This window comes from Micromys minutus, assembly GCF_963924665.1.
Source record: "Micromys minutus genome assembly, chromosome: 25".
Lineage (NCBI taxonomy): Eukaryota > Metazoa > Chordata > Mammalia > Rodentia > Muridae > Micromys > Micromys minutus.
In genome coordinates this window covers 1,484,848-1,619,062 of record NC_137960.1, presented here as the reverse complement: position 1 = coordinate 1,619,062, position 134,215 = coordinate 1,484,848, and the positions used below count along the sequence as shown (strand labels likewise).

At 49.5% G+C, this 134,215-nt stretch overlaps 14 protein-coding genes across 24 annotated transcripts; 8 read left to right on the top strand and 6 right to left on the bottom strand.

Annotated features, from left to right (window-relative positions):
- The first annotated feature begins 883 nt into the window (after positions 1-883).
- IER3 (immediate early response 3) lies at positions 884-2,120 on the top strand. The gene is made up of 2 exons (XM_080938097.1): positions 884-1,102; positions 1,210-2,120. Exons 1-2 carry the CDS (start codon positions 893-895, stop codon positions 1,480-1,482), a joined length of 483 nt encoding a protein of 160 aa, XP_080794223.1. The 5' UTR covers positions 884-892; the 3' UTR covers positions 1,483-2,120.
- Positions 2,121-2,559: 439 nt separating this feature from the next.
- On the top strand, positions 2,560-9,493 carry FLOT1 (flotillin 1). Its single transcript, XM_080938086.1, has 13 exons — positions 2,560-2,713; positions 3,014-3,070; positions 3,321-3,396; positions 3,487-3,577; positions 3,774-3,917; positions 4,039-4,158; positions 4,657-4,752; positions 4,949-5,101; positions 6,472-6,653; positions 6,747-6,792; positions 7,390-7,527; positions 7,652-7,816; positions 9,224-9,493. The coding sequence occupies exons 2-13, from the start codon at positions 3,028-3,030 to the stop codon at positions 9,254-9,256; spliced, it is 1,287 nt and encodes a 428-aa protein (XP_080794212.1). The 5' UTR covers positions 2,560-2,713; positions 3,014-3,027; the 3' UTR covers positions 9,257-9,493.
- A 773-nt stretch (positions 9,494-10,266) lies between these two features.
- TUBB (tubulin beta class I) lies at positions 10,267-14,295 on the bottom strand. Its single transcript, XM_080938062.1, has 4 exons — positions 14,063-14,295; positions 12,721-12,829; positions 12,279-12,389; positions 10,267-12,148 (listed from the first exon to the last, which is right to left on the bottom strand). Exons 1-4 carry the CDS (start codon positions 14,117-14,119, stop codon positions 11,091-11,093), a joined length of 1,335 nt encoding a protein of 444 aa, XP_080794188.1. The 5' UTR covers positions 14,120-14,295; the 3' UTR covers positions 10,267-11,090.
- Positions 14,296-17,009: 2,714 nt separating this feature from the next.
- Positions 17,010-32,050, top strand: MDC1 (mediator of DNA damage checkpoint 1). 2 transcript variants are annotated; one of them, XM_080938034.1, is made up of 16 exons: positions 17,010-17,099; positions 19,607-19,745; positions 21,046-21,426; positions 21,509-21,584; positions 22,080-23,410; positions 23,546-23,611; positions 23,741-23,833; positions 25,240-25,476; positions 26,078-26,121; positions 26,946-28,437; positions 28,528-28,622; positions 28,701-28,823; positions 28,905-29,087; positions 29,348-29,473; positions 29,581-29,691; positions 30,144-32,050. In XM_080938034.1, exons 2-16 carry the CDS (start codon positions 19,610-19,612, stop codon positions 30,306-30,308), a joined length of 4,659 nt encoding a protein of 1,552 aa, XP_080794160.1. In that variant the 5' UTR covers positions 17,010-17,099; positions 19,607-19,609; the 3' UTR covers positions 30,309-32,050. The 2 variants fall into 2 exon arrangements, with proteins under 2 accessions (XP_080794160.1, XP_080794161.1); XM_080938035.1 differs by having other exon boundaries at positions 25,240-25,968.
- A 1,809-nt stretch (positions 32,051-33,859) lies between these two features.
- NRM (nurim) lies at positions 33,860-37,077 on the top strand. Its single transcript, XM_080938087.1, has 4 exons — positions 33,860-33,996; positions 35,181-35,377; positions 35,817-35,993; positions 36,300-37,077. The coding sequence occupies exons 1-4, from the start codon at positions 33,864-33,866 to the stop codon at positions 36,579-36,581; spliced, it is 789 nt and encodes a 262-aa protein (XP_080794213.1). The 5' UTR covers positions 33,860-33,863; the 3' UTR covers positions 36,582-37,077.
- A 540-nt stretch (positions 37,078-37,617) lies between these two features.
- On the top strand, positions 37,618-47,408 carry PPP1R18 (protein phosphatase 1 regulatory subunit 18). 2 transcript variants are annotated; one of them, XM_080938049.1, is made up of 4 exons: positions 37,618-37,986; positions 38,962-40,553; positions 45,413-45,620; positions 46,659-47,408. In XM_080938049.1, the coding sequence occupies exons 2-4, from the start codon at positions 38,967-38,969 to the stop codon at positions 46,676-46,678; spliced, it is 1,815 nt and encodes a 604-aa protein (XP_080794175.1). In that variant the 5' UTR covers positions 37,618-37,986; positions 38,962-38,966; the 3' UTR covers positions 46,679-47,408. The 2 variants fall into 2 exon arrangements, with proteins under 2 accessions (XP_080794175.1, XP_080794174.1); XM_080938048.1 differs by lacking the exon at positions 37,618-37,986 and having other exon boundaries at positions 38,463-40,553.
- A 3,957-nt stretch (positions 47,409-51,365) lies between these two features.
- DHX16 (DEAH-box helicase 16) lies at positions 51,366-63,176 on the top strand. The gene is made up of 20 exons (XM_080938039.1): positions 51,366-51,709; positions 52,825-53,069; positions 53,170-53,335; positions 53,547-53,603; positions 53,964-54,218; positions 54,362-54,565; positions 54,647-54,841; positions 55,415-55,525; positions 55,630-55,745; positions 56,874-57,084; positions 57,247-57,345; positions 57,450-57,602; positions 58,727-58,867; positions 58,962-59,124; positions 59,213-59,331; positions 59,458-59,525; positions 60,263-60,425; positions 60,505-60,666; positions 61,727-61,900; positions 62,968-63,176. The coding sequence occupies exons 1-20, from the start codon at positions 51,503-51,505 to the stop codon at positions 63,094-63,096; spliced, it is 3,138 nt and encodes a 1,045-aa protein (XP_080794165.1). The 5' UTR covers positions 51,366-51,502; the 3' UTR covers positions 63,097-63,176.
- A 38-nt stretch (positions 63,177-63,214) lies between these two features.
- On the bottom strand, positions 63,215-67,420 carry LOC308437039 (uncharacterized protein C6orf136 homolog). 2 transcript variants are annotated; one of them, XM_080938082.1, is made up of 6 exons: positions 67,242-67,420; positions 65,476-65,871; positions 65,041-65,129; positions 64,679-64,879; positions 63,598-63,667; positions 63,215-63,515 (listed from the first exon to the last, which is right to left on the bottom strand). In XM_080938082.1, the coding sequence occupies exons 1-6, from the start codon at positions 67,311-67,313 to the stop codon at positions 63,402-63,404; spliced, it is 942 nt and encodes a 313-aa protein (XP_080794208.1). In that variant the 5' UTR covers positions 67,314-67,420; the 3' UTR covers positions 63,215-63,401. The 2 variants fall into 2 exon arrangements, with proteins under 2 accessions (XP_080794208.1, XP_080794209.1); XM_080938083.1 differs by having other exon boundaries at positions 67,254-67,420.
- A 314-nt stretch (positions 67,421-67,734) lies between these two features.
- On the bottom strand, positions 67,735-77,558 carry ATAT1 (alpha tubulin acetyltransferase 1). 4 transcript variants are annotated; one of them, XM_080938066.1, is made up of 13 exons: positions 77,413-77,558; positions 76,923-76,983; positions 76,754-76,845; positions 76,587-76,647; positions 76,354-76,467; positions 76,075-76,176; positions 73,569-73,614; positions 73,389-73,457; positions 71,362-71,433; positions 70,924-71,167; positions 68,428-68,507; positions 68,301-68,343; positions 67,735-67,958 (listed from the first exon to the last, which is right to left on the bottom strand). In XM_080938066.1, the coding sequence occupies exons 1-13, from the start codon at positions 77,517-77,519 to the stop codon at positions 67,784-67,786; spliced, it is 1,266 nt and encodes a 421-aa protein (XP_080794192.1). In that variant the 5' UTR covers positions 77,520-77,558; the 3' UTR covers positions 67,735-67,783. The 4 variants fall into 4 exon arrangements, with proteins under 4 accessions (XP_080794192.1, XP_080794189.1, XP_080794190.1 ...); XM_080938063.1 differs by lacking the exon at positions 73,389-73,457 and having other exon boundaries at positions 77,413-77,539; XM_080938064.1 differs by lacking the exons at positions 67,735-67,958; positions 68,301-68,343; positions 68,428-68,507 and adding an exon at positions 69,775-70,447 and having other exon boundaries at positions 77,413-77,539.
- A 359-nt stretch (positions 77,559-77,917) lies between these two features.
- MRPS18B (mitochondrial ribosomal protein S18B) lies at positions 77,918-83,663 on the bottom strand. Of its 2 annotated transcripts, XM_080938088.1 has the most exons (7): positions 83,571-83,663; positions 82,358-82,466; positions 82,155-82,252; positions 82,004-82,072; positions 80,285-80,351; positions 78,964-79,023; positions 77,918-78,481 (listed from the first exon to the last, which is right to left on the bottom strand). In XM_080938088.1, exons 1-7 carry the CDS (start codon positions 83,640-83,642, stop codon positions 78,192-78,194), a joined length of 765 nt encoding a protein of 254 aa, XP_080794214.1. In that variant the 5' UTR covers positions 83,643-83,663; the 3' UTR covers positions 77,918-78,191. The 2 variants fall into 2 exon arrangements, with proteins under 2 accessions (XP_080794214.1, XP_080794215.1); XM_080938089.1 differs by lacking the exons at positions 78,964-79,023; positions 80,285-80,351 and having other exon boundaries at positions 78,262-78,481.
- Positions 83,664-84,114: 451 nt separating this feature from the next.
- PPP1R10 (protein phosphatase 1 regulatory subunit 10) lies at positions 84,115-97,893 on the top strand. Its single transcript, XM_080938045.1, has 20 exons — positions 84,115-84,285; positions 84,492-85,009; positions 90,362-90,479; positions 91,109-91,195; positions 91,294-91,429; positions 91,785-91,836; positions 92,159-92,236; positions 92,352-92,525; positions 92,704-92,809; positions 92,900-93,012; positions 93,447-93,547; positions 93,692-93,839; positions 93,985-94,143; positions 94,229-94,475; positions 94,785-94,848; positions 94,953-95,147; positions 95,425-95,500; positions 95,723-95,836; positions 95,939-96,529; positions 96,796-97,893. Exons 3-20 carry the CDS (start codon positions 90,373-90,375, stop codon positions 96,903-96,905), a joined length of 2,658 nt encoding a protein of 885 aa, XP_080794171.1. The 5' UTR covers positions 84,115-84,285; positions 84,492-85,009; positions 90,362-90,372; the 3' UTR covers positions 96,906-97,893.
- A 5,712-nt stretch (positions 97,894-103,605) lies between these two features.
- On the bottom strand, positions 103,606-115,549 carry ABCF1 (ATP binding cassette subfamily F member 1). The gene is made up of 21 exons (XM_080938046.1): positions 115,412-115,549; positions 111,002-111,048; positions 110,168-110,248; positions 109,950-110,082; positions 109,800-109,837; positions 109,431-109,721; positions 108,199-108,297; positions 107,915-108,037; positions 107,622-107,722; positions 107,466-107,551; positions 107,245-107,384; positions 107,011-107,159; positions 106,637-106,720; positions 106,400-106,524; positions 105,968-106,252; positions 105,777-105,851; positions 105,621-105,691; positions 104,872-104,904; positions 104,619-104,787; positions 104,410-104,474; positions 103,606-104,314 (listed from the first exon to the last, which is right to left on the bottom strand). The coding sequence occupies exons 1-21, from the start codon at positions 115,482-115,484 to the stop codon at positions 104,075-104,077; spliced, it is 2,508 nt and encodes an 835-aa protein (XP_080794172.1). The 5' UTR covers positions 115,485-115,549; the 3' UTR covers positions 103,606-104,074.
- A 2,354-nt stretch (positions 115,550-117,903) lies between these two features.
- On the bottom strand, positions 117,904-123,629 carry PRR3 (proline rich 3; the record flags this gene model as incomplete). 4 transcript variants are annotated; one of them, XM_080938093.1, is made up of 4 exons in its annotated part: positions 117,904-119,139; positions 119,697-119,987; positions 122,771-122,833; positions 123,505-123,629. In XM_080938093.1, 4 exons carry the CDS (start codon positions 123,602-123,604, stop codon positions 119,033-119,035), a joined length of 561 nt encoding a protein of 186 aa, XP_080794219.1. In that variant the 3' UTR covers positions 117,904-119,032. The 4 variants fall into 4 exon arrangements, with proteins under 4 accessions (XP_080794219.1, XP_080794222.1, XP_080794221.1 ...); XM_080938096.1 differs by having other exon boundaries at positions 119,697-119,816; XM_080938095.1 differs by lacking the exon at positions 123,505-123,629 and adding an exon at positions 123,091-123,136.
- A 490-nt stretch (positions 123,630-124,119) lies between these two features.
- GNL1 (G protein nucleolar 1 (putative)) lies at positions 124,120-133,757 on the top strand. Its single transcript, XM_080938047.1, has 12 exons — positions 124,120-124,604; positions 124,960-125,125; positions 125,387-125,523; positions 125,642-125,793; positions 125,894-125,965; positions 127,267-127,474; positions 127,616-127,711; positions 128,042-128,236; positions 131,852-132,030; positions 132,119-132,281; positions 132,505-132,645; positions 132,933-133,757. The coding sequence occupies exons 1-12, from the start codon at positions 124,532-124,534 to the stop codon at positions 133,172-133,174; spliced, it is 1,824 nt and encodes a 607-aa protein (XP_080794173.1). The 5' UTR covers positions 124,120-124,531; the 3' UTR covers positions 133,175-133,757.
- The last annotated feature ends 458 nt before the right edge of the window (positions 133,758-134,215 follow it).

The following is a 134,215-nucleotide window of genomic DNA, read 5'->3' as shown; positions in this document are numbered from 1 at the left end:
AAGGTCCTGAGCTTAATTCCCAGCAACCCCATGGTGGCTCACAACCATCTGTAATGGAATCTGATGTCCTCTTCTGGTGTGTCTGAAGACAATGACAGTGTACTCATATACATAAAATAAATAAAAAATATATTTTTTAATGTTGCCATATGAGTTCAGGAAGAGGAGTCTCCCTCCCAAGCAATACGGGGATCCTGTGGGTTCTGAATGGTGCGATATACGAAGGGCACAAAGTCTCATAATATTAGAAAGTTCTTCATTTTACATCTTATTATGTGACCCACCTAATAAGGGGCAAAAGCAGGGGCTGCCGACTTCCTGTCTCCGCTCTATCGCTTTGAACAGCTTCTCTGGGTGTCCCTGGGGTAATCGTCGCACCTCGTTTTGTGTGTGTGCTCTGTTGAAATGTCTGTGATGTGTGTACGGTTTTTCACGTGAACGGAGGCAGGCAGAGTTGGATCTGTGGCTTCTAGTGTGTTCTCAATCTTCTTGGAAGTTTGTGCAATGACTTCCCTCCTGGGGTTGTTTCCTCCAAGTATGTGAATGTGTTTTCTGTGGTCCCTTGATCTTGCTGGACCATCTGCTAAGTGTCTGGGAGCCCCTCTGTGGCTACCTCATGTCCCAACATGTGCTTATTCCCAATGTTTGCACCCACTCACATTCACTACTCCCGGGGGGGGGGGGGAACGTGCGCCGGGGCACCTAGAGAATAGGCAGCCAAGGTTCCGCCTACATTTTGCTTCCTCCTTGGAATTTCCAGCCCTGTACAGCCAACTGCTCCCTAGCTGCGAAGGGCGGAGTTCCCCGGGCCCGGCCTCTTCTTTGGCTCTATAAGTAACGCTGCCTTGCAGAGGATCTGCATCCTCTACACCCTCTGCACAGCGCGCAAACCATGTGCCACTCGCGTAACCATCTCCACACCATGACTGGCCTGAGGGCCCCGGCTCCAGCTCCCTCCGCCGGCCCGGAACTCCGGCGGGGCTCGGGTCCCGAGATTTTTACCTTCGACCCTCTCCCGGAGCGGGCGGTAGCGTCCGCTGCGCGTCTGAACACTTCTCGCGGGCACCGAAAACGTAGCCGACGGGTGCTCTACCCTCGAGTGGTGAGTATCGCCCGAGGTGGGCAGCAGGAGGTCACGTAGCCCGGTACTTTTGGGAACAACTACATGCGGGGACCTTGGTCTGACGTTTCCCTCTTTTCTCTGCTCAGGTCCGGCGCCAGCTACCCACCGAGGAACCCAACATCGCCAAGAGGGTCCTCTTCTTCTTGCTCGCCATCATCTTCTGCCAGATTTTGATGGCTGAAGAGGGTGTGTCGCAGACCCTGGCTCCGGAGGATGCTACCAGCGCCGTATCACCTGAGCCCCTCTCTGCGCCCATTACTGCGCCTCCTGTCCTGGAGCCTTTGAACCTGACCTCCGAGTCCTCGGACTATGCTCTGGATCTCAAAGCTTTTCTCCAGCAACACCCGGCGGCCTTCTAACGCGATGGGTTACAGTCCGAAAACAAAAAGAAAAAAGAAAAACTGAGGCACCAGGCATACCTGGTGCGCGAGATCGTATCCCAAAATGGGACTTACATAAGGCAACGCTAACTCAGAACACTACCGCCAAGATGCCGGTGCTTGGGAGCGAGCCCGAGGCACCGTGGGTCTTGGCTAGGCTCACTGGGGACGGACAGAGGACTTCTCAGTGTCTAATTAATATTTATGTATTTATATATATATATATATATCCTCCTAGGTGAAGGAGGGATGTATGTAATATTTATTCTAATTTATGCAGGGGTGCGAGATATGCCCCCTTGCTGTAACACAGATATTTATTACGATTCTTAGGGTCGGTGAGAGAGTTCTGTGGGAGGGAGGGCCTGGGTGGTAGGACCCGGGTAACTTGGGGATTGATAAGTCTTTGAGGGGGTCGTAGATTAAAGGGTAACACTCAGTTTCCAGCACTTCAGCTCTGTAGTCAGTTGTAACTCTTTGGCAGACCCTTGGGAATACGGTCTGTGGCCTTTGACGTCTTCCTGGTTGCTCCTGAGGCAGCTGCAGGAGTCTTGGGTCCATGGATCGTCAGAGGGCGGCTGTCTGGGGTCGCCTAGTATGTTCTGTGAACACGAATAAACTCGATTGCCTGTCTTTATTATCAGCAGTTCTCAAAGTGTATCATTTCAAGCGCGGTGGGGGGGAGGGGGAAAGTGGAGGGAGGATGCGACTGGGTCCCTAGTCTACACCCTTTCTTGGGTCCTGAACTCTTTCTTGGAGTTACAGACCTATATCCGGTCACCGGATGCTGTCATGGATTGCTGGGTCTGCGGTTTTCCCAGTTAGAGAGTGGTGTGGCAACCTGCTTACTCATGGCAGGCGGCGGGTATTCAGGAACCGGGGTGAGGGGCGTGGCCTCGGCGGTGGCGGGGCTTCCAGGACACCGCTGGGGGGGGGGCTGTTGAGGGGGGGAAATGTCTGGCATCCCCCTGGGCTGCAGGGAACTGGAGTGCTGCGGACCCGAGCGGGGCCTGCCGGGAAAGGGGCGGACCGAGGGGTTGGGAGGGGGCGGGGTCTCGTCTGTTGCTGCAACAGGGTGCGGCCGAGTGGGGGGCGCAAGCGCAGCTTCAACTAGGCCGGGTGTACGAGCAGTCCCCACCCCGTTCTGGGGCTCTGCGGGTCTCCGCGCTTACCCAGACCCCAGTGGGGTTGCTTACCGGCGTTCCGGAAGGTGAGCGGGGATGGGAGGCGGAGCCTTGGGCGACCGAAGAGAGAGTGGAGGCTGTGGGATTGCTGCAGACCCCGGGGCGCGGGAGAGCTTTGTGTGATGGAGGGGTTAGTGGGCGCGGTGAGGAGGACTGAGGATCTGCTGGCACGGAGGAAGAAATCCCTGGGGGGAATCTTAGGACTGTCACAGGGGCGCTCAAGGGACTGGGCGGTGGCAGAGGCAGTCCGTGCTCCTGCTAGAAAGGAAAGGAGGTGCCACAGGGCCCCTTCCCCTCTGCAAAGGCTTCCTCTCTATCTCCTCCAGTTGCAGCCTCAACCATGTTTTTCACGTGTGGCCCAAATGAGGCTATGGTGGTCTCCGGTAAGTTTCCTCCCAGCCAGTGATATCACCCCCCCCGCCCCCCTTTAAACCTGACCTCTTCTGCCCTTTCCTGTCCGAACCAGCTTCCCAGCCCCAACGTTCTGCCCGAGATGGCCACAAACCACCTCTGTTTTCCAAGGCATAGAATGCCCCCCCCAGCATCCAGATTCTTTTTAGGGGTGTTCCACCTTCCCCCCACCCCACATGGTCCTTTGCTCTGCCATGGTCACAGTATGCCTTCACCTTACAGGGTTCTGCAGGAGCCCCCCAGTCATGGTGGCCGGAGGCCGAGTGTTTGTCTTGCCCTGCATTCAACAGATCCAGAGGTAGCTCTGGTAGATAGCAACAGGACCCTGGGAGGGAAGCCCATTTTTCTCTCTGCTCTTTCTCTTACTGTCTGCTCCTTTCCCCCCTAGGATCTCTCTGAACACACTGACCCTCAATGTCAAGAGTGAGAAGGTTTATACCCGCCATGGGGTCCCCATCTCAGTCACGGGCATTGCCCAGGTGAGGCTCTCAGAGCCTTCCTCCCAAAGCCCACCCCCACCTTCCTCCTGGCCATTAAGCACCTCTGACTGTAGACTTCTCAACTCTGTCTTTCCGCTGGTCTCACCTTCAGCAGCCGCCCCTGAGACACCTAGCTCTCTTCCTCCTCCTCTCCTTGCTTCACCTTCATACCCCTTGTGTCCCTATACGGCTGCAGGTGAAAATCCAGGGCCAGAACAAGGAGATGCTAGCAGCCGCCTGCCAGATGTTCCTGGGGAAGACGGAGGCAGAGATTGCCCACATTGCTCTGGAGACACTGGAGGGCCACCAGAGGGCAATCATGGCCCACATGACTGTGGAGGTGGGACTGGGGACAGGAGAAGACTTGGGTGGGGTGTCAGTACCCAAGGACCATGACAGACCAGCTCCCCTGCGACAGATGACAAGTCTGACTCCCTCTTCCCATCGTCCTTTCTCTGCAGGAGATCTATAAGGACAGACAGAAATTCTCAGAGCAAGTTTTCAAAGTGGCCTCCTCCGACCTGGTCAACATGGGGATCAGCGTGGTTAGCTACACTTTGAAGGACATTCATGATGACCAGGTAAAAATAGTTGAGGCAGACTTAGTGGCTGGAACCTATAATCCCAGCACTGGGGTGGGGTCAGGGTGAGGACCTAAAGCACGAGGTAGGTCATCTGGGCTACATATGAGTTCTGTTCCAGCCTGGGCTACATAATGAATCCCAGGCTAGCCCTGGCTGCCGGGTGAGATCCTGTCTCTAAACAAACGGCGTGGTGTGGTGCTGTGTGCAGGCCTTTAATCCCAACACTCAGGAGGCAGAGGCAGGTGGATCTCTGAGTTGGAGGCCAGCCCGGTCTCCAAGGGGAATACCAAGACAGAACTGTATAATAGACCGTATCTCATAGAAACAGCACATTTAATGGTAGAACACTGACCTAGCCTAGTGTGCTGGGGGCCCTGGCTCTACCCTACTCCACGCACAACCGTGCACAAAACCCAAACGCCAAGACAGTTAATTCATCTTGCTTGCTGATCCCATCTCTCCCATCCTCCTGAGACTGGTTTTGTTTTTCCGAAGGATTACCTACACTCTCTGGGCAAGGCTCGGACAGCGCAAGTCCAAAAGGATGCTCGGATCGGGGAAGCAGAGGCCAAGAGAGATGCCGGGATACGGGTGAGGGAGACGGGGCCTCCAGATCACAACTGGCTTGCTAGACTCCCAGGGGACGGCACGGGTTTGGAGGGTCCAGCTGAGTGTGGTTGGCCAAGCTGGGTCAGCAGGGGGTAGTGTGGCAGAGAGCAAGCAGGAGGTGGCGATAGAGAGCCGGGCAGAGAGCAGGCCCTTACCCTCCGCTTTCCTCACTAACTAGGAGGCTAAGGCCAAGCAGGAGAAGGTATCTGCTCAGTGCCTCAGTGAAATAGAGATGGCCAAAGCACAGAGGGACTATGAACTGAAGAAAGCCACCTACGACATCGAGGTCAACACCCGGCGAGCACAGGCTGACCTGGCCTATCAGCTGCAGGTGAGCATAGGTGTGCGGGCTGCTCACCGATTCCCCTTTCTCACTTCCATCTCTCTTTGCTCTGACTCTGGTACCCCCCCCTTTTTTTTTTCTTAAGATGTATTTATTTTTATGTATGTGAGTACACTGTCGCTGTCTTCAGATACCAGAGGAGGGCATCAGATCCCATGACAGATGGATGTGAGCCACCAGGTGGTTGCTGGGAATTGAACTCAGGACCTCTGGAAGAGCAGTCAGTGCTCTTAACCACTGAGCCATCTCTCAAGTCCCCAGGGTACCCCATTTCTGACCCTTTTCCTTGGTATGATGAAGGACATAAAAGCAGGGATTCAAAGCATAAATACCTGTACATGTGTATCTGCTCATACATGTAGACTGGAGCATTCGGCTGAGAACCCAGGACAGGCAGACAGACAGGGACTCAAGCAGGGACTGGAGAGATAGCTCAGCTGATAAAGTGCTCAGTGGTGCACACTTGTAGTCCCCACACTGGGGAGGCAGACAAGTGAGTCTTGGAGGAATCACTGGGCAGCCAGGTTAGCATAACCATTGAGCTTCGGGCCAATGAGAAACTCAAAATATAAGGCAAATGGTGTCTGAGGAGGAATGTCATTGTAAGTTATCCTCTGGCCTGCACAGGTCGGTGCCTGCAGCATTTGCTGTGTGCTGGACAGAGGGTGCTGAGGAATTCTAGTTAGCTGATGCAGCCCCCAGATGAGCCCAAACAGGACACGAAGCTCTGTCCTGTGCATTCAGTCTGCAGGCGGTTTCTCCTGGTATCATCAGCAGCATTTTTGGTTTTTGGTAGTGATTTTGCTGTTTAAAATGACTCTCGGGACTGAGGTTACAACACACACAAACACACTCACTCGCACGAAGACGATTCAGATAGTCCTAAAGTGCTTTGTGGAGTCCCTTAGCACTGGAGGCTGTGAAGTACCTTAAGGAGAAAGTGTGTGCTGTTAGGTTACCTCTGTTCAGGCCTGAATTAAAATGCAGTTGGCTTCTGTTCCACACTAATGCATCAGCTCTGTGCTGGGATTAAAGTTGTGCACCTCCATGCCCACGTGAACAGGACTGCAGCGGTAGAATATGACCACAAAGGGCTCAGTGCCCTCAGGACCCTCATACTATAGAGAGTTACCCACTTGGCATGTACCAGCCTCACCCATTCTGACGCTAGGGTCTTAGTCTAGCTGCTCTGAAAGATCGAGGTTCCCAGGCCCTGGCTTGATTCCGTACTTGATCCCGCTACCCAGTAAGCTGAGCTGACCAGAAAACGACTTCCTGGGTCTCTTCCACGTTGTATCCCACCGGAAGTGGTGGGTTTTCTCTCCGCAGCCTTGCCTCAAGTGCCCCTTGCTCCCTAGGTGGCCAAGACGAAGCAGCAGATCGAGGAGCAGCGGGTACAGGTGCAGGTGGTCGAGCGCGCCCAGCAGGTGGCGGTGCAGGAGCAGGAGATCGCGCGGCGGGAGAAGGAGCTGGAGGCCCGCGTGCGCAAGCCAGCGGAGGCTGAGCGCTACCGGCTGGAGCGCCTGGCGGAAGCCGAGAAGTAACGCCCCTTTCCTGAGCCCTGTCCTGGCCCCTTGATGCTCATATTCAGAAAAGGCGCCCTGGCAATGAACCACTTCCCTTCTGTCCCTAGGGCCCAACTGATCATGCAGGCAGAAGCCGAGGCTGAGTCTGTGCGCGTGAGTTGGGGCATGGCTCCTGATTGGCACAAGGAAGGGAAGGGCTGGTCTCTATTGCTTTGTTTCTTTTCTTTTTCTTTTCTCAGTTTTTGAGATTAGACTATTACTGTGTCATTCTGACCTGGAACTCATTCACTATGTAAACAAGATGGCTTTAAACTCAGAGAGATCCACTTACCTCTGCCTCCTCCCAGTTATTGGGATTAAAGACAGAACTGAACCTTTTTTTTTTTTTTTTAAGACTTATTTATTATATATAGTACACTGTAGCTGTCTTCAGACACACCAAAAGAGGGCATCAGATCTCATTACAGATGGTCGTGAGCCACCATGTGGGCTGTCAGTGCTCTTAACCACTGAGCTATCTCTCCAGCCCACAACTAAACCGTGTTGTTACTGTTCTTCTCCTTCTCCTCTTCCTTTTCCCCCTCCTCTTCCTCTTCCAATGTGTGGGGCAGGGTGGTTCATCTTGCCACTGTGGAGGTCAGATCCCTTGATTTCAAGTTGGCCTTATTGGCAAGCACCTTTATCCCCTGAGTCTCATTGGCCTCAGAATTTGGTATCCTTAATGAGTTGCCTGCCCTGTGCCCTCTACAGATGCGAGGGGAAGCCGAGGCCTTTGCCGTAGAGACTCGAGCTCGTGCTGAGGCTGAGCAAATGGCCAAGAAAGCTGAAGCCTTCCAGATGTACCAGGAAGCAGCCCAGCTCGACATGCTGCTGGAGAAACTGCCCCAGGTCTGGAGATGGGTGGGACTCTAAGAGGAGGGGTGATTCGAAGGCACGACCGATGCGGGGAATCATGGTCAGTCGTGGGGTGGATCTGATGGGCGGTGTGGTCATAGCTGTCTCTGCCTCCCAGGTGGCAGAAGAGATCAGTGGTCCCCTGACCTCAGCCAATAAGATCACGCTGGTGTCTAGCGGAAGTGGAACCATGGGGGCAGCCAAAGTAACTGGGGAAGTACTGGACATCTTAAGCCGCCTGCCGGAGAGCGTGGAGCGACTCACAGGCGTCAGCATCTCCCAGGTGAGGGGGATGCAGAGTGTGTGTTACTTAGCACCTGAGTCATGCGGTACAGTAGGCTGAGTGCTGAATGGGCATCCGGGAGCCCAGGAAGTCACAGACAGTGGCGGTCTTGGTTCCTAAACACCCACGTCGGGTTCTTGGCTTGGCTAGTTCCAGGTCAGTGAGAGACCCTGAAAACAGTGCTTGAGGAATGACAGCCAAATTCTCCTTTGCCTGTGCCCATGCACACACAAAAGGCTTACCTCCAACATGCTAAACGATGTATTGTCTGTCAGGCCAGTTTGTAATCGCCAGTGTGCCCGGGCACCACAGGAGAGCAGAGTTAGCTGCCACCTGTGGGTGGCTATTTCATTCCTGGCATATCATTACTTCCCTTGAGTTTAGCCATCTGTGGGTTATGGCAAAGATCAGAATGATGTAAATCACGCCCCCCTTGCCAGTAAGTTCACCTGTGATGGGTCGCCAATCTGTGCCCATTTCCTTGTCTTAAAATTATCTTTTTTAAAAATATTTATTTATGGATGTATGTATGTATGTGAGTACTGTCTCTTATCTTCAGACACTGTCTTTTGTCACCAGAAGGAGGCACTGGAGTCCATGACAGATGGTTGTGAGCCACCATGTGGTTGCTGGGAATTGAACTCAGGACCTTTGGAAGAGCAGTCAGTGCTCTTAACGGCTGAGCCAACTCTCCAGACCTTAAAATTATCTTAAAGAGCTGACTGTGGTGGTATCCTAGCATTGTCAAAGAACAAGTTCCAGAACAGTGTCTCAAAAAAAAAAAAAAAAAAAAAAAAAAAAAAAAAAAATGGCTTAAAGGTAAAGACTACCATCCTTGCTGGGGTATAGGGAAATTGTTTGGATTGTACTTAAGGCAGTGATGTGTAAACCACACACAAAACAAACAAACAAACAAACAAAAAACCCAAAAAACAAAACATGCAGCTGGGTGTGGAAAGCTTGGATCTCAGCACTTGGGAAGCCATCTGGGGTGGTACAGTGAGCTCCTGTCTATATGGGTTGAGACAGGCTTTCTTTGTGTAGCTCTGGCTGCCCTAGAACTCACTCTAGACCAGGTTGGCCTCAAACTCGGAGATCTGCCTACCTCTGCCTCCCGAGTGCTTTATCACCATCCCTAGAGACCCCTTCTTAAAAGATAAAACCACATGTGTATAAAGCAGACTTCATCAAGCTGGGTTCGCTCTGAGCTAGAGTATGCAAGGGAAGTTCTAGTCCCTCTGAGCTCCCTGACTACATGGATACCTAGAACTTGCACCATAGACCAGACTGTCCTTGGATTCAGAAATCCACCTCCCCTCAGCCCTTCCCGTGTACTCCAGAACCATCCTTCCAAGTGGATGCTACAGAAGGCAGATGCTGGATTCCCATGTCTTTTCTTTTCTCTAGGTGAACCACAACAAGCCTTTAAGGACAGTGTGAGCCCTCAGTCCTCAATGGTACCTGGACATGTGGCCAAGGTGGTCTCATTGCATGCGTCTCACCCGGCTTCCTGGAGCATGGCCCCTGACAGGGGTGCACATCTCTCCTTGCCAAATAGTCTGTGCCTTGCCTTGGAGGGTTTGCTCTCCTCACAGCCCATTGCCAGTGCCCTGCACCAAGGCTTTGGTTATTTTCAGTTCCACTATTTAACTTCCTAAATTAAACTAGACTGTTTGAGCCTGGCTATCTATACTTTTTTTCCTCACCAAGACCAGGATAGCCCTAAAGATCTTGTTAAAAATACTAACACCAGCAGTTAAAATACTAGTTTGCAGCCTGCTGGAAAGCAGAAGTTCCAGGCTTGCTTGGGTAACAAGAACCTGACGCAGTCCTCCCCCAGGTTGCCTGTGCAAATACAGCCTTCCTGGGGCTCACAATATGGTCAGATCTGAAACTGCTTTATAGGAAAACGTAGCATCCACGTGTACCCTTGAAACACTGTGCTCTACATACTAAATCCATATTAATTACTTATACCCAATGCCACTAGGTAAGGAATCTTTAGCCTATTAGCAGGGAAGTTAAGGACAGCCTGAGCAAGTCTCAAACTAGAATGTTCTGTTAACCCCTGAAGGATCTGGGACAGTGCAATGTGAGGGGCTGTTTTCAGGATTGTGGGCAGCTTTGAACCCACCTGAGAAATTCTGGGCATTAGAGGTTATGTCCAATCAGACATACCTCTTTCCCCTGGGGAGCTGGGGATACCACTTGGTGGTCACCAGCCCTGAAACTGCTAGGCATACCACATTATTTCCACCATTGGAAAGGGAACAAGTAAGCTCAGCATAGCACATAGGGCAGTGTCCCCAAATAGACCAAAATGAAGATTTGACTTAAAGGATCGTTTGCTTGCTTAGAATTTAAGGTTTTGTGAATCCACATGAACTTGGGACCAGTGTAATTCAACCAGGGACCCACCCAAGTGTCCACCACTGAATGAGCACACGGCCTCACACCTTTTTTCCAATTCCCATTTATTTTTGGCTCTTGGGGCAATGTCATCTTTTCAATATGAAAAAAAAAAAAAAAAAAAAAGGCAAGTTGAACACACAAAATAGAAAAGTAGGGAATGACCAAACCAAGGGCACACACTTTCTGAAGCTTGGAAATTTGAGTTTCTAGACACTCTGAGACCAAGGCCTTGCTGTCCCACCCCCATATCTATGCACCATCTTTTGGAGAAAGGACCAATGTAAGACCTCCAATGGCCGACCTGGCTCAGGACAGCTGGGAGGATTCGGATGTTGATAATACTGTTAATACCTCTCCTGAGGCTGAGAAATGAAAGGGGGAAGCCCTGCTGATCAAAAGCCTCAGCGAATTCCTGTCCAAATGACCCCAACTGGAAAACCCTACCCCTCTCTTTCTGGTGACCTCTACCTAGTATCCCTCTACCCACCTTTCCCCGATCCACTATGCTAAGATGGTGGTTACCATCTTAAGAATTCTTAAAACTGGGCTGGGTTCTACAGAACCTGGAGCAGAACTCTGGTTCCCTGAAAATGTTGGAAGAATGTTAACTGGACAGTTATAATAAATGGGTACCAGCAGGAAGCACAGGGTAACGCCCAGAATGTCAGAAATCCAAGAAAGGAGACATTGCACAAACAAATATTTATTGAGTGCCTGCCATGTGTCAGGCACTGTTTTACCCCCAAATCAGAAAACAAAACGAAAAAACAGGACAGAGGCAGCAGAAAGAAACTGGAGGACAAGGGCAGTTGGAGAAAGCTGAGGGAACTAAGCAGCCTGAGGTGATGTAGGGCTCTCTGCCTTAGGCCTCTTCTTCTGCCTCCTCTCCGAAATCCTCTTCCTCCTCTGCGGTGGCATCCTGGTACTGCTGGTACTCGGAGACAAGGTCATTCATGTTGCTCTCAGCTTCGGTGAACTCCATCTCGTCCATGCCCTCACCCGTGTACCAGTGGAGGAAAGCCTTCCGGCGGAACATGGCCGTAAACTGCTCCGAGATGCGCTTGAAGAGCTCCTGGATGGCCGTGCTGTTTCCAATGAAGGTGACTGCCATCTTGAGGCCACGCGGCGGGATGTCACAGACGGCTGTCTTGACGTTGTTGGGGATCCACTCCACGAAGTAGCTGCTGTTCTTGTTCTGCACGTTGAGCATCTGCTCGTCCACCTCCTTCATGGACATGCGGCCACGGAAGACAGCCGCCACCGTGAGGTACCGACCGTGGCGTGGGTCACAGGCGGCCATCATATTCTTGGCGTCGAAGACCTGCTGGGTAAGTTCAGGCACAGTGAGGGCCCGGTACTGCTGGCTTCCACGGCTGGTGAGAGGGGCAAAGCCAGGCATGAAGAAGTGGAGACGTGGGAACGGCACCATGTTGACAGCCAGCTTTCGAAGGTCAGCATTAAGCTGGCCTGGGAAACGGAGGCAGGTGGTGACACCGCTCATGGTGGCAGAGACGAGATGGTTCAGGTCTCCATAGGTTGGTGTGGTGAGCTTGAGGGTACGGAAGCAGATGTCGTAGAGGGCCTCGTTGTCGATGCAGTAGGTCTCATCCGTGTTCTCCACCAACTGATGGACAGACAGGGTAGCATTGTAGGGCTCGACCACGGTGTCAGACACTTTGGGTGAGGGCACCACGCTGAAGGTATTCATGATGCGGTCAGGATATTCTTCTCTGATCTTGCTGATGAGCAGGGTGCCCATGCCAGAACCCGTGCCTCCGCCCAGTGAGTGGGTCAGCTGAAAGCCTTGCAGGCAGTCACAGCTCTCCGCCTCCTTCCGCACCACATCCAGGACAGAGTCAACCAGCTCAGCTCCCTCTGTGTAGTGGCCCTTAGCCCAGTTGTTGCCAGCTCCCGACTGACCTGAAATACAGTAAGGAAAAACATTCCTTAAAAAGCTTAATCACTGAGATATGGGAGAACCACAATACCTAATCTTTCAGTGTTTGGAATAATTCCACTGGGCACATGGGAATCCGTCCACATAACTCACCAAAAACAAAGTTGTCTGGTCTGAAGATCTGGCCAAAAGGACCTGAGCGAACAGAGTCCATGGTCCCAGGTTCTAGATCCACCAAGATAGCTCGAGGGACATACTTGCCACCTGTAGGGATTCAAGATGTTTGATCAATCAGCAACGAAATAGCTCAAATTTAGGATGGGAAATCGGTCACAAATCACTAAAGCTGTCATTCCAGGTACCACCACCTGGTGGCAGTAGAGCTAATCTTCAGCCCCTAAAGGTGCATGTCTAGGAGAAAAATGGGAATCAGGCACAGGGGTGTGAAAAAGCAGGGAGTGGTGATGCTGCCCTTAAACCTTTGGGAGGTACACTGAGCTATGTGAGTTCCTGGACAGTCAGTGATGAATGGGGACTGTCTCAATAGAGGGGCAGGGAAAACTGTTGGGAGGAGAATCGGGATTCCTGCACTCACCTGTGGCTTCATTATAGTACACAGAGATTCGGTCCAGTTGCAGGTCGCTATCTCCATGGTAGGTACCGGTGGGGTCGATGCCGTGTTCATCGCTTATCACCTCCCAGAACTGCATAGGGAAGAGCAACGTGGCCTCAATGGCTCAAGTCTTAAGGGATGTCTCCCGCCCCTCGTTTCAATTCCAGACATGCTCAAACGAAGCTGTAGTGCAGACACTGCAATTCCGTTATCTGCTTGCCGAACACTCCTAGGGGGAACCTACGCCCCGAAAGGTAACAACCTTAGCGGATAGGACGGGTGGTTGGTTCAAAGGGCCAGGGTTTGCAAGCATCCATGTGGGCGAATTGGCGCCCACCTATTTGGCTCAACACTCAGGTTGGTTCCCGAAGCTAGGCACCGCCCTTCCAGTCCAGCACAAAAGAGGGTTGGGGGAAGAAAGGTGCGGCCACTGCAGTCGCCCACCCCTTACGCACTCCACGTGACTGCGGTGGCGGGCCGCTCCTCCGGCGAGCCACAAAGGCGGGAGCAGCGCGGGCGGGGCTTAGCTCGAGGGGCGGGGCCAATGCGCCCCCGCGGGCTGAGGCCGCATTGTCCCTGCGCGCCAGGGGCTCCAGCCCCGCCCCAGAGGGTCCCACCCATCGGCTACAATTTAGCGGCCGCACTTCCTCCCATCCCCTCCCCCTCTTTGCAATTGCGCGCAGTAGGGAAAATTAAAAAAAAAAAAAAAAAAACACCCCATGGCCTCAGATCTTTATTCCTTTCCTTCTCCTGAGTCTCCCCGACAGTCTCTCACATACTTGAAAAGCTCACACCCTAAGACCATTAGGGGCAATGGAAAGTAAAAGTAGGCCCCTACACAGTTCGATGGAGTCCCTAAGCCTTTGTTGAGAGGTAATGCGCACCGGAGCACCTCTGCAGCTGCCCGCCAAACCTCGCCCCTTCCCCCTCCATTGCGTTCCGGTAGGGCCCTCCAGGCGGGGTGGGGGTGGGGGTGCCGCAAGGGGAAATCCTCGCCTCGGCTTTGTCTCGGATCGCTTCCGCATCCTTCCAGCCCTCGAACCGTTAGAAAATCCATTTTAAGACCAGCCCTTTACAGTCCCTCAGCCTCTCCTTTCCCTAACTCAAAAGGCTCTTATAATAGCTTTCCAAAACTGTGCCAAGAAAAACATTTCCCCATTTCTGTATCAGAACGCCAGCTACAAATATGGGTTATATTTATACGTGCAAAACTTTGAGGGGCAAATCTAACGGGTGAAGAATGCAAACGCCCCGTGAACATTGTTCATGATTAACACAGATTCCTCATCCTTACATATTTCAGCTAAAATTTAAAAATCCTTACCTTAGCACCGATCTGGTTGCCACACTGTCCGGCCTGGATGTGCACGATTTCCCTCATGGCTACGGCTTACTGTAATATTTTTTTTTTGATGGTTCCAATGTAGGTACCAGGCAATAAAAGATAATTGAGGATTTGGGTTTTTTTTTTCTTCTGGGCTGGTCTCAGCCTGAAAGGATGGAACGTAGCCCGGGAGGCTGCAGCACGAGATGCGAGCACGACCGCAGGAAGGTTCTAAGAGGCAGAAGAGGCCGGCGAGCGCAGGAGGGAAGGCGCGCAGGGCGGGGCGCGCGTTCGCGCGGCCGGAGGCGGGAGATGGGCGGGCGCCCGGGGTCTCAGACAAAGCCAGCCCGCCAGTCGCTGATTAGACCAGCAGATCACGTGCCAGACGGCCATTGGTCTCCGAAGCCAGTGGCGAGCGCAGTCCTTTTTGGGAGTTGTAGTTCCCTATTGTCCACGCTGCAAAAAGAAGTTAGGGATGGGTGGGTACTGTGGGAGTATTAGGGGGTATCTTGTGGGTGGGTGTATGATTTTATTTTATTTTTCATGAGAAATTACCTCTTACAAGATTCTTATTCTTTATTCCTGAGAAAGGATTTTTTTTACTAAAAGGGGTTTGGGGAAATACAGTAATTAGGAGATCTGAGGTGTCTGAGTTGGAAGGTGGGTTGGGCACGCCCTGCCAGCTGCCCACCGCAGTAGGTCTGAGAAGGCTAGACTGCATAGCTCAGCGGAAAATCCTGAGAACTGTGTCCTCCTTCCCTGATACACAGTATCTAGTTCTTTGCCATCCCAAGATAGGAATTTCAGTAAGGCACCGCTCCCTCGCATCCCTACAGAAGAAAGAATTGCCCTTCTGTTTCCAAGGGAGTTGTCTCAGGGATTTTCAAAAGAAACAAAATTGCAAGGATCATGGGAAATTGCGTGGAACTGATGTCCCAAAAGAATGAAGGTGTATGTAAATCTCAGTAGGATTTGGGCCTTTAGGCTTTCGCTGAAGACATTCTGGTCATCTTGTCAGTACAGCCTGTGGAGTGGACAAACTAAGAGAATGATAGTTTTTAAACAGTACCTCCCTCTCACAGACACTTGACTGAAGCAAAGTTTTTTAATTTTATTTTATTTTGTTTTTTTTTTTTTTTGTTGTTTTTTTTTTTTCCCCACTTAGTTGGTTTTATTCACTGGGTAAGTGTGTGGCAATGTCCTGGAGCTGAGAGGGAATTGAATGGGTTCAAGTCAGAGCTTGTAAGCTTCTCTTTCCAGGGTTTTGAAGAATACTAAGTATCCTCAAACCTTTAAAGGGATACAAAATGATTAATTAGAGTAAGAGCAGGTGTCCCAGAATTATGACTAGAAGGCAAGAGAAGTTAAAGATCAGCTTGGGCTATCTAAAGGCTACCTGGACAACCTGAGGTACAACTGTAGGTCCAGTCTCTAAATGAACAAATAGGAAGGAAAAATTAAGAGTGTGCCTACCCAATCTTCCAAGCAATAGGGAGGTTGAGGCAGAAAGATACTTGCACTTTAGAGGCTAACCTGGTCTACAAAATGAGAGCCTGTCTTGGAAACAAAACATACTCGAGGCTAGAAAGATGGCTTAGCAATTAAAAGCATTTGTTGTTCTCAGATAACAGGTTCAATTTCCATCACCCACATAGAAGCTTTCAACTATTCATAACCCCAGGTCCAGAGGACCCAACACACCCTCTTCTGTACTCTGCAGGTTCTTGGCATGCAAGTAGTACACAGACATGCATCCAAGCAAACCACTAATACACATAAATACCCCTTTTTAAGAATAGAGAAAACAAAACAAAGGAAAGGGTCTGGTAGGCAGTATCTAGAATGTAATCATGTAGGCCCAGTGTGTTGTTGGTTCAGATAGGAATGATCCATGTGAGTTCAAGGCTAATCTGTTAGTTTTAGACTAGCAGAGGTATTTAGTGAGCCCCCTTCTCTGGCTTAAGGATGAAAATGAATCAAAGACATGCAATCAACATACAACTGAAGTCATCTTTTAAATAAAGAAACATTTAAGTTGCATTAATACTTTTATTCATTAAAAACACAAAATTTCAATTTTGGTCATGTTAACAATGGAAACAAGTATTTTTTGCTACTTGGATTGTCCCATTTACTGTAGGAACATGGTTAAGTCATCCAACTTAAAGCTTCAAACCTTCAAACGTCTGGTGGTTTATCTTGAACACATTGAGAAAACCAATGGGAAAGAACTCGAAACTATACAAGCCACTTTCTTGGAATACTTTCATAGTTTTTTTTCCCATGTTTTGTTATAATGAAATAAATTATTTTATTATGCCTTTCTCCTCTTTTGAAAGATGACAACGGACTTCGAGGTTTTAGCAAGTTTGCTTTATTTAGGATCTTCCATTTAGGAAGATGTCCGTCATTTTATTCATTCATATATACATATATATGGAAAAGGCAAGTAAGCAACCCAAATCAAAACGAAACAAAATCCCTCTGCAATGGGGAGTTTTAAAGTGCCACGCCTACGGGCTGTTTTCCAATCTGCAGAGATCTGAAGAGCCACGACTGCAGCCCGCAACCCCTTATTTCTCGTGAGTCAGCTGGCGCCATTTCTGGGATGACCGAGAAGGGCGCTCTAGCCTTGGAATGACTTCTATGATACGACCGGCCCTTCTAGCCGCCTCTAGCTAATGGCGCCAGACTCTCTGGTAGGCGTTTGGAAATCTGCGCGGGAAGTATTCCGTGGATGACGTAGTGGCGGTGGGTTGGCCCAGGGCGCTACCCAATAGCGGCGCGGGATTCCCAGGCCACACCCCCTGATAGTCTGCGTTTTCTTCAGCGTGTTTCCCGCCGCTACCATACTTTTGAGCTGTGAGGGGGCGAGGCGGGGGTGGGGCTTCCGACTTGGGCTTTGAATCAATCGGCGCGCTTCCAGTAGTAACAGATAGTTCCAGCAGCCAATCAACCAACCGACTCTCTTCCGGGATTCGCACTCCCGCCACTCGGGTAGCGGCCGTTACTGGTGGCGCGCGCGCGGAGTCTGTCGGTGAGTTCGGCCGCCCGCTCCCCGGTACCATCTTTGATTCCTCCTGAGGGAGGGAGGGGCGTGCCTTAGGTGTCACTGGGCGGAGGTAATTGGGGTTACAGTTTTAGGTTTTTATGCTAATCCTTGCCTGGCGACCTGACCCGTGTGTAGGTTTGGTGACACGGAAGCATTTAGGCCACAGGGGAACAAGCTCCAGCGTGGGTATCAAAGATGGTTGCCCTTTAATTGGAGCAAAGGGTCGTAGGCGTCAGCTGGGTTGACAGGACGGAGTTTACTTCTTGGGGTACACTGCTTTCCCTGTCAGCGGTTTCCCCGTGTGTGACATCTTTATAGGTAAAATCCACCCATGCAATTTAGAATTTCTGTCTCTAATTTTATTTCTTAATCAGTAACTCCGGCGATGTGGCTGCCACGAGAGCAGGATTCATTTTGAGGATGTTTGCCCAAATCCCTGAAGGGTACCAGGTGTGCATCATAACTGTAGAGTAAATAAGACGGACCCCAGAGTTGGGGAGGTGGGCATGTAGATAGTTTCCACTGGTTCTTATCTGGAGAGAGATGTCAAAGACATAAAGGGTCTTGCCAAGGAGCTACTGTAATTCTGCTAACCTAGCAGCCAGGAGAAAACATTAGGGGTTATTTAGCAACATTCCTTAACCCATCTGTGTTGTCGTTTCTCATCTGAAAAAAAAAAAAAAAAGAAAAACAGCCATACCCATACAGGGTTCTTCGCAAGAATAAATGAGTCAGTCAACCGAATGTGTTAAAACAGTGTTTAACATATAAACACCTCTTTATATTGGCTTCTCTGGTTCTTTGCACTTCAAGCAGAGGTATGCTGATGAGAATATATAAAATACAGACTATATGACTCATTTCTTTCTATTTACATGCAGTGTTATTCTGAGAAAATGAACTTTTGGAGGTATTATCCCCCGTCTCATTTGGCTATTATACCTGATACAACACAATATTCAATGGTGGATACTGAAATCAATTAGGGAGTGGTAAATGGGCTTTTACTAACTAGAACATGTACAAGACATGTTTGATCCTCACTAGTTTTCCTGTGTGCCTCAGAGGTTAGAAAAAACAGAATAGATACCAGTATTTTTCTAAAGATTTATTTTATATATGTGAATACACTGTCCTATCAGATCCTGTTACAGATGTTTGTGAACCTTGTGATTGCTAGGAATTGAACTCAGGACCTCTAGAAGAGCAATCAGTGCTCTTAACTGCTGAGCCATCTCTCCAGCCCCAGAAACAGTATATTTCACATACTATTGTTTCTCAAACCCCACACCCTCACACAGGTGAGTGGATGGTTCCAAGGAGGGTGTCAGATACCCAGGAATCTGAGTTATGAATTGTTGTGAGCTCCTTTGTGGGTTCTGAGAACTGAACCTAGGTATTCTGGAAGAACCTGCAGTGCTCTTAACCACTGAGCCACCTTGCTGTTTTGTTTGTTTGTTTGTTTTTTAAGGGTCTTACTGTGTTGTTTATGTTAACCTGGAAGTCCTGGACTCAAGCAATTACACTGCTTCAGCTGCCCTGTGTAACTGGAACAGTGGGTATATACCACCTGAGTCTAGCTGTGGGCTAGGGATATAGCTCTGTGGTAGAGCATTTATATTGGTGTGTGAGAAAACAGTTACCAGTAGTGCCTGCTCTCAAGGTCCTCACAGCTGAATGGGGTGTCTCTATCCAGGACACACATTCTGTGGATTCAGTTTGTAGTATCTAAAAACAAGCAATCAAGTCACATAAAGTATCCCTTTCTATATAATGGTATATTTTGTATCATGGCCAAAAGTATAAACATATACATATATATTTTTGTTCTGTTTTAGAGGGCAAGGTCTCACTGTGCCAAGGCTGGTCTCTACTTTTTTTTTTTTTTTTTTTTTTTTTTTAATTAAATCCATGATCTAACTGTACTTCTGACTGGCCTGGAATTGGCTATGTAGACAAATAGTGATCTGCCTACCTTGGCCTTCCCATTGCTATAACCAAAGCTGTGCATCATTATGCCTGGTAAGGTCTCCAGTTCTTAATTTTCCTGCTTCATCATCATAGATGCAGGGACTACAGATATATGTCAACATGCATTTATCAAAAAAGATTTTGTTTTTCTCATTAGTAGCACTAAGTGTTGAACACATGGCCTCACACAGGCTAGCCAAACATTCTGTTACTGACATATTCTCCTGCCCCTCAATATTGTTACATGAATGACTGATAGAAAATCATCACCTCATGGTTGTGTACATCTTTAATCCCAGCACTTGGGAGGCAGAGGCAAGGGGATCTCTGAGTTTGAGGCCAGCCTGATCTACAAAGTGAGTTCTAGGACAGCCAGGGTTACATAGAGAAGCACTGTCTCAGAAGAGAGAGAGGGAGAGAGAGCATCCTTTCTACATTTACCCAGGTTTACCCCCCAGTTAGTTTTTTTTTTTTTTTTTTTTTTCTCTGACAGAAGCAATGATAATGTGTTTCTTTTTCAGATCATGGAAAGCACCCAGGTGATTGACTGGGATGCTGAAGAAGAGGAAGAGACAGAAATATCCAGTGGATCCTTGGGACATAGTGTGGAGCCTATAGGGCGGCTACGTCTCTTCAGTGGTACTCATGGACCAGAAAGAGGTCAGGGGCAATTGGGAGCTAAAGTATGAATGTGGTTCTCTCTTAGAAGAAGTTCAAGGGTTGGAAGAGCCTTATGTATGTTTCAAAGGGTATATGAATAACTGTACTACTAAGGATGCCAAGAAAGCCACCTGGGTTGACTGTTCGAGGCAGGCATCCTGGATTTTCTAGGAGTGATTTTCTTTTGTCAAGAGAAAATGAAGCACTTCAAATAAAAATGTAATTTGAGGGCTAAAAAGATGTCTCAGTGATTGATTGCTTATTGCTCTTGTAGAGGTTTAGGTTCTCAGCACCTACATGGTAGCTCACAACTACCTGGAGCTCTAGTTCCAGGGGGCCTGCCACTATCTTCCAACCCCGGGCACCAGCACACATGTGGTAGACGTGAACTCATACAGGTGCACACATACACATTGTGGGTGTTGGTGACTAGAAGGACAATGGCTCTCTGTATAATACAACTGGACAGCATACATACAATGATTGAAGTGGTTAGAGTTGTATTGTGTGTATTGTTTCCTTTATTTTTGTTTTCCTTTGAGATAGGTCTTTCTATACAGCCTGTGCTGTTCTGGAACTCACTATACAGACTCTGCTGGCGTCTTAGAGATCCACTTGCCTCTGACATTCTTTTTTAAATACTAGCTTTTAATTTTTTTTTTAAATTTAATGTATAAAAAAATACACTGTAGTTGTCTTCAGACACATCTGATCCCATTACAGATGGTTGTGAGCTACCATGTGGTTGCTGGGAATTGAACTCAGTATCTCTAGAAGAGCAGTCAGTGCCCTTAACCACTGAGCCATCTCTCCAGCCCTGCCTCTGTCTCCTAAGTGCTAGAATGGAAGCTGTGTGCCACACTACACCTAACCATCCACTGGGCATGGTGGCACATGTCTATGATTCCTGTACTTGAGAGGTGGCTCTAGAATTTGAAGGTAGGTATTAATAGGTCACATAGTAAGTTTGACAATAACTGGGCTATATGGTAAGACCCTAAATCAAAAAACAAAGCAAGAGGCATAGCTAGAGCTCAGAGGATGAGCGTTTAGCTAGCGTGCATTATGCTCTGTTTGCAAGTTTGAGCAGCTGGGGAAAAACAAAAGTAATATGACTACATAAGATATTGTTGATGAGTAGTGTATTATAAACGCTCCTCCGTGCTGGCATGCCTTCAGGGTTTTGTTGTCGGTTGATTTTTAATGCCTGTGAGAGCTCTGAGTGAACAGTAGGGTATCTCACCAGAACATCTTCAGGGCAAGACCCTGGCCTTACTCATATCTTTTCTCTGATCCTCAGATTTCCCACTCTACCTTGGCAAGAATGTGGTTGGTCGAAGCCCTGACTGCTCCGTGGCCCTTCCTTTTCCATCCATTTCCAAACAGCATGCAGTGATTGAAATCTCAGCTTGGAACAAAGCCCCTATCCTCCAGGATTGTGGGAGCCTCAATGGCACTCAAATCGTAAAGCCTCCTAGGGTTCTAACTCCTGGAGTGAGCCATCGTCTGAAGGACCAGGAATTAATTCTGTTTGCAGACTTTCCCTGCCAATATCAACGTCTGGATGTCCCACCTCCCTTGGTCCCTCGGAGTCTTCTAACTATAGAGAAGACCCCCAGAATACGGGGAGGATCCCAAAACGACAGAGTTTTATTGGCTGAGGATTCAGAGGAAGAAGAGGGTAAGCTTGTGCCTTGGTTATATGTTTGAAGAGACAGGGATAATGGATGTAAACTCAATTTATTCTTTTCTGTTCTTGCCAGATTTTCCTTCTGGAAGGAGTATGGAGAATGGATCAAGGAATACAGCATCCCCTTCAGCCACAGTAGTTCCAGAAAGGTGGGTACCAAAGTACCAGATACCTGAGTCATTTGTTTTTGTTTTTTTCAGAGTCTCTGTAGCCCAAGCTGGTCTCAGACTCTGTGTATTAATTACAGGATTAAGCCACCATACCTGCTTTTAGACCTTTGAACAAGGAGTCAAATCTTGAAGAGATGATTGGGTTTTGTTTTTATCTTTGTTTTGAGACAGGGTTTCTCTTTATAGCCCTGGCTATCCTGAAACTGGGCTCCAACTCAGAGATCCACCTGCCTCTACCTCCTGAGTGCTGGGATTAAAGGTGTGGACCAGCACTGCCTGGCAGATGGTTGAAAGGTGAAGCTGAGGGCCTTCAAGTAATCATTTCCTCAGCTGAGTTAAGCCATGATTAGCACTTCTGATACACTCAGTGGAGATGAGAAACAGTTACCAGCAGTGCCTGTTCTCAAGGTCCTCCTACCTGAATGGGGTGTCTCTATCCAGGACATATATTCTAAAGATTCTTTTTCTTTGCAGTGATGAAGAGGGCTCTTCTCCAACCCCAAGTGTCCCTGGGCCATCTTCTCCCTTTGGTTTGGGCAGTGACACAGATCAAGAACAAGATCAGCAACCAGGAGTAAAGGAGTCCTCTTTAGCTGTCAGCAGTGGTGCCTCAGGGAAGGCTGAGCAACCAGAAGCTAACAGAATGACAACTGGCATGCAGGCTCAGCCTACTGAGCAAGAGTTCAAAGACATAAACGTCAAGAAGGAGGCAGGCAGTGCAGGGGTTCCAGTTGGGTCAGTTCTGGAGAGGAGCCCCACTCTTGGGGAGGACAGTGACACAGAAGTGGATGAAGAACACCAACCTTCTGGTTCTGTGGATAGTGACACAGATGTGGAAGAAGAGAGGGTCCCTGTGACCCCACTTGTGGTTCCTGTGAAGAAGAACCAAGTGCTGCTTGGAGTTGGTATAGGGGATCCTGGAGCACCTGGTGTGGCACATCTGCAGGACAGCTCTGCTGGTAGTGACACAGATGTGAAAGAAGACAAGACTGCACTGGCTGTCCCTTTAGAGAGTAACCACACACGCATGGTGATTAACAGTGATACAGATGATGAGGAAGAGGAGGTCTCAGCAGCACTCACCTTGGCCCATCTTAAAGACAGAGGAATTGCTTTGTGGAGTAGAAACCCAGGCACAGAAGAGGTCAAGTCCCAACCACGGGTCCTTGTAGAACAAAGCCAGAGTGCCTCTGGGAGAGACAGTGACACTGACGTGGAAGAGGAATCCTCAGGGGGAAAGGGAGAGATTGTCCCTGACAGCCCCATGGATATAGATGAGCCTCTTACTGTCACACAGCCAGAGAGCCAGCCTCCCCATAGGACCAATGATGTAGATGAGGATGTGGATATGAGCTCCCCTGGCAGCCATCTAGAAGGAAACCAGGCCTCCTCTGCTATGGTAGAGAAGAACGGAGCGCAAGTGGAGGAGGAAGTCCCAGGGCCATCTGTTACCCTGGGGGAGAAGGACCAGGTGCCTCTAGAGGGAACCCAGCCTCCTAAGGAAGCCTGGGAAATAGCTGTACTGGAAGGCTCATCCTCACCAGTGGCAGCCATAAGAACTAGCCAGCAGGCTGTAGCAGAAGATGCTGGGACAGAGTGTGCTGCAGCAGTTTCTGAGCAGGAAAGTACTCTTGAGGTGGGGGACCAAAGCAGGTCACCTGCAGCGTCAGCAGAACAAGTAGTAGTACACACAGATACTTCAGGGGATCCCACCCTGCCACAAAGAGAGGGAGCCCAAACCCCCACAGGAAGGGGGAGAGAAGCACATGTAGGCAGGACCAAGAGTGCCAAGGAGTGCTGTGATGGTAAGTATTGCCCTCTGCTCTGCCTTTAATTCTTAAAATAAATTGGCTATAAGGTTTAAGAGAGAACTGTAGAGATATTTCGGATGACAGTTGATTTTTTTTTTTTTTAATCTGTCTCCCATCTTTTTCTACCAGAACCTGAAGATCTGTGCCTTCCAGCTACCCAGTGCTTTGTGGAAGGGGAGAGCCAGCACCCAGACGGTGAGGACGTTGTGTAGTTTGGATGTGAGTGCCTGGAGAGCTGAATGATTAGACCTGTGGTCCTTAAAAGGTGATGTGGCCAAGTAGGGGATGGGACCAGCTGTGTTCTACCTGCCTTTTCTTTTGCAGCTGTCCAGAGTTTGGAAGATGAGCCTACTCAAGTCTTCCCATGTACTCTTCTGCAAGAACCTGGACCTTCCCATCTTAGCCTTCCGACTCCAGGTACAAGGAAGTCTCTCTGAACCCCCAACTATGCATCCTCTCGTTTTCTTCCTCTACATCCTTTCATGTGCTGTCTTGTTAGATTTATCTATGTTACATGTGTTAGTGTTTTGCCTGCATGTATATATGTTTACCATGTGCATGCCTGGTGCCCACAGTGGCCAGACGAGGATGTCTTACACCCTGGAACTATAGTTAAAGATTGTTGTGAGCTGCCATGTGGATTCTCAGAACTGAACCCAGATCCTCTACTAGAGCAACCAGTGATCTCTCTCCAGACTCTCGTGTTCTGTTTGTAGCTGAGGATGACCTTGAACTGCTGGTCTTCAAAGTGCTGGGATTACAGGTGTGCCATCCAACTACAGATGGACCAGGACTTCATGAATGCTAGCTAGATGAGCTGTATCCCAGCTCCACCTTTCATATTCTTTTGCTATTTTACGGATGTTCTCCATTTTCAGGAAAAGAAACTTATACCACACATGGTGACACACACTTGTAATCCCAGAACTTGGGAGGCAGAAGGCAGGAGCTCAGAGCCATCCTGGACAGCATAGAAGTTTTAAGGCCTTGACTAAATGAGACCTTGTCTCAAAAACAACAACAACAAAATCCAACAAAATGAGCATGGCTCAGTGGTTAAGGGTGGCAGCTGGTCTTTAGAAGACTAGAGTTCAGCACCCATGTCAGGCAGCCAGCAAGCATCTGTAACTCTACTCCTGGAGATTTATCACTCTCTGGGTACCCATGCACATATGGTATACACATACACATGTTAATTAAAATTTTTTAAATACATCTTAAAAAAATAAAACAAAAATTAGATTGTCATTACACTTGTGCTGGAGAGATGGCTCAGTGGTTTAAGAGCACTGACTGCTCTTCCAGAGGTCCTGAGTTCAATTCCCAGCAACCACATGGTGGCTCACAACCATCTGTAATGGGATCTGATAACCTCTTCTGGTGTGTCTGAAGACAGCTACAGTGTACTCATATATATATAATTAATTAATTAATTAATTAATTAATTAATTTTTAAAAATTAGATTGCCTAGATTATCCTGATTTTAGTTCAGAAGATTTGGGGTTGATCTAAAAAACTCAAATGTGTTTCCGCTGCACATTTTCCCTGGAGATTGAACCCAGGGCTTTATGTGTGCCAAATGAGTATTTTCCTAAAATGAGTGTTTTCCTAAACCACATCTCCAATCCTTGTTTTTCAAGTGAGGTTCCTTAGAGAGCCTGTGTGTAAGGTTATCTTTTGCATAGCATTCAGTGTTACAACCACCACTCTACTCCCAGCTTGCCTTTTGTAACCTGTTTAGATATCTGTATGTCTGCCTTAGTTGTCAGCCTTAGTGCCTTTTTTACCTGTGTACTTATCTCCTTTCTCTGATTCTGTTTAGGTGCAGATACCTTGGATGTGCCTTGGGAAGTCTTGGCTACACAGCCATTCTGTCTGAGAGAACAGACAGAGACCTCTAAACTCCAGCTCATTGACACCCACCTTGAAGCTCATGGATCTCGACCATCTCTACCTAGGGGACCACCAGGACACCAACATCTGGTTCATACCAGCCCGGTTCACACAGAGCTGTTGAGAATTGAAGGCAGAGAGATACAGACTGTGGAGAAAGCCATGGGTATACCAAAGGAAATAGCAGACAGGGTGACCCCTGAGAGAGAGCCATTAGAGAGGGAGATCACGGGAAGAACAGCAAACAGTGAGAGAAAAGATGTGACAGGGGAAGAACTAACTCAGGGGACAGAGGACAGAGAGTCAATGAAGGGGTTAGCTAGAGACATTCAGAGAAAAGAGACTAATGAGGATCCTGAAGAAAATAGGGAGAGTTTGGAGGTAGAAATGGAGATGTCCAAAGACTCACAGAAGAAAGAGAGAAAAGTAGAGAAACTAGAACCAGAGAGAGAATGGGAGCCAGCTGATTTCGAAGTGACCCTAGATAGAGGGGCATCAGAGGAAAGGAGTCATCAGAAAGGGCAAATTGCCAGTCTAACAGTAAAGCCTGGAGTTGGGGTAAAGGACCTTGAGGGACTTGCATCAGCCCCAATAATCTCTGGGAGCCAGGGAGATGGAGGAAAGGGAGACCCTTTGAGCCCCGGGAGGCAGCAGAGAGGTAAGTGTGAGGCAGGGGCAGCCGAGTTGTCATGTAGTCCTCATGGCAGCTAGAGTTTGAGCTACAGGCTGCACAGCACTCAGCCTCTCTTGCTTTCTTCTCTGACTAGGCCACTTGAGTTGCCAGGTGACACCTGCTGGAAAGGCTTCCAGGGTGAGCTGCTTTCTTAACATGCCCCTATTTCCCTGCAGTCCTTTGCTTAGCCTTACTTTTATCTTTTTTTGTCTATATTTTCTGTTTTTTTCTCACTGTGTGTACATTTGTGCATGTTTGTGAGGGTGTGTGTTTGGGGGAGGTACACGAGGAAGCCAAGTGACAGACTTGTGTATTGTTCTTTAGGGACTACCCAGCTTTTTAGAAGGGTGGTGGTCAGGGTCTTGAACTGGCTTAGAACATGCTAAAGTAGACTAGGCTGCTTGCTGGCAAGCTCCAGGAATCCTCTCTCTATCTCCCTAGCCACTATACCTGGCTTTTTACTTGGGTTCTGGATGAAATTCAGGTCTTGATGCTTGCCTTGCCTACTGATCTGTCTCCCTGATCCCAGTTTTCTTGTTTGTGACTCATCAGTTGGCTTTTATTCCTGTGTCCTGCCATCCATAGTTGCCTTTATTGACCCAGAGGTCTCTCTCTTCCATCCCAGGCGTGTCCTACTTGCTGTGCCCACCTGTGCACAGAACTGCACTTGAGGGTTAGGGTTAGGGATCTCTTATGGTATCCAAAAGTTTGTTCCCTCCCCCAAGGAGTTCCTAGCTTAAAAAGAGGTTATAGAGAGACATGCCAGTGCGTGTGCTGTGACCATAAATAGAATCAAACCAGACAGGTAAACAGACCTTTGGTCCCAGCACATGGAAGTGAAGGTAGAAGAATCAGTGGAGGATACTTGAGACATGAACTATGACTTCCTCAGAAATACTGAAAGTCAAGATCCTTGTCTGCCTCTTTCTTGGTAACTTTTGTTAATTGCTTCTCCTGCTCAGGATGATCCAGAGCCTCCAGACCACTGCATGTTTTCTCCAGTGCCTGAAGCTTCTGTTTCACCTCAGAGACTCCTCACCTCTCAGAGTCAAAAGGAGTCTACACCTCAGCCTCTGTTTTCGACCTCTTCTGAGCTACCTCCTTCTGAGACTCTTCACACAAAGCCTAATGTCAGGCCACGGCGGTCCTCCAGGATGACTCCTTCCCCACATTCCTCTGCTGCCCTTAAACCTTATACTACAACCTGCCCCACAAACCAGCCTATTGCCTCTACACCAACATCTCGACCCACTCGGGGCAGGGCAAATAGGTCCTCTACCAGGACCGCAGAACTGATTGTTCCTACAGACCCTGAGCTCCAGCCTTCCACTTCCACAGAACAGCCTGTCATCCCAAAACTCACATCTCAGGTCACTGAGGGCAGGGCACACGGTACCTCTGTTAATACACCTGAACCAGTTCTCACAGGTCCCAAAATTCAGTCTCCCACCTTCACAGAACAACCTGTGACCTCAGATTTCAAACCTCGGGCCACTCGGGGCAGGCACAGTAGGTCTTCTATTAAGACCCCAAAACCACCGATTTCCACTGGCCCTGACCACCAGCCTCCCACCTCCACAGAACAGCCTGTCATACCTAAACCCACATCTCGGGCCACTCGGGGCAGGCCACCTAACTCTTCTCTCAAAACCCCAGAATTAGTTGTCCCTACTGGCCCTGAACTTCAGCCTCTCACCTCCACAGAACAGTCTGTTATCTCTAAACCCAGGGCCACTAGGGGTAGATCAAGTAAGTCTTCTGTCAAGACCCCAGAACCAATTGTCCCCACTGGTCCTGAACTGCAGCCTCTTACCTCTGCAGAACAGCCTGTTGTTCCTAATATCACATCTCGGGCCTCTCGGGGTAGGCCAAGTAAGTCTATCAGGACCTCAGAACCAGTTGTCCAAACTGGCACTGGACTCCATCCATCCACCTCCACAGAACAGCCTGATACCCCTGAACCCTCATCTCAGGGCAGAACACGTAGGTCTGTCAGGACTCCTGAAGCGAGTGTCCCCATAACTCCTGAACTCCAGCCTTTCACTTCTAAAAAGCAGTCTACCCCCAAGCCCACAGCTCTGGTCACTCGGGGAAGAACATATAAACACTCCACTGAAGATTCTGAATCAGTTGGGCCAATGGCCCCTGATTTTGAGCCTCCCACTTCTACAGACCATCTTGTCACCTCTAAGGTGACAGGTCAGAGCTTAACACTACAGTCTTCACCCCTAAGCGCTTCCCCAGTTTCCAGTACCCCTGAACTCAAGCCTCCTGTCCCCACAGCCCAGCCTGTTACCCTGGAGCCCATTCCACAAGCCAATCACCAAAGGAGACGAAGGGCTACTGGGAAGCAGAGTTCCCGCACAGTTCCCATTGGGCATAAGTCTTACTCTGCCCCCTCTGAACCTGAACCTCAATCTTCAGCTAGCCAAAGCTCAGGGGCATCCGAAGCAGGTGAGTTTACACCTAACCACTCCTGAGCCTGTGGGAGATCAAAACCCATTCCTAAGGCTTCTCGAATCTGAAAGCATTTCACTAATACAGACTCACCCCATCAAAAACGTCCCCGAAGACAAGTCACCCAGAAAACCATAGTCATCAAGGAAGAAGATCTTACAGAAACACAAGTGAAGGAAGAGGTAAGAGGAGAGCTGGGGGCTCCCTAGCTAGGAGCAAGAGCTACAGGGCTCAGAGATGCCCACCGAGATGCTTTTCAGCCCCAGGAAACAGCAATTCCAATACCAGGCAAGAGAAAGAGGGACTGTGCAGAAGAAGAGACCCAGGGCAACACAACTCGAAGCCGGCGAACTAAACCTAACCAAGAAACAGTAGCTCCCAAGGTAGAAAAAAAGTGGCCAAGGATTGAGAGATAAGGTGCTGCTAGTGTGGGTTGCTGTGACCATCTTTGCACCATCCCCCAGGTACTGTTCACAGGAGTTGTGGATTCTCGTGGAGAGCGTGCAGTGCTGGCTCTGGGAGGCAGTCTGGCCAGCTCAGTAGATGAGGCCTCCCACTTGGTTACTGATCGAATCCGCAGGACGGTTAAGTTCTTGTGTGCCCTGGGGAAGGGAATTCCCATCCTGTCCCTGAACTGGCTGTATCAGGTAAGAATCCAGGAGATGATTCGTGGCTGGAGCAGACTGCTCACCTAGCCTCCAAATAATCAATGGGAGGGAGGAGATGGAGAATTGTGTTAGTGAAGCAGTGGGCTACTTTGAGAAAATATTTACTGTAAGGGCTGGGATAACTGAGAGGTTGAGCACTTGCCTTGCATGCTTGAAGTCTTGGGGTCAATCCTCAGCAATGAGAAGGACAAGACACAGTTCTTCAGATAAAAAACAGTTCTGCCTTTTCTTCCTTTTAGTCCAGAAAGGCTGGTTGCTTCTTGCCACCTGATGACTACTTGGTGACTGATCCTGAACAAGAGAAGAACTTTAGCTTCAGCCTCCGGGATTCCCTGAACCGGGCTCGGGAACGAAGACTACTGGAGGTGAGAGGCTGACCACGCTCCAATCCTCTTCCCTGCACCCCTAAGAGGTTTTCCAGTGTTTTTTGGCTTGTCACTGCAGGCATCTGTCTCCACCATTCCTTTCTTAGGACTATGAGATTCATGTGACCCCTGGAGTGCAGCCACCCCCACCTCAGATGGGAGAGATCATCAGCTGCTGTGGAGGCACTGTCCTGCCCAGCATGCCCCGCTCCTACAAGGTATGATGAGCGTGCCCTGAGCTGGAGAAGGGGACAGCTGGAAAGTAAGTGGGAATGAGAAAGGGTTGGAGAAATGATGGAGGAAAAATAACAAGAATGAGGGAAGAAAAGAAGAGGTGCTGGCCCCAAAGGGACTCTGTTGTTTTGAAGTTTAAACATTTTCAAATAGCCAGATGTGGTGTCACATGTTGGCACTATATAGCACATGGGACCTGGAGCATGAGGAGAAGTTCTAGATACCAACCCCCACCCCAACATTTTTAAGGTATCTTAAACACAGAGGGGCTGGAGAGATGGCCGCTAGTCAAGACTACTTGCTGCTGAAGGTGTTTGAGTGACTGTGTGTGTGTGTGTGTGTGTGTGTGTGTGTAGTCTCAGTACTGAGAAGGCTTAATGGTTTCTGCATTTGTTTCAAGGTTCCTTCCTTCCTTACTGTCTTTGCCCTCTCACAGCTTCACCGAGTTATCATAACTTGCACTGAAGACCTACCTCGCTGTGCTATTCCATCTCGCCTGGGGCTGCCCCTCCTCTCTCCTGAGTTTCTCCTGACTGGAGTGCTGAAGCAGGAAGCCACACCAGAAGCCTTTGTCCTCTCTAATTTGGAAATGTCTACCTAAAAGAGAAATGTACCCCTACCCTCTCAGACCAGCAAACAGTCATAGAAAATACTTGGAAAAAAGGAACACACACATACACAATTAAGACTGGGCAAGGTGGTTCACACCTTTAACCTCAACACTTGGGAGACAGAAGTAATCTTATTTTTGTGAGTTCCTGGCTAGCCAAGAGGTACATAGTGGAACCCTATCTCAAAAAACAAATCAAAATAAGAAGCCTCAGGGTTTTACAAAGGCCCAAGGTGTATTGCATTGCTATAACTGCTTTGGGAATGTCAATAAAACCTAAGATTTTTTGGGGGGAAGGAAGTTTTTTTTCCTGAGATAACCATTTTTGAGTTGGCACCCAAGCTGGGGTGTACCTCAGTACAAAGCACCTGCCGTCAGCCCAGCTGTGCTCTGCAGTCTGCAGCTGCTCTAATGAAGCTGTTCAGGCCCAGCACCCTGATTCTATCCCCTGGTTGAGAAGAGGGTTGCTCGTGGGTGTGGTTAGGAAGTGCTTTAGTTCGGCTGCACTTAGTCTGCTTTGCAGTGCTTGCAGTTAGCTTTGGTCATCTAGATCAGTGCTTGCTTGCTGTGCCTTCTGATGGCAAGTTTCTGTGTGGAGACAAGATGATTTGAACTTGCACTTCACTTATTATTGATTTCGAGTAAATTATATATATATATATTTTTTTAAGTTGGCCACTTTCCAGGATGTACAGAAAGTAGAACTCTTGGATACTGCGACGTTTGGCTTGTCCTCTGCAGTGACTAGTATACTAAAGTTTCCTTAAGTACAGAGCTAGGCATGGGGCATTTCCTGTAGTCCCAGTTCTTACGAGGCTGAAGCAGGAGGTCACAAGTTCCAGTTCAGCCTAGGCTACAGAGTAAAAGCCTGTCTTGAAAGAATTGACATGGTGGTGCATCCCTTTAATCCTAGCATTTGGGAAGCAGAAGCAGGCAGATCTCTGAGTTCAAGGCCAGCCTGGTCTACAGAGTGAGTTCTAGAACAGTCAGGGCTGTTAACAGAGTAAACCCTGTCTCAAAAGAGAAGGGAAATTTTTTTTTGTTTTTGTTTTTTTGGGGGTTTTGTTTTGTTTTGCAATTTTCTCTGGTCATCTCTAAGGTAAGTCAGTACTGTGCCTGCCTGATTATCATATGACCCAGCAATACTGTCCTGCCTCCCTTTGGAAGTTTTGTAAGCAAAGAAAACTTTTAAACATGTTTTTGGTATGTAATCACAGCAGTCTGGGTAAAGGCAAGTGGGATCAGAGGTTTAAGGTCAGCTTTGGCTACATATCAAATTGGAGGCCAGTCTAAACTAGAAAAGATTCAAAATGAAAAGCACTTAACTAATGTTCTATCTTTTTGGTTGGGCTTGGGATTGAACCTGGAGCTTGCTTTACATGCTAGCAAAACCACTAACTCTTATTCCCAGGCTCTCATCTCTTCATAATAGCCAAATATAGAAAGACTGTAGATGTTTGTTCAAGAAGGATAAACATAAATATTCTGGGTGCACAGAAAGAAATGTTCAGACATGGATTAAAAACAGTATTTGAGGGTGTTTGGTCAAGGACACCCTAACTAAGGGACAGGTTTGATTCCACCTGCATAATATATCCATAATGTGTGAATTTACAGATAAGAGCGATTGATGCTTGCCAGACTCTGAGTATACAGAAGCTGTTAAAGGGCTAGAGCCCCACTGTGGGGACTTGGAGTCAGAAAGAGGAAGTGATTGTACACAGGGCAGAATATTAAATATTAAATACTGCTGTATCAAAGTGTTTTTTTTTCTATGTGGATTTCACTTCAATAAAAAATAGTTGTGTTATACTTTCCTGCAGTGAATTATGTATAATCTTAGAAAACTATTGGTGGTTGGCACAATAGTTCATGACAGGCAATCACTTTACAATTCATTCACAACACAGCTATATGCTTGATCTTTAAGGTTTTTCTTTTTGGGGGTGCTGAGAGATGAATCTAAGGCTTCCTGAAATGCCCAAATGCTTCACCACTAAGTAGTTCCAGACCTTCGTTAATTTGATGCCTGTGAAGGCCACAAGTCAGCTGTGGATGTCCTTCCTCTTGTGATAGGGAATCTCACTGGGACATGGGGCACTCTGATTAGTCTAGGCTGAATGGACAGAGCCTTAGGCATCTTCCTTCCTAGGGCTTAAATTATGTGACTAAGGATGATAAACGAGAAACCACAAAGCTTAGTCAATTCCTTCTTTCCCACCTTCAAGTTCTGAACCACTTCAGAGCCCCTAAAAGATCAGTGGAGCCAGACTGTGGTGCTAGCCTGTAATCTCAGCACGTGGAGGCAGAAGCAGGAGGATCCACTCAATGCTATTCTCAGCTACATAACAGCAAGTTCAAAGCCAGCTTAAGCTACATGAAGATTATGCATTAAGGCATGTGCTACCACCCCAGCAAGATTCTGCCATTAAAAAAATAATATAAAAAGTGAAGGCTGGAGAGATGGCTCAGTTGCTAAAGGCACTGGGTTCTTCCAGAGGATCTGGGTTCAAATATCAGCACCCACATGGCAGCTCACAACTGTTAACTCCAAGATCTGACACTCTCACATACATGCAGGCAAAACATCAATGGACATAAAGGCAAAATAAATATATTATTTTTATTAAATAATTATTAAATTATTGAGTAAAATATTAAAGTGGATAGAACCATATACAGAGAGCTTCTTCAAAACCATATTCTCAGATGCAGCCTACTCAGTATAATTTTCCTGAGCAGAGACCAGGGTGAGGAGGAAAAGTGCTATACAATGCATGCATGAGAGCTTGGTTCAGAAATCTTGGGAAAAACCAGCCTCCCTGGCCTTGCTCCATCTAAAATCTGAGGGAATCACTTCATGTCTTCTGAGGACCCTGTACTTGGATAGCTATGGTGACTGAGTCTTTCACTTCTCCGTCCTTTGTTTTAGAGACAGGGTTTCTTTGTGTAGCCTTGGCTATTCTAGAACTCAATAGATAGATCAGGCTGGCCTGGAACTTGGAGATCTGCCTTCCTCTGCCTCCCAAGTGCTGGGATTAAAGGCATGCCACCATCTCCCGGCCTTTTTTCGGTTTTTTTTTTTTTTTTTTTTTATGGCTTTTCCGGAACCGGTCTCCATATGTAGTCCAAACTAACTTCAAATCCTCCTGCCTCACCCGAGTACTGGAATTACAGGCACGAGCCACCACACCCAGCTCTAAAATGGTCACTATACAAGAATCTATGTTGGGCGAGGTGGAGCCGTTTGTAACCCCAGCACACCAGGGACTGGGCTGGACAATAAGGAGTGGTTATCTTAAAAAAACAGGGTGTTTTTTATGTTTCCACGCAAGGGAGGCTCTGTCCTCACTTTTCCTCGAGAACAGAGATTCGACCCACGGGTAGCTGCAGACCCGCTCCCTGGGATTCCAAGCTCCACTCTGTGACGCGCCGCTCGCTGTCCCCGCCCTACAGCCAGCACCCCCACGGGGGCGGGACCTGGGCAGGGCCAGCAGTCGCGGGAACCCTGAGCCCGCCTCCTCCGCAGGCCCCGCGCGGCTCGCCATGGCCCCCGCGCTGCTGCTGGTTCCCGCGGCCCTCGCCTCCTTCATCCTGGCCTTTGGCACCGGAGTGGAGTTCGTGCGCTTCACCTCCCTGAGGCCGCTGCTTGGAAGGGACCCGGAGTCTGGCGGTCCGGGTGAGCCGCAGGGATCCAGGGCGAGCTGAAGCGGAGAGGAGGAGCCGGAGCAGCGTGACGAGGGCGGGGCGTGGAAACAAATGACAGGGAAACCGCCAAAGCTGGGAGGCGCCGCTGGGAAGGGAGCCGAGGATAAATCAGAAACTCCAAGATTAGTCCTGTGCTGAAAGCTGGGAGCGAAGACTGACAGAGTATGGGCGGGGGTGGGGGTAGGATTTTGTAGGGAGAAGCAGAGAAAGGTAAACAGGGGACGCTAGAAAACCGCGGACAGCAAGCTGTGGTAGCTCACACCTACTTTTGGAGGGGCAGAGGTAACTGGATCTCTGGATTGAAGGTCTATCTACTGATTTCAAGGCCTGATCTGAGCGGGGGCAATGTATGTAGAGAGACCCTCTCTCGGAAAAACAAAAGCAAGTAAGAAAAACCACACCAAAGATGATTTTCCCAGCCTCCTTGCTTGATTGTGTGTGTGTGTGTGTGTGAATATATATGGAATGTTTGCTTGCACTCCTGTGTGCAAGTGCAGACAACCTTGAGTGTCTATTCTCTGGAGCCAACCACCTTCTTTTTTTAGACGGGGGTCTTACTATGTATCCCCAGCTGGCTTGGAACTCAGAGGCCCACACGCCTCTGCCTCCCACATATTCTTGGGCCATAGTTTTTCATGGAGACTTGAGGCATACCAATGAGGTTAGATAGGTTCCCTGGAACTGGGGTTCTAGATGGTTGTGAGCTTCCATGTGGATGTTGAGGACCAAGCTGCACCCTCACAGCAGGTGTTGTTAACCACCAAGCCTCTCTGGGAGATTCTTTCTGTCCTTGCCTTTCCAGCACTAAGATTACAGGAACACACCCATCATGCTGGGCTTTTTGTAGGGTTGCTGGGGCTTTTGTAGAACTGAGATCCTCAGGCTTATAGAACTACATGGACTGAGTCATCTCCCCAGCCCTCCCACCTTGGTTTTAAGAGTAACCCTACCTGCATTCTCCTAAGAGCCTTCTATCCCAGGAGGAGACCTAGGGAAGATGGAAGATTGAAGGAAAAGGAGAGTAAACTGGGCATGGCCTTTACAGGATCTTGAAAGCACCCGGGGTGTGGCATAGGGCTCCAAAAGATGTGGGTAGGGGGAATGTCCTAGCCATCTTAACTGGCCTTTTGTCCTTTCCCTTCCCAACTCCCTCAGATGCCCGCCACGGGTGGGTGGCTGCCCTGCAGGACCGAAGTATTCTTGCCTCCTTGGCTTGGGATCTGTGTCTTCTGCTACTGTTTGTGGTACAGCACAGCCTCATGGCGACAGAGGCAGTGAAGGCGTGGACATCCCGGTACTTTGGCGTCCTTCAGAGGTCGCTTTATGTGGCGTGCACCGCCCTGGCCTTGCAGGTATGAGGCCTGGCCAAGGGAGACTGGAGGACAGAGCTCAGCCTCTCCACTCCTCCTGGGCATATACCCCCCTCTAATCAGGAAAGGTGTATCTATTCCACATTCCCCAGCACACTTAGAGTCTCACCCTTGCAACATTGTTCCTGTTTTATGGCTTCAGATCTGAATTCCTCCCCAGTTCTTATCACAACCTCCGGTTTGTCTTCCAGTTGGTCTTCTTGGATGTTTGGCATAGGCTAGTTTGGTGATTCTCCACCAGCCCCCATCCCATGCAGACTGTAAAAATCCTGTAGAGGGATGGGTCATCTTCATGTCCTTGGGACCCCACTCAGAACCCTCCACGTGGTAAAGATTTACTGTTGCTACCTGGCCGAAAGAGTCATAGGCTATTATGGGGCAAGGAAACCACTGGTATGCCCAGCCTTTCATCTTTCCCCAGTTGGTGATGCGGTACTGGGAGACTACACCCAGAGGCCCGGTGTTGTGGGAGGCTCGGGCTGAGCCGTGGGCCACCTGGGTGCCTCTCCTCTGCTTTGTGCTCCACGTTGTTTCCTGGCTCCTCATCTTCAGCATCCTTCTGGTCTTTGACTATGCTGAACTGATGGGCCTCAAACAGGTGAGAATCCCATACCCGGACCTGAGACCTATGTCTGATAGTCTCTCCTTCCCATACTCTTGACTTCTCTTAGCTTTGTAGTCCCTTGCCTTCTTTTATGATCATTTTCCTTCAGCTTGCTTTCCAAAGGCTAGTAACTGTAGATTGCCTGGGCTTGAGATGACTTCTGGACCAGAGAGACCTGTGTTGGGGTGGAGTCTCAGAAGGGTCCGATTTCTAATACAGCGGCGGTGCCAGATAGGAAGAGGACAAAGGCAACTCAGAAAGAGGGTTTGACTTTGATTTCCATGATGTTCTGTCTTCTAGGTTTACTACCATGTGCTCGGACTGGGCGAGCCCCTGTCTCTGAAGTCTCCTCGGGCTCTAAGACTCTTTTCTCACCTTCGACATCCAGTGTGTGTGGAACTGCTGACAGTGCTATGGGTGGTTCCTACCTTGGGCACAGATCGCCTCCTCCTGGCTCTTCTCTTCACCCTCTACCTGGGCTTGGCTCACGGGCTTGACCAGCAAGATCTCCGATACCTTCGGTCTCAACTACAAAGAAAACTCCAGCTCCTCTCTAGACCCCAGGATGGGGAAACAGAGTGAGGAGCTAGTTCTGAGCCCTGTGCTTCCTCCCACCTCAGAATCAAATCCCTTAGGGTCCAGGCAGCATTCGCTTCAGACCAGAGGTTGGAAGTCATGCTCTAAAGGAGCTGACTTTTCTCCTTGAGAACTCAGCTCCAGAGTCCTGAACTAGATTCAGAGCTTCCACCACTGGTCTTCCGCCTCTGCTTCTCAACAACCAAGAATGTTGCAAAACTCACGAGGCTCCTTTTTTCTTAGAGCATGGCCTCCACACACACAGGGTCAGCCTTGAGCACACACACTCCTGGAACAGTTATTGGCTCTGCACCTCAGGGATTTCCTTCCATGTTTCCACTTCAAGGAGCTATGTCGGGGCCTATCTGAAAGTTTGTAGATAGTGGCTCTTTTATACAGCGGCTGTAGTTCCTCCCCACTCCTGCCTTAGTTTCTCCACCTCCTCAGGTCCTGCCCTACAGCTCCGTGGTACATCTCCTATAGCGATGTCTTCCATTTTTAACTCGGGTTGACTCAGGGCCCCCTGCTCTCCCAACAGATAGGCGCTGCAGAAAAAATAAAATAAAAATTTATACATATGATATCCAGTTGTCCATGACTCTCAAGACGGAGGACCAATTGTGGGAAGCAAGATGAGACCAAGTTTTTGTGGCAATAGCCAAGCACTCTAGTACGGAGATCGCTGGGCTGGGGCCACACCCCATGGACCCGCCCCATATCTCAGTCGTCCAGTCCTGTTCCCCTCCAAATATTACAGTTTCTCCAAGTATAGATCAGGGAACCCGTGGGAGACAGAATAATTCTCTGGGAGGGGAGCGAACTCCCAAAGCCATTTGCCTCAGACCCTAGGGCCTGGCAGCCGCCTTCTCTGCCACAGTAACAAAGACTGGCCAGGGAAAGAAAAAGCGTGGGGAGGAGCGGCGAGAGATGGGAAGGGCGGGTCCGACTCCAAGCAGCTGCCGCTTCCTCCCCATGTCCCTTAGGGGGCCTGAGTCACGGGCCGCCGCCCCGGGTCGGCCAGCTGGAGCAGTGGGTCTGGACACCCTGCTTCTCCAGGGCTGCAAGGAAGGAAGTGGGTGAAGGTCTCCGGAGACAGACAACGAAGAGCGAGGGGATTGCCACGGCAGGAGAGAAGTCCCACCAGAGTCCCACGCGGGAAGGAGGGCAGCGAAGCCCCGCCCTTCGCCGGGCTCCTCCCTGCGCCCCCTTCCCTCGCCCCATTGTCCGTAGACAAAGCGGTCGTCGCCCCCGCCTGGCCCCCTGTCTGCGTCTCAGTCCCACCTCCTAGGCTCCCTCTTCCCTCCTCCTCTGTTTCCCTCCCTCCCTCCGGATCTCCCTTCGCGTCTCTCCTCCTCTTCCTCTCTCCAGACGCCTGACTCCACTGCACCTCCTCCTAGGGACCCCGAGGCGTGTAAGTTGACTGTGGGGCTCCCACTTTAAGGGAAGTGCCTCCTGGCTCCAGATCTCCCCTGGAGTGCCTCCTCTTTGTGCAGATTGTCCATTCAGTTCCCTCGGGTGCACTGCCCACTGCATCAAGGTCCCCTGAGAGTTCGGTCCCCTGTTGGGGGACAGCAGAGGCATGATGCGAGTCCTCGTCGCGCCCGTGTTCTGGGGTGTATCTGGTGGGGAGACTGGCGTGATTGTAGGGACTGGACGCGAGTGGACGCCAGGGTTCTGGGAATGCATATAGGCTGCACACTTGCTCTGGTACCAAAAGTCCCGAGGAGGGTATTTCCCCTGACCCGCCTCGGGGGCGGGATAGGCAGTGGGGTGGGGGCCGGACTGAGGGGCGGGGCCGAGCGCCGCCGGGAAGGCAGCCCGGACCTGCGGGGGGGCCCGCGCGCAGAGGCGCCGGCGCCCTTGCCGGTTTCCCGGTCTCCCCTTCTCCCTTGGACCTCTGCTCTCCACATCTATCCTCACCTTCTCACATCCCGTCCTACCTCCTCGCCCCTCGCCTGCTGCTTCCCGTTCTTCCCATTTATCTCCCCTAGGCACCGGGGAGACAGTCTCGACTGAAGCCCCTGCTCCTCCGGCTTCTCGCGCTCTCCTGCTCTTCCTTGCCTCCCTTTTTCAGATCTTAGGGACGGTCTGGTGCCCACAAACCCCAGTCTGGTTCTGCCCCTGCCCGGAATCTCGACTCTTCCTCTTCCATTATCCCCACCCCCAACTTGGCACCCGGCTTTTCTCTTCACTTTTTCAGTTCCTGACTCTTTTGCTCTCCCTCCTCTCACAGCCTTCCTCTGTCTTCATTCTTAACTCCACTGTCCCTCTCTGTCCTGTCCCTTCCCGGATCACTTCCTCCCCCACCCCCATTCTCATTCTCCGGGATTCTCTGAAGTTTACCCTTCCTCTTCCTGTCCCCCAATACTCTCTCCTTCACTTCTAGCGACCATGACCGCTATCCCAGATTGGAAGCTACAGTTGCTAGCTCGGCGGAGGCAGGAGGAGGCAGCGGTTCGTGGCCGTGAGAAAGCAGAACGGGATCGCTTGTCCCAGATGCCAGCCTGGAAGCGAGGAATCCTGGAACGACGCAGAGCCAAGTTGGGCCTGCCTCCTGGAGAGGGGAGCCCTGTGCCTGGAAATGCAGAGGCCGGACCTCCAGACCCAGATGAATCTGCTGTCCTTTTGGAGGCTATTGGGCCAGTACATCAGAACCGATTCATCCAACAGGAGCGACAGCGGCAGCAGCAGCAGCAGCAGCAGCAGCAGCAGCAGCAGCAGCAGCAGCGAAACGAGGTGCTTGGTGATAGGAAAGCTGGGCCTCTGGAGGCTCTAGAACGGAGATCAAGTCCTGGTAATTTAAGAGATCAGAGTCCTAAGGGAAGAGAGTCAAGAGAAGAGAGGCTAAGTCCCAGAGAGGCCAGAGATAGGAGGCTAGTGATAGGGGGAGCCCAAGAGTCAAGTTCGAGGTCTTTGGAGACTCAAGACTGGAGGCTGAGCCCAGCAGAGGCCAGAGACCTGAGTTCCAAACCAGCAGAGACTCAGAAGTGGAGGCTGAGTCCTGGGGAAACTCCAGAGGAGAGTCTGAGATTAGCAGGGTCTGGGGATCACAGTCCCAAGAGAAAAGAAGTATTGGAAAGCAGACTGAGTCCTGGAGAGTCTGGCGACCAGAAGGCCAGCCTGACAGAGGCCAATAAATGGAATCTTGACTCAAGAGAACCCCAGAAACAGAGCTTGATACAGCTGGAGGCCACAGAGTGGACGCTGAAGTCAAGCGAAGAGAGAAAAGACTGCTTGGAGGAGTGTGGGAGAGAGGAAGAGAAACTGCGTTCAGGGATTGTCCCAGATCAGTCTCCGGTGACGAAGGTTCAAGACACCACCTCTAGAGAAGTGGAGACTGCTGAGCAGAGGCCTTCTGAAGGCTGGAAATGGACCCTAAACTCTGGGAAGGCTCGAGAACGGACACCTTGGGACACAGAGACGCAAACTCAGAAGCCAGATCCTCCAGCATCTTCAGAGAAGCACCGGGGACCTTCTGGTGTGGAGGCTGAAGGGGAGGCTGAGAAAGAGGAGGCGGGGGCTCAGAGCAGGCCTCTGAGAGCCCAGCAGAACCTCTGCTCTGGGCCCTCCCCCCTCCCACCAGAGCACTCTGGGACGGAAGGCTCCAGACAGCAGGAAGAGGAAGCGGCAGAACCCCAGCCCCCAACACCAGCCCCTCTGTCTCCCCTACCCTCGGCCCCAACTGCCCCCCAACCCTCTGGGGATCCCCTCATGAGCCGTCTGTTCTATGGGGTGAAACCAGGACCGGGGGTAGGGGCCCCCCGCCGCAGTGGACACACCTTCACTGTCAACCCACGGAGGTGCGTGCCCCCTGCCAGCCCAGCCCCTCCAGTCAATCCTGCAGCACCTGATGCTGCAGGGACTGGATCTGGGAAGAAGCGGTACCCAACTGCAGAGGAGATCTTGGTGCTGGGGGGCTACCTCCGTCTCAGCCGTAGCTGCCTTGTCAAGGGGTCCCCTGAAAGACATCACAAACAGGTAAAAGAGCTCCCATGTTTGACTGGGTAGAAGTCTCTTTCTAGTTCTGACTGGATGGCTTTTTTATATGCGTGCGCCTCTTCTTTTTATTCCTGCCAACTCTCTTCCTCCTCCTGCACACACCCTTTCTCCCGGTAACCTTCCTTTGCCACTCATTGTGGAGCCCAAGGATTCTGTCCTGCACTCAACTGTTGTGTTGGGGTGTGTTCACCATAGCACTTTCTTTACTCGCTCTCCCACCCCCCCCCTTTTTTTCTTTTGGGTTTTTGACCCAGTTAAACCCTTCTGGTAAGATAGAAGAGATAGCCACCCGTGAAGGCACAGTGAAAATAACCGGGGGGGGGGGGGGTACAGAGAATGCAGAAGGAGAAGTTCAGGGAAGTTGGAATGAAGGTCTCAGCCCCAAGAAAGAGGGGTCAGAACTAAAGAGGACATCCTAGAACAGAGGCGGAGGTGCGGTGGGGTGATGGAACAGAGCTGGTTGAAGTGGGAAGAGTTTAGACCCCAAGTCAGCCCCCACTCCCCACAAGAAGAGGCCATTTGAAGTGGGTGACCTCAGGGTTGCCTACCCCTCCCCCCAACTGGGCAAATGGTAGACAGTGCTTCCTTCTCTCTGGGGACAAGAAAAGCCTTCTCTTCCAAAATATACCAGTCCCTTCCCCCCTCTTTCCTCCCTGGGTTTCCCCTCCCCCTACAGAACTGGCTCAGCCTCGGTTTTTCCCCTCTGTTCCTGCTACCCTGGCCTCTCCCTCCCCTGGGGTAAAAAAAAGAGAGAGAGAGAAAGAGAAGTTCATTTGCACTGGGCTGCGAGCTGCTGACTGGTCCAAGCACTGAGAGTTGGGGGCAGGGGTGGGGCTGAGGCCAACAGAGGGTCAGAGGTTAGACTGAAATTCAGACATGCAAGGAAGCACTGGACAGGGTAACTATTCCCTCTGGCTCTGGCCCAACGCCTTCCTAACATGCACCAATAGTCTTCCTGAGTGAAAAAAATCTCTGAGCAGAGAGTGCTACAATCAGATGCCTCAGACCAGAAGGTTCTCCACCCAGCACATGTCTTCCCAAGGCCTGGCAAACCTTACCCTTCTTTCATGTAAATGTGTGTGTGTGTGTGTGTTCAGTATCAATAGGCAACCAAGAGGACCGAAGATCAGGGCTAAGCCAGGGAGTCATTTGGTTCCCCCAGTCTTTTTGTTGCCAGCTCATCTTTTGTTTTAAATTCATGTACAAAGTATCCGTTTCATTATCTAGTCTTGAACCTGACTTTTGTTCCCGACTCTGCCCCGGCTACTATTGGTTCTCTCTTCTCAGGACTGGGCGGATGGAAAGGACTGAGGACAGGAAATTCTCTTAGGGTGAGGTGTTCAGAAAAGTCACTTCCTACTGAGGCTGGCTTGTGACTTTGGGGAATGAGCAGAGAGGGAGGCACAAGGCTTTGTGGCTCAAACCTAGGAACCATCTGGGGGGAAGCCAGGGAGCCTAGTGCAGAGCGGAACCTGTGCTGGTGACTGTACCTAGGTCATCCAGTAGGAGGGGCGGAAGCAGACCTTCCAAACAGGAAGCCTGGGGTGGGGGCCCGGAAGGTTGGTGGCACTGAGTGGGAACACAGGGCCCAGGCCCCGAAAGAACTGTGCTCAGGATGTGGTGAGAGAATCAGGAAGCGGCTACACTGAGGTGGGGGTGGGGAGGAGGCCGAACAGTTCCCTAGACCCGACCATCTTCCTCACCCTCACCTCTCAGTCTGTACTGCCTCAGCAAGGGTCACTGTGCCTTGCTTTGGCATATCCATCCCAATCATTACCTCTATCTCTCACTTTTCCTAAACAGTTCCTTTTCTGGCTACGTCTTTCAAACCTATGCCAGCCATCATGAGAGAAGCCATCCCAGTCCTGAGGCTGGGAGGGGCTGTAGCTGGTGTTCTCCCCCAGCATCCTCTCTGGCTGGAGACCTGCCCCTCCTTCCCCGGCCCCCTGGTGACCTTATATAGCTGATGAGAGGATCTAGTGAGTCACTTCCCTCTCTGCCCCCCCAATTCTGGTTATGCATTCCTAAGAAGCTCAGTCAGAAGCCAAGCTGTGCCGCTGTGCCGCGGGGGGGGGGGGGGGGGGGGGGAGTGGGAACAGAGACCTAGACACTGAAGTCGATGGAGTGGATAAGATGAATTCCTTCACAGGTCAGATGATAGTAAGAAGAAAGGATGAGCTGAAAATTTGGCTTAATCTGTCAACAGAACCAGTAAGGGCCCCTTTCCAGATACTGCGGTTTGAACCATCAGCATTTTCTGTAGCCTCGGTTCCCAGTTGAGATCTTCGCTGATGTTCAGACAGACCCTTATCTTATGAAGTGTGGCAACTGTGTGTATGGATAGTTGGTACACTCGGCCTTCTGCACCAACGGTTATTCTTGATTTCAAACAAGCACAGGCCAAAAGTATTCAAGACCCTTCAGGCTGGTGGCTTAGACTTGAAATTCCATCTATGGATGTCAAGTTCAAAGCCAGCCTAGTCTGCTTAGTCAGCTCTAGTCTTAGAGATAAAACGTAGAACTAGAGAGACATGGCACAGTCTTTAAGAGCACTTGCTGTCCTTGCAGGGAACCTGGGTTTAGGTCCCAGCACCTATATAACCCTTCACCCCAGTTTCAGGGTATCTGATGCCCTCTTCTGGCCCTCTTAGGTACTGCATGTACATGGTGCATTTATGCACAGGCAAAACGCCAATAATAATAATAATAATAATAAGCCTGAAGGTACATGGGAGGAGGACCTGTGTAAGTCCTATGCAGTGCCATCCATTTTATATAAGGGACTTTAGCACACTGGCATTTTGTATGAAGAGATCTTACTACAGACTCCTCCAAGATATTGGGGGGCGGTGTCCTCTGTAGTGGATTAGAAGTGGGTGAGTGATTATGGAAATATTGGTACGAGGGTGCATGTACAAAGATCAGGACAGGGCTGGAGAGATGGCTCAGTGGGTAAGGGCACTGACTGCTATTCCACAGGTCCTGAGCTCAATTCCCAGCAACCACATGGTGGCTCACAACCATCTGTAATGGGATCTAATGCCCTATAGATAGAAAAATATCATAGAGCAGGATGCAGATGTGTTCAGAAGTGGCAGCTTCTGAACAGGATGCTCTGGAGGCAGAAGCAAATCACCCTGTTGCATTTGCTTAGGCCTTGGATTTTGTTCAAAGCAAGATGAAATGACCCGTTGCAGAATGTCGGGTGCTGGTAATGGTGTGTGCCTTTAATCTTAGCATTCAGGAGGCAGAGGCCAGCCTGGTCTACCCAGCCAGATCCAGGAAGCTAGGGCTACACAAAGAGAAACACTGTTAGAAAAAGGAGGCGGAGGAGAAGGGGAAAGAGGAGTTAGAAGAGGAGGATGAGCAGAAGCAGCTGCAACTACTGCAAAATTGGGACCTAAGGAGTGACAGGCTTGGGTACCTTTTTCCTTAGGAACCAAGTTGCCCCCCCATTCAGCCCCTCGAAACCATGCTGTAGATCACATGGGGGCTCTGGGACACTGGGCCACAGATGTCCTGGACAGATCATCCGAATCCCCCTCTCTTTGTCTTCCTAAACCCTTAGGATTGCAGAGTTAATCTCACTGTGTCCCAGAGCGCCTTAGGAGGGCAAAGGGGAAGGACGCTGAAGACAGCCTGTTGGGGGATGGATTTCTAGCTCTCTCTGTTTTTGTGGGTACCCTATGTCCTCCTCTCCATATCTCTACCCAGTGTTTGCCTGAACTTTGCTCTTTCCTTGTCAGTTCACCAGTTGCATAGTCCATGGACTTTCTGTATGTTGAACATCCCTTGTGGCTCATCTAGATCTTTCTGTTGTCTGGATGCCCATCTTGCTCCAGGCTGTTTTGTTGGTTTTAAATACATCTTCCGCACAGCAATGAAGGACTAGCAGTGAAGACCAGAGACCCTGGTTCTGCCTTAAAGACAGAGTCTCTATGGAGATCAGGCTGGCCTCAGATTGGTCACCTGACTCCATCTGAATGTCAGCTCTTAATTTCTTTTATTTCACATGCATCGGTGTTCTCCTTGCGTGTGTGTCTCCGTGAGGGTGCCTGAGCCTCTGGAACTGCCGTTACAGACAGTTGTGAGCTGCCACGTGGATGCTGAGAACTGAACCCAGGTCCTCTGGCAGAGCAGCCGGTGCTCCTAACCCCTGAGCCATCTCTCCAACTCCTCACCCCCTTTTTTATTTAGACAGAATTTGATATACATGGAAGGCTGGCCTGGAACTTGGTATAATCCTCCTGCCTCATCTCTTGAATGCTGAAATTGCTACTGTGAGGCACCACACCTAGCTTTTTGGGGTGGGTTTTTTGTTTGTTTTGTTTTTTGTTTGGTTGGGTTTTTGTTTGTCTGTTTGATTTTTGCATGAATGGGGTGGGGTGTGGAAAGACACCTGACATAACACCCTGTGGGGGTCAGAAGTTCCAGAGAGGCCTGGCTGCGATCTCTCTCACCCCTGAGCCAGTGTCTCACCAACCTGTACACGTGCACACTGTACGTGTGCCTGGAGCCTGCAGAGGGCGTCAGGTCGTGTTTCCCGGAACCACAGTTACAGATGGTTGTGAGTGCTGGGAACTGAACCTAGCTCCTCTGCAAGAGCAGCGAGTGCTGGTAAACACTGAGCCATCTTTCCAGCCTCTAAGTGCTGTCTTGAATGATGCCATTAGAAGGAAGAATCAAGATGTAAGGGAAAGCGGAAGCCCCGAATAGGTGGAAGGGGAGGTCTGCGGGGTACCTCAGGTCAGCCCCTCGCCACTTGCCTCTGCTCTCAGCCCTCCCTGGGGTCCTCTAGTAATGAACTTGTCTCCTCTTCCCTCTCTTCCTCCTCTCAGCTCAAGATCTCCTTTAGTGAGACAGCCCTGGAGACCACGTACCAATACCCTTCGGAGAGCTCCATACTGGAGGATCTAGGCCCGGAGCCTGAGGCCCCCATTGCCCCCTTAGCAACCCAGCCTGACGATGACGAGGAGGAGGAAGAGGAAGAGTTGCTTCTGCAGCCAGGGCTCCAGGGAGGGCTTCGCACCAAGGCCTTAATTGTGGGTAAGTGGCTGCAGCGAGGTTGGCGGAGAGCGCCCCCTGGTGTCCGTGGCGTGGTGGTACTTTGAACGGGCTTGGCCCAATTTGCTCCATCTGCTGATTCCTGAAAGCCAAGTACACATGGAGTCTCCAGATTTCAAAATCAGAACTTGCTCGTTATCCAGATCTCGAATCTAGCCTGGAGTTTGAATTCAAGCTTGTCTGTTGTTTAGGTGTGATCCTGAACTAATCCGAGCTCGGTTTCCATTTTCCTTATGTGGGGTGTGCATGCCCGCACTCTGGGATCCGCTCCAAGGCTGCGAGCCTGCTAGGCTAGTGCCCTCCTGCCGATCGGTATCTCCAGCCTTCATTGATCACTCTTTAAAATAAAGTTAACCATTGTGTCCTGGGCCTCGGGGTAAGATAGCTGCACTGAGCTGAGAATGGTGACTCGTGCCTGTAATCCTGTGGCTAATCGGAGGTAGATCAGACTGGTCTACACAGTGAGTTCCCGGCATCCTGGACCATACAGACCGATACCCCCTCTAAAACGAACAAGCAAAACGTTATGTGCCCTGCCTTAATTCCAACAAAAAAATTGATAATAGTAAGTACTTCCTGAAGTTGTTGGAAGACTTAAATAGCTTTTGTAAAGCACCAAGGACCTAGCTGGGTATTAAATTACTTCTCCTTTGCTGAGATGATTGCGAAATTAAGCCAGATGCCTAGCACAGAATCCAGATCGCTGTGACAGGCCCACATCCAACACCTTACAAAGACTTCTCTTCATTTTTAAAGATTTATTTATTTTATGAGTAGACTGTTACTGTCCTCAAATGCACCAGTAGAGGGCACCAGATCCCAGATGGTTGTGAGCTACCATGTGGTTGCTGGGAATTGAACTCAGGACCTCTGGAAAAGCAGTCAGTGCTCTTGACAGCTGAGCCATCTTTCCAGTCCACACAAAGCCTTTTTTTTATACCAGCCTTTCTTCAGTTCCGGGACGCATGGGGAGGCTGGAGCCTCTCCACTTCTCTGGCTTGATCACCTCTTTTCCTGCAGATGAGTCCTGCCGGCGGTGACCATCTTCCAGTTTGGGCACATACCTCGATCCTTCCCGTACCTGAAGATTCTGGAGTCTGGATGATTCAGAGCCGACAGACCTGGCAATGAGCCTGCCTGGCAGGGAAGCGTAACAAGCATATTCCTACTCGCTTTTCCCATCCCCTTTCTGGGGCAGAGCCAGTAGCCTAAATTTACCCCTAACCCAAGGTTCCCCGTGGGTGGAGCATCTTTGAGCTAAGAGTAAGCATCAAGTCCTGGGCTGGAACTCAGACTTTATCTGGAATTGAGTTGGAGCACCTCCAGCCCCACAAGCCTTCCTTAATGCTGAGCCACACCCAGGGATCCCGCTCCATCCACAAACACCCCTTTTCTAGGTCACTACCCCTTTGTTTACAGCTTCCTTCTCTCTTGATCACAGCCTGGTTTACATACCCACTAGCTCCGAGTCCCACCTGCAAAGTCCCAGGTTTACAAGCCATGTCTACCCATGGAGCCCCTGTGGGGACCCTCCACCTTCTCTTTCCTTCCTTGAGAGTTACTTGGGAAGGTGTGTAGCCTTCTTCAACTTTGCTCAGTATTACTGTGCCTCGGTTTACCCCCCCCCCAAGAGGGAAGCCTGGGGATCCTAACCCTGAACCCTATGAAAGTTATTTAATTCTGTTCCTCCACGTGGTTCATATTGAATTGAATTGCAGTGTGGGGGCGCTAAGGAGGTGCTTTGCTTCTCCCTATTGCTCCTTTGTCAGCCGCCAGATTTGTTTCATTTTTGTAACTTTCCGTAATAAAATGGAGCTCTTTTCAACTCTCTTGCTGCCTTTCTTTCTTTGTTTCTTTTTAAGAAAGATTTTCTTTCTTTTGTTTCTTTTTAAAAAAGATTTTGTTTATTTCATGTATGTGAGTACACTGTAGCTATCTTTAGACACCAGAAGAGGGCATCAGATCCCATTACAGATAGATGGTTGGGAGCCTCCATGTGGTTGCTGGGAATTGAGCTCAGGACCTGTGGAAGAACTGGAACTCAGTGCTCTTGACCATGGAGCCGTCCATCTCTAGAGCCTTTCTTTTAAAATTCTCCATTATTTTCATTTTATGAGTATTTTCCCTGTATGTATGTCTATGCACCACCCTAGTTCCTGGTGTCTCTGGAGGGTTTAAAAAAGGCATCAGACCCCCTCGAACACAAGTACAGATGCTTGTGAGTTTTCCTCTGGGTGCTGGGAATCAAACTTGCCTCTTCCAGAAGAGTACCAGTGCTCTTAACCGCTGAGCCATCTCTCTAGCCCCTTCCCTAATTATGTTTTGCCCACTTCCAGCTTTTCATCACCCTACCACCAATATTTATTTGTTTGTTTGTTTATTGGTGAGAGTATGTCTTAATGTGTAGACCTGGATAGCTTGCAGCTTACAAGTAGAACAGGGTGGCTTGGGACTCACAGATCTTTCTGCCCATGTTTCCTGAGGGCAGAAATTAAAAATTTACACCACCACATCCAGCTTAAAAAGGAAGTCTTTTAAAAAGACAGGACAGGGGCTGAAGAGATGGCTCAGCAGTTTAAGAGTTACTTGTTCTTGCTGAGGCCCAGATTTCACTCCCAGCACACACATAATGGTTCACAACCCTCTAACTCCCAATCCAGGGTACCAGACTGTTGCAGTAAATATTAAAAAAATATAAATTAGTTTATTTCTTTATCGGCCCTGAGGTCTCACTCCTCAGGCTTGACCCTGATACGGAGCCGTGGGAACCTCTGTTGCTCGGTCTGAGCCGCCCTCATAGCCCAACCCTGTCCTCAAAACTCCCTTCCCTTGGTGGTCTTCCTCTGCCTGCCTTCCACCTCCATCCCGGGTGTTCTTTACCCCAAAACTCAACACAAACACAACTCTACCACCCGATAGCTTTTCATACAGGTTTATATATTCAACTCTCAATCCACACACCCTCTATACAACAAGATTACATCAAATAGACAAAAATACAAACTGCCCTTCTGTATGAGATACTAGACCTACAAAATCCTTAATGTTCATAGCTATTTAACGACAATTAATATCACCTGGGTCTAGCTGGTCCTTGGGAACCTCCATCTAGCCACGACCTTCACCCTCCTCATCCTCTGACCTCTGAGCTCTCTCCTCTCTCTGCCTCCATTACCCTGCTCAGTCACTGGCTTTCCTTTATTTTACTTATTAAAATGGGAAGGTTCAGATGATGTCACCTCTTGAGTAGGAGACTAGGCAGCGAATTAACATTAAAATACAAACAGCTTCAGGGCGATCTACACCAGACATTTTATTTTAATAGTACAGAATAGAGTTTATTCAGGGTATGGGGAAGGGAATTAAGAGGGTAGTAGGGGCAGAGAGAAGAGGGATAGAGAAGCAGAAGCCGGCCATGGGCTATGAGCATGTGGAGAGAGATGGGGGAAGAGAATGGGTAGAGGAGGGGTAAAGGGGAGAGCAAAGAGCAGGAACACAAGAGAGCAGAACCAGACATTTTTTTGACCTTCCTGGTCACCAGGCACACATGGCACACAGATAAGTGAACAACACATTTATTCACAAAACAAATCATTTAAACCCCAACACTATGGAAGCAGAGAAAGGCAGAGCACTGAGTTAAAGACCAGCCTGGTATCTACTGAGTTCCACGACAGCCAGGGATGCACAGAAGAATCCTGTCCCAGCAAACATAAAATATGTAAATATATAAAAATCACATATATATGATTCATATTGATATATACATGTCACTACCAAAACAACAGGAAAGATGGAGTCTCCACATGTCCTCTTTCATTTTTTTAATCAATTAATTTATTTAATGTATGTGAGTATATTGTTACTCTCTTCAGACACACCAGAAGAGGGCGTCAGATCCCATTACAAATGGTTGTGAGTCACCATGTGGTTGCTGGGAATTGAACTCAGGACCTCTGGAAGAGCAGTCAGTGATCTTAACCACTGAGCCACCTCTCCAGCCCAAGTTGGGATCTCTTGGGGTTGTTTGGCCTCAATTATCCAAAGATGAACAACTTCAGTCATGCACCATTCTGTCCACTTAGGTGCCTAGATCTGAGCAGATATAACTTATGGCATCTGTCATCAGTAGAAATACCAACAGCAGAGACAGAAATATCCAAGTCACACTTTATTCAGAGAGCTTGCATCTGACCAGGCAGTGGATCCTAAAATAACTGCCTCCCAGCTTCCCTCCAGCCGCAGGCTTTATAGAAAGTGGAGAAGGAAACAAAAACCATCAATTATTTTAGAACTCAAGTTCTGTTGCTGGCCAGGTGGTCAGTCAAATTTCTGAGACCTGAGACATCCAAGCCTGTCCAGTTTCTGAAGCTCAGAGAACTGAGCTAGTGTCTATTGGTATCTTTTGCTCCTCCTGGGTTATCTGTGCTGGGGAGGGGTCAGCTCACCACAAACCATTAACAAGAGGTATATGCTAACCTGTTAAAAACATTCACGTGGATTGCTTTATAAAAAGAAAGATTTATTCATTCATTATATGTAACTACACTGTAGCTGTCTTCAGACACACCAGAAGAAGGCATCAGATCCCATTGCAGATGGTTGTGAGCCACCACGTGGTTGCTGGGAATTGAACTCAGGACCTTTGGCAGAGCAGTCAGTACTTTTAACCTCTGAGCCATCTCCCCAGTCCAAAGTAAAATCTACTTAAATTGACTCTCATTAATTTTTATTGAATATTTTAGTCAAGTGTGTTGGTACCTGTCTATCATCCCAAGATTTGGGAAGTAGGAACAATAGGATCAAGAGTTCAAGGCTGTGCCAGGGTGGGGGATACTGGGGGGTCGCTGCTCTCTCAGTTTTAACTTCCAACACTCACATGGTGATTCAGAAACACCCTTCACTACATTTTCAGGAGATCCAATGCCCTCCTCCAGATTCTGAGTGGTATACACACTTGCAAATAAAACTATATATATGCACACAACAGAGGAGCTGGAGAGATGATTCAGTGGTTAAGAACATTTGTGATGTCTCAGAAGATTTTCATTTGGTTCCTAGCACCTACATCAGGCAGGTTACAACCGCCAGTAACTCCAGCTCCAGAGAGACACAGTATCTGACCTAAAAGGGCTTTTGTACACTCGTGTGTATACACATACACACACACACAGTGCAGATAGATTCATGCAGGCAAACACACATGTTCATAAAAGAAATATATGTTAAAATCTTGAGATACCCAAACAGCCACTTACATATCTTTATTATGTACCTTTATTTTTAAAATTTTTAACCTTTTTAATAACCTGTATCTGTTTGTGGATGAGTACGTGCAAGTGCGTGCAGGTGTCAGAAGAGGCCCGAGGTGGTAGATCCTCCTGGAGCTGGAGTTTTAAGTGGTTTGTGGAAAATGTGTATGCTGGGAATCAAACTCAAGCTCTCTGTGCCCTCTCTCCGGCCTCTTATATATCTTGTTTTTCTAGCAAGAAACCAGATTTTGTGCTCCTTTTTATCCTAGGATGTGGAAACTAGCATGGATTGACTTGAGAGCAGTACCGCGCACGAACCATGAGAGGGCGACAGAGAGCTAGGGCAAGGCTGTGCACGGAAGTTTTTTCCCGATGCATCGGGAAAGAGTCTGCGCGATTTGAACCCGCTCAGCCACCGTCGAGCCCTGGCCGGAAGAACGCGACTTCTTCCGGGTTTTGCGGTCCTTGGAGACAGTGTAGAGCTACGCATTCCCGGACCGTGGACGAGGAGTCTGTACGGCAGCCGGTGCGAGGCCGTGGCACCGCTGGCCTCTCCTGGCCCCGCAGTCCTGGACGTTCCGCGGCTGCACGCCCGGAGCGGGACGCGTCGCCATGGAGACGCCGGCGGGGCTGGAGCGGTGGGTGCAGGAGGAGCTGCACTCGGTGCTGGGGCTGAGCGAGCGGCACGTCGCGCAGTTCCTGATTGGCACTGCGCAGCGCTGCGCCTCCGCCGAGGAGTTTGTGCAACGCTTGCGTGACACAGACACCCTGGACCTCGGCGGGCCGGCGCGGGACTTCGCGCTGAGGCTCTGGAGCAAGGTGTGTGCCGCCGGCGCAGTCCTCTCAGCCAAACTGGCCCGTGCGCTTGTCCTTTGTTTTGAGATGCAGTGTTGCTGTCTATTCTGTGATAGCCTGCAACTTTCGATCTAGTACACAGGCTGGCTTCCAACTTGCAGCGAGCCTCCCTCGTACTGGGATGACAGAGAGACCCACCAGTCTTGGTTTTGCCCAACATTTAATTTTGTCCTCTGTTACCTAGGTATCATGCTAGGTGTTGGGCGTACAGGTCTGTGGAGAGGACTCAAAAGAGAGGGATCTACATACATTTTTAAGCTAGAGTCCTTGTTAGTTACAGCACATACTCCAGGCCTGAGGATGTAGCACAGTTGGTTGAATGCCTGCCTAGCATACAGTAAGCCTTGGGTTCAGTCCCCAGCCCTGGGAAAGAGTCACTGAGAAGAACAGAACTATGAGAATTAGCATTTAAGAGCTAGGATGGAGGCTGGGGAGAAATGGCTCAGCAGTTAAGAACCTTTGTTGCGCATCTGGAAGACTTGAGTTCACTTCTCAGCAACCAGGCCTAGTGGCAGGCAACCAGTAATTGCAGCTCCAAGGGGATTGGAGGGCTTCTGGCCTTTGCCAAGGACCTGTATCTATACACATAAGTAAGTGAAAATAAATCTTAGAGAGAAGACAGGTTGTAGAATGTAAACTAAGCTCAGAAACAATTCTTAAAAAAAGAAAAAATTCCATTGTGGAGCTGGAAGGATAGCTCAGGGATTAAGAACACTAGCTGTTCCTCTAGAGGACCCAGGTTCTCGAGATCTAACACTCTCACACAGCACACATCACAGGCAGAGCACCAGTCACATGAAAATAAAAGCAAACCATTAACATTAGCGAAAAGTTCTATTTTGTGTCAATGCCCAGATTTGACTGTCAGAGTACAAACTGTGGGTGCTGGCTCTCTCCCTCCACTGCAGGACAGTTTTCAGTAATCACTTGCTAAATAGATTCCTGGAAGGAAGTTCAGAAGCTGCAACCATGGAACAAAACCACGTAGAACAGAAAGATGGAGACAGGCTTGAGATAAAGTAATCTGTTTGTGGGCAAACCAGAGTACTGAGGTCAGGAGCTGTCATATCTACTGGCAGGTACCACGGAAGGCTGTGGTGGAAAAGCCCGCTCGGGCAGCTGAGCGAGAGGCCCGAGCCCTGCTGGAGAAGAACCGATCTTATACGTTGTTGGAAGACAGCGAGAGTGGTGAGGAGGCAGTGGACAGGGACGGGGGCAGCCTCCAGAAGAAGCGGAAGAGACGGAAACACCTCAGGAAGAAACGCCAGGAGGAGGAGGAGGAAGAGGAGGAAGAGGTTCCTGAGTCAGGGAAGAGGAAGACAGGGTAAGTCAGAAGGAAGGAGGAGATTGGAGCAGGCTGGCGGATATGGGATGCTAAGCCCTCTTGTTAACCCCTCCCCTCTGATGCACTGGGCTTGGTTCAGGGGGAACAAATCACCCACGGAGGAGAAGCCAGCCTCAGAGGATGAGTGGGAGAGAACTGAGCGGGAGCGTCTCCAGGACTTGGAGGAACGGGATGCCTTTGCAGAACGGGTTCGGCAACGGGACAAGGACCGGACTCGGAATGTCCTGGAGCGGTCAGACAAGAAGGTGAGTCTGGTAAATCTGGATTTGCCCGCCGAGGTGTCTCTGGGAAGACAGGGGTTGTCACTAGGGTTCCTGTGGGCTCTCTGGCTAAGGCCCTTCCTGCCTGGTTGCGATCTACAGAGGTTCTTCGCTGAGGAGGGCAGTGAAGGGCATTAGTCATCCTGACAGGAATGGTATCTTTGGCCTCACATTCCCTCTACATGATTTCTTCTAGGCTTATGAAGAGGCTCAGAAGCGCCTCAAGATGGCTGAGGAAGACCGAAAAGCCATGGTGAGACCCCAGGTTAAAAAAAGCAGTATCTGAGATAAAGAGAAAGACTGTTGGAGTGGCTGACCATAGCAGGAAGGGTTACAGAGGGAGTGTGGTGAGATGCGTCTGGGTGGTCGAACCAGAAAAGAGTGGACTTGGGTTGCAGAAGGAGAAAATTACAACCCCCCCCCCCCCCCGTAGGCTCAAGTTACCATGTCTGCGAGTCATTTCTCGTTTCTGAGACTTACCCAAAACCAAAACAGCCAGCACCAAAAGGCCTCACACCTGCCTCCTTGGAGTTTGCTCACACTCTGAGTGCAGGGAACGGTGCTGCCACACTGCAGCATAGGATGAGGATTTGACTGTCCCTTCCTGACCCAGGTCCCTGAGCTCCGTAAGAAGTCTCGTCGGGAATACCTGGCGAAGCGGGAGCGGGAAAAGCTGGAGGACCTGGAGGCAGAGCTGGCTGACGAGGAGGTCCTGTTTGGGGATGTGGAGCTGAGCCGCCATGAACGCAGGGAGCTCAGGTACAAGAGGCGTGTGCGGGACCTGGCTCGGGAGTACCAGGCAGCCGGTGAGCAGGAGAAGCTGGAGGCCACCAATCGCTACCACATGCCCAAGGAGACTCGAGGACAGGTGAGGGGACCCTTCTCTGCTCATGGGTGAGGCGGTATAGTGTCTGCTCCCTTCCCTCTCTCATTACTGGTAGAGCAATGGTGGGGGAGGACCTCGGGAGCTCGGTCACCCTTCTCCAGCTCTCCCTGCCCCGCTCTCCATAGCCAGCTAAAGCTGTGGACATGGTTGAGGAGGAATCGGGCGCCCCAGGAGAGGAGCAGCGGCGCTGGGAGGAGGCCCGTCTGGATGCTGCATCCCTTAAGTTTGGGGCTCGAGATGCTGCGGCGCAGGAGCCCAAGTACCAGCTGGTACTGGAGGAGGAGGAGACCATCGAGTTTGTCCGTGCTGCCCAGCTCCAGGGTGACGAGGTGAGAGGAAGAAAGGGTCTGGGATGACAGGAGGACCTCTAAAGGTGGTGGGGACCTCACCTTCTCTGTCCCCTCCCTCAGGAGCCGTCATCAGGCCCACCCCTGTCAGCCCAGGCCCAGCAGAAGGAGTCCATCCAGGCTGTGCGCTGCAGCCTGCCAGTGTTTCCCTTCCGAGAGGAGCTCCTGACTGCCATTGCCAACCATCAGGTCCTCATCATCGAAGGCGAGACTGGCTCTGGGAAGACCACACAGATCCCACAGTACCTCTTTGAGGAGGTCAGTCATTACAGCGTGTCACTTAGGGCAGAGCCCTTGAGTCAGTCCTAGCAGACCCTTTGTATGATGTGAGGATGTCCTTTCCTGTCCTTTCTGCTAAGTCATGAGGCTTTTGAGACCAACGAGGCCACTTTTTGTGCCATTTTGTTCTTCCCCATCACATCCACACCTGGTATGAGTTATGAACGTACAGGCCTCCCATAGGAGCAGTGGGATGAACATCCTAGATTTGATCCTCTTGGGCTTCCATCCTGCATGACCTCAGCCCTGCTTTCCCTCTGTGGGGGCCAGAGAACTAAGAGTAAAAGGTTTGCTTTCCTACTATTTAACCTCTTGTCTCCCATTGCTTCTGGGTACGCCTCAGCCAATATGTCCCTGGTCACTTCAAGTCTAGCAGAGCCCTGGCTGTAAGCAAAGGTCTGCAGGGCAGGCTTAGCATCTCCCAGGGCCCTTGGTTTCTCTCTTGTCTGTCCTTCACTGGCTTTCATCTCTTGTCTGTTCTTTTTTCCCTGCCTCGCTTGGCTCATGACAGCACATCTGGCAGAGGAGTAACCCTTTCTTCTCTCCATTTAGGGTTATACAAAGAACGGTATGAAGATTGCCTGCACCCAGCCCCGGAGAGTGGCGGCCATGAGTGTGGCAGCCCGGGTCGCCCGGGAGATGGGTGTGAAGCTTGGGAATGAGGTGAGGCCTTTGGGGATTCATGAGAGGGATGCCTCTCATGTTGCTTGCATGGCCCCACACCTCAGGTCTGGGCATTGGTCATTCCAACTCCTGTCTGTGACCAGGTGGGCTACAGCATCCGGTTTGAGGACTGCACATCAGAGCGAACTGTTCTCCGCTACATGACAGATGGAATGCTACTTCGGGAGTTCCTCTCTGAGCCTGACCTTGCAAGCTACAGGTGTGTGTGTGTGTGTCTGTGCTCGAGTGTGCCTCTCACGAGTGCCCCACCTCACTCCCTTGCCGCCCACTCCCCTCAGAGATTCTCCCTTTAATATCTCTCTCTTCCAGTGGGGCCAGTTGGCCCTTATCTGTCCTTCTTAGTGTTGTGAGGAGGGTTTCACTGTAGTCCAGGCTTGCCTGGAGTGCACTGTGTAACCTTAGCTGGCCCCAGTCTTGGGGGTCACATCACTGAAATTACAAGCAGGAGCCACCATGCCACACACTGCTCTAAGTTCTTAGTTCCACTTCTCTCAGTGAGAATAGCTGTTTCTTGACTGATCCAGAGACGTCTGACTTGTTCCAGTCCTCAGTTAAAGGAATCAAGACTCTTCCCTCCTGCCTTTCTATTCTTTTATATTTGAAAAAAATTGTGTGTGTATATGTATGCATTTGTGTGTATATGCATGTATGTGCATGCATGCATGTATGTATGCACACGTTAATATTTGTGTGTATGTATGTGTGTATATATGTATGTGTGCATAAGTGTGTATGTATGTATATGCATTTGTATATGTATGTATGTGTGCATGTATGTGTGTACATGTGTATACGTTTGTGTGTATGTGTACATGTATGTATGTATGTACAAACACATGTGTTTATATTTGTGTGTATGTATGTGTGTGCATGTGTATGTATGTGTGTATATGTGTGTACATGTGTATACATTTGTGTGTATGTATGTCAATGTATATGTGTGCATATATGTGTATGTATGTGTGTGCATGTGTGTATGTGTATGTGTGTATGGTTATGTAGGGGATCAGAAGACAGCTTACAGGAGTCTGTTCTGTCCTTTCACTGTGTACGTTCGAGGGATCAAACACAGGTCAGCAGGCTTGGTGGCCAGGACATTTATTGCTGATCCGTGTTACCAACCCCATCCTGACTGCTTTTCTTGGTCAATGCCCGGATGGGCCACAGATCATAGAACCCCACAGTGTGCTTATCTGCCAAAATGACATAATGGAATGCTTGACTTCTCCATAGCCTCCCACGTCCATCTCCATCTGTCCCTCTGATTCAGCCCTGACTGCTAAGCCCACTGTCCCCTCCCGCTCATCGATCTCCACTTCCTCCCCAGTGTGGTGATGGTGGATGAAGCTCACGAGCGGACGTTGCACACAGACATTCTCTTTGGATTGATCAAAGATGTTGCTAGATTCCGACCCGAGCTCAAGGTCCTGGTGGCGTCGGCCACACTGGACACTGCCCGTTTCTCTGCCTTCTTTGACGATGCCCCTGTCTTCCGAATCCCTGGACGCAGGTTTCCAGTTGACATCTTCTATACCAAGGTGCCCCTTGGGAGGATGGGCTTCAGTGTGAGGCAAAGGAGCTGGGGCTGGTGTAGAAGAATGTCTCAATGGAAGGGTCTACCCAGAGAGGGGTGGGTGCTGTGCGGGACAAGAGCCTGAGCAAGTGGCCCCTCCGTGACCCTGTATCTTCCTCCTTCCCAGGCTCCAGAGGCTGACTACCTGGAAGCCTGTGTTGTGTCTGTGCTGCAGATCCACGTGACCCAGCCCCCTGGGGATATACTGGTGTTCCTGACGGGACAGGTGTCTACTGTGGGAAGTGGTTGGAGTGTTTCAGGGGAAGATGGGGCTGGTGTGTAGAGCCTGTTACTGACTCCAGGTCTCCTGCCATCCTGCTCCACATTCAGGAGGAGATCGAGGCTGCCTGCGAGATGCTCCAGGACCGCTGCCGCAGATTGGGCTCCAAGATCCGGGAGCTCCTGGTGCTGCCCATTTATGCCAACCTGCCCTCAGACATGCAGGCTCGAATCTTCCAGCCCACACCCCCCGGGGCCCGAAAGGTTAGTGGGAGAAACATTTACCCCTCCTCCTGTACCACACAGAATCAAGGCGTATGTCGTCTCCTTTGTCCCAAATTGTTTGCCTGACTGGACACAGCTGAGAAGCAACCAGGCGCTGGCCTTCCAGCTGGAGAGAGATGAAATCAGCATTAGCAAGGGATAGCAAGCTTTAAGTTCAGTGTGTGCCAGGATGTACGTAGGTGGATCTTTGAGAAAAATGGCCGCTGAAGTCCTAAAGGAAAGCTGATGTGTGTTTGAAGTCTGAGAGGAATGAGTTTGGGAGTTTCCAGTGCTGCAGACAAAGCTGAATCAGCCAAAGGCCTGGACAGAGCTTTTGTAGTAGTCAGACTTTAGACAGAGACATGACTCTCACCAAACAATTATGTGTTGGGGGTCTGGAGCTGGGGTTTGAGTGGTCGAGCACGTACCCAGCACGTGGGAGGTTTCAGCGTCAAGGCTCAGGACACACTGCATGGGGAGGCAGCTGAGGTGAGGATCTGCCGTGTGTACAGTAGGACTTCCGTCTGATGGGAGGAGGCGGGCATGTAAGCCTGCCTCGGTTTGTATGACGACAGTGCAGAGATCTGGGGCAGCATGGGGAGTCTGAGGAGGAGCAGGAGGCTTTTCCAGTGGAGGGAAGCTGCTCCAGAAAGGGCAGGATAGAGTGGAGGAGGAGGAAGGGAGGACTGCTCTGCAGAAGGAGAGCTGGAGCAGAGCAGTTCACAGAAGAACATGCCTGGAGGGCTCACTGGGGAGAGCACTCAGTGTGAGGTGTGATCAGAGATGCAGCTGGAGGTGAAATAGTCCACGGTCTAAGTGGCATAGATTGAATTCTATGGTTGGGTCTGGGTGTGAACTGACAGGTTTACATGTTTTAAAAGGAACACTGCATGCTATGTGATAGAAGCAGGGAATTGTCAGAAGTGCGTGACATGCTTTCCATTTCCTCAAACAACCCCAAATTCAACGTGGTTTATGGTGCCTTGCTCACTGCCAGCTCCCACCTGTCACCTCATCTCCTAACCTTTGGACACTGCCTCCCTTTCCCCTACCCTCACTGTATCCTGCTTTCTCAGGCTGTCTAGGTGGACTGGGTCCCTAGGTGACTCTGTCTTCTCACTTAGGTGGTTGTGGCAACAAACATTGCAGAAACTTCCCTCACCATCGAAGGCATCATTTATGTGCTGGATCCAGGGTTCTGCAAGCAGAAGAGCTACAACCCTCGCACAGGCATGGAGTCACTTACGGTCACACCCTGCAGCAAGGTCAGCCTACGTCTCCCTGAGGTAGAGGGAGACACACTGCCCCCAATGAAAGCTTGATTCCCAAGTAGCGTTTCAGGATGCCTCTTCTTTCTAGGCTTCAGCTAATCAGCGGGCTGGCCGTGCAGGTCGAGTGGCTGCGGGGAAGTGCTTCCGGCTGTATACAGCCTGGGCCTATCAGCACGAGCTGGAGGAGACCACAGTTCCTGAGATACAGAGGACAAGCTTGGGCAACGTTGTGCTGCTGCTGAAGAGCTTAGGTGATTGGGCTGCCCAAGTTCTCTTGATTGGACACTTGGGTTATTGCTTCCTGTGCAGGACTTTCTCATTCTTTATTCCTCTCTCCAGGGATTCATGACCTGATGCACTTTGACTTCCTGGATCCCCCACCATATGAGACCCTCCTGCTGGCTTTGGAACAGCTTTATGCACTTGGCGCTCTCAACCATCTTGGAGAACTCACAACAGTGAGTGGGCTGGGACAGTATGAAGGAAAATGTTTCATGGCTCCAGGGACCCTTTGGTGCTGGTCCCAAGGGCTCCTGCACTGGTGGAAGGAACCTGAGGGAAACTTGTCTCGCCTCCCTCTTTAGTCTGGTCGGAAGATGGCAGAGCTGCCTGTGGACCCCATGCTGTCTAAGATGATCTTGGCCTCAGAGAAGTAAGTCTTCCCACCCACCCAGTTCCGGGCACAAACTGGCCATGCTTCCTCAGTCTCAAGTATTCTCTCTCTCCTCATCTCTTCATCCTGTTGTTACTGTTTGGTTTGTTTTTAATAAATACTATTTAAGAAGTCTTACCATCCCTTATGAGGCCCATGTGAATCACTGTCCTTTATTTGATAGTGATGTTGGTGGGCAGAAATGGTTAGTGTAGATACAACCCAGGGACCAGCAGTCATAGCACAGACAGAGGCAGGCGGATCCCTGAGATCTAGGCCAGCCAGGGCCACATAGTGACACCATGCCTCAAGAACCAAACCAATTAGCAAAATAAAACCCAGGACCATGGGTGGAGGCAGAAGGCCTCCTGTGTGTGATGGGTGCTGGGAAGGCTGCTGCTTCTGATGCTTGATTCTTCCCAAGGCTCCAGAATAGGACCTTTAGCTGGGTCTGTGTGGGACCACCTTTAGAGGATGTCTAGGTTGGGAGATGACTCAGGGGTTAAAAATATCAATTGTTCTTGCAGTGGATCTGAGTTCAATTCCCAACAGTCACATGGTGGTTTACAAACGTCGTAACTCCAATTTTCTGACTTCCGTGGGCATGTGGCACACAGATATTCATGCAGGCAAACATTTCTACATGTAAAATAAATCTTAAAAAAAAAAAAAAAAAGATGTCCCTCTGTGTTGTTGGTGTTTATCTTTGATTTTATCCTCTTCCTCCCCTGCCCAAGGTACAGCTGTTCAGAAGAGATCCTGACCGTGGCCGCCATGCTGTCTGTTAACAATTCCATCTTCTACCGGCCCAAGGACAAGGTTGTCCATGCTGACAATGCCCGAGTCAACTTCTTCCTCCCTGGTGGGGACCACCTGGTTCTGCTAAATGTGTACACACAGGTCACTGGGCAAGCGGGACTTTGGGAAGTCTGGGGGGACTTGAGTTTGGCTACATACTTAAGGCCCTTCATCTTCACAGTGGGCTGAGAGTGGCTACTCTTCCCAGTGGTGCTATGAAAACTTTGTACAATTCAGATCCATGCGCCGAGCCCGAGATGTGCGGGAACAACTGGAGGGGCTCTTGGAGCGTGTGGAAGTTGGCTTGACTTCCTGCCAAGGTGACTACGTTCGAGTGCGAAAGGTCAGTGTTTTTGATGTTGTTATTTTTTTTTTCCCTCCTATTGTCTCTTTATGGTTTCTTCAAGGATCTCTTTGTGTATCCCTGGCTGTCTTGGAACACACTCTGTAGGACAGGCTCACCTTAAACTCCACCTGCCTCTGCTTCCTGGGTGCTGAGCTTAAAGGCATGCACCACCACTGCCTGGCATCCTGAGCTTTTTTTTTTTTTTTTTTCCATGTATACGAAGTGCATGTGTCAGTGTGTGGACAACCTGCAGGAGTCACTTTGTTGTGTGACACAGCTTTTCCTGGGGAAGTGCTACACACATCTCTCACCCCAGATAGGGAGCCCATAACAGACCGATGTGCAAATATCACCAAAGTCTAACTTGATGAACCAGTGAGTTTTACTTGGTTTACTTACAGGAATATGGGTGAGGGATTACTGGGTTACTTACAGGAGCAGAAATGCCTCAAATATAGCATCACCAAAGCCTACCTCAGTGTTAAGTGGCAACTCACAAAGGCTGGGAGCCTGGATACCATTGCGCAGCTTCAGGCACCTCAACAGTGTCCTTTCTAAGTGGCTTGGTTGGTCTAAACCTCTTTTATCTAGCTTCATTGGTTTCTATTTCTTCCAAGCAGCTGTTCAGATCTAAAGAATCTTTGTAGTTTGGCTTGTCTGAGGTGGGCACAGCATTTATTGCTTTCTCTGGCAGGAAGGTATCTAGTGAATCTGGTCAGTTTCTGGACTTCCTGAAGCTGTTTTGTTTACCTTCTGGTTTAAAGAGCAGCGTGGTGTGTTCTAAACTCAGAAGAAACTGTTAGCACAGTTTATTCACTCACGCCATCATACCTCCAGATTAGTGTCTCTTGAATCCACTACAGAGGCTCACGACAGCTTCCCTGCTCCAGCTCTTTCCCAGCTTTGTTTATTGGACCCTATTCTTCCCTAGATAGCACATCAAGTGGGTTCTTCACAGATTCCTCACCTTTTTAGTTCTCCAGAAACCTGATCTCAGACATGGGAAGTGGAAGGCCCCCAAGTGTTGCCTGACCTGGTTTTCTCGCCTGCTCCTTAGGCCATCACTTCGGGTTATTTTTACCACACAGCAAGGCTGACACGGAGTGGCTACCGCACAGTGAAACAGCAGCAGACGGTGTTTATTCATCCCAACTCCTCTCTCTTTGAACAACAGCCACGCTGGTTGCTCTACCATGAGCTTGTTTTGACCACAAAGGAATTTATGAGACAGGTAAGGGGCTATTGCTTGCTCAGATGGGTGCAGACTGGGCAAACAATATGCTGGCATCTTAAGCTCAGTTCATGTTAATGGGACTGGCATGGAAACAAGGTCCGTTAGTTAAGGTAGGGCCAAGTGTAATCAAATACAAATCAGATTTAATGCATGCTTGGGATGTAGCTCAGTGTATAGTCCTCAGCACCATTCTAAGTAAATATAAGAAATCTTTTCTAGCAGCTGTCTTCCATGATCCGAGAATTGTAAATCATTCAGTAACTATTTGAAAGTAGGCTTGATGTAGGTCTGTAGTAGTACTCTAGAAGGTGAGGCAGAAGACTCATACAATGAGGATCTATATGGGCAACATTAATGTTTTCTCAGAATAAAAGTGTGGGGCTGAAGAGATGGCTCAGTGGTTTAGAGCACCCACTCTCCTTGCAGGGGTCCCAGGTCCAGTTCCCAGCATCCACATGGTAGGCAGTTTATAGCTGCCTATACTGCAGCTGCAGGGGACCCTGTCTTCCTCTTTTGGCCTCTGCAGGCACTGCACTCATGCATATATATATATACACAATCAAAAGTACAAAACTGAACCAGAGAGAATCATCAGTCAAGAGCACTGGCTGCTGTCGCTCTTCCACAGGACCCAGGTTTAACTCCCAGCATCCACCTGGGACTCACCTGCCTTAACTCCAGTTCCAGGGATCTGACATGTCGAATACAGACATATGTGCAGGTGAAACACCCATGAACATGAAGTAGAAGGCTGTGGAAATTCTTGTGTAGCAAGCATGAGGCCCTGGTTTTAGAATAGCTAAAATGTGCACCAAGTATTAGGGCCATATAGGCACAGTAAGTTGAAGTCTGTCCTGAGGAGTAAGCTTTTCCTTGCAGGCCTTTCTTGGGCTCACTTACTTGGTAAGCACTTACCAGAGTCAGTCAGCCCTGTTAGTGAGAAGCAGCCAGGCATCTCTTCCTTGCCCCAGAGTCAGTGGGGAAAGAGGATCCTTTTTTGACCACACAATTAATGTTCTGATTTGGAAGTAAAGGAACCCTATTGATATTTCTCCCTCTTACAGGTATTGGAGATTGAAAGCAGCTGGCTTTTGGAAGTGGCTCCCCACTACTATAAGGCCAAGGAGCTAGAGGACCCCCATGCTAAGAAAATGCCCAAAAAAGTTGGCAAGACACGAGAAGAGCTGGGTTAGATCGTTACATGGACTGAGCCTTGCAGTTCTTTTTTCCTTCCACACGTTACTTAATATCTGGTAAATAAAATTATTTTTGGAATGAAGTGTCTGGGAACCAGAGAAAGTGATGTGAAAATCCACCTTATGTCATTGCTTAAACTTTATTATTTACAAGTTAAATTACACAGCAGCTTTACACAGCATGATAGGAAGGAAGGAAGAGGGTGGAGGTTGGCAGCTGGCTCTGGACATTCTCATTCACGTCCACCTCCACCTCATTTTGTGCGTAGCAGTCTTCAGTGCAGCCTTTACCCAAGTCTGGATCAGGCCTTGGAGCACAGGTGTAAGCTGGGCTCTGGTTCTGACAGCCCCAAGGCCACCAGGGCTCCCACCAGCAGCTTTTTTACAGGCGTTGATGGTGAGTGTGAAGGCATCAGCTGCAGAGACAGGGTAATGGAGGACGGTGAGGAACAGACATGCTCTACCTTTCAGTTCTCCCAACCCAGGCCCGACACGCACCTTGTCCAGGTGATGGCGACAGATGAGCCCACTGGAATTCAGGTAGAAGGTGGAAAAGGCATCAAAGGTCCTGGGGAAGGGAGGGAGAGGCTTTAAAATCTGCCACTCGGTAGGTCATCTGGTGAACTGCTTTATTTGAGACAGGATCTCAGTGTGTAGCCCAGGGTGACTTCAAACTCTCAACACTGGGACCGTCAGTCACACCTCTGTACCCAGCCATCTGGGAACTTAAAACTCCTAGTGCTCACTTGAATTAAAAGCAGCGAAATCAAGAGTGCCATTGGTACAGAAGGCCTCAAATATGTTCTGATGTGCAGCAAATCTGTTGACCCGTGAACCATTTTACTGCTGTGGGTGGGTAAGTGCTATGCTGTGACAGAAGAGTGAACATCCCTCTCCTCCATCACATGGGTCCCAGTGAACAGAGGTCATTGAGCTTGGAAGCAAGCACTTTTTTTATCCAGAGATCAGTCATTTAAATGCTTAAGTACAGTGTTAGAGGCTGGAGCCTAATAGTTTGGGGAGACATACCAGCCAGAAACGTAACCATGTACTTTACCTAGAGTTAAATTCAGGACACTGTTTTTGTTCATTTGGTTTCATGCAGCCCTGGTGGCCTTTAACTTATGATCCTCCAGGAAGTTATCTGTTCAATAACTAAGTACTTATCACTCATCAGGTCCCAGTAACATGAAAATGAAAGTCAGGGACGATTTCTTAATGGACATAAAGATCCATTGATGTTAAGAAAAGGAGGCTGGGCCACTGAGATGGTTGTGTACAGGTACTTGCAGGCAAGCCTGACAACCTGTGTTCAATCCCCAGGATGTGCCCGTGGCGGAGAGAACCCATGCTCACAAGCTAGATTCTCAAACTCATTTCCTTGCTCTAATGTGCACTACCACATGCACACAAACACAAGTTTTTTTTTTTTTGTTTTTTTTTTTTTTTTTAAATTACAAGGACAGACTTAAAATCTCTACCCTCAGGAAGTCTACAGCCAAGTCAGTGTAAGGAAGGGACTGCTGGGAGACAAGCAGTATTAGGGAAGCCACTGTAGTGCCAGCCCCTTCCCGCTCACCGGTAAAGATCTTCCTTATCACGCCTGTAGAAACGCAGGAAGAGCATATGTATGGGCAGACCTATTAGCCTCCAGCGGGCTTGTACGGTCCAGTTCTCAGGGTGGCGGGTCAGCTGTAAAATCTCCAACCGAAACTGTGCAAAATAGTTCCAAGCCAGGAAGCGGCAAAGGGTCAGGGACATAACGTAAAATGTCCGGCCTCTGTGAGAATCAAAGGGACAGGAATGTCAGGACTGCAAAACCGCTTCTGCCAAGGTGTGGGGGGAAATAGTCTCAGGAAGCAGCTAGAACCCTCTCTGGGACGAGGCCCAAGTATTTCCTTCGCACGGGTCCTCTTCTCCCTCCCTTGTCCCAACTCTCACTTGGTACGAATGTTCAGGATCTCATTGATGAATTCCACATCCATTGAATATATGGTGTAGTCATGGGAGCGGAGGAAGAGAGTGGGAAGCTAGGTGGAAGAAGAGATCATCAACTCAGTGGGAAACAGAAGATTCAGTTTGAGGATAAATGTAACTTATTTTTGAGACAGTGTATAGCCCAATCTGGCCTTGAACTTGTAATCCTCTCCCCTCAACCTCCTGAGTGTCACCAATTTGGCTCCTCCGTTATCTATTTTTAGGGTCTTCTAACTTCCACTCACAACCCTCCCCCTCCCTCCAGCCCTAAGTAAAACGTCATTTCCAATTTAGCCGTCCTTAATTCAAACAGGGACACCCTTTTCCCAGGAAGGTATTTCACGGCACAGTTATGGCTGAGTAGTCTCTGTGTTTCCCCGCTACAGATGAGCTGCTCACCTCCTGTCTTAGTCTCTCATGCATGACAGCCAGGTGTTCCTCCATACTCTGGTCTCCTGACGGAGTGGTGGGGGAAGGATGGGAGGTTCCAGGGGCTTGGAAAGGTATCACGGCCCCAGGATAGGGGCATGGAGGTCCCTCAAAAAGGCTCCTAAGCCCATCCAGGCAACCACTGTGTAGCTCCGGTCCTGGTCCCTCCTCCCTCTTTCTCAGAGGAAGAACCATACTCAATGAGTTGAGAGGCTGGACCTGAGAGACAGGAGGTGGAGGAGCCTGGGGAAGAGGGTGGGTAGGAGGATGTGGTAGTGACCATCGAAGAGGAAAAGATGGAGAAGTTGGCGGAGTGGAATAGGGCCAGAGGGGTGGGAATGGTAGAGGCCGAGGAGAGAGCTGTTCCTGGGAAAAAGAGAACAGAAAGAAAAAAATCAGATGTCTAAGTATGGTGGTACTAGGGGGCTGACCATGGGTTCCAAGCCAGCCAGGGCTACACAGACCTAGGTTTTTTTTTTTTTTTTTTGTTATTTTGTTTTAATTATTTATTATATGTAAATACACCGTAGCTGTCTTCAGACACACCAGAAGAGGGCATCAGATCTCATTACAGATGGCTGTGAGCCACCATGTGGTTGCTGGGATTTGAACTCGGGACCTCTGGAAGAGCAGTCAGTGCTCTTAAACACTGAGCCATCTCTTCAGCCCCAGACCTGGTTTAAAAATCAAAAACAAAGAAACAATCAGCTAATGCTCCTTCATCCAAACCAGGCTGTTAAGAAGCTTCAAATTCTACCTGCTCCTACCTGTAGGAGAGAATTTACCAGAGGAAAGAGATTCATCTCTACTTTCGATGAAGACTGAAGAGTGCCAGAGGACAACAGCACCATTGCTACCTTCCTACCTACTTTAGAAAGCATCTTACAACCCCATCACTATTCTGGGGCAATTTTGGGCAGTTTTGCATGTCTGACACCAAGAATTCTAAGAATGCCTTTCATGAATGAAGGACTGGTTTATTGCTCCATGGGAGAAATGACGTGATTTAAAACATGTGTCTATGACTCTGAAACAGAGTTGTGCAGGACAAAGAACATCCTGGTGAAGGTTTGAATAATTCTGAGTTGACAGTATTGGAACCTCTAGAACTTTCTCTGCACTTCAGTTTTCTGTAAATAGAGGAGAGGCCTATTATGATGAATGCAAATTAAACTTCATCACCCATAAAGTGGTATCATTACATATATATCATATATTATAATTTTCGGCCCCATTAAATTGCAATTCGGCCAACAGAAGGGTGAACTCGGTCACTAACGCTGTTACTGCACGGATGGCAGGTCACCCGAGGTCAAGGCTGATTCCAAGTCCCCCGGCGCCCAAGGAACGCCGGCGGCAGGGGTTCCACGGGGCTTGGCCGAGCCCTTCGAGAGCCTTCCCCGCCGGGGGGCGTGGCCGTGCGCCCGCCGTACCCCGGATCCGGTGCACCGGCCAACCTAGCGGGCAGGACCGTTCTGCAGGTGCACTACAGGCCCGCAGTTCCGGCCTCTCCGCTCTGCCCTTCAAGTCACCTCCAGGCACAAGTACTGAACGGCAGGCACCGGGACGCCGAGTCGTGCCTCACGGGGAACCAGGCAAGGCGAGCCCCGCGTCCCTGACGCGCACAGCAAACCGGTGGGCAAGGGCTTCTGCGCCTGCGCGGCCCGGCGCCCCGCCCCTCTCCTCCGCTCTGAGGAGGGTCTCCGCCCGCCCCTTATCGGCCGCCGCCGCCTCACCTGGGGTCGCACCTGGTAGGCGCGGAGGCAGGGCCGGAGGCGCCGGGCGGCCCCCGGGCTTGGACGATACATAGTATTCCAGGGATGAGAGAGCGCCTCCCGCGCCCGGTCTCCTCTCCCGGCAGCGCGCCCCGGAGCCGGCTTCGTGAAGGGGAAAGGAGGGAGGGGGCCGGGGCTGAGGGAGGGAAACGGAGACACCGTGCGCCTGCGCACAGCGGGCCCGCAGCAGCCCAGGCGCCGCTACGCGGGAGCGCGCCTGCGCCTGGCCGGCCGGCGGGGCGCCCCCAGGGCGCCTGCGCAGCCTCTTGTTAGGCCTAGCAAAAGGAGGAAGGACTTCACGTCGTTTAATGAGAATGAGGAGCGTGTGAATTTTCGTAATGACGAGTCACTTTTTTTTTCCCAGTAGCTATAGTTATAACAAATAAATACCTTTATTGCTCTGGTTAAAAATAAGATACAAAAGATCTGAAGATGACAGGCCTGTTGAATGAATGAATAAATGAATGAATGCATCCATTATGAGGGCCAAGTTTTGGCTGTGATCACCAAGGCCTGGTGCTGCGGCGTTCCTGCAGGTTTCGAATGGCCCTGGCGTTCATTATGTCCCCACCCACCGCCCAGGACTGGGCCGGTGGAGCCTGGGCCCTAGGAGCAACTGTATGCGTAGGTTCCTCCCCAGACCCATCCTGTAACAAGAACTGATCCTCACTGGCCGACCTGGTGGGCAGGGAGATGAAGCGTGTGTTAGAGAGCTGCTAACGGGAATCACGGTTAGAGATTCTTCAAGGTTGTGGGTGGCAGGTTTTCATGGACCGAACACCTGTTGGGTTATAAGGCCAGGACAACGAGCACTGTGTCCAAACTTCAATACTTGGAGCACGGCAGAGGGAAGCACAGAGTTCAGCCCACAAGGAAAAAGGCTTATACGATGTTAGCTAGAAAGATGTGTGGAGAAAACTGGCATCCAGTTCACACAGATTTAGGAGGAAGCATCTGAGAGTCATGTTAGGCAGTATGAGAAGGTGCTGGCAGCTGTTAAGGGGGAGGTGTAGACCTCACCTATCCTCTGCTTCCTGTTCCCCCTGCTTCCGTTCTTGGTTGCCTGTGGAAATACCAGGCATCTAGGGAGACTGTAGCAATGTGTGTGACCTATTTGATTGGAAAATAAGAAAAAGAGACTACTTACCTGTGCCCAGGAATGAGGTATTGAGTCCCCCATGGCGGCTGTAGTGGCAGCTTTGGGCTACCAGCCCCCAGGGAGTCCCCCTGTAGAAGAAATGGGAGATGAAAGGGAAGAGGCTCAGGATGAAAGGTGGTATGGAGGGGTCAGAGGAGAGAGGAGGAATAGTATGGGACAAAGACAAAGGGCAGCTACAACCCCAAAGGGTTCTTGTCTAAGATTTTTTCTAGCAAAGATAGGGAGGGCTTATTTTATACTTTAGGTTTTCTATACCGTCTTGCTGTGTTGCTTTATTCTAACTGGGCTGGTGTGTGACGTGATCCAATTGTGTCATGAACACTGAGGCATGCAGAAAGGAGCTTATTGAACCACGGTGCCCTAATGTTCGAATTCCCTCAATATTCTCTTAACTATAACGATCTCAGGCCACAGTAGAAGGAAAAAAGGGTAATCTTTAGAGATGATTGACTCTGTTGGACTATTATTATTTATTATTATTACTGACAGGCCTTGGTAGCCTTGGCTGGACTGCAACTTGCTATGTAGACTAGCTTCAAACTCTTACCAGGATCTGCCTACCTCTGCCTCCCAAGGTCTGGGATTAAAGGAGTGTGCCACCATGCCCCATACCCTGTGAGGATTGTTGATAGTAGGCAGGACTTGTCTTCAGAGAGCACTGTGGGGTTCATGGTACATATGTGAGGTCAGAGAGTAGGAGAGGAACCCAGAAACAGTCCTGAGGCTAGTGGACCCCAAGCTCCCAGCAAATCCACACCTCATCAAGTCTGGCCAGGGAAGGAGATAGATTTTACTGGCAGTAGAGGACCTAAGGCTCCCAAGTTAGTATAGAGGTCTACACAGAGTTATTGCAACTCTAGAACAGAACCAGCAATAAATACAGAGAAAGGCAGAGACTTAGAAGGGTCTGGGGGCTTTGAGGTCTGCTGCAGATCTCTGAAGATTAAGAGGGATAGGGACAACTGAGACCCCAAGAAGACTGTGAAGCACAAACAAAGCTGAAACCTTAAGATGATTTTTTGCTGAAAATGTCAATTTAGAAAATACAGAAGAACCCACACTTTATTGAGACAACAGTAGGAGGGGAAAGGAACCAGGAAGGTGTAAGGAAGGAGGGAGGTCCTGCTCCCAAGGACTTTAGGGACACAGTGAGGCACCTGACCTAATACATTTAGAGGGTGTGGGTGGGAAAGAGGGTTACTTCTACACCCTGGGCATGGAAGCCAGGAAGGAGGCTCTTCCTATGAAGGAAAAAAAAAGGCAGGACAGCACAAGGGTGATCCCCATCTCATCTCAAGACAATCTCACAAGTTTATTTACTAGGGAGGCAGGGAGGACAAGGGATTTCAGGATCTAATGGACCAGGCTTATCTTCAGAGACAAAGCTAAGTCGTCCTGAAGTGTTTGCTAGGATCTACAGGCGAGACAGACTCAGCTTATCTGAAGAAAGTGGTGGAGTCTGTGGTTCTCCTGTAGAGACCCCCAAAGCAACACTAGTTTGACATATCTACATAACACTTGGAAAGTAAGAGTTTGGCAATATTGGGAGGACCCTACTAGGAAGCCACACCCTGATCCGACCAGCACAAAGATGCAGGATTAGAGCTACTAGTGGGCATTGTGGAGGGAATTAATCTGTTGGCAGGACACTCCTTAAAGGTTTCCCTGGCAGAGGAGGCCCTTGGACCGCTGGTGGTCTGGAGTCTGACCATAAGCAGAGTGTGCTTCTCTGGGGAGTCAGCAGTAGCCATTTAGCCCAAAAGATCTGGGAACAGAACAGCCTGTCTGCGGGAGAGTATTCATTCATAGCACGGGTTGGGAATATAGGGGTGTCTTCTGTGGTGAGAAAAGCTACAAAGTATTAGGCTATTTAGAACCCTGGCAACCCAGTTGTTCAAAAAAGGGAAGAAAAATTCTTGGTGGAAGAGTGGGCTGCAGGCTGTAGGAGGGAGTGTCTGCCCTCCCGGTGTCCTGTCAGTATCGACTCTCATCGGATCGGGGAAGGGAGCTGGAGAGGGTGTTATGGACAGGAAAAGGGGAGAGGGAAGGTAGGGGAGAGAGAAAAACAGAAGTCAGAGGTGAAGAGGAAGCTAGGAGGAGAAATACAGGAGACACCCACTCCCTGCATACCTGGATGGCTCTTGGCATACATGCTATGTATGACCTTGGAACCCACTGCCTCCCAACCTGTGACACACGTCTATCCCCAGCAAATGCTAACCAAGATTCCCCGAGTCTTGAGAGGCTCAAGGCCCCCACCAGTGGATCCCTAAGATTTTCTACTCTTCCAATGACCCTCAAAATACAACTCTGGTCCATGGCTCCATATAAAGCTACCCAGCTCCTTCACTCTTTCTAGACCAGCATTGCAGAAATTTATGTTTTGGTAAAGATTCATTGTTTCACATTTGTGGGGAATTTGCCTTCTTCTTTACCACTAACTTCTCAACATCCCGAGGCTTCCACACTTGCAGGCCTTATTACCTGGTGCGTCTGCGCTGGGCTGGGCTGCCTCCAGGGTCAGTGGCCAGCAGAAGGCGTGCAGTAGGGTGTGGGGGGCAGAGACGAAGGGAGCGAAGCAGCTCCTGCTCTGGCACAAAAGGCCGAAGGGGACCCCGATCCGGTGAGTTGCCCAGGCTACTAGAACGTGGAGGTGGGTGAGCTGGAGGTGTGGCACGCCGAGGGGCCCTGTTCAGGGGCCACGGAGGCTCCACAGCCACCTTCAAGACTGGAGGGAGGAGGTACAGTGGGTAAGAGAGAAAAAGGGGAAAGAGTCACAATAATAAAGATTGGGCAGGAAGCAACTGTAGCCCTTTGTTACTGTTCCCTGGTGACTACCCTCCCTCAACCATTCTCCCTGGTCCTTAAACCCAGTGACCCTCCCCTGACCACCCTACTCCCAGGCACCCTCAAGTCCCTTACATTCTCTGTCACTGGAAGAGTATGGCTTAATGTCTCCCTCTGCTCTTTTTGGTGGCAGCTTCCGTGCTGGAGCTGGTGGTAGTGGGGACACAAGACAGTTTTAGGAGATGCACTGTCCATCCCTCTTCCCTGCCACTTTCCCACAATCCCACGCTTTTGCTCCCTGACACCACAGCTCCGCCTGGGAATGCCAGTACAGAAGCCGTGCTGTGGCAAAGCCAGCACACCGAGGGGAGTTTGGGGGAAGTGTTGGAGCACTTTTGGGGAGAGCCAGAAGGAGTAGGCCAAACAGAATTTCAGGAGAAAGATCCAGGGGAGACCAGGGCCTGGGAGATGCAGGAAAGGATGGCCAAGGGGAGGCAAGCTCTTACTGTCCATGGGTGTTGTCAGGCCCCCCTGGGGTTCTGGGGCAGTGGAATAGTCCCAGCTGGGCCAGTGAGGACCCTGGGTCCCTCTAGATGAGATGGACAAAGCCCTTGGTTAATTGGGAATTGTTTATGGGAGGGGAGAGGAGCTGCAGAACCTCTCCTTCCTGTACAAAAGGATATGGAGATTCCGAGGTTTAATTAGGTTTAAAAGTACTAACAGGATGAGCAAGTTCAAAATGGTGGTGGCACATGCCTTTAGTCTCTGCGCTGGAAAGGTAGGGCCAGGCCTGATCAACATATCGAGTTAGAGGACAGAGTTACACAGTGAGACCCTATCTCAAAAGAATAAGGAGCCAGGTATAGTAAAATAGGCCCTTAATCCCAGAACTTGAGAGGAAGAGGTAGGCTGACCTCTGTAAGTTTAAGGGCACCCTGGTGTATACATCAAGTTCTATGACAGTCAGAGCTACAAAGGTCCTGTCTCAACTCCTTTCTCCCCAAAAGGAAGAGGGGGAAAAAATGTGGGAATCTACGAAAGGGCTTCAGCAAATGGGAGCTACTGTATAGCAAAGGGTGGGTTTCCTCTCTTCCTCTTAGGTTCTCCATCACAGACCAGAAGAACCCGATCAGCCCTCTGGACTGGCATCCATCCCAGATGGTGGCATGACCTCACTGCCTGCTGGATGGTAGCTTCAGAACTTCGGTAACCATCACGGGTCATGGGCATGGTGGGGCCTCTGGGAGCCTAGGCCAATGCTAATAAGGAGCAATGAGTTGTTCTTTGTTTAGGTCACCATTACTACTCTTGGCCAATGCAAAGGTAATCAGCACAAGGCTAGCCATTCTGTACCAGCCAGCACCATGCCCCTCTCCCTGAAGATGTACTGGGGAGGGAGGAGGGAAGGCAGCAGGCTGCCTGTGAGGTTTTTCGAGACTGGAACTCTGTGGACCAGGCTGGCCTCAAACTCAGGGACTTCCCTGTTTCAAGTGCTAGATACTACACCCGGCCAGCCTGTGAGTTTAAATCAAAAAATAGGTTTGATTATTTTAAAAAACAATCCTTTAAGGCAAAATCCCATATGTAGCCTTGGCTGGTGTGATGCTTGCTGTGCAGACGAGGCTGGCTTCAAACTCAAAGTGCACCTACCTGGGCATCTTGAGTGCTGGAATCAGCGGCATGTGGCACCGTGCCCGGTAAAAATGTTACACATTTTGAGCATTCTCTTTTAAAACAAGTATATAACTTGACTATTCACACCACTATCCCATGTATAGAAATGAGAAGACCACTGGGCTCACTTGCCTGTCCCTCCCTGGCTGACACAAAGCCTGAGGAATCCACAGCAGTTTGACTGTGGCCTGTTTTGAGGGAGCTGACCTAGCACAGAGGCTCTGCTGACATCACTGGTCAGACAAGCTCTCGAGGGGCTTGCTTACAAGAGCTCGAGGGTTAGAGCAAGGGCTTGAGCATCAGCAGGATCTGAGTTCTTCCCGAGTATAAAATGCTCCCAGCAGGGCCGAGGCAGACAGAGTGCCACTGGATGGGTGGGTGGCTTTTGGGTGTTCTCCAGTGCCAGCCGATAGCACTGTCCACCCCAGAACCTCCTGAGAACTAGGCCTCACTGCCCTTTAATTCCACCCAGTCCTTGCAGGCTTTACCAGCGGGTATAGGATCAACCACAGCAGCACGAGAGTGTCGAGTTGCCCTCAGGGAGGGAGTGTGGGGCCCTGTGAGGAAGGAAGAGGTGGTGGCCCTCAGTGGGGGCCTGTGGAACCAAGAGCCCACCTCTTTCCTTTCCCTCTCCACGGCTACTAGGCTGACAAGGTAAGGAAACTTACGGTGTTGATGGGCAAAGAAGCCTTCGAAGATCACAAAGTTGTTCACCTGGAAAATGAGGCAAACAAAGCATACATTCAGTCTTAGCAGAGAGTGGGTAAGAACCTGTGCCAGAGCCACAGGGTGGGTTCTGGTGTTGCTCAGCTAGAATGCTTGTCTACCATGTGTGAGGTGCTGGGAAATCCTAACACTGGGAGGGTAACGGTAGGAGGACAAGTTGAAGGTCATCCCAGCTATACAGAGAGTCAGAGGCCAGCTGGGCTACATGAGACCACACTTGCCCCAAGATCAAGCAAAGTGGCTCAGAGATTCAGAACCCTGACTACTCTTGCAGTGGACCTAGGTTTGGTTCTCAGCATCTCTAGACTTAATAGTACCCACTCACTGTTGTCATAAACAGATGCAGGCAAACAAAGAATGAATACTTTGTAAAAAGGAATAAGAATAACAGGTAGGCATGACAATCCCAGTAGTCAGGAGTCTGGGGTAGCTGAGTCACTGTGTGAGGCCATCCCAGGCTACCCTAAAAACAGACAAACAAAAATCCCCCCAGACTGTCTATGGTGGAGCAGAGGTGGGTGGATCTCTGTGTCTGAGACCAGATAGCACTGCACAATGAAAGTCTCTCGAAACAATAATAAAGATGCCCTACATGGTGCTTGACTTTAGTCCCAGCATTCTGAGCAAAGGCAGGCGGATCTCTGAGAGTCTGAGCCAGCTGATCTACATAGTGAGTTTCACAAAAGCCAGAGCTACAGAGTGAGACTGTGCCTCAAAAAGCAAGCAAGCAAGCAAGCAAGCAAAGTCTCCCACAAGACAAGGATGAATGTTTCTAGAATATGTGATGGGTAAGGAGAAAAAGATTTAGTTGCAAAAATAAATCACTTTGGACATCATGACTTAATCCAAGTTCTTCAGAGGCTGAGACAGGAGGATCATCAGTTTGAGGAGGTGGGGTTAGGTGTATATATAGCAAGTTTCTTTCAAACACAGAACAGCTGGGTATCAAGGTATACCTGTGACCCCATTACTCAGGAAGTGGAGATGGAGTGTTTCTCTGAGTTCAAGGCCAGCCTGAGATACATAGCAAGATATTGTTTTGAAAACCCACAGTGGCTCAGCAGTTAAGAGCACTGTTCTTCCAGCAGTCCTGAGTTCAATTCCCAGAAACCACATAGTGGCTCATACTATCTATAAGATGTGGTCTGGTGCCCTCTTCTGGCCCGCAGGTGTACATGCAGATAGAGGGCTCATCAATCAACCAACCAATCAATCTTTTTTTTTTTTTAAAGATTTATTTACTTATTATATATAAGTACACTGTAGCTGTCTTCAGACACACCAGAAGGGAGCATCAGGTCCCATTACGGATGGCTGTGAGCCACCATGTGGTTGCTGGGAATTGAACTCAGGACCTCTGGAAGAGCAGTCAGTGCTCCTAACCGCTGAGCCATCTCTCCAGCCCCCAACCAATCAATCTTAAAACAACAACAAAACCCACAGTAGAGCCCTGGAAACAGGCACATCTAAACCAAGCAACAGGGATTCAGTAGGTTTTACACCTACATCTGTGCCTATCTTTATACCTGTGCATATTTACATGTAACAATAATAAAGAGACAAGGGCTGGAGACGTGGCTCAGCGGTTAAGAGTACCGACAGCTCTTCTCGAGGTCCTGAGTTCAATTCCCAGCAACCACATGGTGGCTCACAACCATCTGTAATGGGATCTGATGTCCTCTTCTGTGTATCTGAAGATAGAGACAGTGTACTTATATGTAATAAATAAATAAATCTTAAAAAATAATAGAGACAAGAGTTTGGAAGAGGGGAACGTGGGAGGAGTTGGAGAAAGAGGGACAGCTGTCAATACAGAGCTCACATATGAAGTCCTCATAAGACATACAGCTGAGGCGGTGGTGCGTCCCTTCAATCATAGCACCCTGGAGACAGAAAGAGGTGGATCTCTGTGTGTGTTCAAGGCCAACCTGGTACACAAGGTGAGTTCTCAGGATAGCTAGAGTGACCCAGTGACACCTTATTTGAAAAAAAAAAAAAAATAGAGGCTGGAGAGATGGCTCAGGACCTAAGAGTGCTTGGTTGATCTTGAGGAGGAGTAAGATCTAGTTCTCAGCACCCACATGGTGGCTCCTAACAATCTGCAACTCCAGTTCCCATGTTCTGACACCCCTTCTGACCTGTGTGCAGGGTGCACATGTACACACGTGAGCAAAACATTCACACACGTAAAATGAGCTAAGTCTTGCTGAACCCTTACTTCAGCTCTCGGAACCCATCTGGTAGAAGGACCATTCTCATGTGTCTATGTCTTTCGCCTCCATTCATGAGCTGGAAAGCACTCGGTAAGTAAGTGTAACATTTTTTTAAAGAGGGGGAGAGATGTGGCAGGGCACACATGCAGTGAGCCCCACAACCTGGCTCTGATCCCTGGCACCACAAAGGGGTCAATCGCACTAACAGGAACTGCCTCTGTGCAGAGCCTCTAACCTGTGGGACTGTGGTCTCCAGGTTGTAGTGCTTGTTCAGGAACTTGAGCAGTTTGGGTGATGGTCGATCAATGGCTAGTTGATGCGGTTCCACTCGCTCTTTCTGCAGGAAAACGGAAAATGTGGGGTAGGGGGTGGTAAGAGGAGTTTGCTAGCAGGATATCGGGAGCCTGGCAAGAGAAGGGGACCAACTCTGGGGCATGGAGCAGGGCCTCTAAGAGCTTTGGGGTGAAGAGCCTTTTAGATCTATTTTGACTAACGGGTAAAGACTGTTTGGTACCTGTAACATGTACTGGAAAAGTTCTCGCCCGTGGCCATGCCGCTGCACTGACTCATGGATGTAAAAGTCCAGAATGCAAAGCGGTTCTACCTCATTGTGAGCCTCACGGTCATCCTATGATGTCAAGAACAACACAAACTTATCAGGAGCCACGAATCTTTATCCCCACCCCACCCCCAAATTTCTTTTCTGGCACCAAAGCTTACAAATGCCTAGTTTGCAGTAACACTCACCAGTACAAAGAGCTTCTTGTATCCAACTTTGAGGAAACCAATAATGGCTCCTTTCCCTGCCCTGTGGGATGGGGAAAATAATGAAGCAGGCAGAAGCAACTGTCTGGGAGAGATAGTAAAAGAGAGGAGGAGTATGATTCATATGGAAGACTAACAGTAAGACTCACGGTCGGGCTGAGGTGTCCTTTAATACATAAATAACGTGGCGATTGCTCTGCATCCTCAGAGCGCTGGTGATGGGTGTAGGGAGATGCTGTGCCTGCAAAGATGAAGACAGACTTTGTATGGCTCCTTATCTGCCACCCATTTCCCTCTCCTCCTAGAGGTGCCCCGTACCTTGGCAGAAGCTTTGCCCAGCTCATCTACAATAGTCATGATTTGCTGCTGCAGATCCACACTACAGAGAGAGGGGCCGGTCAGACACTCGCTGGGTTAGAGCATCCCGGAAGTCATTCCTGGCAGCCTGCTTGGCTCCCACCCAGGCTCCTCCACAGGGTCTCTGACTTTGCTTGGAACTCTTCCTCACCTCCCACCTCACCCCTCCAGATCCCAAACTTCGGTTTTACAGCTCCCATGTTAAGGTTACTGTGAGGCGGTAGGAAGGGCGTGTTAACTGTAGCCTCTTGTTGAGGCCACATTAGGCCAAAGGGTGAAAAGTTACAAATGTAGGCCGATTAACCCAGCTAGATTCAGGGTCTAAGGTCACCAAAAACCATGCAGGACCGCAGAAGGAATGGCCAGTAGTCAGTGAGAAGGGGGCGTGGTTCCTGGATCAGGTTTGGAGGAACCGGGACAGAAGGGCCATGGGTCGGGTTTGAAATGTCACCGGGCCGGCGTTGTGGTTCCGGGTCGGCGGGCCGGAGGCCGCAGGTGCTGGTCCAGCACGGTGATCCGCTCCGGGAACAGCGCATCCACATCGAACGGGAACTCCATGGCCCATTGTGCGGGACAGGACACGCCCCACAAAACGTCACTTCCGCTACCAGGGCCGGTAAGTCCTTACCTCCAGGACCCGCCCCAAGGGCTCGCCCCGCCCCCATCCTGGAGTCCAGAGGCCTGGAAAACCCCATTTTTTCTCGCCAAGCCAGCTGTTCTCTAGCAACAGGACTCCTTTTGTAGGCCTGTGCCCCTGTGGTGCCATGGCAACCAAATATCCTGCCCTCATAGTGAACAGCTGAGGGAACCTTCAGAAGAGCCAGTCACACCCCCTTTCCTTGATGGAGTTGTGGGAGTTAGCAGGCGGACCACACTCCCACCCCACAGCTGCACCCCATCTCACAGACTTCACACCCATGTTTTGAAAAGCCAGCCCAAAGGAAGTCAGGAACTGGTGAAGAGAGACAGCTTTATTGTATAAAAGCTGGGCCAGGAGGTTTAAAATAGGGACGTGCTATTGAGCGCAGGCACACACAGGTCTCTAGTTCATGTGTAAGTCCTCTCCGGAGTTACCCATACACATTGAGATCTCCTCTCAACTTCAGATGTGCTTGTCCTCTTCATACAGTCATTTCCTTTTAGGGTCTGCCACTGTCACAAAACAACCCTTTCCAGAACACATAGCTCCAGACACCACTCCCTCAGCCCAACTTCCCCAGGTCACGAGTTCTAAGCACTCTGGGAGCCGGTCTGCTCAGTGGAGGCTTCTGCTGGTGGTGTAGTGGGCATCTCAGGCATTGACTCAGGTGGGGGCCCACTCTCTTCTAGGAGATTTCCTTGATAGAGTCGGCGAAGGCGAGACAGCTCTCTCTCTGGTGGCTGTTGCCAGCTGTACCAGGGGTACCAAGGTTCGCCTGACAACAATGTGGGGGCTGGTGGAGTCACACTGACAGCTCCATGCACAGTACTAAAGTCAACATCTCGGGGCTCAACCTGGGGAATGTAGTAACTGAGAAGACCTAAGGGATTAAAGGAAATAAAGGTGTATAAGGAAGGGAAGGTCAGACAAACAAACAAAAGGCATCACAAACCGAGGGACCAATCAGAACCACCAAGTACACCCAGCTGCTCAGATACTACACAACCCGCCAAGGAGGCAAAAGAACAGGCTGGCCCTGGGTGGGCTCTCCCCTCACTCATCAGTGCAAAGGTGCTGTGTAAGCCAGGTCAGGTTACAGAGGGCAGAACAAAGAAACAAGACTGTGGAGATTCAGGAGACAGCTTAGACTGAACAAAGAAATGTTTCTTCCTTGTGTTTCTTGAAAGATCATCTCAACATGTACTCCTAGCAGGCTGGAATTTGCAGCTGTTACTTCACAGTCCAGCAATTCATCCAAGAGTATGCGGAGTACTTTTTCACAGACATGGGAGCACACAAGCACCTTTCAGCCCAAGTCACGTTGCTACACCTCAGAAGACCTTGCCCCCTGCTCTCACTTACCACACTCCCTGGCTTTCTGGATGGCCTGGGTCAGCTTCTTGTGCTGTTTCATACAGACCCCTACAGAGAGAAAAATTAACCTGGACAGCATCCCACAAAGCAGTAAAACTTAGAGACAACTGATTGTAGAGAACCTGGCTTTGCCTAGTGACCCATGACCTTTACCTGCCTGGATGCCATTACAGAAATGTCACTGAACAAGTGTGGCTAAAGGCTCACTTGGAAAACCCACAAACATTTTAAAAAATATTTACTTACTTATTATATATAAGTACATTGTAGCTATCATTAGAAGAGAGCATCAGATCTCATTACCAATGGGATGGTTGTGAGCCACCATGTGGTTGCTCGGATTTGAATTTAGGACCTCTGAAAGGTCAGTCAGTGCTCTTAACTACTGAGCCATCTCTCCAGCCCAGAGAAAGATCTTGTAAGAAGTGATTTCAAAATTAGGGAATGTGACAGAGTAAAAACTATTCCCAGTTCCACTCTGGTGGCTGACAACAACAACAAAAAAAAACCTTTCTGACAAAAGGAACTTATTATAGGGCTATGCCACTCACATAAACAGTACATTCAGATTATCCTTGCTCTACAGGTCATTTCTGTGGATGGCTGTTGCTGGAATCAGCTCTACATCACCTGAGAGACTGGACATGGCCACAGGCCACTGAGGGGGACAAACAGACAATCCTGAACTGTTAAACTTAGTTTTAAAATTGGGGAACTAAAGTGCCAGCAGCAATTTAAAAAATTCAAAATACACATAAATTTAAAAAAATGGGGGTGGCGGAGAGATGGCTCAGCGGTTAAGAACACTGATGTTCCTCCAGAGGTCCTAAGTTCAATTCCCAGCAACCACATGGTGGCTCACAACCATCTGTAATGGGATCAGATGTCCTCTTATGGTGTGTCTGAAGACGGTGATAGTATACTCATAAACATAAAAAAAAATTAGAAAGATAGGTGGGAAAACTCTACAAAGAAGATAGTTTTTGTTTTATTTTATTAAAGTTGAACCAGTCTCTGCAGTGCTGGCTATCTTGGAAGACACTAGACCAGGCTAACCTCGAATACACAGTTTAAGGCATAGTTTACTGTTTAAAGCACATTTAGACAGCCCTGCCTCACCCCCAAAACTTTACTCTTTTGTCTACATTTAACTGTTTTATTGTCTTATCGAAATGATTGTCCTCATTAAACAAAAATTCTGTGTGCTATGTATAGGAGCTATCAAACAAACATCTACCATCCAACACCACGACCAGGAGTATTCTCAAAGGAAAAACTATAGAGGTAGTAACAAGAATACCAAGCTAACCTGTGTATGGGGCGTGGAAGATGATACCCGTGTGGGAACAAACAAACTGTTCCAAGAGCTTCACATTCTGCAGGAGAGATAAACAGATGTGTGAAGGGGTGGTCAAGAACTCTGTAGGCTGATGGTGTACTCCTTATACCAACACAGTCCACTGTGGTAGCACACTCCATTAGAACTTGATGAAAAGAGGAACACAGAAAAATGATGAGTTTAAGGCTAGCCTTGGTTACATCTTGCTAGGTGTAATCCCAGCATTTAGGTGGCAGAAGCTAAGTGGATATCTTTGAGATCAAGGCCCACAAGTGCTACAAAGTGAGTTCCTCTTTCCACTCCACCCTCCCCTGCCCAAAAAAAAAAAAAAAAAAGGCCAGCAAAACAAACATCAAGAGCTTGAGTGGTGGTACACACCATTAATACCAGTGCTAGGGAGGCAGAGGCAAGTGGATCTATGCTTTTGAGAATTTTGTGAATTCCAAGACAGCCAGGGCTTCAAAAAAACCCAAACCAACAATAGCCTCATAGCTGATCTTTACTGCTCTATGTGTCTGTCACCAACTCATTCTGTAAGCTGCCCCTGAATTATGGAGAAGCCATGTTCCTAATGGTTCACCTGTGGGCAAGAACCGGGATGGTCATCAAGGTCCAGAAATTACCCAGAAATAACGAATATGTGATGGGTAAGTAATATAATCGGCTGCTGGGTGTAATGGTGAAATACAGTGTATAACTAAGAGACAGACTAGTCTCAGGAGGTAAGCAGTGAATAAAGCAGATACATCAGAGCAGTTAAAGAACTGGCTGTTACTTCTTCACCTGCCTGCCAAGGTGCCCAGCCCAGTCACGGCAACCTGCCATGTATCCTGCGACTGGGAAGGGGGGAAGGAACCTACGGTACTCTGTAACTCTCTTCTTACCTCTGTCCTCTAGCCCAGGGTCCCAGCATCTCACTGGACACTGGAAGAACAAGGAAATATAGACACTAAACAAGGTGGTGCACATCTGCACCCTCAGAACTCAGCCTGTTGAGACTGGAGCGTGAGCTGAGGTCAGTGTGGGCTACATAAACAGACCCTGTCTCACAAGAGGAAAATGGAGGGAAGCTTCTGCCTACCCAGACAGGACATATATTTGCAAATGATTTGGTAAATAGGGACCCTTTCTTGAATTTTCCATCTTTGGGAGTTTTTCCTTAATAAATCTGAATTCATAATTTATTAATAAATTAATAAATCTTAAATTAAACTTTGGCCTAGGTGTGGTCTCAATTCAGCTCCATAACAAGTCCAAAGTTACTTAGACGGTTTCATCTAAGTACCTTCTCAACTAACCTATGAACATCGTCCTTTCTGTAATACACAGTGTACGTTTATGAGGCCTGTAACTTGGAACTCACACTTCTGCTTCAGCCTGCCAGTGTAGGGTTACAGATACATGTTAGCCAAGTCTGTATCTTCTTGGTTTTTCAAGATGGGCTTCTGAGTGCAGCCCTGGCTGCATACCAGGTAGGCTTAAACTCAGAAATCTGCCTCCCTCCTGCTGAGATTAAAAGTGTGTGCCACCAAATCCAGCTCAAAAGAGGAGTGTTTTCACAATGGCAACCATTGAAAAATAGAACTGTATGGGTACAGGGATACAAAAGACTGAGAGACACCTCGGACAATCTCTTTAGCACTGTGAAGATGCCACAAATTCTAAATCTGGATAAAAGGTTCTCCTTACCCTAAAGTCAACGTGCAACTTGTGATCCCGGCAGATAGGGCAAGGATTCCCAGCAACTTTATTGTTACGCTGTAAGGGAAAAAAAGTTTATGCTACCTTCCCTATGGCCTCCTCTTCCCACCCCACCAAGATGAGAACCATAGAAACTTACAATACATGTCTTTCGGGTCCGCTGTGGTGGCACGCCACCTTTGTGGTTTCGGCGGTAGTCAGCCCAAACAGGGCGAGAGCCATAGCGGCTCTGGTATTCTGAAACAAAGACCAGATGAGTTTACTTATGCATTAAGTAGCAGGGATCTTCTCCAGCCACTTACTTCAGGCACATCTTCCCTCCTTTCCCCCAACCTTAGGTACCTTCTGAATCCAGGTATTTCCAAGGTTCGTTCTCATAAGGGGAAACGGGAAGTGAGGATGGAGCATCTTCTTCAGCAGGGCCTCTGGTGCAAAGAGTCTGGAGGGGAACCTATGAAGGGAGTGAAATGGGGATGAGTTCCAAGAAAAGGCTGCAACTATTTGGTTTATCACACTTTGGGGAGAGTTGGAACGTGTGCACGAAGTACCAGTATATCTCAGCAAGTAGCAGTTCTGTTGGTGTTAAACTGACAGCCACTCTACCTAGACTCCCCAATCAGATCCTGTAGGATAAGCCAACAAGGTAAAGGATGTTAGTGGGATGTAACCATTTAAAAACCTTGGCATACAAAGATCTGAGCTTGATGGGCACTGTAGGTTCTGCTGGTAGAAAATGTCCAAATTTTTGTATAACCTTTGGAAATAAGATTAATGGAGAGCAGGGTATGATTCAAACAGATGAGAAAAAAATCCAAAGTCACTGAGTTGACCAGTTTCATAAAATGCTGCCGGTCAACATTCCACAGGGCAAAACAAATTTGAGTGCTAACGCTAGCTTTAAAGCCACCAAGCCTGTTATTACTTCGGTGGTAACCTCTGTCATCATTCTCTAGTCCCATTTTAGGGAGTGGCGTCGGGACAAGCCTTCCTATTTTCTCCCTGCCCTGCCAAGAACCTCCAGGGTGGTGAGTACCTCAGGCTAAAGGGCAATCTCAATCCAGAGAGCAGAATCCTCTCAAGCATGCTGATAAGAAAATGATATGGGAAGAGGTGAAGTAGGAGTGGTGTATCTTGCTTTTAACTGCATAACCTAGAAGGTAGAGGTAGAAAACTCTGGAGACCCCTAAAGATCAACCTGGGCTGTCTTCGGAACACCGGGGTGGGGGGGGGGAATCGTAAAATAGGGTCCTTTGCTACAAATATTCCTCCTGGGTACCATTCAGGAACCAACGACCTTTGAACTACCCATTTCCACAGGGGTAACCCCACCACCTAGTTCTTTTGCTTAATGGTAGTCGGGGGAAGAAGATGACACAGTAACCTTGGTTCTGACCCGAACTCTTAGTATTCAGAAACCGCGCGCCGTGGGATCGGAGGGAGGTGCAAGACTAACACGTAAACATGGGATGACCCTGCCCCTTGGATCCTCGTAATGAAGGGAAGGTCGAAAGTATAGATACCACGGGACGGCACAAAAAGCCCTCCAATGTTTTACCTGAACTACATAGGAACTTCGTAAGAGTGTAGGATACAGCCTTAGAAGCGTGTTTCGCAAGGAGGCAGCCATCTTGACGCAACACGACGTACGGTCTGCCGGAAAAACGACTGCGCATGTCCGGGACACCGACTAGGGCGGGGCCAAGGACATGCCCCGCAATGCGGAAGACGGCTGCTCACGTGCCTAAGGACGGAAGCGTGAAGGGCGGGGTCCGCGGAGAGACGCGAATTTAAACTGCGTCACAATCGAACCAGCCTTCAAAATTGCATTTCTCCTGGACCAGTCACGATGACTCTTAGATTCCATGGTTAGTGTCTAATAGTAAAGCAATTTTGATTGCGATTTTGATCAGGGTGTCCCCAGTGCGCATGCGTCCGGTCGTTTGGACCAACCGAGGGTGAGACCCGTTTGCCCGGGCGGAAGTGGTGGAGGCAGAGGAAAGGGAGGTGCCGGACACGTCGATCACGCGCTGGCGCAGAGGTGATCGGAAGGAGACCGAAGAGGGGATCAAGGGAAAGGGCTCCGGGAAGGTGGAGGAGGGACGTCCAATTCGCGGGCGACCCGGCTTTCACGCTGGCCAATCAGCGTTCGCCTCGCGCACAATGTGTCGCGACGAGGGCGGTTCTCCATCACGTTAGGGTGCGTTGGGCGGTGGCCGGGTATAAAAGGCTCCGCCCGAGCGGGCGGCCGCCATTCTGGGGTTCGTTTAGAGGTAAGTTTGGGTGCTCCGTCGCTTGGAGGGTAACGTTTTGCCGAGAGCGGTTGGCCGGGGAAGTGGGGTGGTTTTGTATTTACTGGGCAGCCACGTTTTTCCCCAATGCGGCTGTGTTCTGGGACAACAGGAAATGGCACTTTGAAACGTTTGAAGGCGACCCGTACTGATTACACCTTTCTCCTTTTGTGTTCCTTTTACCCCAGGTTGAATTTTCTCGGAGAAAGACAGGCCGGCCATGAGGAAAACAAACAAGCCTCAGCAACATCTAAAACCTTGAAAGGATCCTGAGAGAGGGGGGAAAAGGGGAAACAGCAGCCACCAGCCCAACCACTTGTGTCTTCTGCCCCTCCCCACCTATCTTGCCCACCCCACCAGCCCACGCTGCTTGGGACTTGAAATCTGTGGCCGAAGGACCGTCACCACATAACTTCAAAAATAATCAACCACCCTCCCTGCCCAAACCCACTCAATTTCACTCATCCAGCATTTCCTTTTTGGAATCCACTCAGATTTTTTTTCAACGACCCCCCCTCCCTAAATGGAGTTGGGTGGGGGGAAATGAAAACTGAGTTGGTCTTTACTTTTTAAAGAGACTTTTTGATCCAATGAGGCCCCACAAGTAACTGAGTTTGGGTCCTGGTTGGTTGTTTTATTTTTTTCCTCCAAAATTTTACCCCTCCCCCCTGAGCCCGAGGTGCTGACGTCGCAAAAAAATTGGATAGTAAGTGTCGAATTTTCAAAAACCAGCCTTGAACAAGAAATCAACGTTTCCCGTTGTGAAACCAAAAATAATGAGAGGAAGAAATGAGACCATAGAACAAATGTAGAGTACTGGAGAAAGACCAATCGGGTCTCTTAAATCTCCATTAAAGGTCCTGTGGGTCTAAACAGTCTTTGTTCTCTCTCCCCTACCACCTGCCTCTTCCCTGCTGTGGAGCAGGCAAGGAGAGGGTGAAGGGAGGGCCAGCCAGTGAGGATTTTGACGGTTAACCCTTGATAATCCAGCAAATTTCCAGACTGCCAAAGCATAAGCCTTTGCTATTATAAGGAGGAATGGTTACCTTCCTCTGGTTAGCAGTCTTCAAAAGGGTTAATGAGCTCACATACAAAAGATGGTGGATCTTGTGGCCCAGAAGTCCCACTTCTTTGTGTGTGAGACAAGCAGAACGCCTTTCAATTTGCCAGATTAATAAGCAATCTGTACATAAAGATTGCAGGGTAAGGAGATGGGCAGAGAGAAATATTAGCTATGTCTTTAAGGTGATTGTTAAATCCTCTCAATTTTAATGTAATTTGCTTGGGATATATTGTGTGGTTAAAATAGGTGGCAATCTAGGAATAAAGATTGCAAGACACTTAAATTTAGGGCAAAATATAATAGTAACAAGTACATACAATATAACATTTTGGGAGGTAAAGAATGTCTTGTGATTGTTTCAGCTTGCATAGGTTATTTAAAGGCAAAAGTGATTAACATTTTAACTTGATACTTTTAGAGGGTGGTGGATACAGTTAAGAGGGTGGAAAGGTTGGGAAATGTGGAACTCAGGAGTATAATTTTAAAAGCCATTAGTGCATTTGAATGCTATCTTTCTAGAAGATTTGTGTCGTTAAAGAATTTTTTCTTCCCTGCTTCAAATATGGCGACTTTTCCTTGTCCTTTTGTCTTGCAAGCGGCGTTGCAGGTTGTGTCTTGACCCATTTTTCTCCTGTCCTCCCCCCCCTCAGTCCTATTTGTTGAGGGGTCCAAGTCCTCCCCCCTTGCCCTTTATAGTGAGGATTGGGGTGGTCGGCGGTAGCAAATTGAATTTCAGTTGCAAGTTTAGATTCTTAACCCGCAGAAAATTGTATATTAATTGATTTTAAGTAGTAGGCTCTTAAAATGGATTAAGATAGGTCAAGTTGAGGGTGGTGGCCGGAGGGATGACTTCTGGTTTTGTTTTGTTTTTTCTAATTAGTGCCTTGTAGTGTAAGTAAATCTACCGGTAGATCTCAGATCTGGCCGGCCTTTTAAATTTTGAATCCTCTCCATAACAAAATGGCGTCCCTCTCCTTTGTTTTTCTCTTTTGCCAGTCAGCTTAGGGCTTCCCTAGAAGCTCAGTTAAGGGGGAGGAGCCACTATGAAAGGTGATGTAATCAGCTTGCTTCCTCTCTGAAAACTCCACCCCCAAGCAGATGCCTTCTCTCCCTGAGCAGATTGCTGCTAGGGGAATACGTTTTTTCTTGTTTCTTTATCTTTTATAAAATATCTTACAGGGATAAAAGCTTAATGAACACTAGGGGTGGAGGCTGTTCTTGTCCTTGTGTAGCTCTAGGTTTTGTGTTTAACAGTCCATCGCCTTGATTTTCACCTTCCATCACAACTGTTTTAGCTCTGAGAGACTGGGGCAAGACACAGGGCTTGTAACTTGAGTAGACAATTGAGCCTGATGAAACTCCAGTGTGCCATGCTGCTCAGGATGGGTTCTTGTACTTCCTGAATATTGGTTGCTTTGTAACAGTCTGTGGGGAGGGTGGGTACTTGTAGGACTTTCTTGTAAACCATCCTTATTCTCACCTCTCAGTTTGGGGATATACTCTTTGTGCTCAGTGGCATCACCTGCAGTTGCTTAGTTCCTGTATGTTGGCACTAGGATGAGAAGTGAATCTTTAGGAAAGGAGGCTGCAGTTGTAAACTCGAGGCAGGGGGAGTCAAGCTACGGTTTCTGGTAAGCAAAACATTTCTGGTATTACATTTCACAACCTTTCTTTTTCCCAAAGAGCCACCTTTTTGAATTTCTTTTTCCTTCCTTCCTAAAGAGAGATTCCCATAAAGCGTTGAGGAAAGGAATGTCCTATTCCTCCCTGCTGAATGCTGGGGCAGTTGGTGCATGTTGAGAGCCACGCCCATGAGGGTAGTATTGGGTGCCTGGTTCTTTATCTCTTTCCCCAACTTTATCAAAGTCAAGTCTTTGACAGTTTCTTCATATACTTTTCATTTTTTATTTAAAGTCCTGCGTTGAAGTGTGGAGTTTCTAGGCAGAGTTTATAAGTCCTGCTGTCCTATGGTGACTTGGGTGCAACAGGGCTCATTTTCTGCTGGGTGTGGATTCTCATTGCTTGGACTTCTGATTGAATGGGAGGGCCTCTTCCACATGTCTATTTACCACACGTCTTTTTTATCTTTTAAGCAGTTTGCCAGGTGCCTCTACAGCACACCTACCTTGGGACCTGAATATTCCACCCACTGGGGTTCCTGATCTCTAGTGAGCAAGGGATTAGTAAAGAAGGCCTTATGTGAGAGATGAAAAGCAAGGCCTTCTAGGGAACCTTGGAAAACCTGATTCTTAGAGAGTGACCAAAGTCCTAGGGCCAGGGTGGTGGATGTAAGTTTTTCTTTATTTAAAGAAAGCCAAACACTCTTCCTAAGAAGTTTAAAAGATTTTCAAAATAAAGATGAGGGAAGAATAGGGCCTCACTGTGCAAGGGTATAGAACTTGTGAACCACCTGGGACACTGAGGGAAAACCAGGCCAGCAAAGAAGAGCTGGTGCTGCTTTTCCCTCCTGTTAGACTTTTTAAAAGCAGCCTGGCTTGTGTGGACCTTGTTTCTTGAACAGATTCAGGATTCAGTAGTAAGTGTTTAGTAACTAGCCAGGATCGATGTTTTTCCACCATTTTAAACCAAGTAACCCTCAACTTAAATTCATTTTGAAATCGGGTAGGAATTTAACGTCTCTAGTAAGAACTGTAAAACATTCCCCAGCACTTAGAAGGTGGAACATCACAGGAGATGTTCCCTTGTCTGTGGCCTTCATGGAGATTAGCAGCTGGTTAATTAAAAGAAAAGAAAAAAAAAAAAAAAAAAAAAAACACAACCTGAGTTCTTTGTGGTTACAGAAAGTTTCCTCAACTTGAAACTCCAGAGCAGGAGTGGGGAAGAATACTTGAGCGCTGTCCCTGCCCACCCAACCTGGTCAGTGCATTATTGGGCCTTCACCCAGAACTGCTCTAAGCATGACGGATTCTTCCTTTGTTCCCACTGGAAGACCTTAGAGCTTGCCTGTGAAAATGGGGACCTAAGTTGTAAGGCACTTGGGGTTCCTAATGAGTAAATACTGGAGAAAAGGCACTGAGTACATTCACATTTTACTATGAGACAAGTTCAACCATATTTCCTAATATACATAATAGTGGGAAACAGCATCTTAATGTTCCTATTTTGTCTCCCAGCTTTCTTGACTACTGTGCCTTTTTGTTTATATAAGTGGGAATTTTAAAGTATCTAGGTCCCATTTCCAGCAGAGGGCACTAGACATGGCTCAGCTTTGTTCTCATTGGTACAGGTTCTCTACAGACTATCTTCTGCCTTGTGTGCATTGAATGAGGGGATGGTAGAGTCAGGCCTATTTGTTTATAGGTAGAAACACAAAGGAAGTATGTTTAGCTCTGGGTTTCAGTCAGGATGTTTAGAGGGATGAAGCAATGTTTAACTCAAGACTTGTCAAATTGCATACATTTTTATTTGGGGTTCTATTAGATTTATGTGAGTGTAAACTCCCTACTCTAGATTGTTTATATATATCTTTACCTTGGGCCCATTCATCGCTTTTCCAGATATCAGTTATATACCTTGAGCTACAGATCACTGTCTGAGGACAGATGGCCACACATTAGTGGATTTGCTCCCCCTTAACTTGAAAACATTTCCAGAGTTGAATGTTTTTCTCCTCTGACCTTGGGTTCCAGGGTGTTGGGCGACAGCAGTAACAAGTTTTACTTAGTGCTTAGCATTTGTTGCCTGGGTCTCTTCCCCCATGTTCTGCACACAGGCATCAGTCTCCAGAGCACTGCCACCCTCCTTTCTCTGCAACTCCTTGCTGTTCTTGCTGCTGCCCTGGGTTATTAGGAAGTCCACATTTAAAGCAGACTTTTTGTTTAAACTCTAAATTTTTATCTTGTTTTATCTGGAGAATCACTTGTGTAACAGCCTCTTTACCCAGAGTAATCAATTCTTTTTTACACATCTTTTCTGGTTTGTCTGAGGGAGAAAAAAACTGAATTGGATTGCAAGCCTCTTATCTGTAGAATGCAATGATTTTGTTTAGACACTTTCACCCTTGGGACTCTGCCTTTGTTGCTGTGATGTGCAAGATGCAGAGGCCCTAACCTTTCTCCTACCTACTTGGGCCTGGGCATCTCAGCTGCTCTGGAGGCCCGAGTCTTTGCTTCTCAGAGGCTAGTCCTGATATAAGTATGACTAAAGCCCCCGGTCAGAACCTGAGCAGCCCTGATAATCTCTACAACTGTAGAAATGGCTTCTTCATGGCAGGAGTGTAGATTTAACTCACTCTCTCCCATCCTGGTTTGAAGTGGTGTCTCATTTCCCGTGGCTTTACCTTCATTACTTTTGGTTCCTGGTTTCTGGTTCTCAGTTTGGGACTTTTCTGGAGTCTTGGAGCGTGGTGAGTCTTGAGGGCAGGAAAAGGGGTTTGCATCTTTGCTTCTGAAACCACAAGCCAAGTCTCTCTTGAACTTTGGAACAATAAAAGCTTGTTTGGTGTTTGGCCAGTGAGTAGCCTTATTCAGTGTCGATGAGAGCCTGCCTGTCTCTTCAGTCAGCTTCCTCCGTTCCCCAGGGAAGGGCTCTGCTCAGGGCCTGGCTGTTTTCTCATCCACCACTTCAGCTAACTCATCTCCCACCTGTGATTATGCCAAACAGCCAAGACGAAAGGATTGATTTCTGGAAAGAGGATGATTGATAAATTTTTTACCCATATACCTAGAGTTGACCTAGTTATTTTAGGAAGCTATAGCTGCCCAGCTCACCAAAATTATCAGCCAACTGGGGACAGGACCTTAGAAGCATGAAGAAGTGAGCTTCATCCACGCACACTCTTGAAGTCTTTGTTACCTCAAGCTTAAGTGTCAAGGCTATTTTGTGAGCACAGATCTCATTTTTCTTATCTAGAAAATAGTATGCCTGAACATACATTTGTCACTGAGTTTTAAATGTGCCAATGGGTTTATTAGAAGGAAGAGTTAGTGGGGCTGTCTTTACCACCCATTTATCTTGTTTTTTCTTTTATCTCAGAAGCCACCATCATGGGTTCAGGTCCCATAGACCCCAAAGAACTTCTCAAGGGCCTAGATAGCTTCCTTACTCGGGATGGAGAAGTGAAGAGTGTGGATGGAATTTCCAAGATCTTCAGGTGAGTCTTCCCTCTGGGTTCCTTCTCAGAGGAGGCCACGTGCAGTAAAGAGCAGTGATCTCTTGGCTGTTGCCCATGATGGTAGCTAGGGATTTGATTCATAATCCCAGGCGTTTTGATGGGTTAAAACCAAGGGAGCATAGAAACCAATCCTTGGTTTGGTTATGGGTCATGTTGTGCCTACCCAAAATGTCATTTTAAAAAAGAGATTCTTAATGCTTTCCAGAAAAAAAGCAGTTTTAGATTATAAAGGGAAATATGTAAGTCCTGACTCCCCTGGAGACAGTTGTTTCTGTTTGTTGAGACCGGAGGGATGCTCTCTCAGGTGGCTTGGGTGCCTTCAATCCTCCCTTGGATTTTTATATGACTCTAGATTTATTCCACAATCCTAGACACCTGGTGACTACCTCCTCCAGTAAAGCATGTCATCAGGGGGCTCCAGGACTCCCGGGATTAGAGTCTTGTACTGTAAGAGATGAGCTGACATGGTGCCCTCCCCCCCCCGTACCTGTCATCCTAACTTTCAGGAGAGGAGGCTAGCCTGAGCTAATAAGACCCTGAGTCTGAAATTTCAATACTAATAACACTCGAGATGCTCTGTTCCATGTCTAATTTGACTCCTCTTCCAGTCTAATGAAGGAGGCACGAAAGATGGTGAGTCGATGCACATACTTGAACATTATCCTGCAGACCCGGGCCCCAGACGTGTTAGTCAGGTAAGTGCAGCACCAGTGGCTGGACTGCTCTCTGGACATGTGCGCTTGCTGGTCGAAAGCCACGGAAGGCTTACCATGTCCTGCTCCACTGCCTGCAGGTTTATTGATGTCGGTGGCTACAAGCTTCTGAACAATTGGCTAACATATTCAAAGACAACCAACAACATTCCTCTCCTGCAGCAGATTCTGCTGACTCTGCAGCACCTCCCGCTCACTGTGGACCATCTCAAGCAGGTACATCACCCACTTTTCCTCTCTGGGCTGGCATAACTGAAGAAGAGCTTGTATATCTGAACCTCAGTTTCTCGTTTCTAAAATGGGAATAAGTCCAGTGGCTCATGCTTTTAATCCCAGCACTTGGAAGGTAGAGGCAGGTGGATTTCTGTGAATTCAAGGCCTGCCTTACCTACATAGTGAGTTCTAGGCCACCCAGGGTTACAAAGATAGACCCTTTCTTAGAAGACAAAAGTATCTCCAGGTTTTGGAGAAGGCTGAAGTGCAGTGCGATGCAGGTGGAATGGTTAGTGCTGGTGAGCTGGTGAGCTTGGTTACTCTCTGTTGACCCTTCTGCCACCTCCTTCTCTTACAGAACAACACAGCAAAGCTAGTGAAGCAGCTCAGCAAGTCAAGTGAGGATGAAGGTGTGTGTTGGTGTCCTGTGGACCAGACTCTGAGGATCTGAGTCTGGGTTACCGTCTTCTTTACTGGCTGTCCTTTCATTTTGCCTGCTCATCCCTGTTTCCCTCCCGCCCTTTTGCTATGTCTTTCTGAGAGACAGAATTTCTCTGTGCAGCCCTGGCTGTCCTGGGACTCACTATACTGACCAGGCTGGCCTCAACTCAGCTCACTTCCCTCTCTGTCTCCTGAGTGCTTTCTCCCTTGAATAGAAGGTTTTTGTTTTGTTTTACTGGAAATAGTAAATTGTTGCTAAATAAGCAATTTTCCTCCATTTTTCACCTTCAGAGCTCCGGAAATTGGCATCAGTTCTTGTCAGTGACTGGATGGCTGTCATCCGATCCCAGAGTAGCACCCAGCCTGCAGGTAAGGTCCTGGGCTCTTTACCCAGGTAGTCCTTGGGTATCCTGAGGCTGGTTCTTTACCTGAAGATCTCTTGTTTATCCAAATGAGACTCTAACTTCTTTCTTTTCTATAACAGAGAAAGATAAGAAGAAAAGGAAGGAAGACGGGAAAAGTCGAACCACACTACCTGAGAGGCCTTTGACTGAAGTGAAGGCTGAGACCCGGGCTGAAGAAGCCCCAGAGAAGAAGAAAGAAAAGCCCAAGTCACTTAGAACTACGGCACCCAGTCATGCCAAGTTCCGTTCTACTGGTAAGGCCGTTAGCTGGCTTTGCAGGACCATCCACATGTACAGTCAGTGCCTTGAGCTAGTAGTTTGATTTCAATATCAAACTCTAAGGAGGAAAGAAAGCTTATTCAAGGCTAGAAGATGGAGGGGGTGGCAGCAGGGAGGAACAGTAAGGGTCAAAGTCAACATGTTTTTCCTTAGGACTAGAGCTGGATACCCCATCTTTGGTGCCTGTGAAGAAGAACTCCAGCACTGTGGTTGTGTCAGACAAGTACAACCTGAAGCCCATCCCCCTCAAGCGGCAGAGGTATGGGGACTGGTGTAGGTTTCTAAAGGAGCCTCGGGCCTTTGGAGAGAAGTGAGAGTTGGGAGATTTTTAACCGTCCTTCCTTTGCAGTGCCACAGCGGCTCCAGGCGATGCTGCCCCACCTGCAGAGAAGAAATACAAGCCCCTCAACACAACCCCCAATACCACCAAAGAAATCAAAGTGAAGATCATTCCCCCACAGCGTGAGTAGGCCTGCAGTACCCTCTGCACAGGGAACGCTCATCTGGGTCGGGGGAGACTTGCCCTTGAGAACCGTCCTTTGCTTTCCCTTTGATGTCTCTCTGGGACTCCCTGTCCATAAGAGTCATGTTAGATAAGCTGCAGGAAGCTGTGTCCTCTCAAGTGATGAGTTCATCCCTGCTGTCTCCCTGCTGGCTGGACCCTCTGTGGTGCCTTCAGCAGCTTGCTTAATTAATTGTGCATTCTATAATTGTGATAAAGTCATGGCTTTCTGCCAAAAGAAAGATGGAATGGTGGAAGTCTCCTGCATGAACCTTGCTTCCTGGTCACTGTGGGCAGGGATCCCACTGGCCTGCTTGTTTCCTGGTTGGACTCTGTAGGCATAGGATTGTGAAGGAGGTCCAAGTTCCTCTAACTCTACTCTTTCCTTCTATAGCTATGGAGGGCCTGGGTTTTCTGGATGCTCTCAATTCCGCCCCTGTCCCAGGCATCAAAATTAAGAAGAAGAAGAAGGTTCTGTCGCCTACTGCTGCCAAGGTGAGTTTCTATGGTAGGGTATGTGGGGTGACAGTGAGGACTGCCTCCTGGGTGAGGTAAGGTGGGGTGGTTGGGTATTTAGGATCCTGGTCTGTTTTCCTGGGTGTCTAGTCAGCTCACTGGCTACTTTCTCTTTCATAACAGCCCAGCCCTTTTGAAGGGAAAACAAGCACTGAGCAGAGCACAGCCAAACCTTCCTCCCCAGAGCCTGCACCCCCTGCTGAGCCTATGGACACAGACCGTCCTGGCACCCCTGTTCCCCCTGTTGAAGTTCCAGAGCTCATGGATTCAGGTAACCTACTATGCCTGGGCTCTAGGCTTTTCTGAAAGCTTAGGTCTGTGGCTGAAACTTGTCTTGCTTACAGCCTCTAAACTTGTCTTGCTTACAGCCTCTAAACTTGTCTTGCTTACAGCCTCTAAACTTGTCTTGCTTACAGCCTCTTCGGAGCCAGGAGCTCTGGATGCAAAGCCTGTGGAGAGCCCTGGAGATCCCAACCAGCTGACCCGGAAGGGCAGAAAGAGGAAAACTGTGACGTGGCCTGAGGAAGGCAAGCTGAGAGAGTATTTCTACTTTGAATTGGATGAAACTGAGCGAGGTATGATGCAGGCTTTCTGCATTGCCAGGGTCAGCATGAGTGAGGGTGGTCTCACTTACCTGTCCTCGCCTTCTGCCCTCTACAGTGAATGTAAACAAGATCAAGGATTTCGGGGAGGCTGCTAAGCGTGAAATACTGTCGGACCGACATGCTTTTGAGACAGCCCGGCGACTAAGTCATGACAATATGGAGGAGAAAGTACCCTGGGTGTGTCCCAGGCCTCTGGTTCTGCCCGTACCTCTTGTCATCCCTGGAAGCAACAGCCAGGAGCGATACATCCAGGCTGAGCGGGAGAAGGGAATCCTTCAGGAGCTCTTCCTGAATAAGGAGAGGTGAGGAGAGGTGTGCAGTGTCTGTACGGTGGGGAGTCAGGGAGGCAACACAAAGAGCTTCATGGAGCAGCCAGGCCTAGTCGTGAATAAATGCCTTTAATCCCAGAGAGGTGGCAGAGGCAGGGACAGGTGGGTCTCTGTGAGTTCAAGGCCAGCCTGGTCTACAAAGTAAGTTCCAGGACAGCCAGGACTATTAGAAACTTTATCTCAAAAAAAAAATAAACAAACAAAATGGTCTTGAGTGGACTGAATTAATGTGATTGTGGTTTCTTCTCTCCTTTGCCCTTCACCTGTGATGTTTTGTGACAGTCCTCACGAGCCTGATCCTGAGCCGTACGAACCCATTCCCCCCAAACTCATCCCCTTGGATGAGGTGAGTCTCTGTCACACTGTTGTGGGTGGGAAGTGGTGGTGGGCACTCGGAGGAGGCCACTGTGCTGTTTTCTACAACCCTGATTTCTATTTGTCTGTTCTTAGGAATGCTCCATGGATGAGACTCCATATGTTGAGACCCTGGAGCCTGCAGGGTCTGGTGGCTCACCTGATGGAGCAGGAGGCTCCAAGCTGCCTCCTGTTCTAGCCAATCTAATGGGAAGCATGGGAGCTGGCAAGAGCCCACAGGGCCCTGGAGGAGGAGGCATCAATGTCCAGGAGATCCTCACCTCCATCATGGTATGAAGCCTCCCCGTGATGTCCCCAGAGTCTCCTACTCCTCACCCTAGTTTTTAGTTTCAGATGTGTCCATCTATTTGGGTTGGTTTTTGGGGTTTTTTGTTTGTTTTGTTTGTTTTTGCTTTTCATTTACAGTGTTGTTGGGTTTCAATTTTGTGAAAAAGTCTCACTGTATAGCCCAGGCTGGCCAGGGATAGCCTGCATCTTGTGCCTGTCTTCCATTTACATGCTAAGTTCTTGCTGACACTCTCTTAACTGTCATTTTTCTTGCTCACAGGGCAGTCCAAACAGCCACCCTTCAGAGGAGCTGCTGAAACAGCCAGACTACTCAGACAAGCTCAAGCAGATGCTGGGTAATCCTCAGAGCCAACCACTGGGGCTGGGGGAGGATGCCTGGGTGGGTTTGCGATACAGAGTGCCCCAGATACTGTTGCCACTGGGCAGGATGGGAGGGAAAATAGGACAGAGAGACGGCTCTGCCAGGTTGATCTGAGGTTAGGTGGGTACACTAGAGGGAAGCCATGCCACACTTAGAGAATTTACCTCCTGACTGTCTTACTCCTGTATTTTTACAGTGCCACATGGGCTCCTAGGTCCTGGTCCTGTAGCCAATGGCTTCCCACCAGGAGGCCCTGGGGGCCCCAAGGGTATGCAGCATTTCCCCCCTGGTCCTGGAGGGCCCATGCCAGGTAGGTGAGAGGGATTCAGTGGGGTCACAGCTAGGAGTCACCTCTGAGATGGCCGTGCTAGAGTAGAACAGATACTGATTTTCTTTCCTTTCTCTCTAACAGGTCCCCATGGAGGCCCTGGTGGACCAGTGGGCCCACGGCTCCTGGGTCCCCCACCACCTTCTCGAGGAGGTGATCCATTCTGGGATGGCCCAGGTGACCCCATGCGAGGTGGCCCAATGCGTGGGGGTCCAGGACCTGGTCCTGGACCATACCACAGAGGCCGAGGGGGTCGTGGAGGAAATGAGCCGCCACCACCCCCACCATTCCGAGGAGCCAGAGGAGGTCGTTCTGGAGGAGGACCCCCAAATGGCCGAGGGGGTCCTGGTGGAGGAGGCATGGTTGGAGGTGGTGGGCACCGCCCGCATGAAGGCCCTGGAGGAAACATGGGCAGTGGACATCGATCCCATGATGGCCCCGGAGGAAACATGGGCAGTGGACATCGATCCCATGATGGCCCCGGAGGAAACATGGGCAGTGGACATCGATCTCATGAAGGCCCTGGACACGGGGGACCCCATGGCCACCGGCCACATGATGTCCCTAGCCATCGAGGCCACGACCATCGAGGGCCACCACCTCATGAACACCGTGGTCATGATGGCCATGGGGGAGGCCACCGAGGACATGATGGAGGCCACAGTCACGGAGGAGGTGAGGACACGCCTAAAATCCCACTTGTAGATTTTAGTGTCCCTCACCTTATCTGTGGGGCGGAGGGGGAGGTACAAAGGTACAAGATGAGGCTCCATCTTCTTAAGGCTCTCTGTATACAAGGAAGGCAGTTAGCACCTCCATCTTTACATCAGCCCCCCAGTACTATGTGTCTCTGAACACTTGACCCCATTGCTCTGAGCTGGAGTGGAAGGGTGATGGTGACCTCTTAGCTGTTTCTGACCATTCTGCCATTGCTCCCGCAGACATGTCAAACCGCCCTGTCTGCCGACACTTCATGATGAAGGGCAACTGCCGCTATGAGAACAACTGTGCCTTCTACCACCCAGGGGTCAATGGGCCCCCGCTGCCCTAGGCTTGCCTGCCCTACCCGCACCCCTGTGGACGGACTGCAGCCTTGCTCCTTTCACTTGGTTATGGCTTCTGTGAGGCCCACTTTCCTTTTCCCCAGCTGATGAGGAGCCGGCCCCCTCAGTTCCCACCTGGTTGGGTTTCTGGGGGTTTCTGATTCCTGGTGTGCATTGATGTACATATTCCCCTCCAGTCTGGAGAGGAGAGAGACTGGACACACTCTATATGCTGGACTGCTGAGACGCCTGGCTTCACTTTGTGAGGAGATTTGCCCTGTGCCCCAAACCCCTTTCAGTATTAGCCCCGATGCCTGAGAACCTAAAGCTGGTCACCCTGGAGACCTCTGCTCTCCACATGCACAGGGAACTGAGTTGGTCAGCTGCACTTAGGAAACCATCCAAGCTAAGGTCATTATCCTCACGGGGTGAGAGGGTGGTGAGGGGACCACACATCCCACTGCACTGAGGGCTCAAGCTGGCTGAAGCTGGGTTCTGGAACCACCCCACTTGTGCTCCTCATGGCCAGTCATTGTTAGTCCTTTCTCAAGGAAGACTGCAACTGTTACTTCCAAGGTCATCGTGGGTCTGCTAGGTTCAGTGATGGCACATTCATATCTGTATCCAGTAAAAGTTATATCTGGCAGAGGGGCGGTCTGTAGTGTGGGGCCACTCTTGCCTACAGCCATTTTTGAGACTCCGTGAGACCAGTTTTCATTAACTTTAGCCGGGTACACCGGGCCTGACGCACTACATGCACTGCCTTTGGGAGTGGGCTTGCTCCTTACTCCAGAAGGAGCCCTGTCGGCGAGGCTTCCTCACTGAGCAGGAGGGGCCCTTCCCAGTCTTCTCCTCCCTGTCTCGGCATCAGTTGTTTTCTATGAAAACAGTGAGTTGGTTTTGTGCAGGGTCTTGGGTTAGAACCACAATGGATTTGAGGAGTTTTTCTTTTGATTTTGTATATTTTGTACATTAATAATAAACAATGGAAAGAGAAGCAGCTCATTTAACCCCTGGCTGTTTGACTTCTTTTAATAAAAGAAAAGCTAGGGCTTGGTGGCTCTGCAGGTTAGAGCAGTTGCAGAGGCATGGGTTCAATTCCTAGTCCTCATGTGGTAACTCCAGTTGTCAGGAAGTGGTGTGCTGGCCCCGCTTTATGTCATCTTGACACAAGCTAGAGTCACCAGACAGGGATGTTTCAATTGAGAAACTGCCTCTATAAGATCAATCTGTAGGGCATTTTCTAAACTATGGATTGCCACCCCATTGGTGGTGTCGTCCCTGGGCTGGCAGCATTCAGTTCATTAAGAAAGCAGGCTGAGGGAGCAAGCCAGTTAAGTAGCACCCCTCCATGGCCTCTGTCAGTTCCTGCCCTGACGTCCTTCAGTGATGGGATAAATATGGGAAGTGTAAGTCAAACTAATCCTTTCCTCCTCGAGTTTCTTTTAGTCATGGCATTTCACCCAGCAATAGAAACACTAAATAGAACAACCCAACCCTCTTTTGACCTCCACAAACACCAGGCATTTGTGTGGTACTCATACAAGCAGGCCAAACAGTCATAAAAACTAAAAAGAACAAATCTGGCCAGTGTTTGCTCCTCCAAGCTGGAGCTCCACACAATAGCAACAGAGCATGACACCTGATCTTCATGTGCTTGCTGTGGCACATCCATGCTCCTCCACTCAATAAAAATGCTCGGTTGTGGGAGTGGCACACTTCTAATCCCAGCACACAGGAGGTAGAAACAGGCCATCCTGGTCTACAGTTTCACAGCAGCCAGGGATTCAAAGTGAGAACCTGTCTCGAACAACAACAAAAAAAGTCCTCCAGGATGCTTAGCATATGGAGCAGGATTCGAAAGGAGGCTTTGGGGGATACAGACTTGGGGAAAGAGGGGAAACTGGGAGCAGTTAGAGGATGATGGTCCTGATTGATGTTCACCAGAACCGTCTATAAGGGGGTTGTGGATTTCTTGGTTGTTATTCCTAATACTGGCCACACGGGGGCAGCAACCTCTAGCCCTCACAAACACACTGGCCCACCTTGTGGGAGACCAAGCCTGTGGTGACTCACAGCTCTCCTTGTATTTCTTCAAGGCTCCATTACTTGAATTTTTTCTTTTCTCCAGCAAGCACAAGACCCTTTAGAGAGAGCTCAATGTTTTTCCTACATTTTAACTTTAAGATCAAGAGGCTGGAGTGATGGCTCAGTTTAGAGTTAAGTGCTTCTCTTAGGACTAGATTCAGTTCTCAGTGCTCAGCACCCATATCATGTGGCTCACAACTACGCTGAACTCCAGCTCTAGAAAATCCGAAGTCCTCGCTGGCCTCTGCACCCCCCCACCTCTGATGTGCATATTCACATACAGATACATAAGAAAAATGAGAAATTTCTACATTAAGAAACGTGGGTATGGCCATACATATCAGAACTGTTAGGTACACACCCTACTCTTCCGCTGTCCTGGATTTCGCTCTATAGACCAGGCACAACCACAGCCAGCCTGAATGTGGTGGTTTCCTGACCAAGTTGTGAACCTGTCTTTCTCCATTCTCGTCTGAGCTTCTTCACTGTCTCACTTTGCCCTGGGCCTAGCAGCACACTCTTTTTATGTGTGATGCATATCCGTGTTAACGGTCAGGGCCACCCGGGAAGTGAACCCTCAAGCATATCTGTGGGCTTATCTTATAGTAACTGGGAAGGGAAGACCCTGGCCCACCAGGCTGCAGCATTCCCTAAGCACATGGATCCAAGCAGATAAACCCAGCTGAGCACTTGCTGTGTTCATTTCTCACTGGTTGAGCAGACATGATGTGACTAACGGCTTCCAGCTCCAGATGCTTGGATCTCCTTGCCGTGACTGTTGCTGCAGCTGTGATCTAAGCGAGCCCCTTCTTTAACGCAACAGAAACCAAGACACTACATCCTGCTTTCCTAGGAACGTCACCCAGATGCTCTCCTTCAACTCTGAATCTTCATTCTATGCCTTTCCTTCCTGCTCCCAGCTGGATGGCCCAAGGTTTAAACAAACAAACACAACAAACTAGAGCATTGGCTGCTGATTTTCCAGAGGATCCGGGTTTGAGCCCCAGCACCCACATAGTGGCTCACAATGGTCTATAACTCCAACTCCAGGGCACCCACCTTCCTCTATGTGTAGATGAAACACCCATATATATAATAAAATGAAAAAAAGGTTATCTTATTTTTAAAATACTTATTTTATACATGTTAGTACACTGACACACTGTCTTCAGACACACCAGAAGAGGGCATCAGATCCTATTACAGATGGCTGTGAGCCACCATGTGGTTGCCGGGATTTGAACTCAGGACCTCTGGAAGAGCAGTCGGTGCTCTTAACCACTGAGCCATCTCTCCAGCCCTGCTTGTTTGTTATTAAGACAGGATCTCTCTATGTAACCTAGGCCATTCTGGAGTTCACTATGTAGATCAGCCTGGTGTCAAGCTTACAGAAATCCTGTCTCTGCCCACTCCCCAGTGCTGGGATTAAAGATGTGGGCCACCATACCCAGCCTAAACTGAAATTAAAAAAAAAAAAAAAAAAAAAAGATGACCAAGGCTACACAGAGAAACCTTGTTTCGATTCCCCTACCCCGTACCACCATCAAATATATATTTTCAGGTATCAAGATTCTGAGGAGTCCTCACCCACTGCTAGTACCTTCTACCTGCCCCACCCACTTTCACCTGAAAATGTCTGATCTCCCTGATCTCCATCTTCTGTACCCAGAACAATTATAAAAATAAAGCCAGGGTTGGTGAGGTGGCTCAGTGGGTAGAGGTGCCTGCTGCCAGACCTGCCAGCCTGATATTGATCACGTGGTGGAAGGAGAGAGATGCTTCTTGAAAGTTCTTTGACTTCTCTGTATACACACCATGATGCACATACCCAATAAATACGTGGAAGCTAGATCAACTCAGGTTCTCCAAAACTCCAGCATCACTTCTCACCTCCCAGCCAAGCACAGCATGAGGCCCCATATGCCTTGACTCTGCTCAAGCTCCTTCCTGATCAGCCACACCCTGCTGCTTGGAATGTTCCAACCTGCCAGTTGTTTGGTTGGTTTGCACCTTTAAACCTACTCAGTGTTTTGAGATCCCCACTCCTGGTGATTCCTCCCCTCTTGCCAGCAATGCCGGTCTTCCCTTGCTTGTCCGAGTCTGGGGACAAACTCTTCCATAGCAGCACCAAGTCTTGGCCCTTGTAATAAACCTTCCAGTGCTACTAAGTCACTTAAATTTTGTTTTTAGGCCAAGTGGTGATGGCAGCAGATGCCTTTAAGCCCAGCACTTGGTGGCAGAGAGAGGCAGGAGGCTCTCTGAGTTCAAGGCCAGCCTGGTCTACAGAGTGAGTTACAGGATAGCCAGGGCTACACAGAGAAACCATGATTCAAAAAAAAAAGTTTCTAAAGATATGCTTTGAATAAGAATGGCCCCCATAGGCTCATATATTTTATTCCATGATAATGGACTAAACCTCTGAAACTCTAAGCCAGCCCCAGTTAAATGCTTTCTTTGACAAGAGTTGGCTATGGTCATGGTGTATATCTTCACTGAAACTGTGTAAACTGTCTTTTGCTACTCTTGTGGGTTCTTTTTTTCCACCCTTTTGACCCCCTAACACTAGGCTAGAGAGTAAAGGAGAAACCCCTGAATAAAGTCAGGCATTGGAAAGGGGTGACATTATTGTTAATTACTTGCTGATTAGGGCCACTGAGTTCCTTGGGAGTTTGCTCTTCGCTGTCAGAGTATTTAATTTCTCCTTGCTTCTTTTTTGCACACAACTATTCAACAAACCCCAACACATGCTAGCACTTATGTGCCCTCTGAAAAGTTCCCAGAATTCCAAATGTCACATGATCACAGAAACTATCTGTGGCTGGCAAAATCATGCCCCTGCTCGTTAGAGCATGAGGCAAATCAGTCAGCTGCTGTGAAGCAGCCCCAAGTTTCCACACCTGAGATTAAAACAAAAACATTCATTTAAAAAAAACATTATGTATATAGCGTTCTGCCTGCAGCCCAGAAGAGGGAACCAGATCTCTTTATAGATGGTTAGCCACCATATGGTTGCTGGGAATTGAACTCAGGACCTCTGGAAGAGCAGACTTTGAGCCATCTCTCCAGCCCTATTTGTGTTTTTTAAAGAAACCAAAACCCCCAAAACTGTCATCACACAGTAGAACAATGACTAAGACAAAATAATTTGTGTATCCATCTGGAGTTACACGCATGAGTGCTGGTATCCTTGGACTCCCCAAAGCTGGAGCTACAGGCAGGTGTTCAGACAGCTGCTGTGTGAGAGCTGGGATAGAACCTGAATTATACGGAGCCACTTCTGAGAACTAGCTTCAAATTCCCATGATGCTCATTTTAAGAATATTTCCTTCTATCTGCAGGTGTTTAAAATTCTGTTTTATAAAGCTGAACATCCTAACAAAGTGGGGGCAGGGCTCTGTGAGTTGAAGGCCAGCCTGGTCTATCTACATAGCAAGTCCCAAGGTAGCCAGACTCACTTAGTAAGACTGTCTCAAGTCAACATTAAATTAAATTCAGCTCATAAATCAAATCTATGGCTATTGAAAAAATTATTTTTTCTAGACTTTAGATGACACATACTTTAGCTTTTTCTTTCCTGTGTTGCATTGAACACATTAGTAACTCTACATATAGTGTGTTCACTGGAGGACACTGGTGAGAACCTCAAGTGTTTAAGTTCCAAGCCAGCTGGGCTTTTCCAGACTGTTCAACTACATTCACACACCCTTCACATTCAAGTTTTTTTTTTTCCAGACAGGGTTTCTGAGCAGCCTTAGCCATTTTTGAACTCAATGTGTAGACCAGGCCTGCCCACGAGTGTTGGGACCAAACCACCAGGCCTGTTCTTGGTGTTCACCAACTAACACTGCATAGTTTGTGTTGTCTCATCTAGAGGGTGTGAAACCGTTTGCAGTGTAGCACATCAGTATGCCCAGCCACCCGGCAGGGGCTCCATGGAGACCAGCTGTCAAATCCCTTCAGAGGGGCATGCTCAACAGCTGCTTGCTGCACTCCACTTCTGATATCAATCAGTGCTTTAGAGTCCCCGTTAACCTGGTTGGAAAATGATTTTCCTAAGTGGATCTATATTCACCTTTGAAATGACATACCAAAATCTTTCTCAACAAGTCACACCCAGCGGTTTCCTTCTGTCTGTCCCACCTCGCCTGACTCCTTGGGCTCTATCACCTCAGTTCTATAACAAAGCACTGTCCCCTCAGGACTCCCTGTTGTAACTGGGGCCTTAGGTGGCGTCTCTACAGTCTGAACCTTCCTTCTGTCCCATCTTCATGCTTTTTCTTTGTGAAGGGTGATTCCCTCCATGTCTGAGTGGACGAGGTGACTCCATTAGCCAAGCATTCATCAGCTCTAAGTGTTTCTTTGAACACCCGATCTGTGGAAGGGTTCGGCCCGATTTCTAGAGGCTTGCCTCAAACTCACTAGAGTCATTAAAACCCTCCCTGTACTTCCGGGGTGCTGGTTACAGGTGTAACTACTCCAGCTCTGTGGGTCTCACGTAAGTACACTGGGTTGGTCTGGTTTCTTTCCCAACCATGAGGGCACAGGGAGGACAAGCACTGGCTGGGGAGGAGGGACACAAAAGCCAAGGAAGCACCATACAGGCACATGGTATCAGCACCCCACTCCTTTATTTCCTCCCTTGTAAAGGAGACTTCAGTTCAGGAGCTTTTCTTTCCTGCCCTCAAGTCCCCATGTGACAAAGGATCACAGGCACCAGATCTTGGGGAGACAGTGTAGGCCTCAGACACTTGCCTCCAGCCCCGAGGTTCCGGCTGTTTGTGTCAGCAAGTCAGTAGTTCCCTTCCAACAGGAGGGACCAGGGTCAGTTCTGAGTGGAACCCACAACACATAGCAAAGGTCACCTCTGTCTGAACAGAGACTAAGCCAGTGTGGGCAAGCTAGCTCAGTTCCCCAAGGGGAACACAGTCCTTCAGTGAGAAGAACAGAATCCACATGGGTGGATGCTCTCACACACATGGCCATGTGGCTGCAGCTGGCAGCAGACACAGCAGGCTTCTAGGTGGACGAAGAAAGATGGCCTAGATCCCAGCCAGAGGAGTCTGCTGAAGTGGGCTTCCAGGAGGGGAGCTCAATCCCGAGGTCGGTTGACCATGACCTCACCCAGGGCCTCCAACACCTCTCGCTTGTAGTCGTCGAAGTCACCGTCGATCTGACTGACACTCTGCTCCTCCACCACCCACAACTGGCAGTTGGTCTCTGTGATGAGGCGCGCATCATGGCTGACGACAATCACAGCCCCCTTGTACTCGTTGATGGCCTCTCCCAGGGCATCGATGGACTCTATGTCCAGGTTATTGGTCGGTTCATCCTGTGGAGAAGAGGCCCATGGCAGAGATGGCAGAGCACCGCAGAAGCTACGTCTGCAGCTCTAGCCTTCAAACCCTCCTATGACTGCCCACTCACCAAGATGAGGACATCAGGCTCCCGACAGGCCAGCTCTGCAAACACAACTCGGGCTTTCTGCCCACCTGCCACAGAAGGAACCAACAGTACTGAGATTCCTGTCACCCGCCTTGCAGAAGGCCAACCCTATGATGTACTTAGGACACGAGGACTCCCCATCTGTCCCGCACCCCCTCCAGTTTCCAGAGGGCACCCCAGATTGCCAGTACCAGAGAGTTTGCAGATCTGGATGGTATGGGCGTGGCTCTCCAGGCCAAAGCGGCCCAAGCACTTCCGGGCGTCCTGGTAGGGCAGATTGAAGCTCCGCTGCAGGTACTCAGTGGGCGTCTCCTCCATGTGCAGCTGCTCTGCATACTGCTGGTTAAAGAAGCCGATTTTCTGCCCAAGAAGAGAGGGAGGTGGTCAGTTAAGAGTCCTGCTTCCTGACTGACTTCCATGCCTCAGTTCCCAAGGCCAGCTTACCAGCCGATGGTTCTTCCTCATTTCCCCGTTGGTCTGCAAGGAAAAGCAGGAGTGAGAGCAGGCTGAGAGGTGGAGGCTCTAAAGCCCAACTTCTCTTTTCTTTTTCAGACAAAGGCTCACTCTGCAGCCCAGGCTGGCTCTGAATTCACAGCAATCCTCCTGTCTCAGCCTCCCCAGTGCTGAGTTTATTGAGTGGGTGCTACTAGGCCTATCTCAAAGTTTTCAAAGAGAACCAAATACCAGTTTCTCAGAGAGAAACAAACATAGGGCTGGGCTGAGAATAAGTGCAAGAAAGGGAAACCAGGTGAATGGGGGAGGGGGACTGAGGAGAATGGAGGATACAGCTTCCCTTACAAGTGACTGCAGATGAAGCTGGGTGGGTGGCATAGGCCTGTAATCTCAGCTACTTAAGAGCTAAGAAAGGAAAGAGGCAAATTTCAGGCCAAGGTAATTTAGCAAGGTCCTATCTTAAAGTAAAGCAAGACTGAGGATACAGTGTGTTAAAGAATCACCAACAACAAAAGCACAAGACTACACTGGGCTGTAAGTGTGCAGAGCAGCTACAGGAAAACCCAGGGCTTCCATGGCTGCTGGAAAACAGGCATGTCTATGATACATACATGAGAAAGCCCTGCGATTGGTCTCAGCATGTGCCCTCCAGCTTACACACTTCTCATCAGTCTACAAGGACACACTGTCCCCTGGCACCATGCTGGGTCCGCTCCTCTCCTGTTCATTTCAGGACTCACCGGTGTTAACTTGCCAGTCAGCAACAGGAGCAGTGTGCTCTTCCCCACACCATTGGGACCCACAATGCAAACTGGAAGGAGACGGGTGGTTAGAAGAACAGCTTAAGTCATGACTCACGCTCCATGTCCCGAGTCACCCGAGGCCAACCAACTCACTTCGGGAGTCCATGTCGATGCCGAAATCCAGGTTCTTAAAGAGTGGCTTCTGCCCCTCATAGCCAAACGTCACACCTGAGAAAAACCAGCCATTCATAATTTTCTTAGTTACTCCCAGGAAGGGGCCACAGCTCTAGCAGAGTGTAGAGTATCTGGGCTCTGCTGTCCACTGGCAGCAAGCGGTCACTCACCGTGCAGCCCCAGCACAGGCGGGCTGAGAGGCGGTGGGTCTGGGAAGGTGAAGCGCACGGTGTATTCCTTGGGACGCTTCAGGAGCTCAGGGGGATCCTGAGACTCCTCATCCTGGTTTTTTCGTCGGCACTTCTGCTGTTTTCGAGTCAGGACTTCCTTTGTTTGCTTTTCTGCTTGCTTGGTGGACTTGCCCCCTGCCTTCAGCTCCTTCAGCTTCTTCTCTTGTTTCTCGTACTGCTTTAGCAGCTCTTTCTGCTTCTGCTGGTACATCTTCTTGAAGGTCACTGGGGCAGAACAACCAGGGACAGACGTGTTGGGGAGAGAAGCCATTCATGGAGCTCTTGAAGAGAGAGCTCATCACCAAATCCAGGGCCGGCTACTCAGGCTCTACCTTTGGGTCCCCGTCTCCAACCATGAAAGAGCATGCTTACTGTAATTGCCCCTGTAGTAATGGAGCCGCTGGGTGTCCAGGTGGATGATATCAGTGCAAACATCATCCAGAAAGCCCTGGTCGTGAGAGACGATCAGCAACGTCTTCCTCCAGCCCTGAAGGTAACTGCAGTTGAGAATGGTGTGTGAATGTCACAAGGCTGGGAGAAGGTGAGTCTAGTAAGTACATAATGGGGTGGGAACAGGGAAAGAGGAAGCAGAGACTGAGAGCAGCATACTTATTGAGCCAAATGACAGCGTTGAGGTCCAGGTGGTTAGTGGGCTCATCCAGCATCAGCAGCGTTGGTTCCATGAACAGTGCCCTAGAAAAGAGTGGAGTGTGAGGTTAGGAAAGGAAGATGCCTGTTCAGCCAATCCAGGGCTTCTGGGTGGCAGAGCTCAGTGAGAACAGTCTACTAGATAGGGTCAAAATGGAGAATGGTCCAAGTTCTCAGAGTGCACACAGCAAAAGAAGTTTAAAGTTGGCCTAAGAAGGCTGGAAAAAATGGCCAAAACAAAAGGTTGACCTGAAACCTGCTTACTACGCAGGCCTTGGAAGAGTGGGAAGAAAAGGACTGAAGTCAGAAGCTGGGAGACCGGAAGGAGGGCTCACCTGGCCAGGGAAACACGCATTCGCCAACCCCCAGAGAACTTCTGTGTGGGCCGATTCTGCATCTCAGGGTCAAAGCCTAAGCCAGCCAGGATCCGGCGTGCCTTGGCCTCTGCCGCTGCTGCCCCAGTAGCTCGCAGTTCCTCATATACCTGGGAGGAGGGAGAAGAGGACACATGTCCAAGGGTCCACAGACCCGCAAGGCCTAACTTGTGTCCCCTGCGCCATCTCCTCTACCTTTTCTAGTTTCTCAGCAGCAGTATCATCCCCCTGCTCCAGCTGTCCCTGAAGCCGTTTCTCTTCCTCTAGCAACCTTAGTCGCTTTGTGTCTGCACGAAGAACAGCTTGCACGGCTGGCGTTTCATCAGCCACCACCTCTGTAAGAGGGGAGGCCAGTGTCAGTGCCAGTCCCAGCAGCTCCTCCGTGACCCTCCCGCTCTCCCAGCCCCCAGCCTCACCCTGCTCACACAGCAGCACATCGATGTTAGGGGGAATGCTCAGGGCACGGTTGGCAATGTGCTTCAGCAGCGTGGTTTTGCCTTTGCTGCAGAACAAGAACCATGAGAACCCAGCCACCCAGAGGCATCCTGCTCCCCTCAGTTCCAGCTTCTCACCCGTTGGGTCCCACCAGCCCGTAGCGGCGGCCGGCCACAATGTACAGGTCAGCATTGACGAACAGCTCCTTGCCATGGGCGGAGATGCTGAACTTTTCCAACTGCAGCCAATAGAATGGATGAACAGAGGATAAACACACACACATGCACATGAGATGTCTTTCCTCCCTTTCCCCTGTGCCCTGCAGCATGGGTCCTGCTGTTTCTCCTGACTCTGTCTTTGTTCCATCTGACAGAATCTTGTCTTTAGTCATTCATCCCTCACAGGCCTATGTGGGGCCCTCAGACCTCACCTTAATGTCAGATGCATTCTCTAACATTGCCTGGCGGGACGACACCTCTGCCTGGGACACAGAGAAGTCATTTTCTGCAGCATTAGCTGCTTTTAATGACTCCACCTGGCGTTCATAATCCATCTGAGAAGGAAAGGACAACATAGCAGTGTCATATTGTCATGGCTGAAGAATGTAAGACATAAAGCCTTCTGTCTTTCAACTACCCCACTTTAAGCCACCCTGAAAGCTCTTCTCATGCCCTGGTCTTACGAACCACAGAAACCATAAGAACCATGGCTTACCTGTTTCTTTAGCTTTTTCTTTTCCTTTTTGCTAAGGTGGGCATAGGGATCGTTTGCCTTCAACTCTCCCTCTTTCTCTTCTTTCTCTTCTTCTGAGCCCTGGGAGAACAAGTGGCAATAACTAAACATAAGCAGGAACAGGACTAAGGACTTCTTAAGCCTAGAGTGACTTCCACATCAGCTAGGGCTACAGAGACTTTTGTCCCCGACCCTCCACACCGTGTTTCTCCATGTAACAGTCCTGGCTGTTCTTGAACTTGGTTTGTAGACCAGGCTGGCCTCAAACTAACAAAGATCCACCTGCCTCTGACTTCTAAGTGCTGGAGTGAGAAATCTTTTCTTGAAAAACCAAACCAGGGCCTGGAGAGGTGGCTCATCAATTAAGAGCACTGACTGCTCTTGCAGAGGTCCTGAGTTCAAATCCTAGCAGCCACATGGTGGCTCACAACCATCTGTAATGAGATATGATACCGTCCTTTGGTGTCTGATGATACCTACAGTGTACTTATATATAATAAATAAATAAATCTTAAAAAAAAAAAAGAAGAAAAAGAAAAACCAAACCAAAACCAACTAATCACAAACTTCAAAGTCAGATTCCTACTGTGTATCCGGGCAGGGAGCTCTTCTCCACCCAATCTCTACCTCATGTTTATCTCAAGGCACAGTGTGCATGTAGCCATCAGCCTATGCCCCAAGACAGTGTAACTGAGGGGAAGCAACGGAGTTTCTGTCACTAATGTGTGAAAATCCAAACCAAGCCAAGTCAACAAACCAAACTAAAAAGATGGTATAGTGTGCCGCCTGAGGAAGTCAGCAGATCTAAGTAAGACTAGAAATGCTTGATGTGTTGAGCAACAGAGAGAGACTCGAGACTGTTCTCGACCACAGAACCAGCACACCAGCACACCAGCACCAACACCATCAGGATGAACCCCAGGCCGCCTCTTCCATCAGCCATGGTGTTTCCAGTGTGTGGACCAAGCTGGACCCAATGCTTGACTTCATGTGGCTCATGAGACAAAATGTTAAAGCACGGAAGAGTTTTAAAGCACAGGCAGAAACTTGAAGTGAAAACTGTTATCAGTACTTTGAGACAAGATCTCTTAGTCCTGGAACTCACTAGGTACATCAGACTGGCTTCAAACTCAGCGATCCCTTTCATGTGTCCCCACTACGCCAGGTATATGATTCTTGCTCTGGTCAGCAGCGAGCTCCCCCCAACCACATACCTGCTCTGCTGCCTTTTTGTCTTTGTCCTTGCCTTGCCTGGGAGGCTCCTTCTCTTTAGTCATGTCCTCATCGTCCCCTTCACTGTCCGCAGTATCAGGTTTACTCTTGGCTTTCCCTTTTGATTTCTCCTCCTTTCCCTTTTTACTCCTGGGCCCAGGAGGCTCCTCAGCCACTGCCTTATTGATGCGATTCTTCTCTGGCTTGGCAGGCTTGAGAACACGCTTTTCTTCCTCCTCTTCCTCTTCGTCCTCGCTCTCATCCTGAATCAGGGCTTCAAAAACATTTCCACCCTACAGGAAAAGGCCACACAAGTCAGTGGGATGGCTCTGGTTGCCTTTGGGGTCTTTGCTTCCCTTCTGATAGCTCACCTTGGCCTTCTTCCGTCCTCGGGGCATGGGGGCAGGTACTGAAATGACAGGGGGAGAGGAAGTGACTAGCCAACTCTGCCTTGCAAGGTGTGGGTTCATCCCCCTCACCAACCATGGAGTCCAGCTGTCCTTACCCCTCAGTTCCCTTACCCTCATCTTCCTCATCACTGGCTGGCACAGACAGCTGCTTAAGACGCTCCATGAGCACTCTCTCATCACCATCATCATCATCCACATCCTTCTTCCGACGGCCTTTCCTGGTGTCTCGCTTTTTCTTCTGTTGCTGAAACAGTAGCATGAATGAAGCAGAGGGCTGAGAGGGGCTGTGAGGTCCATGATTCCTGGAATTTGAGGCCCATCAAAAATACCTGCTGTTGCTGCTCCTTCTCCTTCTGCAATTTCTCCTCTTCCCCAGCTTGTTTGTCCTCTACTGCCAGCTCCTCAAAGAACTATGAAGGGGTAAAACACAGGCGCGGGGCTCAGAGGCTATCAGCCATCTACACAGGACATCCTTGCCCTATTTCCTCTCTCCCAAACATGTCAGGTCATCTTACTGCCTGGTTCCTGCTCATAGGAATAGCTCCCATGAACTTTCATATACAGGACATTTGCAGCACGCCCACCCTTCCACAATTCTGAGTCCACGGATACTTCTCAACCTTCAGAACTGTATAAAGCAGTATTTATTGCTCTTTTCAATTTTCTTTTTCCCTCTGAGACGGGGTCTCTATGCAGCTCTGGCTGATCTAGAACTCACATATACCTGCCTCTGCCTCCTGAGTGAATGCTGAGATAAAGTGTGAATGCACATCACAGGTTGGCTCTTTGAATTTTTTTTAGGACTTATTTATCTCATGGATGTGGGTACATTGTTGCTGTCTTCAGACACACGAGAAGATGGCATCGAATTCCATTACAGATAGTTATGCCGGAATTGAACTCAGGACCTCTGGAAGAACAGTCAATGCTCTTAACCACTAAGCCATCTCTCTAGCCTGGCTCTTTGAATTTTTAGCTGTTAACTTTTTGATACCTAGTGCCACAGTACAAGCTCATGCATCGTCTCCTAACTCTGAGTGACATACATGCCCCCCATAAGCCCCTTCTCCTAGCAAGGTCTCCCCTCTTCAAGTCTCACATGTCCTTTTACACTGCTAGGGAACACTCAGGGTCATTTTCTTCCTGGACCCTCATTTTCTCACCGTCTTTTTGGTCTTCTTGTCCTTTTTGCCTTTCTTCACTACTTTGTCTGGAAGGTTAAACAAACATTACAACATTAGCTTCTTACAATGCCCAGCAGCGCTCCAGTTGGCTCTACCAGGAAGAGCTATTCCTATCACCATTCACTGGTCTTTCAGAAATAATGGTTTCTTCTTTCATCTGTTCATCCACACACCTACTACCTTTTTTTTGTATTTTGAACTGTGTAGCCTTGGCTGTCCTGTGAGATAGACCTGGATGGCCTAGAACTCAGAGATCTGCCCGCCTCCTCTCCCTGAGTGCAGACATGTACCACCACCACTTGGCTCCAAACACCTATTTAATTAAAATATGTTTTAGATGGATTTATTTTTTATGAGTGAGAGTGCTTTGCCTGCAGGCACGTATGTGTACTGTGTCTGCCATCCTGCCTAAATGGAGTGACAGACAAGCCACCACATGGGTGGTCAAACTGAACTTGATCCTTTGCAAGAATAGCAAGTGCTCATCACTGAGCCATCTCTCTGGCCCTACAGACACCTATTTATTAACGAGACACTAGGTGTCAGATAAAGGTGCACACCTAGTGTTTGCACTGGGGATGAAAACAGCTCATGACTGTAGTTTCCTCTGGTGCTTGTAGGAAGACAGATCTTTTCAGAGCAAGGGCTCCAAGCTTCACCAAATGGAAGAAAAGGCATTTTGGTGGGAAAGAAAGAAGCTGGCCTCAAGTCTAGTGCTACGCATGGTCCCTGTGGAGGTGACATCTGGTGAAGCCTAAAGAAGCTGTTAGAAACAGGTGGCATTACAGTGTTATCTACAGACCGGATGTGAAAAAGAACATTCATCTGGAACAACCACCTACTGTGGCTACAGCTGAGACACTGAGGGCCAATAGTATATGGTCAGGTTGTAGGTGAAGTTTTTCAGTCTTAACAGTTAAGGGACAGTAGGTCTATTGGTGTGATCTCTTGTACCTTCAAGTCTTACACCCATCCATTCAGAGTGGAGCAAGGCTAAGGACAACAGTGGAAAGTCTCATGAGAGAATGTCAGTGTCTCTATGATGGAGGCAAGAGGAGGAGCAGCAGCAGAATCCAAGGGTGGAGAGGAAGGTAGCTCTAAAGAAATATTCAGAATTGAACTAGGGTCCTCTTGGAAGTATTCTTAGATCAGAATTCCTTGTGTTCTATAGTCTTTTACTAAATATCTCTTTTGGAAGAAACCAAAACAAACAAAAAAGCAAAAACACCCACCATTAAAAACAAAAAACAAACAAAATGCCTTGGAGATAATGAAACACAAGCTTAACTTACAGTCTCATAGACTAACGAAACTCTTACCCATTTTTCCTGTCCCAACCTAGGCTGTGGACTCTACTCCTCCTGGGACCTTCAGTAGCTCCCAGACACATAAACCTCTGTCCTGACCTAGAATACCTTTCAAATCTGACCCTGGTACTCACTGGGTAACGAGGTTAATACTGAAAAGCTCTATGTGCCAGTCAGTCCACAGAGCGTAGTCCTAAAGACAGGATGGAGGACCCACAAAGGGACACAGGCAGTCTGTTCACCTCAAACACCTGTGTGCCATTCTACACTATCCTTATGAATAGTAGCACAACCAGCACACTTCTCATTTGTGTGTGGTCCTGGATCAGGGCCTCACATGCTAGACAGCCAGTCACCGCTGAGCCACACCCTCAGTTCTTTATCTTCTTTCATTTTGAGGCAGCCTCCCTAAGTTGCCTAGGCTGGCCTAGAACTTGTTAGCCCTCCAGTTTTAGCCTCCCATACTTGGAATTAAAGGGCTGAGCTACCAAGTCTGACTCATATTTAGGACAGGTTTTCTCTGTGCAGCTCACTGTGTAGATCAGGTGGGCTTTGAAATCAGAGATTTACTTACTTGCCTTTGCCTCAGAGGGCTGGACTTAAAAGCCAGAGCCATCATGGCTGACGTCATACTTCCATTCCTTAAATTCCTTCTGTCAAATCCACTGATCCACCTGACCCTGAGGTAAGAAAATGCCTGTGCACAAGTAGCTGTGATACAGGATCATCACCCGGTCAGCAGGACCAGAGCCCCTTTAGCACTTTCCTGAATGTCCTGAAGAAAACACTTTAACATTACCACTCCTGACCCATATTTGTAATCTAGATAACACGGCGGCAGAGGGAGAAGTGGGTTTGAGCCCCACCTGGCAGCTTAATAAAACCTGTCTCAAAATAAACAGCCAACGCTGAGTATACAGGGAGCAGTTCAAGACCACTCTCTACTTTACAGCTGGGCATTATGGCCGAGTCTGTAACACCAATGCTTCAAGGCCAGGCTGGAGGAACACATGCCCAAGGCCATTCCTAGCTACACTTGAGTTCAAAGCCAGCCTAGGCTACATTTGACCTTGTGTTAAAATAAAACAGAAAACCTCTGTGTTTATAAGGTGTATATGAAGCCAAAGTGTGTGTATATTATGTTTAGACTTGCATCCTATCCCTTAGGTAGCTTACTACACACATGTAGACCCTAAATACTCAGGAGGTCCAGCAATCTGGTCTGGATATCACTTAAGGAACTCAGTCTATGCTCTCTAGAACTTTGTTATCTCCAGCTACACTCATTGAAGTCTTCATCTCAAGTCTCCTGTCTCACCAGAGAAAGTTAACAATGTGTCCTTGTCAAACCTCCAACTCAGCCTTCCAGACACTGGGCTGGAAAGGTGACTCAGAAGGAAAAGCCCCAAGACCCAAATTCAATCCCCAGAGCCACATAAAGCTGGAAAGAGAACTGACTATAAAGTTGTCTACTGACTTCCTGTCCACACTTGCTCCAAGGCATGCTCCTCCCCCAAGAAAACACTGACAGGGCTGGAGAGATGGCTCAGCACTATGCTGCTCTCTCAAAGGGCTCAGGCTTGACGCTGAGCACTCACACAGTTTCAGGGATCAGATGCCCTCCTCCACAAGGCATGTACATGGTAGTTATATACATGCAGGCAAAACATTTATACACATTAAAAAAATCTCTGCATGCTTTCCACCTTATAGTCCAATACCACTCTCTTTTTATTTCCAGGGCTCAGTAGTTAAGAGCACTGGCTGCTCTTTCAGAGGATCTGGGTTCCATTCCTCGCTAATAATTCTCTGTAACTCCAGTTTCAGAATAACCAACACTCTCTTCTGGACTCCAAAATCACTGGATGTATGTGGTACAAAGGCAAAGCACCCATACACATAAAATAAAATTACTATTTTTTAAAAAATCTAGATAGGAATGTCAGTGCACATCTGTTTATCACCAACATTCAATTGGTGGAGGCATATGGCTCTCTCTGGGTTCCAGGCCAGCCTGATCTACATAGTGAGAGTCCCAGGCTAGTCAGGCTAGACAGTGAGATTCCATCTCAAAAAAACCAAAACAACTTTTAATTAAAAATATTTCTCAAGCACTACTTTTAACTAGTGGTCTGCTACCCACTCCTTACGCTGCACTTTGATTCACAGAGTGGTGTCCTTCCATCTTTATCCTTTATCTGACCAGTCTCTAGTTCTGGCCCAGGCACTTGATTGACAGCAATACTTGTCTTTACTGCCTTACTATTTCTTCACTACTTCTTTCGCGTCACTGCCAGAGCCTGGTAAATGGTGTTCCTAAATCTACCCTGGCACACACCTTTAATCCCAGAACTTTGGAGGCAGAGGCAGGCAGATTTCTGTGTCTTAAGAGGGTAGCACGGTCTACTGAGTAGTTCCATGACAGCTAGGGCTATGTAGAGCGATCATGTATTCTTGTCTTCTACACAGGGTTTCTCTGTGTTGCCCTGGCTGTCAGAGAACTCGCCGATCTGTAAGACAGTCCTGAACTCACAGAGATCTGCCTTCTTTTGCTCCCAAGGTTTGGCTGAGACTGTCTTTAAAAAGGATGTTCAAGTAAAACAAACCAAATGCTTGTGAAGTTACTATAGTCTTTCGTGTCTACTCTCTCTCCCCACTGACGTGACATCCTGCCTCAAGAGTTCTTGTTCCTTTTAATCCATGCCCACAACACATCGCAATTATACAAAAGTAAGCCCTGACCCTAGACCTTAACACAAAGTCAGCACCTGCTGCAATCCAGTGGGACCGAGTCTCCCTTTAGGGCCCATGAGAGAGCGCTTCTCTCTGGGAGGCAAATGCAGTTAGAAGCTCCCGACACGACTCGAGACATGTTCGCTCACCTCGGTAGGAAAAAAGTTAACAATTCTAGCTCCTGTCCTGTTGTCCCTCTTCGGTGCCATATGCTCAACATCTCCCGTCCGCCTCCCGGGACTCTAGGACAGTCCGGGGCACGCGGCCTCTGCCCCAGCGCACATGCGCAGGACCCACGCTCCATGGAGGCCGCCGCCGGCCTCGCCGCTTCCGATTCCTCCCCACTCACCCGCGGGGCTCGTGCCCTCGCCGTCCCCGATCCACTCGGGCTCCGGCGGCTGCTGTTTCGGACCCTTCGGCATCGCGGCGGCAGTTAGGAATCCTCCACAGGCACCCGGTGCCGTTTCCGCTTCCGGCGGCGTGGGGCCGCCAGTGGGCGGGCTCTCCATTTAGCCCGCCCCCGCCCCGCCCCGCGGCTAGTGCGCAGACGCCTGGGGCTAGGGGGTGTGGCGGCACCGAGACCTTGGGGGTGGGACTGGAGAGGTCACGTACTTGTCTGGAGTGGGTAGCGCGTTATGACGGTCCCCACGCTGGAGCAGCTGATGCTGCGACGCGGTGACACTCAAGGAATGACATGGTAATTTCCAGGTAGGCAGAAGTAGCTGAGACATCTTTTATCTGGTTGTGTCACTCTACCTAGTATCTGGAGCTCGCTGTGTAGCCTAAGCTGGGCTCCAGTTCAGAGACGCGTTTGCCTTTGGAGTGCTGAGTTTAAAGGCGTGTGTCACCACACCTTTTCTGAATCCTTTTTGTTGTTGAACCAGGGTCTCACTGTGTAGTCCCTTGGCTGGCCTGAAACTCAAAGTAGATCCGGCTGGCCTAGAATTCCTAGAATTCAGCCTGCCTCTGCCTCTGGGAGCTGGGATTACAGGTCTGAACTATTACACCTGTCTCTTTATTTAAAATAGTACACATCTTTATTCATTCTCCACTACTTTCTAGTCCTCTTCTAATACTACATACTGTAAACTGCCCTTAGACACCACAGCCTGTTGTACAGATATGACCAAGGAACTCCACCCAACAACCAGAAACTATTGTGCAGTGGAACCTGGAGTATTTTTTGGGCGTGGGTGTGTGATAATTTTGCTGTTAATTCACCTACTGTAATTGTACATAAAACAGCAAGCAATGAGCAGTTGGTAAGTTTTGACAAACATGCCACCCTCCCCTTTTTTTTGCAAGGGGAGGCATTTTGAAACAGGGTTTCTCTGTGTAGCCCTAGCTGTCCTGGAAATCATTCTGTAGACCAGGCTGTCCATGAACTCATGGCCTGCCTCTCCCTCCCAAGAAGTGTATAACTCTTAAACCACAGGATATGTCCATTTTTTAACTCTAATGAATGACAGGCACAGGAGTTTGGACGAGGCATTCCCACAACTGGGTCAGCTCCCATCTTTACTCAAGCTTTCTCTTTCCAGACGCAGTCCAGTCTTGTCTCAAATCCTCTAAGTGGCCAAAGATGACACTGGATTTTCTATTTTGTTTCCCTCCTGAGTTTTAGATTACATGCCTGCGTTAGTGTTCCTAGTTTATTTATATAGTACAAGAATGTAACCTAGGCAGCTTCACACACATGAGACAAATGTCCTATCTACTGAGTTACATTCCTAGCTCCCATGATGCCTCTGTTCCAATTCATTTTCCAGGATCAACAGATCAGAAGCCATGTACTAGCACATGTCATTTGCCCATGGGGTCCTGATGTTGATGTACTTCCAAGTTCAATCTTTGGTAGTCTTTTTTAAAAAATTACTTCTACATGTTTGCTTGTTCACCTGCACTGGGTATGTGCCTGGTGTCCCAAAAGGACAAAAGAGGGTGCCAAATTCCCAAGAACTGGAGTTACAAGCAGCTGTAAATTGCCAGGGTACTGGGTCCCAAATTCAGGTTCTCTTCAAGAGAAATGTTAACAGTAGAGCTCTCTGGCCCCAAATGCTTTCACTTTGACTGTTCCTGAACACCCTCAATTTTCTCCAACTTCACTACTCAAGCCTGTGCTACTATTGAAGCTTACCTGCGTTCTTTTAGAAAATCTCCATTTCTGGGGCTGGAGACATGGCTCAATGTATAAGAGCACATATTGCTCTTATAGAGAACCCAGGTTCAATTCCCAGTGCCCAGATGGTGGCTCACAACAACCTGTATCCCTAATCCCAGGGATTCTGATGACCTCCACGGGTAGCAGGCACACATGGTACACATACATACAGGGAGGCAAAATAGTCAAACATAAAATAGTAAATAAAATCTAAAAAGAAGTTTTTAAAATCTCCATTTCTAAATCTGTTTCCCCAGCCTGAGTTGACAGGCATGGCTAGCCTTTTGACGGCGAGACAAAGTCATTGCAAAGTTTGATAGATCATCATCTACAGAGTTCATGTGAATTACACGTTTTGATTTACAAGGGAAAAAAAATCACAAAATCAATCTTGAGCGACTCTTCTTTGCATTCAGACCAAAAATAAGTAAATAAATCAGTCCCAGCTCCAGGCACTGCTCTCAGTCCCAGGCACTGCAACCGCCCCCCTGCCCCCCGCACCCTCAGACCTCAGCTCTGTGCCACCACCTGATTTGCTCTCCTCACTACAACACTTTCCAGAGTGTAACTTTAGCTTCTGGGGAACCAAAGGAATGAATGGATTCCATAGCAGCCTCAGAGAAGGCTCCCCTGCACCTGCAGAGAAGACTGGAACAGAGAAATGAGAGAAAATGCCGGTTTCCACTGTTTATTACTAATATAAAAAAATGTTAAAAAGAAAAAAAAATCATTCTTAGTTCTCCAACAGCTCTCTCCTCTTGCACATATACCCCCCGATCCATTTCCTTAGGGCCCGTTTAAAACCCAACACATTCACTGCCGTTTTCACAGAAAACACCCAGTGCAAAGGATGAGAAGGGGGTCAGGGAGGTGACACTACTGTTCAGGTTCTATCCAGAGACAGGTGGAGAGTCACAAAGTCAAATCAAGGGGCTGGTGGCCTCACAATGACCGAGTCTAACTGAAACGGCCAGGCGGGAGCTGTGTGGGGAGGCCGCCTGAAGCGTTCGTTCCAAGACATCACTGGCCCGGGTCAGACCCAGAATACCAGAGGGCACAGAAAGGGAGGGCACAATGAAGAGGCAGTCTGCAGACATCTTGTCCTCCCATGCTGGGAGGTGGTGAAATCTAGAGGGCACCAAGAGCCCCACTTGATTTGGCAGAAAAACTTACTCTAGTTTTGGGAAGTCACCAAAAACCACCACAGACACTGAGGAAGGCTACAAAGGGCGTACAGTTTCACAAAGCACAGTGACCACAGGCCTTAGCAGTGGGGCTCATGCTACGGACAGAAAGTAGGATGTCCAAAAGCAGGTGGAGGCTGTTCAGAGAGCAAGTCTGTACTATTCACTCAAACTCAGCCTCAAGCCAGACAACCGGCTGCTCTTCCTGGCAGCTGCAAACACTGGGGCTCTACGTGAAAGGACTTAAAACAAGCATAAGAGACTGCTCCAGGGTTGGGAGTTGGGAATGGAGGGCAATACTGAAGGAGAGGTGGACAAATGCACAAGAAACAGCACCAAAGGTTTCCTGTTGAGCAGTCATTTGGCAGAGGGGAAGATCCAGGAGGCAGTAGAAGGTAGCAAGATGGGGTCCCGAAGGTCTCTACAGCCTGGATCAAAGACAGTGTGACTGTTCACTAGTGACAGTCACAGCTCTGGACCCCAAGTGGGCGAGATGAAGAAAGGGGTAGATGTGCCACTGCTTCAAGGTGACAGAAGAGCCTTCAAGTAGCCATAATGGAGCCACAGAGAATGCATGGCCACTAGGTCAGAGGGCTCCTTCCAGCCTGGGTGGGAAGGCACAGTCTCACAGAGGAGGTCCGTTGACGCCTGGATGGTAGAAGGCACAATGGTCTTCATATCGACAGTGGCCCTTCTTTGAAAAGTGTCGGCAGACAGGGCGGTCAGATTTGTCTGTGAATAAGGGAAAAGAGCAGCTTAAAACCTCTCAAGAGCTGGGTGAGGTGGCTCATACCTGTGGCCCCAGCATTCAAAGGCCAAGAGAAAACACTGCCGCAAGTTTGAGGTCAACTTATTCACCCACCCCCAATCAAACTTTTCCTTCCTGACCCCCAAAAATCCTAAGAAAAAAATGTAATAGAATGCAGAGAGAAAGCCAAGGTTCCTCCCATACACTACTTACAAGCATCTTGGCCTTATATTTCTATTTTTGGTGCTAGGGATAAGAACATAAGGCCCCAGGCATGATACACATCTTGCTCAATCATTGAGCAAGACTCCCAGACCAACAAGGATTTTGGAAAGACAGTCTTTCTGAGGGAAGAAAAGTATTCAGGGCTATTTGTACCTCTTAAGGCAGCTAAGAAACTGGTAGTTCAGTGCTAGAGGGCTCCTCAACACGGGTAAAGCCCTGCATTAATTCTCAGTGCTGCTCAGTGAGAGCCCAAAGGAGAAGATTCCCACGCCTGCTGGCACACAGGCCATGGCACAAACAACAAAGTGGGCCTTACCTTCCATCATCTGGGGGCTGTCCTTAGGTGGGTAGATGTTCTTGACAAGAGACCAGCTTCTGAACCTTCGTGGATATCTTGGCTCTCGGTTAAAGCTTTCCCTAAAAGCACCCCCATGGCCTGGCCCAGGAAAAGGGGGTTCAGTATTGACACCCCACCAACCACGACCATATGGGCTAGACCGAGGACCAAGGCCTCCCCGAGTGTGGCCTCTGCCCCGGGGAGGAGGAGGGAGGCTCAGCAATGGTGGGATCACTGGTCCCCTTGATCCTGGAGGACCCCTGTGGAGAGCTACACAGAGAAAGACAGGGAGGTGACTGTCAGCAGCTTAGTCTAACCAAAGCTCCTCCCCTGCCTACATACAAAGCATTCTGACACACCACTTTTAAGTACACAAATCAGCTATCACATCTGAGTTTCCATTGTCCAGGTAAAGAGATACGCTTTCTCAGCGCCTTTTGGCCTCTGGTGTAGGGAACTGAACCTAGGACCTTGTGTATGCCAGGCAACTGACTACTCTTTATTACTGAGCCAAATCTCCAGCCTCAAAACAACCATCCATCTATAAGCCCTTTTCTCCCCGGAAGGTTGTTACCATCCTGACTTCTAACGTGACAAGTGTGGCTCTTCCTGGTTCTGAACTCTGGGCTCTTCTGATAATCATGAGAGTCAAGTTGTCTGGCCAATAGTGCTTGATCTTTTTTTTTTCTCTCTTAAGTGTATCATCCATCCTATTACATGGACTTATGTGCTCTACTGATGGTCATGTGGTATTAACTGTGTGGGCACAACAAACAATTTTATGAACATTCCTATGTGTAGTTAAGTTTCTGTTCAGATACATGTGGCAGAGGAACTGCTCAGAAAGAACAGTGTATTCAATTTTAATCTTATTAAACAACTTACACACTCCCCTCATTGGAAGGGTCAGCCTTTCTCATTTGGTTGATTTGTTGTATGTGTGAGAAACAAAAATATGTATGTATGCTCACATAGGTGTGTCTGATGTCCTTGCAGGCCCAAAAGGGTGCTGGAAATAGACATGGGTGCTACCCAGTTCCACTAGACCATGGGTTGCTAAAATGAATCTCAGGTTCTCTCTACTAGCCTGAAGAACTAGATTTGTAAAATTTTAGATAAGTGTGTGGGTGTTGGGGGTGTGTGCACAGACACCATGTGGTACTTGTGACAGAGCAACAACTTGTGGAATTTGGTTCCTGTACTATCAGGGCCCAAGGATTAAGTCAGACTGTCAGGCTTGGTGGCAAACACTTTTATATGCATAGCCATCTTGTTGTTGGGAAACAGAAACCTTTAACCAACCCCTTTCCTCACATCTCTAAGAGCCCCAGTAACCCACATTCTAACTGTGCGTATGAGTGTGACTTCAGGTAGCTCATGTGTTAATCTTCATGTGCTCACTTTTGAAATATCGCATGCTCAAGTTCACCCATGCCGTGGCGCTGACACCACTTTTTTCCTTTTTAAGACAAAACAATATTCTGCTGAATGTATTTTGTTAGCTTGATGGTACCCTAGGCTTCATAACAACTGACTTGAAAAAAAATCCAAAAAGACAAGCCTGGTGTTGCCTAATCCAAGAAGGTGGGAAGCAGAGGCAAGGGCAAGGCAGATTCTCTCTGTATTCAAGTCTACTCTGGTCTGTACACTGAGTTCCAAACAGCCAAGGCCACATGAGACCTGCTGCAAATACATAAATAACAAAACCCAACAAACCCAAACAAGCAAAATCTCAAACCCCCAAAGACTATGCTTCCAACTCTTGAAACTATAAAACTAGAAGTGGAGGGGTCTCTATGTAGCCCAGGCTAGCCTGGTAACACTACAGTTCTCCTGTCTACTACTCCTCCTGGGGTAGAGGAGTAGAGGCCAGCCATGAGCACGTCCAGCGAGAAGGGGGAAAGGCATAAGAGAGCTGGAGCAGGATGGGGGGGCAAGCAGCCCCTATTTTTAGTTTTCTAACAAAGCTCTATTCTATACAGTTACATGGTTCCATGTCTGTTTAGTTAACAGTGTTATCTGATTAATAGAAGTCTGTATTATTTGATCTAACTCATTGATAAATACTTCCTTTATGATTAACATACATGTGTGTATTCACAGGCCCGAGGCTGACAGGGTCTCACTGAACCTGGAATGTTCTAATTCAGCTATACTTGTTAGCCCGCAAGCCCTAGAGTCTGTCATTGTATTGGGCCCAGGTGTTTATGTGGTTGCTAAGATCTGACACCATGTCCTCATGCTTTTGAAGTAAGTACTTTATGCACTGGACCACCTCCCCAGTACCTCCCCCACTTCCTCCTCTTGGTTTTACTTTTAGAGAGTTTCTTACATAGGCCAGGCTAACACTGATCTCTGAGCTTCCCTGCTGCCACCATGCCTGGACTGCCTGCTGTATACAAACTCTTATCAACTCTAAGGCCATCAGACAGCTACTTTATAAGAATGTTTATTTTACAGTCTTCTTAGAAGTGATGCTTTTATCTGGTATGACTACAAAGTCAAAGTTCACGCTTCTACACAAAAAATGTCTAATCTAGACAACATTCCTTACTGACAGAACCCTTCTTTGATTTCATCTTTACACAGAATTCTGTGTTCATGTATCTACAGGCCTCTGATTCCATTCAGGTAGGGTCTTCTGTAGCCCAGGCTAGCTGGTCTCAAATCTGCTATGTAGGAGAGGCTGGCCAGGGACTACTGATTCTTCCACCAGTCTCCCAAGTATTACAAACTTAGGTTAACATTCGGTGAAACCACAATGTCATAGCTACTGCAGCTTTCCCCCAAATCTTGCTATGCCCTCCCGCATGCCTCTTGGAAGTGTCCCATTTAGAGCCTCTATAGTATTTCTACACTCACAAAATAGAGCTAGACCTAGGGGTTAATCTGGAAGGAAAGTAACATTTTGACAACACCTATTTCCCAACGGTTAACATATATGGTCCCTATTTAGGTACACAATCCCCGGATTTTTGTTTTAAAAGTCTCTGATTTCCCTCCATCCCTTCTCCAGGGCTTAAAAGAGGAATCAGGGCCCAATTTCTCCTCACCTGACTTGGGATCACCAGGCTTTCCATTAGCCATGGGGGGAGGGCCCAGAAGGCTGGGTGGTCCTAAGAGCAGATGTGAAAACACAGTCATCAGAACGGTGCAAAGGACTCATCACCTCGTCTGTACGTGGCCTTTAACACTCATAGTTTTTAATCAGTAAAGTCATATATCCACTCAGCTCTCACCCCGTCCATCTGCCCGTCCCTCTGCAGAGTTGTTTGAGATTCCATCAGAGGGTAACCGAGGTCTCTAACAGCTCTTTCCTTACAGTGTCGCATCCATAACATACCCAGTGATTCCACATACCCCAACCCCTCACCTTAACTGTTGGCCCATCATAGTTTTTTTCTCCTCTCCTTCCCTCGGGGGAGTAGTTCACAGAAGGCTGCACTTTGACCTAACCAGTGGAAGTGTGATCACAAATTTTCTTCCCGGTAATCACCATCTGTAATATCGCTGCCGCCCCTCTCCCCCGCCATTCTGCGGTTGTCAAGCCAGATGTTTAGCCGCCACCTCCCCGGCCTTCTCCAGAAAGGATTATGAGCCAGACTGAAGTTGAGGGTTCAAGCAAGCCAAGCCCTCAATTCAGGTTCCACCAGCAGCCCTCCACACCACGCCCCACCCCACCTCCACGCGTGCGCCCTTCCTCCTTCCGTTGGAGCCTCCTTCCCCGCACTTCATTCTCGCCTAGCCCCTAGCCCGCTGACAGGCGTGTGTACGCCCTGCCCCTCACCCATGGGGCGCTCATCCTCTTCGTCTCCAGGCTCGTCCCGGTCAGACAGTGTGAGATGCTGCGGCGGCTGCTGCTGGTTCTGCTTCTTTCGTTTCGGCATAGCGGCTGCGGCAATGGCTGCAGCAGGATTTGGAGGGCAGAGAGGAAGGGGCACACTAGCTTTCCTTCCGTTTCCGGGTGGGCGGTGGGCCGGGTGACCGAAGCTCCCGCCATGCCACTTCCGGGAGGTCGTGGACGTGCTGCAGCCATTCGCTCCTACAAGGTGCCTCGCTCACTCTACCGCGCGTGGGGAAGCTTTGCTCTCCCCCCTCCCGTGCATCTCCTCCCCACGTGGAAAAGCACCACCGCATTAGTAAGACGCCGGACAGGCTTCCGGCCTCTGGCAGCACGCGCGAGGCTTGTCGCATCCTAAGATCGCCACATCCGGTCCCCCGGTTACCATGGCAACACCTACAGCCACAACTCCGTGCTCTCTGACCTCTCTCCAAAAGTCCTGGTACCGCTTGCATTTTCTCTTCACCCCCGCTCCCGCGTGTGGCCTGTGAGCCCGACTGTTCGGCATTCTCCTTACCGAGTCCGGCCGCCGCAGGCCAGCCCACGGAGCCGCCAGCGCAGTCTCGCAGCTTCGGCTCGCCCGCCAGGGGCCATCCCCACCCCGTGCTGCCGCGCGGTGGGGCGTGTCCTCATCCTCTCGCCCGGCCCCCGCCAGGTGAGTGGCAGCTCCCGGGAGTGCCGGGCGGCTATGACTCGGGTCCCCCCTCCCGCGACTGCCACTTGGTAGCGCCCGTGACGGAGTGGGCCCGGGCCTCCCACGCGCGCCTCCCGCCCGCCGCCCCGTGCATCCCGGAGCCGCGGGCTCTCACGTGCCGCTTGCAACCCCGCCGCCCCGCTCCCCGCCGCCCGCCGCTGACGTCACCGCGGCCCCGCCTCCCCAGGGCCCCGGGCCGCAGGCGGGGGCAGCCCGGGGGAGTCAGTTGCGGCGGCGGGGAGCTCGGCGGAGGGCAGGGCGGGCCGGGGCGCCGGGGCCATGCCGAGGAAGAAGCCCTTCAGCGTGAAGCAGAAGAAGAAGCAGCTGCAGGACAAGCGGGAGCGGAAGCGAGGTCAGGGAGGGGGCGGGGCCGCTGCGCAGCTTCTCTGGAGGAGGGCTGTGCCGCCGCATCGCGGGCGGGGGGGTGGGTGGGCTCTCGCGGTCCCGCGTGGGCTGCCACGGTGGGGGTTTCCCGCAGCGGCGGGACGGGGGGAGGGGGGAGGGTGGGGGATGGGAAACCCTGCTGCTGCTACGGGGCGCTGTGACGACCTCCAGGCCCATCCGGGAGGGGAGTGGAGCGCGCGGTTGGGAGGATGGAGCTTCTGGAGAAGTTGGGGCGACTGAAGAAGAGCTTGTCCTACCGGCTCGAGGGGCTTTAGGTACCCCAAGAACCGGTCTACACCGGCGTCACCGGCCCCTCCCCTCAGGGCTCCAAGATGGGCTTCGCTCCAGTTCCAACAGCCGCAGCGGGAGCCGGGAGCGGCGGGAGGAGCAGACCGACACATCGGATGGGGAATCCGTGACCCATCATATCCGCAGGCTCAACCAGCAACCTTCCCAGGGCCTGGGGCCCAGAGGCTACGACCCCAACCGGTGAGCCAAGGAGAAGGGCGCTGGCCTCATTTCCCCGCCCTCACCCTCAAGGAAAGCTGATGAAGGCTTGAAAGTGGAGCTAGTGAGGCGGGAAGCAAAGGTGGTTCTCCCTGGATGGGCCACAATCTTGTCTCCTAAAGGGGTTGTCAAGAGTTTGTTTAGAGGAGACCTCAACAGCCAGGAGAGAGCTTTTTGGTCAGAAGAGATCAACGAGGAGATTGTCACAGGACCCCACTAGATGCGTAGTCTCTTTTCCATTAGATACCGGTTGCATTTTGAACGGGACAGTCGGGAGGAGGTGGAGAGGAGAAAGAGAGCGGCCCGAGAGCAGGTGTTGCAGCCGGTCAGTGCTGAAGTGCTGGAGTTGGATATCCGGGAAGTGTATCAGCCTGGCTCAGGTGAGTGAGGGTTACTTGTATTTGCTATCAGCTTGGGGAACCTGCTGGCCGGCCGGGAGCAGAGGAGGGGTCCAAAAAAAGTCCTCATGTTTGTTCGGTCTTTTTCTTCATTTGCCAGTCCTGGACTTTCCCCGGCGGCCTCCTTGGAGCTATGAGATGTCCAAAGAACAACTAATGAGCCAGGAGGAGCGGAGCTTCCAGGAATACCTTGGGAAGATACATGGGGCATACACTTCGGAGAAACTCAGCTACTTTGAGCACAATCTGGAGGTGATGCTGGCATGTTGACTGGAGTTGACATACTGTGATCTTAGCGTTGTAGTTCAGGCAGGAGAAGGACTGAAGACAGTCTCTCTTCTGGTCCTTTCAGACATGGAGGCAGCTGTGGCGGGTGTTAGAGATGTCTGACATCATCTTGCTCATTACTGACATCCGACATCCGGTGAGGACTTGGAAAGGTTTGCAAGGGGGTAGGGGGAGATTCTCTTGCGGGCGTGTCCAAAGGCAGGGATTGGAAGACATCTTTTTAAGTTCTTTGATGGGTGTGTGTGAAAGGCCCTGGTTTGCAGGTGCCTGTCTTTCCACTTGTAGAGTGTATGCTTGAAATTGTGAAGCCACAGAGGTCAACCTTGCATATGTTCCTCAGGTGATGATGGCACCTTGCCTAGTGGGATGGGATATCTTACTCATCAAATGGTCGCAGGGACCCCCCTGGCAATCCTCCTCTCCTGATGCTGGGGTTACAGCTGGTGTCCTTCCTTTTTTCCTTTTATGCCTCCTGTTAAAGTCTTCAGTCAGAAACTCATTTGCTTTTCCCCTTTCCTTTTGTTTTGCTCTGCTCTGCCGAGGATGAAGCGCTGGACCTTGCACCTTGCATGTCTTAGGCCTGAGCGTTTACCACTGAGCTGCATCCCCAGCCTGAGGAGCTGAGCATTTAATTTTCCCTGATCCTAGCCCGCCATTCCCCTGGTGGCCAGCTGACCCTATGTTTTCCAGCCTACCACAGCTAGACCAGTAGAAAGTCCTAGTACAGAGCTCCAGGGAGTTCTGAGTCAACTGGGGGCTTCTTGGGCCCAGCCCAAAGGTGTCTTCCTTTCGTCTGTCACCTCTGTAGCCCAACATGATCGACACAGACCCCACCTGGGATACTGGGTTAGTGGGTGAGGTTTGTAGACTGCTGCTGGACAGCCCTGTGAATCCTGGCCTCCTGACTTGGCATCTTCCAGTGGAGAAAGGGAGATCTGTGGGGGACATTTAGGTTGGGGAGCCTCGATGAATGTGCACATACAATTACAAGTGTTCATATGTACGTTTCTATGCACCATCCCCAGCACATATGACATTTACAGTCGTACACACTTAACACAGATACGTACACATTTGTGCATATGTTCTCGTGCATGTAGGCTATGCATGTGTATACATTTGCATGGTTACGTGCACATAGAAGCAGGTGCTATTTCTTACCCAGTCCATTCCTGTTCGTGACTGTCACCACTTCAGTGTGCTAGGTACACACTGTCATACTTCTTGTTCATTTCTTTCATGACCTGCAGGAACCTCCCAGAGACCTGCGTGGGTTATTACTAACCCTGCTTTGCCTTCCCTGCTTGGTGTGGCTGGGTTACTATTTTCACCACAGAATCTACTTCAGCCAGAGCTGTGCCTTGTGTCGGGGAGCTGGGGTCAGCAAATTCTGGAGCGGCTTTTTGTCACTCTGTCTTCTTATGGATTCTGTCACAGGTTGTGAACTTCCCACCAGCACTTTATGAGTATGTGACTGGAGAACTCGGGCTGGCCCTGGTGCTGGTCTTGAACAAGGTGGACTTGGCCCCGCCAGCTCTCGTGGTTGCCTGGAAGCATTATTTTCACCAGCACTACCCCCAGCTCCACATTGTCCTGTTCACCTCTTTCCCTCGGGACACTCGAACTCCACAGGAGCCTGGTAGTGGTGAGTGAGCTTCGGAGAGGGTGTTGGGGGGAGATGAGCAGCAGGGGTTAGAGAACGGAGTTTGGTTGGCATGGGAACCTGATTCAGTCCTGAGGGCAGCGGGAGAGAGAAGAGAGGCACATCTTCATCCTCTTATCTCAGTCTTGAAGAAGAATCGGAGACGGGGGAGAGGATGGACCCGGGCACTGGGGCCAGAGCAGTTGCTGAGAGCCTGTGAAGCCATCACTGTGGGGAAAGGTATGCAGTCCTTGGAGTGGGGCTTTGGGGGAGGGGAGGCTCAAGGGTTCATGTCTGGATGTCTCTCTAACATACATACTTAGGAAAGTTGTAGAGTAAGGTGCCCCCTGATGGTGGGAAGGAGAGAGGCAGGGGTGGGCAGGGGCCTCTGTAGTTTGATGTCCCAAGTTGTCCTAGATGCTATGAGGGAGAGATGTCTGTGACTCCAGAGTGGGGTCCTGTAAACTCTGTACACACTGGCACTCTGATTCTTGTGTGCTGGTGACATTGGCTGTGCGTTAATGATCCATAGTGGCCCAATGAGGGAAACCCCTTTTTCTCTTCAAACAGTGGACTTGAGCAGCTGGCGAGAAAAGATTGCTAGGGATGTGGCTGGGGCCTCCTGGGGTAATGTCTCTGGTGAGGAAGAGGAGGAGGAAGACGGGCCAGCAGTACTGGTAGAACAGCAGACTGACTCAGCGATGGAGCCCACAGGCCCCTCCAGGGAGCGCTATAAGGACGGGGTGGTGACCATCGGCTGTGTAGGTAAGGATTGGCAGCCTACCATGGCGACCTCCTTAGGCTCTGTGTTTCATTGTTTGTAGAGGAGGGAGCTAGGCCTGTTTGGGCTTAGGTTCTTCAAAGAGCAGCCTTTGTAGTTGATCCTGGGGAAACAGAAAGGCTGCCTGCTGCAGCATAGCCAAGCTCTGTCTCTTGATGGCTGTGTCAACTCAAGCAAGTCCTTAAGCTGTTGAGTCACTTGAGAATGAGGTTGCTGATGCACAGTTCAAAGATGGAGATGAACAACGGCCTGCCAAACCTCACAGTGCCTGGCAACTCCTGATAGTGGCAGTGCTTGGTGCTCAGAGTGAGCCGTAGGTGCTCACGTTGCAATTGTAGATACTGGTTTCTAGTACAGGGGTCCTCAAGTCTCAGCAGGATAGCAACATGTGTCAGCTTCCTCTGGGTGGGAGCCCTTTTCAGTGTGGTCAGGGAGTATCTCCCAAGTTAAGGACTGTCACAAGCTCAGCTTGGTAGTGTTTACCTTCAGTCCCAGCGCTTGGAAGCAGAGACAGGAGAATCTCTGTGAGCTCAAGACCAGAATGGTCTACATTGGACAAGGAGAGCTTGTCTCAAAAAGGAAAAGGAAAGCTTTGTTCAGCTCTAGTAGGAGCAGCAGATCTCACCCTGTGGGTCACCATCCCTTTAGGGGGTCAGATGACTCTGTCACAGGGGTCACATTAGGAGCTTAAATTACAGTTTATAACAGCAGCAAAACTACACTTACAAAGTAGCAACAAAAATAATTGTATGTTTGGGGGTCACCATGGAGTGAGGAAAGCTGAAGACCATGCATTACAGGAGAAGCTGAGACAAGGTCTAAGACACTTCGTCACTTTGGGTAGAAGACGTGAGAGGAGACCTTGGTAATTAGTATCTTAGATATTTGTCGGCTTTTGTTTTAGAGTTTTTTTTCCCTATATGTTTTGATGTTTTGCCTGCATGTATGTATGTGATTACTGCAGAGGCCAGAAGAGGGCAGTGGATCCCCTGAAGTTGGGGTTAAACTGTTGGGAGCCACTCTGTGTGGGTCCTGCAAGGGCCTCACAACTCTGAGACATCTCTCTGGCTCTGGCCGTTTGGATCTTAGTTTTAGTGGAACAGCAGGATCTGGTCTCATTTAGAAGTTTGTTCTTTACTGAGTGGACTGAGTGGCAGGAGATGGACAGGAAGGGAAGATGCAAACCCAGAGCACAGCCAAGAACTGCTGGGAGGAGTGTGTGAGGCCAAGGCATAAGGAGTATGAGAGTTTGAGGTCAGCCTGTCCTGTGGTGAGTTCTAGGCCAGCTTGGGCTACAGGTTGTGACACATCTCACAAAAGAAAAAAAGCCAGCCCCCCCCCCCAATTTCTCAGAGGGAGGTGATGGAGGTGTGGGGTGCTGAGACAGAAACGTAATGTGAAAATGGCGGTTCTGGTGGCTGCACTTGGCACCAGAGAAAGTAAAGAACAAAGATAGTTGTTTGTTTAAAAGCCTGTGCATCTGAGACTCCTAAGTGGAGAGAGTGGGAGAGGAGCCAGTGTGGAGGTCTAGAGTGTGGAGAACAGGGAGCTAAGGGGCTGCTGGTAGCTGTCCACGTGGAGAGGCTCAGTTGCTGTGGTTGGGGGGTCTGCAGCTTAGGAGAGAATAGAGAAGTGGGAGTTGGGATTCAGTAGGGATTTCAATTTAAGGGGCCATTGGGAAATATGCTGAGTATCTTAATGCCATGGGACAGGGCAAGGTAGGTGACGAGAAAGCTGAGGGCTGAGGCAGAGCAGCAGTTAGTCTGGGCGAAGGAGGAGAAGAATGGGAACCAAGAAGAGTCTTGAAGTGACGTGGTCACAGTGCCTGAAGTCTCCCATCTGTGAAGTAGAGCTGACAGCTTCTGGGAGCCAGAGGAGGAGAGAGCCACCCCAGAGAAAAGACACCAGAAGCAGTGTCCTCTGCATGGCTCCACCTGGGTGGAGGGCAGAGGTTGCAGGGTGGCACTGACTCACCCTGAGTGCCCACGAGGGTCTTGAGACCAGGGAGCAGGAGGGACACACACCAGATCAGGATGATGCTCTGCGTTAGGAGATGGGCAGATGCACCTCCTAGGAAAGTGCTGTGCTCCACCTGGCCCCGTGCACTAGGATCTGCAAAGCTGCTGTGCGTTTTTGTCTGCGTTCCAGTTCTTAGCCATGGGGGCTGGAGAGATGGCTCAGTGATTAAGAGCATGGCCGCTCTTCTGGAGCACACTGGTTCAACTCCCAGTACCCACTGGTAGCTCACAGCTGTCTGTAACTTCAGTTCTAGGGCATCTGACCTCACACAGACACATGGAGGCAAAACCATCAATACACATAGTATAACACAAACTATCCAGTGTACAGTCACAAGATGAACTCAGGAGATGGTGACACAGCTGAATCTTCAAGGTGGAGGGTTTGTTTTAGTTTTTTGTGAGGTTTCTGTTTCCGAAACAGTCTTACTGTATGGTTTAGGCTGTCCTCACACTCTGAGCTATCCTTCTCCCTCAGCCTTTAAAGTGCTGTGATTATAGGCATGTGTCATCGCACTGGGCTAGGAATTTTACTCTGAGGACAGAAAAGTGTGCTAGTTAGAGGGGAGCTGGCTAGCTTGTGCATCGTCTCTCAAGTGCTGTGTGGACAGGGCCACATGCCACAGAGCTGGGCTTCTGTCAGGTGACGGAGATGCAAGGGCAGTGTCTAGGACCTGCTGGGTCCTGGACCTGGAGGAGGATGAGAGGAAAAGTAGACGTGCCGAGCGTTGCTATGCGTCGGGTTTACTTCTCTAGTGCTGTAAAGACACACCACAACTGGGGCAGCCTGTAAGCCAAGATCCCTCATTGGGAACTCGTTGACAGTTTTAGAGGATGAATCCATGACCATAATAGCAGGGGGCATATTACAGTACAATTCGTAACGGTAGCAATAGTGTAGTTACACAGTAGCAACAGAATGATTTTATGGCCGGTGTAGAGGTCACCACAACATGAAGAACTATAGATATTAAAGGGTCATAACATAAGGAAGGTTGAGAACCACTATCCTAGTCCATCCCAAAACATGTCCTCAAGCATTCAAATATATGAACCTATGGGGGCCATTTTCACTCAAACCAACACAATGTTACCATACTGGAGTTGGGGTGAACTTAAGGGGATGAGGGGCTAAGTAAGCTCAAAGGATGCATGTCAGGTCGAGGAGGAGATGTGAGGCGCAGTGTGCTCTGTGCATGAGTAGTTTAGGCTCTGAGGGCCTGAGTAGTGGAGGGAGGTCTGTGCAGGTCCTGCACTCCGAAGATGGCGTAGCCATGAAAAAGGGGTGTTAGCCAGCGGGCATCTTCCCGGACAGTCAGTGATGGTTATTACGACATGCAGATCTAGTATCTAGATTGTGACCGGTGTGGGTGGAAGGTTTCCGTCCTGTAAATGAGGAACAGATCTTAAAGAGGCCAGGGAATGGCCTGGGGCCACCACTGTGGGCAGGGAGACCAGAGCTTGTCTGGCTTGGTGGCTGTTGGTGCTCCTTGAGTGCTGTTCTCCCGGCAGTCCCAACCACTCTCAGCTCCTCTGGCCCAGAGTAAGAGCTGTCCCACAGTCCTTTGCATTGCCTCCTAGGTTTCCCCAATGTAGGAAAGTCCTCGCTGATCAACGGGCTGGTGGGGCGGAAGGTAGTGAGTGTCTCCAGAACGCCAGGCCACACTCGATACTTTCAGACTTACTTCCTCACCCCCTCTGTGAAGCTCTGTGACTGTCCGGGCCTTATCTTCCCCTCTCTGCTGCCCAGGCAGCTGCAGGTACGTGATAGAGGGGGCTGGAGCCGGGCGGGGGGGGAGGGGAACAGAGATGGTGGACCTGGCAAGGTGCTGAGTGCTGTTTCCACAGGTTCTGGCTGGAATCTACCCCATTGCCCAGATCCAGGAGCCCTACACTTCTGTGGGCTACCTGGCCTCCAGAATCCCTGTGCAGGCTCTGCTACACCTGCGCCACCCAGAGGCAGAGGACCCTTCAGCTGAGCATCCCTGGTGTGCCTGGGATATCTGCGAAGGTGGGCTTCATGGCCTCTTCCTTTTGTCTTTTGCCTACCCTGTCCTCCACACACAGATTCTGGCCTCGAGGAAGGAGTTGTCCGCTTACCCCTAAATTTCTTTGCCACAATCAGAAACACTTGCCTGGACTTGTGTGGAACACTGGAAAGGCCGAGTGTGGGGCTGGAGGGACTAGAACCTGGTTCCTGGGCGTCCCTTACTGTTACTGTTTTCTCTGTTTAGCTTGGGCAGAGAAACGTGGTTATAAAACGGCCAAGGCAGCTCGAAACGATGTGTACAGAGCAGCCAACAGCCTCCTTCGCCTGGCAGTGGATGGCCGCCTCAGCCTGTGTTTCCACCCTCCTGGCTACAGCGAGCAGAGAGGTGAGAGCCCACGTGTTCTCCATAGTCCCTGCTAAGGGACCAGCCTCGGGGTAGATCTCGAGGCCAGACAGAGTTCAGTTCTGTGCAGTTCTGGTGATAGTTTACTGACCTGCAAATGTGGGTGACAGTGGCTTCAGCAAGCCATCCGTGGGGGCTTGAGGACACGCAGAAGCTTTGTCAGCTCTGCAGGTAGGAGGTCTTGTGAGGGGTGTGTGCCAGCACTTGAATTGCCTTTGTCCTCATCTCTGCCTGGCTCTTCTGCTCAGACGTTTGTTTGTGTTCCTCAGGCACCTGGGAGTCTCACGCAGAGACTGCAGAGCTGGTGCAGTCACAGGGCAGGGTGGGGCCAGCAGGTGACGAAGAGGAGGAGGAAGAGGAGGAACTGAGCAGCTCCTGTGAGGAGGAAGGAGAGGAGGATCGGGATGCAGATGAAGAGGGAGAAGGAGATGAGGACACTCCAACTTCAGATACTGGGTCCTGCTTAGCGGCCCGAAACCCATATGCCCTGCTAGGGGAGGATGAGTGCTGAGCCCCACCACGTCCCCTCAGTGGCTTTGCTTCTGGGCTGAGCTGGAGGTGTCTTCCCTTTGCCACCCTGGTTGTGAATAAAGATTGTCTGCTTTGTAGCCCCTTCCCCAGGTGGCCTGAGGTGAGAGCGGCTGCTGTGGGCTGACCGCTCTGGGAGGCTTTCTGCCGTTCTTCATTCTCTGGGAAGCAGAGCTGGGACTGCTGCCCACTGCCTCACATAGCACTTTAGGAATCCCCATGAACAGAGGCCGTCCAAGGGCCCTAGAATTAGCCCTCCTCTCCTGCACTTCAACAGAGTCCTGTTGCCCCTTTTGCTTGGCCTTGGTTTTACGAGCGATTTGTGGGTGAAGGAGTCACGGAGGTGTGTCACCATGGAAGCTTTTTATAGGAATTTTCTAAATTCAGTGAACATTTATCAGATCTGCGTCTGGGACTGTGCTAAGTACGAAATCCGTTGTCCGGTGCCGGAGCCAGGACTGGCCATGACTTGGAGCTCATGGAACACAGACTTTGGGATTAAGATGGGTGTGTGAAGGTTCTCCAAAGCCTGGGGACCTGTGGAGTATAATTCTGGAACTTACTGAGATGTAAATATGAAAAAAAAAGCTTGTGAAAAAAAAGGTAATGAAATGTGTGCAGGCAGAGCCTTAATTACAGCAAACAGCATTCACTGTTGGAGCAGCGGCTCTTTCAGTACAGTGTCCGATTCCATTGAGAGCCTGGGAGCTGAAAGCGCTAGCTAGTGCAGAACCAGTTCATGAACCCATTTGCTCTGGTTTGGGGATGGGGTTCAGACTATTCAGGGCCTGATCTAGAAGTTGGCAGGTGGCTGGGGCCATCTTTAGGACTTCTCTGTATCCCGCAGAAATGAGAGCCCTAGGCTGAATTCACTGTGAAAATGGTGGTGGTGGTGGTGGTGGTGGCGGTGTCAGCCACGGTCTTGTGGCAGTGTGGATGGCAGGGCGGGATTCCTCTGTAGAGGCGCCTCCTCCAGGTCCTGGGGCAATGGCATGTTCTCCAGTGTTAGAACTGGTCTGCCAGC

Coding starts and splice junctions, on each gene's coding strand:
- LOC308437039 (XM_080938082.1), bottom strand. CDS start 67,313: ATGTATCGTCCAAGCCCGGGGGCCGCCCGGCGCCTCCGGCCCTGCCTC. Junction 64,880..65,040: donor ATCCTGAACATTCGTACCAA/GTGAGAGTTGGG, acceptor TGATTCTCACAG/AGGCCGGACATTTTACGTTA. Junction 63,668..64,678: donor GATAAGGAAGATCTTTACCG/GTGAGCGGGAAG, acceptor TCCCTTCCCCAG/GACCTTTGATGCCTTTTCCA.
- ATAT1 (XM_080938066.1), bottom strand. CDS start 77,519: ATGGAGTTCCCGTTCGATGTGGATGCGCTGTTCCCGGAGCGGATCACC. Junction 76,648..76,753: donor AAGGACACCTCAGCCCGACC/GTGAGTCTTACT, acceptor CCCATCCCACAG/GGCAGGGAAAGGAGCCATTA. Junction 71,168..71,361: donor CTCTTCCAGTGACAGAGAAT/GTAAGGGACTTG, acceptor TCCTCCCTCCAG/TCTTGAAGGTGGCTGTGGAG.
- DHX16 (XM_080938039.1), top strand. CDS start 51,503: ATGGAGACGCCGGCGGGGCTGGAGCGGTGGGTGCAGGAGGAGCTGCAC. Junction 54,566..54,646: donor CCCAGCTCCAGGGTGACGAG/GTGAGAGGAAGA, acceptor CCCCTCCCTCAG/GAGCCGTCATCAGGCCCACC. Junction 55,746..56,873: donor CCTGACCTTGCAAGCTACAG/GTGTGTGTGTGT, acceptor CTTCCTCCCCAG/TGTGGTGATGGTGGATGAAG.
- PPP1R10 (XM_080938045.1), top strand. CDS start 90,373: ATGGGTTCAGGTCCCATAGACCCCAAAGAACTTCTCAAGGGCCTAGAT. Junction 91,196..91,293: donor GCCCCAGACGTGTTAGTCAG/GTAAGTGCAGCA, acceptor CACTGCCTGCAG/GTTTATTGATGTCGGTGGCT. Junction 96,530..96,795: donor AGGCCACAGTCACGGAGGAG/GTGAGGACACGC, acceptor TTGCTCCCGCAG/ACATGTCAAACCGCCCTGTC.
- IER3 (XM_080938097.1), top strand. CDS start 893: ATGTGCCACTCGCGTAACCATCTCCACACCATGACTGGCCTGAGGGCC. Junction 1,103..1,209: donor GGGTGCTCTACCCTCGAGTG/GTGAGTATCGCC, acceptor TTCTCTGCTCAG/GTCCGGCGCCAGCTACCCAC.
- GNL1 (XM_080938047.1), top strand. CDS start 124,532: ATGCCGAGGAAGAAGCCCTTCAGCGTGAAGCAGAAGAAGAAGCAGCTG. Junction 127,712..128,041: donor AGCCATCACTGTGGGGAAAG/GTATGCAGTCCT, acceptor CTCTTCAAACAG/TGGACTTGAGCAGCTGGCGA. Junction 128,237..131,851: donor GGTGACCATCGGCTGTGTAG/GTAAGGATTGGC, acceptor ATTGCCTCCTAG/GTTTCCCCAATGTAGGAAAG.
- ABCF1 (XM_080938046.1), bottom strand. CDS start 115,484: ATGCCGAAGGGTCCGAAACAGCAGCCGCCGGAGCCCGAGTGGATCGGG. Junction 109,838..109,949: donor CAGTGATGAGGAAGATGAGG/GTAAGGGAACTG, acceptor CTGTCATTTCAG/TACCTGCCCCCATGCCCCGA. Junction 106,525..106,636: donor GCTGTCATTTGGCTCAATAA/GTATGCTGCTCT, acceptor TCTCAACTGCAG/TTACCTTCAGGGCTGGAGGA.
- NRM (XM_080938087.1), top strand. CDS start 33,864: ATGGCCCCCGCGCTGCTGCTGGTTCCCGCGGCCCTCGCCTCCTTCATC. Junction 33,997..35,180: donor CCCGGAGTCTGGCGGTCCGG/GTGAGCCGCAGG, acceptor CAACTCCCTCAG/ATGCCCGCCACGGGTGGGTG. Junction 35,378..35,816: donor GCACCGCCCTGGCCTTGCAG/GTATGAGGCCTG, acceptor ATCTTTCCCCAG/TTGGTGATGCGGTACTGGGA.
- PPP1R18 (XM_080938049.1), top strand. CDS start 38,967: ATGACCGCTATCCCAGATTGGAAGCTACAGTTGCTAGCTCGGCGGAGG. Junction 40,554..45,412: donor CTGAAAGACATCACAAACAG/GTAAAAGAGCTC, acceptor TCCTCCTCTCAG/CTCAAGATCTCCTTTAGTGA. Junction 45,621..46,658: donor CACCAAGGCCTTAATTGTGG/GTAAGTGGCTGC, acceptor CTTTTCCTGCAG/ATGAGTCCTGCCGGCGGTGA.
- MDC1 (XM_080938035.1), top strand. CDS start 19,610: ATGGAAAGCACCCAGGTGATTGACTGGGATGCTGAAGAAGAGGAAGAG. Junction 19,746..21,045: donor TACTCATGGACCAGAAAGAG/GTCAGGGGCAAT, acceptor TCTGATCCTCAG/ATTTCCCACTCTACCTTGGC. Junction 26,122..26,945: donor CTGCTGGAAAGGCTTCCAGG/GTGAGCTGCTTT, acceptor TCTCCTGCTCAG/GATGATCCAGAGCCTCCAGA.
- TUBB (XM_080938062.1), bottom strand. CDS start 14,119: ATGAGGGAAATCGTGCACATCCAGGCCGGACAGTGTGGCAACCAGATC. Junction 12,830..14,062: donor GCAACCAGATCGGTGCTAAG/GTAAGGATTTTT, acceptor TTCCCTATGCAG/TTCTGGGAGGTGATAAGCGA. Junction 12,149..12,278: donor ACCAGACAACTTTGTTTTTG/GTGAGTTATGTG, acceptor ACTGTATTTCAG/GTCAGTCGGGAGCTGGCAAC.
- FLOT1 (XM_080938086.1), top strand. CDS start 3,028: ATGTTTTTCACGTGTGGCCCAAATGAGGCTATGGTGGTCTCCG. Junction 3,918..4,038: donor TGGCCCACATGACTGTGGAG/GTGGGACTGGGG, acceptor CTTTCTCTGCAG/GAGATCTATAAGGACAGACA. Junction 5,102..6,471: donor ACCTGGCCTATCAGCTGCAG/GTGAGCATAGGT, acceptor CTTGCTCCCTAG/GTGGCCAAGACGAAGCAGCA.
- MRPS18B (XM_080938088.1), bottom strand. CDS start 83,642: ATGGCTGCCTCCTTGCGAAACACGCTTCTAAGGCTGTATCCTACACTC. Junction 82,253..82,357: donor GAAATACCTGGATTCAGAAG/GTACCTAAGGTT, acceptor TCTTTGTTTCAG/AATACCAGAGCCGCTATGGC. Junction 82,073..82,154: donor GGACCCGAAAGACATGTATT/GTAAGTTTCTAT, acceptor TTTCCCTTACAG/CGTAACAATAAAGTTGCTGG.